At 31.0% G+C, this 142,993-nt stretch overlaps 17 protein-coding genes across 23 annotated transcripts; 9 read left to right on the top strand and 8 right to left on the bottom strand.

The window, feature by feature from the left end:
- Positions 1 to 8,879: 8,879 nt before the first annotated feature.
- On the bottom strand, positions 8,880 to 17,374 carry LOC113851470 (condensin complex subunit 3). Its single transcript, XM_027481965.1, is given in 13 exon segments — positions 8,880 to 9,356; positions 9,881 to 10,142; positions 11,214 to 11,492; positions 11,581 to 11,668; positions 11,762 to 12,279; positions 12,924 to 13,363; positions 13,443 to 13,590; positions 14,389 to 14,486; positions 14,892 to 15,160; positions 15,730 to 15,875; positions 16,374 to 16,634; positions 16,961 to 17,089; positions 17,132 to 17,374. Coding segments are annotated over 13 exon segments (3,204 nt in total). The 3' UTR covers positions 8,880 to 9,033.
- An 8,901-nt stretch (positions 17,375 to 26,275) lies between these two features.
- On the top strand, positions 26,276 to 30,398 carry LOC113849686 (glutamine synthetase nodule isozyme). 2 transcript variants are annotated; one of them, XM_027479764.1, is made up of 12 exons: positions 26,276 to 26,493; positions 27,301 to 27,340; positions 27,432 to 27,535; positions 27,646 to 27,694; positions 27,809 to 27,915; positions 28,012 to 28,099; positions 28,543 to 28,671; positions 28,822 to 28,896; positions 29,021 to 29,074; positions 29,226 to 29,263; positions 29,608 to 29,767; positions 29,884 to 30,398. In XM_027479764.1, the coding sequence occupies exons 1-12, from the start codon at positions 26,420 to 26,422 to the stop codon at positions 30,034 to 30,036; spliced, it is 1,071 nt and encodes a 356-aa protein (XP_027335565.1). In that variant the 5' UTR covers positions 26,276 to 26,419; the 3' UTR covers positions 30,037 to 30,398. The 2 variants fall into 2 exon arrangements, with proteins under 2 accessions (XP_027335565.1, XP_027335563.1); XM_027479762.1 differs by having other exon boundaries at positions 26,313 to 26,493; positions 27,646 to 27,720; positions 27,808 to 27,915; positions 29,884 to 30,392.
- An 886-nt stretch (positions 30,399 to 31,284) lies between these two features.
- Positions 31,285 to 40,318, top strand: LOC113850000 (kinesin light chain 3). Of its 2 annotated transcripts, none has more exons than XM_027480293.1 (18): positions 31,285 to 31,437; positions 31,948 to 32,043; positions 33,153 to 33,340; positions 33,475 to 33,579; positions 34,351 to 34,451; positions 34,548 to 34,626; positions 35,432 to 35,443; positions 35,597 to 35,662; positions 36,630 to 36,698; positions 36,809 to 36,865; positions 37,391 to 37,468; positions 38,258 to 38,355; positions 38,439 to 38,484; positions 38,696 to 38,823; positions 39,221 to 39,320; positions 39,433 to 39,495; positions 39,618 to 39,680; positions 40,034 to 40,318. In XM_027480293.1, the coding sequence occupies exons 1-18, from the start codon at positions 31,335 to 31,337 to the stop codon at positions 40,184 to 40,186; spliced, it is 1,605 nt and encodes a 534-aa protein (XP_027336094.1). In that variant the 5' UTR covers positions 31,285 to 31,334; the 3' UTR covers positions 40,187 to 40,318. The 2 variants fall into 2 exon arrangements, with proteins under 2 accessions (XP_027336094.1, XP_027336095.1); XM_027480294.1 differs by having other exon boundaries at positions 31,355 to 31,437; positions 31,948 to 32,039.
- A 741-nt stretch (positions 40,319 to 41,059) lies between these two features.
- On the top strand, positions 41,060 to 41,670 carry LOC113851505. The gene has a single exon (XM_027482007.1). The coding sequence runs from the start codon at positions 41,078 to 41,080 to the stop codon at positions 41,600 to 41,602; it is 525 nt and encodes a 174-aa protein (XP_027337808.1). The 5' UTR covers positions 41,060 to 41,077; the 3' UTR covers positions 41,603 to 41,670.
- Positions 41,671 to 49,200: 7,530 nt separating this feature from the next.
- LOC113850117 (aspartic proteinase PCS1-like) lies at positions 49,201 to 51,737 on the bottom strand. Its single transcript, XM_027480488.1, has one exon. It carries the CDS (start codon positions 51,725 to 51,727, stop codon positions 50,390 to 50,392), a length of 1,338 nt encoding a protein of 445 aa, XP_027336289.1. The 5' UTR covers positions 51,728 to 51,737; the 3' UTR covers positions 49,201 to 50,389.
- Positions 51,738 to 62,367: 10,630 nt separating this feature from the next.
- On the top strand, positions 62,368 to 63,841 carry LOC113849832 (centromere protein V). The gene is made up of 2 exons (XM_027480028.1): positions 62,368 to 62,437; positions 63,352 to 63,841. Exon 2 carries the CDS (start codon positions 63,361 to 63,363, stop codon positions 63,781 to 63,783), a length of 423 nt encoding a protein of 140 aa, XP_027335829.1. The 5' UTR covers positions 62,368 to 62,437; positions 63,352 to 63,360; the 3' UTR covers positions 63,784 to 63,841.
- On the bottom strand, positions 63,841 to 69,665 carry LOC113849831 (NADH dehydrogenase [ubiquinone] iron-sulfur protein 1, mitochondrial). The gene is made up of 5 exons (XM_027480026.1): positions 69,112 to 69,665; positions 68,142 to 68,388; positions 67,375 to 67,669; positions 66,663 to 67,037; positions 63,841 to 65,578 (listed from the first exon to the last, which is right to left on the bottom strand). The coding sequence occupies exons 1-5, from the start codon at positions 69,539 to 69,541 to the stop codon at positions 64,679 to 64,681; spliced, it is 2,247 nt and encodes a 748-aa protein (XP_027335827.1). The 5' UTR covers positions 69,542 to 69,665; the 3' UTR covers positions 63,841 to 64,678.
- Positions 69,666 to 73,761: 4,096 nt separating this feature from the next.
- Positions 73,762 to 81,084, bottom strand: LOC113851627 (nicastrin). Its single transcript, XM_027482169.1, has 16 exons — positions 80,901 to 81,084; positions 80,696 to 80,809; positions 80,447 to 80,561; positions 79,935 to 80,017; positions 79,759 to 79,835; positions 79,249 to 79,326; positions 78,846 to 78,917; positions 78,687 to 78,760; positions 78,048 to 78,180; positions 77,856 to 77,927; positions 77,213 to 77,332; positions 76,977 to 77,048; positions 76,668 to 76,808; positions 75,833 to 75,917; positions 75,278 to 75,719; positions 73,762 to 74,419 (listed from the first exon to the last, which is right to left on the bottom strand). Exons 1-16 carry the CDS (start codon positions 80,965 to 80,967, stop codon positions 74,155 to 74,157), a joined length of 2,010 nt encoding a protein of 669 aa, XP_027337970.1. The 5' UTR covers positions 80,968 to 81,084; the 3' UTR covers positions 73,762 to 74,154.
- A 2,512-nt stretch (positions 81,085 to 83,596) lies between these two features.
- On the top strand, positions 83,597 to 84,298 carry LOC113851255 (agamous-like MADS-box protein AGL80). The gene has a single exon (XM_027481722.1). The coding sequence runs from the start codon at positions 83,597 to 83,599 to the stop codon at positions 84,296 to 84,298; it is 702 nt and encodes a 233-aa protein (XP_027337523.1).
- Positions 84,299 to 84,710: 412 nt separating this feature from the next.
- Positions 84,711 to 86,277, bottom strand: LOC113851628 (U-box domain-containing protein 21-like). Its single transcript, XM_027482170.1, has one exon. The coding sequence runs from the start codon at positions 86,197 to 86,199 to the stop codon at positions 84,895 to 84,897; it is 1,305 nt and encodes a 434-aa protein (XP_027337971.1). The 5' UTR covers positions 86,200 to 86,277; the 3' UTR covers positions 84,711 to 84,894.
- An 11,698-nt stretch (positions 86,278 to 97,975) lies between these two features.
- LOC113850464 (zinc finger protein 4-like) lies at positions 97,976 to 98,995 on the top strand. The gene has a single exon (XM_027481020.1). It carries the CDS (start codon positions 98,078 to 98,080, stop codon positions 98,852 to 98,854), a length of 777 nt encoding a protein of 258 aa, XP_027336821.1. The 5' UTR covers positions 97,976 to 98,077; the 3' UTR covers positions 98,855 to 98,995.
- Positions 98,996 to 101,045: 2,050 nt separating this feature from the next.
- LOC113850436 (protein GAMETE EXPRESSED 1) lies at positions 101,046 to 104,214 on the top strand. The gene is made up of 7 exons (XM_027480988.1): positions 101,046 to 101,087; positions 101,789 to 102,304; positions 102,404 to 102,991; positions 103,077 to 103,203; positions 103,285 to 103,471; positions 103,548 to 103,695; positions 103,785 to 104,214. Exons 2-7 carry the CDS (start codon positions 101,829 to 101,831, stop codon positions 104,044 to 104,046), a joined length of 1,788 nt encoding a protein of 595 aa, XP_027336789.1. The 5' UTR covers positions 101,046 to 101,087; positions 101,789 to 101,828; the 3' UTR covers positions 104,047 to 104,214.
- Positions 104,215 to 104,319: 105 nt separating this feature from the next.
- On the bottom strand, positions 104,320 to 105,906 carry LOC113850322 (uncharacterized oxidoreductase At4g09670-like). The gene is made up of 2 exons (XM_027480818.1): positions 105,368 to 105,906; positions 104,320 to 105,179 (listed from the first exon to the last, which is right to left on the bottom strand). The coding sequence occupies exons 1-2, from the start codon at positions 105,842 to 105,844 to the stop codon at positions 104,559 to 104,561; spliced, it is 1,098 nt and encodes a 365-aa protein (XP_027336619.1). The 5' UTR covers positions 105,845 to 105,906; the 3' UTR covers positions 104,320 to 104,558.
- Positions 105,907 to 110,034: 4,128 nt separating this feature from the next.
- On the top strand, positions 110,035 to 115,642 carry LOC113849710. Its single transcript, XM_027479804.1, has 10 exons — positions 110,035 to 111,273; positions 111,549 to 111,752; positions 112,756 to 112,866; positions 113,086 to 113,168; positions 113,274 to 113,340; positions 113,422 to 113,488; positions 113,565 to 113,701; positions 114,260 to 114,351; positions 114,456 to 114,522; positions 115,478 to 115,642. The coding sequence occupies exons 1-10, from the start codon at positions 110,035 to 110,037 to the stop codon at positions 115,640 to 115,642; spliced, it is 2,232 nt and encodes a 743-aa protein (XP_027335605.1).
- On the bottom strand, positions 115,237 to 119,697 carry LOC113849711 (60S ribosomal export protein NMD3). 4 transcript variants are annotated; one of them, XM_027479808.1, is made up of 2 exons: positions 119,577 to 119,697; positions 115,237 to 118,742 (listed from the first exon to the last, which is right to left on the bottom strand). In XM_027479808.1, the coding sequence occupies exon 2, from the start codon at positions 118,729 to 118,731 to the stop codon at positions 117,175 to 117,177; it is 1,557 nt and encodes a 518-aa protein (XP_027335609.1). In that variant the 5' UTR covers positions 118,732 to 118,742; positions 119,577 to 119,697; the 3' UTR covers positions 115,237 to 117,174. The 4 variants fall into 4 exon arrangements, with proteins under 4 accessions (XP_027335609.1, XP_027335608.1, XP_027335607.1 ...); XM_027479807.1 differs by having other exon boundaries at positions 115,237 to 118,723; positions 119,577 to 119,643; XM_027479806.1 differs by having other exon boundaries at positions 115,237 to 118,737; positions 119,561 to 119,636.
- A 1,013-nt stretch (positions 119,698 to 120,710) lies between these two features.
- Positions 120,711 to 127,674, top strand: LOC113850093. Of its 2 annotated transcripts, none has more exons than XM_027480458.1 (3): positions 120,711 to 121,081; positions 121,644 to 121,881; positions 125,906 to 126,509. In XM_027480458.1, the coding sequence occupies exons 1-3, from the start codon at positions 120,785 to 120,787 to the stop codon at positions 126,052 to 126,054; spliced, it is 684 nt and encodes a 227-aa protein (XP_027336259.1). In that variant the 5' UTR covers positions 120,711 to 120,784; the 3' UTR covers positions 126,055 to 126,509. The 2 variants fall into 2 exon arrangements, with proteins under 2 accessions (XP_027336259.1, XP_027336260.1); XM_027480459.1 differs by having other exon boundaries at positions 120,717 to 121,081; positions 124,713 to 127,674.
- Positions 127,675 to 128,967: 1,293 nt separating this feature from the next.
- Positions 128,968 to 134,960, bottom strand: LOC113850153 (transcription repressor KAN1-like). The gene is made up of 6 exons (XM_027480547.1): positions 133,527 to 134,960; positions 133,194 to 133,270; positions 132,607 to 132,652; positions 132,087 to 132,240; positions 129,524 to 129,620; positions 128,968 to 129,447 (listed from the first exon to the last, which is right to left on the bottom strand). Exons 1-6 carry the CDS (start codon positions 134,470 to 134,472, stop codon positions 129,331 to 129,333), a joined length of 1,437 nt encoding a protein of 478 aa, XP_027336348.1. The 5' UTR covers positions 134,473 to 134,960; the 3' UTR covers positions 128,968 to 129,330.
- Positions 134,961 to 142,993: the final 8,033 nt, after the last annotated feature.

The raw sequence follows: 142,993 nt of genomic DNA, 5'->3' as shown, positions 1-142,993 counted from the left end.
TTTGGATATTCCTCTTACACGGAACACAATAAAGTTTTGACTAACACGTGTAAATTGAAAATGTTGAGAATTCAAAATTGTAAAAATGTGAGACTAAAAAGTGGATAATAATAATAATAATAATAATAATAATTATTATTATTATTATTATTATTATTATTGGGTTAGATTCAAAATCTCAGTGTAGGTGTATGATCATCTTCAATCAACAAGGGAAACAAAAGATCCGTTTTAAAAAATAGGGTTTTTCTTTTGGGATGATCATAATTATAATATATTTAAAATGTAAGATGTGAAAAATAGAAAAATAAAAGCATGAACAGTGAGGAATTGAAGTCAACGCTTGAGGGATACTCGGTTATGGCGTCGCCGCACAACATATCTTCGAGACTGCGACCCAATGGCTGGTCGGTGAAGCAATTGATTTGCGCCATCCAATAACCAAACGGAATCTTAAGAAAGATAACGAATTGTTTGTTTAAAAGTTTTAAAAATTTCTTTGTAATATTCAAATTATATATATATATATACATTGAATTGAAAAGTCAAGAAAGAAATTGACTCAATCTAACTCATTGCAATAACGCAGCACCGTCATTCAACCAAACAGGAGGAAAACAAAGTTAAAATTTGTCTTCGAGATGGTGTTGTGTTCTCTAGTCAAATTGTGTTCGTGAAATGTTTCTCTATTTATGAAAAATATAAACAAAATAACAAAAATATACTTATATTGCTCAAGTTATTATATATTTCATGTTAATCAAAAAATAGAAATAAAGAATTTGTATTCTATTTTTTAAAAATTTTAAATTCTTAACATTAATGTTTGTAATTGATCTGTCAAAACATTAACACTTAATTAAGATTTTAAATTAAAAATAAAAAGGTTTATCAAGAAAGTACTTTAAATGTTTTTCCTAATAAAAACCTTTTATTTTTAGTTTTTTTCTTAAAGATTGATACTAACAATATATTTATTATTTTAATTTAAAGAGATTATTAAACAACCATTTAATTAAAAATATTTTTTTAAAGTAAAAACTCGCCTCGAACTACCAAATTATGTCATTAATCTCTCAACAAACATATCTTTAATAAACTATGGAAATATTGTCTTAAGTCTTAACACATGCTTTTAATAAATTGTGAAAATGTTATATGCTTTGTCTTCTTCGTAAATAAATGAAACAGTGATGGCATGTATCAATACGATAATCTCTTGAAATGTATTACTACTTAGCATTATCTACATCATCATTTACAAGGGTTAAGTATTCTTATAAAATTTAATATCTAACTAAAGATAGTTTCATTAAAATTAAGATGTTTACTCGCTCATGATATAATGACATAAGTTAAAGTTTGTTTTCGGACTAACATTAGGTTAGCTCATAATAATTTGAGTCAAGTTGTCCTTCAATTTTGAGATTCGATCAAACATTCTCTATAGCAAATAAGTTTGGTCTGAAAAGTAGATTTAAAACATGCGCCGAGTCAATCAAATCCATTATAGAGATAAGTGGAATTTTTTTCACAACTTTTACGTAATTTTGTTTACATTAATCATTTACTTTTTCCTTTTTCTAAACTACTGACTTAATGCAGTTTGAGCAGAGTAAAATTTTTATATAATATATATTACTCCTTTTCTATACATATACATATCAAACGAATACACATACAACTTCATCGTGACACACTTTTGGTCGAAAAAGAAAGGTTTTCAAAGAAAAACGTTTATTCCATAGTCATTTGAAAATACAAACCCCGTCAAAGGAGAAAAGTGTAGAAAAATCAATGATGATAGTTGAACATTTGTGAGTCGTGTGAGGGAGAGCCAAATGTATGTATCACACCATGTTTCTCGAAAGCTAACAGCTTATACAGTACCAAATTTATAAATAGTTATGTGAACGATTAAAATTAATTTCTATCTTTTTCATTCACACATCATATATGTGTGTATGAACGTAAATGATTTTATTATTATTATTATTAAGGACATGCATACTTAAAATTTGTAGGTATTTAAAAGTATTTAATATAATATTAACATCCCTAAACACTCATAAGCAGGAAACATGACGCAATTCTCCTTTCTAATCTTCTGATTATAGTAATATGGTTTTATCCTTTTATATATGTAAGCATTGGAAAAGGTCGGGTTCACGACTCCATCAAATTGAGCAAAAGCAAGCATGCATGCATCTTCATCTACCCATGCGCCCACCTTCCAAGAAAATTATGCAAACCCAAATACAACTCTCTCACCAATAAGATTCCTGTTTACATGCACTACTCTCTTTCAACACCATTATTTTCTTAATTTTTAATACTAGTCATAGCTATTCTCATTTCTCTCACCATTTCCACTTTAAAATGTTTGATAATTTCTCTCTCTGTTACTTTTTTGGTGTCTCGCGTAAGAAGTAATGAATTTTTTTTATATACTAATGATCTGTTTGGAAGAATTAATAAACAGTTTATAAAAAGAATATTGACTCTCATGAATTATTTTAATAATTTTTTATAGTTAACTAAAAATATTAAATAAATACTTGAATCAATTATATATATCCAAATACAAACAAGGGAGCGTCACGTCCGGAATATTTGAAATTTATGTCTTTATTTTAAGTCCTGTTCATATACTTGTTTAATGTTCTCGAAGTGCTTTCACAAATGGGGTCATTGAAGTTCACACAAGATGTTGTTGATCATTGACATTACTTTATATTCCCACCGAAATTAACTACTTCGGCGTTATTTTGGAAAGTTTATGACGACGGTTAACTATTTTAACTTATCTCATAGAGTTGTGTGCTCATTAATTATAATATATTTTAGGGTAGCTGATTATAATATTATACGATCCAATTAGAAACAATATTTCATGTCAAGATGAAGTTAATAACATGAATTATTGCTTTAAGCATTCTATGTCGCAAAGGAATGGTCAATGCGAGAATAGTGGTAGCTCTCATGCGTGAATAATAAGATTCCATGTTGTGTTCAATTGCATACTTACAAATTAAAAAGAAGAATCTTCTGCAAATGTTCATGTTTTGCAACTAATCAGCAATGTTTTGTTTTATTTTCTGTTGTTTCCTCAGGTTCACGAACACACACCACGCAATTAGATGGTGGGTGCGTGGTGGACATGGGCTTTGCCACCTACAACCTAACAAACGATCTTGGATATGATTCATGTTCTCAAATATTTTATATTGGATTAAACTTTATATTATCTAAGTTTTTTTTTTTAATTCTTGTTTTTTTTTAAATTTAGCACACTTAATCTTTAATAACGATTAAATAATGATATGACTAATTAAGAGATTTATGTGTTGATTTTTTGTGACATTATATCAATGAAATATTTCAAATAAGTAGGAAAAACAAATTAGCTTAAAATGCTAGTTATAATTAACTATGTTGAATATGAAATTATGTTAGACACCTCACAAAAACTCAAGATAATTATAGTTATGTTTTATATTTAAAACTTTTCTACCAATTCAAATTCAAAAATTATAATAATTTGATAATCTAAAAATTGTATTGTCCTTCCTTAACATGTAAATCACACTCAACCAAACATTTTTTTTTCGTTTCAGAAGTATTGTTGCTTAGGTTTTAACATGGTTATAAGGCTCAAATTTTTATCTTTTCTGATTATCTTGTTTTTGGACAATATTCCTGCTGAGACAATTGGTGCTTAAATCAACGAGTAAGTAAAATATTAGAGTATATGATGATCCTATCTTAAAGTTGCATCCCTGGTATAGAGGGGAGTCCTTGGATAGTAAGCACTACGCCAAAATGGAGATTTGAGAGCGATTTCATTTTAAATTAGAGAGCATTTAAAACTGTTCTAAAATTTTGCGCTATCTAATGTATTATATTTAAGAGAGCGGTTAACCAAGCGTTATCTGATGTTAAGATTAGAGAGCAGTTTCAAGTATAAGTGTAAGATTAGAGAGCAGTTTTGCGTGAAACTGCTCTCTAAAGTATAAATGTAGACTGCGAATCTAAAATTTAAAATTGATTTCTTTTTGAGTTTTCTATTGCAAAATAAAAATTTATTATTACGTTTAAATCAAAATTTAGAATTGATTTCTTTGTGAGTTTTCTTCATTTTTATCACAAATCAAAATTGAATCTTGAGTTATATATTTGGTTTTAACTAAACAGTCCACATCTGCATGAACCAAACACAAGTAAGCAGAGAAAAAAGAGAGAACAAATTAATAGAATAATTTTTAACATTAATAGAGAGAAAAAGAAAAAGAAAAAAAAATGAATAATTCACCGTTAACAAAGAGAAGAAGAAAGAAGTGCCTACAGATATAAAAAAACTAGCATAAAAATGAAGAGAGCGAACTAACATAAAAAAAAAACTAATTTATTAGCGAGAGAAGACGAAGAGAGCAAAAAAACTTACAGTGAAAAAGACCAGCTTTGTTAACTAAGAAGAAGAAATGCATTAAGCATGTTCATTTATAAATGACTTTAATAACATTAGAGAACGATTCTTTATTAACCGCTCTCTAATGTGTACTTTAGAGTGCGGTTAAGAGAGAACCGCTCTCAGAAGTATATTCTGAGAGTGGTTAACAAAGAATCACTCTCAGAAGTATAGATCTAAGAGCGGTTAATAGAGAACAGCTCTCTAAATATATAATTACAAAGTAATTTTTATTAATTGTTATCTAAGTTAGCGTTCTAAAAGCTCATTTTTAACGTAGTGAAGAGACTTAAAATTTTCCTATAATTATTCTTTTAATTCCATAAATTACAGGTATTTTTTATCATATTACATATTCTATGATTGTTCTTTATGTTATTCCATAAATATGGTGGATATATATATGCGATTAAGGTCTTTAGACATGTTTATGGATTTGGATCCACAATATACTCTTATTTTCTTTGAGATTCAATTGCCAAAACACTTACCTCTCTTTTATTTTAAGACAGATGATTCAAGTTACATAGACTTCCCGTGAAAGGGGAGAGTGTAGCTTTTGAAATCAGAGGGAAACCAAGGGTAATTAAGTTGAACTTCTAGGGAGGTTTGTCTAATGTTTTCTTAGATAAACTATAACATTTATTACTCTCTTAGAGGAAATTTTTATAGAGAGATTCTTGGTCTTGCTGAGTGATACTATATTCATTAGTAATATACAATCTTAATTATTAATTGAAATTTATTAAAAATTACAACAACAAAAAAAATTAGTCTTATTCTTTTTTATTTATATTTTTTATAATTTTTAATAAATTTTAACTAATAATCAAAAGTGTTAAAAAGAATACATTATTTGCATTCATCCTTCACAAAAGCTAACCAGCCATGTTCGCAATGAGGGATCTCTCTATTAAAGTAGAAAGGGTTATTGCAAATTTACTCAAAAACTAGTTGTAAGCGAATTGCTTACTGGCTTCGCTATTTCCTTCTAAATTTCGTGATGAACACATTAAAGTTTGAGTCAGACAAGTCCATTACGAAAGTTCGATGCAATTAATGAGTTCCCTGACAATTTCATAAAATTGGGCAAAATATTAATGCTTTTGGGTTACATATAATAGTCAACAACACGCCATACTCTTACTAATATAACACCCCATGTGTATGCCGAGATTTCTTGCCTTACTCGAAGGTTGCAGCATATGCTCTCATATGCAGATGAGGTTATGTTAAGCTATTAATTGGTAGTATTTCAGAGACAGATAACCAATGAAAATATTATCCTAATGCTTTTTTGAAAACTTAATAATTCTCTCACCTTCTCTACAATAAATGTTTAGGTCTTCGGTGCCCATAATAAGAAAGCAGCAACTGCTAACAAATGTCTAAGGGTTGCTGGTTTTGAAATGAAAAAAAAAAAAAAAAGATCAAAAAATATTATTAATGTTTCTTTTTTTTTAATTTTAATGCATTTTAAAGTATTTTTTAATTTTAAAAAACTTGCTTTCAACTTTTCAACCAATGTTCTTAAAACACTAATTAGTAATACCTTAAGAAAATATATTTCATTTTTGCATAATGGACTACAGTAATATTATATATTAATGATTTTCAATTTAATAAATTTAAAATGCTAAATAATACTCTAAAACCACTTTTAAAAGAATAAAAATAAAACTTTTATTTTAAAAATGAAAAAATATACTTATTTTCATAAATTTAAATATATTTTAATGTAATATTTAGTAAAATTTTAACATTTATCAATCATTTAAACAGTAATTTAGCAATTATTGAACACGTAAATAAACTAATACGAGTCTGCTCTAACTTAATTTAATATTTAAATAAGGAGTCTATTGCAGAATATGATACTGTTTGGTTCTGACAATATTGCTGAGAATTATTGGTGCAATGAAACTAATTGGCAGACACGTACACAATTTTCAAAAGAGAAAATCACTCAGACTGTTATCACAATTAGATACGAAATGAATTTCATTGATGGTAATAAAGAATTCTTACTTGCACGCCAAGGATGCTTCTTTAGATTGTGCAGTGGATAGTGATATTGCATTCTTCCCCAATCCCTGTTTGATTTTATGGTTGGTTTCCTGTTGTAAAGTTTGGAGTTTCCGTTTTTTAGATCATAGCTTATTACTTTATTGAACTCACTTTTGCATCATCTACGTTATTTAAGTAATCCAAAGAGGAAAATGAAAGGACAAACCATGGGGACCACGAATTGTGCAGTGTAGAGGCAAATTGTGCATTTGAAAGACTTAGGTAAAGTGGTCAATGCCCCACCCCAACATTTAATTAATTGCACGATAATGTCCATTTTAAAAGACTAGAGAGAAAGAGAGATGCCACATTTTCCTTCATTTATTTAACAATCTGCCTTTTCTTTTGAACCTTACACTTTTTAGGTGCACAAACTGCATTATGAAAATGGAAATTGCCACTGTAATGTGCATGGTGGTGTCCACAAGGCAATGGTTGAGAGGGCAAAACTTCCCTATTTTTGGGGTTTGGATGTGCTCTCCATGACATCCACCACTATTATGACCCTAGAGACAACGTCCTTTTGAGGATTTTATGGCTTACTTCGACAACCATGTAAAGAAATCTAAAATATTGTGATCATTTTCCCTTTGTTTTTTCAGTGCTTAGGATTTGTTGGAGGTGTGCCCAACTACGACATGATGACATTATTATATGGGACCACAGCAGGAGGCAACATACATCATCCGGCATGGGTGCTTCCATTCGGTCCATTCAACCTTAAGCTTGCATTAAATTAGAATTTGGGTGCTAGAGGAGTATCATAAATTTTCTTATAATCAAATATTATTGTATGGCACCATAGTCAGTAACATGGTCTCTTGTAGTCATGTTTAGCCGAAGCTATAAGTAAATAGCCCAATAATTAGTAACATGGTATATGCTCTAACCTAAACATACAATAAGTAGTACTATAATAAGTAGCTTGACTTCTTAAGCCTGTACCTATGTTATTAAATCCGAGTTAATTATTGACTCAAATAAATTAATTATTATGTTATTAATTCAATCAAAGAGTCGTCAATCAAACCAGTTGAAGTATTACACATTCACGTCTGTAAGTTTGTATATATGTACGTGACAATGAACATTACAACTGATATATAATTGCGCTGTAGTGATTATTGTTAGCTAGATTGGGGACAAAGGCCGGATGTATTGCTTGAGTAGCATTTGGTAAATATAATAGAGCAACCGATACAAAACATACGAGTTATATTCTACATTTATCAATTTAAAAAAATAAAAAATAAGAACTTTTTATAAGATGCAAAATTGACAAATTCAACAATTGAATTATTTTATATTATTTTTATAATCATGTATCATATATTATACAACTTAACTATTTGCAAGTATATTATTCAAAATTTAAAATTTATTTATATTTTAAAAATATATTATATATTAAATAAAGTAATATAATACAATAATTATTAATTTTAGTTTGAAACTCATGGTATGGGTAATTGGTAGTACTACTCTACTCATTCTAATCCCAGTGACAAAAAGACTAAAAAAGGAAAGGAAAGCCAAAGCAAAATTTTAATTCAAGGCTGAGTAATCAGCAAAGCCTGAGCTCTCAACTGCATCACTAACTAGGGATGGGAATGGGATTCGAGGTCGCGGGAACCCTTTGACTGGGTTGAGAGTTTTTTTTTTTTTTTAAACTCAACGGGGATCGAGGCGGGATCGAGTTTGGGGAGTAAAAGTGGAGTTTGGGTACCCACGTCGTTGCCATCACTATCACTAACATGGGGAAGTTGGCGTCAACCCCTAGCAGTAGTGAATAAGAACAGTGAAATTACTCTCCCAAAGGAACCGTCTTCTATATTTGTTCATTATTCATAAACCTATACCTGTTTCTCTATCTTGCTGGTGTTTAACTATGAACATAACCATTTTCATGCTTTAGCTCGCGTTTGGAAGCATATTTTCTTTCCATACGTGAGGCATCATGACAGCACACGGCAAACTATGCTTTCCAGGATCAACGTCTACGATATATCGGACAAACTTAAAAAAATTGGACCACTTTTACATTTCTACCCATTACAAATTTCAAGTTTTTCCATTGAAGTTTTTCCACTCATGAGTTCAATCCACCGTAAGCTTATGTTATAATTTGTTTCTAAGAAATGTCATTAGCGCAGAAATCAAGCATGAATTACGGACACATTATTGCTTAAGCAATCACTTGAGACCAGTGTATTTCTCTACCATCAAACTGCAAGTATTAACATCTAATCAAACAATAATTCACATGAAAGGTGTTCCATTGAGATAAGACAACGGAATCACCAGTAATATCTTAACACAAGAATTTCATTCACTCAAGCTCATCGCAATACTTTTACAGTAAAACCTATGACTTACAAGCAAATGCAAGCTGAACTATTGATGCTCTCTTCTGTACAGAACCTGCAATCTATGTTATCAAACAATACAACATAGGGTTAACAAAGCAATGGCCATTAGATGTATCATTGAGTACATATTTAACTGTACTGATCGGATTCGTCAGAATCTTCAGATGTCACATCAGAGTTTTCTTCCTCTTGGTCTTCAATTTCATCAATTTTGAGCGGTCTACGAGCAGAAGACATCTTGTTCATTGCTGCAGTTTTGCTAGCTCTTTGTGAGCGACTTTTTACAGTATGATGGGTGGAAGGAACCACAGAAGGTGAAGATTCATCAGAACTGCCTTCCTCAATCCTTACCCTTCTCCTAGAACGTGAGGGTCTAGTTGGGTGTACAGCTGGTGTTTGTAGCATTGCAACAGAACCATCCAAATCCACGTTGCAGTCAAGTTCCAATTTCCCTTCAATAAATAAGGTGGGAGAAGGAACATATTAGCGGTAAAAAAGGTTTTCCAGGAGAATCCCCATAAAAAACCAGTAAAACTGCCAAGGTCAATGGCCAAAGCCTTGGTTTGACAAGATATTCTGTTGGTAACTGACGAAAATAAAGAATATCAAAAATTAAGAATGACATTGGCTAGCAAATACTGCATTTGCTTTCAGAGTCAAATCTTTTATCATGGAAGATAAAAAGGGAAAGGTAAAACAGGTAGTCTAAATAAGTGATCCTTCGTATTATTGACTTAAAGTTTGGCTGGTTCATTTTATCATTTGCTTACTTGAACAACCCCTTTGATCAACCCCCACCCCCAACAGTAAAACAAAAAACGCGGGCGCCCAGACACCTGGTAATAATAAAGACGACTAGAGTCATTACAAAGCCTTATCACCATTTGAGGCTTTTGACAGATGACAAGAAGAAAAGAATCAAAGCCTAAGCATTTTAACATGTCAGACATCTTAGAAAAGAAAAATAAAACATTACCCAAAATGAGAATAATTTCATCTTGCAACAATTCCTGATCCGGTTGTCTATCTAGTGTCGTGAGATGTTCAGCCATCCGTTTCAATTCTTTAACAAGATCCTTCTCCGAAGATACACATTCAACCACGCGATATAAAAGCCTCCTCATAAATTTTATTGGTCCTTGTTCAGATAACCGAAATTGAAGCAGAACAAGTATTCTACATAATGCCGATACATATGACTTCTCAGCTGCTGTCTTCTTCGATTGAAAATTTGCCATCTTAACCAAGTACAGGGTAAGAAGCGAAAAAGAAATAGAATAAACAATAGTTAATTAAATTTGAACCATACAATATGAAATTCATGTATGCCATTTCATTAAGTGATACTTATTCTGCACTACATAATTATAAATAACTGAGGCCATTGTCTTGAAGTAACATCCGCCAGATTTAGGCACTTTTGGTGACAATGGGATGTCAAGCATCGATGAGCACACAGTTAAAACCAACGCTAGCTTGGCATTATTTGAATGTATCTCATACAAATGCTAATTTCTTGTAGGTTACACAGTTTCACTTAGAACTTGCTACAGAAATGTGGATGAACTTCTGAGGTTAGAGAAAGAACAAAACTCATTATTATAATATGGGACTCACCTTCAATCAGTATTCACTGACACTCGTCAAATAAATTTTATTCCCCAAACAATAATAAGTCCAAAATCCCAGTTTCTAGATTAAAACAACTGATTATGCAATACCGGGACATAACGACAAACACCAGCAAAATTATACATAAAAGACTAGAAGTTGATCAAGCAGTAGGTTTACAAACATGACTAGCGTTAGTTTTTCCTTTAGTCCACATTCCATGTTTTCGGGCGTCACACACTGTTTCTCAACTTAGTAAGAAAACGAGATTGCAACAGAGAAGCTCAAAAATAAGTTTTTCTCTATAATTAAAAAATCATTCTAAATAAAAGTTCCCAGTCATATGATGCAGATATCCTTTCATAATGCACGTAGCTTTAAGAACATACTCTCTCCGTTTCATATGTTTTGTTGTTTAAGATCTCTACAACATACAAGTTAAGAAAGCATTAATTATGTAGTATATTATCATATTTTTTACTAGAATAAAGGCTAAAACAACAAAACATATAAAATAAAATTAAAAGGTTAAAATAACAAAACAAATAAACTGGAGGAGTAGCAAACAAAGCTGAATTCTAAGGACCACCACTGGCAATTCCTACTAAGGTGCGGCCTTCGTATATTAATAGCGTCCCAGGTGTAAAAAAGAGTAAGGTTTAGCATATCTTTAACTAGCTTTAAATTTGTGAGGTTACCTCTACGGCTATGCGTAGTGCAAGCCCCTCCTCCCCACACTCAAATGGAACTTCTGCGCAACTATCTATGACTTGTGGATGTTCCGTGCTACTATTTTCACTCTCTGGCTGAGTCCCTTTAACGTATAAAGGAATCTGCACCATCTGCAGCATAAAACGGGAAGCTTGAACAGCACGCTTGCGCATCTGAGACACCATAAAAGAAGAACCCGCAGAATTGCCGAAAATTCCTGGCCACATTGAACGCATTACTGGAATGAAAGCCTTTGATATGCAACGCTGTATGTGGAAATAAAACAATGAAGGCGTTTGATTGACATTCAAATGAATCAAGTAAAAACAAAGAATGGTGGGTAATGTAAGTCACAGCAAATATAATATCAGAGATGCTTGCCTTATGATTGGTTGAGAGACATGGGTAAAGCTCAAAGAAAACCGACAAGCATTGCTTTAACCTGGCCGACAAGTGAAAAATTAAATCTCAATCAGCTGCCAGTACAGGGCAAGAATAGTACAAACGTGATGTTAAAATTAAGATGAACAGATACCACCTGTGCAAGTGTTCCGACACGTCACTGAAGTACAAGTAAATGAGCTTTGATAAAAGCACAGGATGCAAAGAAGCTGGTATGCTGGGATATTTGTCACTTAGGAGAAGAATTTTCGCAAACCCCTCTCCAAGCACACCATAAACGCACTCGCCTTCATTGCTGGTTAAAGGACTCGCCCAGTCATCATTTTCAAAGCCACCATACAAGATATCAAGGGTCTCAACATCCGGATCTCCTTCTGAATCAGAGAAGTTCACAGGACAAAAAGTCGTCTTCTCACTGTTTATTTCGCATGGAATATTGTGCTTTGACACCTTATCAACTTCTGGAGGACCATGCCACATCACAAGATCAACTAATGCTTTACAAGCCTCTATACTGATTGAATGTGGCCCCTTAATATATGAAATCCTCAGCTGTTTCAAAAGTTCTGCACTTGGTTTTCTCTCCAAAAGTCCAAATAGGCCAAGGCATCTGACGGCAATCCTTTGCACATCCAAGTGAGATTGTTTCGCCTGTCCATTTCATTTCCCACACCAGTAAACAGTCAGCAACCAATGCCCCCAAACAATATGTAACAGTGTGAGCTGATTTGGTGCCCCCAAACAATATGTAACAGTGTGAGCTGATTTGGCTCTCATTGAGCCATTTTATAAATAGCAAAACATAATTCATTAGAAAGTTAAGACCACCCAATAATACATTCATGAAATGTATGTATTATGGTATTGTATGTATAGCTTATGCAATTTCTAAATTTTCTTAGTAGTTCATTGAACTTATATCAACATTTAGTATTATTATCATAGTTCATCTAGTCATAAGGAACTGAAGTAAAGGAATTGCATCAACAAATGAGGCATACAGTAACTATTCAAAATTAGATAGATTCGTTAATTTATTTTGTATTTATGCATCATATGATTATAAATTTTTGCACCATTTTAAATCTTGCGAAAGATTGGTCAAGTTCCTCAAAAATTTACAATGCAAGAATCAATTCCTGTCGTTATAAATTAGCTCAAACATGCATTAGATATTGTTATCAACTTAAACAATTACGGACTTGGCCGTATCGCAACAAATTCAACAAATTTATTAATATTTTAAAGTTAGCCAAAAGCCTGAAAACAATAGAGAGATGTGCAACAATTTTTACCCCAGGAAGTAGTAAAGACTGGAGTAGCTCATCTGGTTCAATAGCCTTGCCCTGAAGAAAGCACAGTGATTTTGCATTTTTCAGCAAAAGGCCAGTAAGAGAAAGGCTGTGCATCCACTGCACATAATTTGCTGTTCTCTCCCTGCAAGGTTGAGCTAGCTCTTCTATGATTGCGAGAACAACTCCTTCAAATTCACCAGGAGCAGCATGGACCTTCCTAGCCAAACTGGCTACAGCTTCAGCCCAATCACTGTCTCCACCAAAACTTAATCCATCTCCAAGGATAACTATATTACCTTCATTGTCATCCTCATACTCAGGAGGCTTGCACATTAGCTCATGCAGAAATGTACTGGCAACCTTTCTATTTGTAGCATCAGAAAAATCAAACATGGCACCAAGTAAAAGCAGCTGCCGGCATGCAAAGCGATGATTTGATCCTGCAGATATTAGATTAGCCCACGTAAGTATTCAATAGTTAAGTGTGCATCAGCACCACCCACACTAACTCATACTTACCAGCTTTGATATGAGCTCTGACTAACTCTATATATTCATCAACAGTGGCAGGAAGAATTTTTTCTAGAAGGTCATTTTTATCCGATGCTTCTGTTGCATATACTTCTGCTTCGGTGCCCGTTGTTGCTGCAGCATCAGAGCCTTTGGCCTATTGAGGCAGAACTCATAATCCTTAGTGGTTTGAAAACAATGAAAGAAGCCCTAATAATTATAAATTAGATACTGAATAGTATAAGACAACACAAGATGAAACAAGTCAGAATTTTGACTCAAGCATTCTGGTTTTATAATTTCTAAATAGCATACTTTAGCTACAAATAACATATGCATTGATATACTTGCAGAACTATTAAGTATAAACAGCTTTATTTACATTAGTGTTGGCAATTTGATCCTTTCTCTTTGGGAAATGAGAAACACTTACCAGAAATTCATGGAAACCAGACCAGGGTACTGACTGAGATATTTTGGATTTAGAAAATATCAGCATATGAGGGTAAACACATAATCCAGAGAAACTATATTTTGAGAAATCTTTTATGCTAACCTATGTTTATTAATACAAATAATTTAAACAATTTTAAAATACATTACCATATGCATTAAACCAATGAAAATGCAAGTATGCAACCTTGTCACCTTACTGATATCTTTATTATAGGATTTGGAATGGATGAGATCTCAATTAGTCTTTAAGATGATCTCTGTGGAAATACAGCATAAAGAGTTAAAGACTAGGTCTCAGAAGTCAGTATAATCCTCCTATTACTATTTCAGATTATGGTCCCAAGATAACAGTGGTATGTTGACATCTGATGTGAGCTTGCTCAACAAACTATGATAAACAAAGTGAGATAAAACATACCTCTACTCCTATTGTGAGTAGTACTTATACAGATAAATAAATAAATAAATGTGAAAATTGGATATATTCGTTTTAACTCACGTGTGCTTCTGACTGTAAATGTTTGCAAACAGTTCTCCAATAAAGAGCTGCCTCTGCTTCCAGTAGCTGAATACTTGGTGGGCAATGCACTGAGTCCCCTACAATTAGAGTATGAGATACAATTATGCTACAAAACAACCAGTCAGGTTTATTCCTAAGTTCTGTCTAGCATTAAAAAAGAATAGGTTAAATTCAGAAACTAAAGGAGGCAATAAAATAGCTGAAGATGTAAAAGTACAAGATGGTGCAGGGACATAGTCAAGCAGCATCGGCCCCCCGTATATTTGACCCACATAAATATTTCTACAAGTTTATTTGCTTTCTGAACTCATGCTTGTGAAATAGTCAGACGTCAAATATACAGAATTTAGTCATGTATTTAGCATCATAAATGTGATATAACAACCTTTTTTTAATTTTTTTTCGTAAGATTTAATCAAGCAACATGTAACAACACTCAGAGGTGAAACAGAAAAAAAAAAAACTTCAAAAGCTTAGCTAACCTTCTGTCGTGTCACCATTTGATGATATATACTGCTGGATACTTGCATCATTCTGTAGCTTTACCAAATCAGCTTTAAGAAGTGCTTCCATGACAGACTCACTCACTGATTCATATGTTTCAACATCAAGATACTTCAAAAGTTCTAAAGGATCACCATTACAACATTTTATAAGCCATTCATCTTTCAATAGTTTAAAACATTCCTTTGAGACAGCAACAGATCGGTCAGCAAGTCCTCTCCGAAGAATTACTGTTCTAAGTTTAATGCTACAAAAACAAGGAAAATGAGAGAAAAAGGTTAGACAAGGGGTACCTAAGTAAATTAAGAGTGGAAAAAATGTTTGCGGAGATTGCAATCATAATAGTAGGTCATCCACCCTTGGTGACAGTAACTATAGAATTCTATAACACTTCATAATCTACAATTTTTTTTATAAATATTAAATAAAAGGACAAAAACAAAGAAGACAAATTATACGAATTATAACTTATTATTGTAACGACAATAGATAAAAAGGTTTCAGAAGAAGAATGTATACAAGGCATGGAAAGCATTGTTGTTTGTACAACTGAAGAAATGATTGAGATCTTCTAACTTGTAGTGTGCATTTTAGAAAGCAACCATAACAACTAATGATAAAAATCAACGTAGTAATATCACATACTCGTGATTAACTATCCATTATCCATGTGTTTACATTTATAAAAATATAGATCATCGGTTGTAAACCCTTTCCACATTAGAAGATTCAAATCCTTGGGGAGGTGGAACCTAGTGGGTACAATGTGGGAGGATGGGGATAGAATTATTATTGTTTTACCATATGGCACATTACCTTAAGCTTTGAAGAGGAAATTTATTGGCTAGAACACAGTATGCTGCTTTGCGTACAGATTCACTTACATCCAAGGTACAATCAATGATAACTTGAGAGGTTGCACTAGAAGGAGGCAAAGATAACACAATCATCTTACGAACGTCCTGCACACTTATTCAAAATTAATAGCGGAAACAGTAGCCTTCGGCATGTATGTGTATCCCTATGAACTATGAAGTGCGCCAATAATAGTAAAATGTTCTGTGCAGATAGTTTCCATTGAAAGACAATACTAAAGATTCGAGACTCGGTGATTAGATTTTTTAAGAAAATCAGATTAAGCATACCACTATTTGATTCTAGTCAAAATCTGAAGATACATCCTTTTTAGTCAAATCTTTAAATTAACAGGACGACAAAATTTAATGTACTTAAATAACCATAAGATGGAGGGGAAGTCTCTGTAATAATCACATGATCATGGTAATATTAGTATATTACAATGCAAATTGCAAACCCATGTAATATGAGAAGTTAACGGCCTACAGAACACGGTGCTTTCATCTCAAACCCTAAGCAAAACTTGTACCTGATATAATGTTATATATTAAAAACCATAAAGACAAAACAGCACAATTGATACAGGTAATTGAGACACTCACCGCATTCTGTTCCAAGGGAAGCATCTCGAGGAAAAAATAAAGAATGTCACTATTCACAGAGTCATTCACAAAGCGCGAAAGCGCTCTAACTGCAAAAGTACGCACCACAGGAATCTTGTCTCGTACCCTCACCATCATGCACTCTATCACCTCATCCCATAGGTCATTGCTCACTTCTGCATCATCTGGCAGCCGCAATATTATCTACAATTCAACCAATTGTCGAAAACTTTCATTCCAAACAATCACTAGACACCACAACTCGAGAAATTAACTGCAGTTTCAATTGTCGCTGTATACTCTAGTCCTCTGTGTAATCGTAAACTGTGAATAATGAATTTGCATTTTATAACAAAAAAACGTTCAAAAAGTTGAAATCAGCTGCGAAGGATGAATACTGCGCAGTTCTGAATTGGATGGAAAATTTGAGTAAACTTTCATTTCAGTCACTAATTTTGTGAAATTTCATGTAACACTGAAAAATATATATTAAGATGAATGAATTTTTGTAACATTTTTGCAAAATCAAAGACTAAAACTAGTTTCGTAAAGTCAGAAAAAAAGTGAAAAACATGTTACTCAGGGACTTAGGTAGAGATTACTCGGACAATTCGGAGAATTCGTACCTCGGAGACGATCTGGCAAGCTCGGAACCTGGCAGTTTTGTTGGCTGCCGCGGCGGCAACCAGGAGGAACCTAAGGAAGTGCTCAAGGAACTCGTCAGAAGCTGCGGCGTCGGCCGAGTTGCGGGCGGCGGCGAAGGCGGAGACGAAGGAGACGACGCGGTCTGCGGAGGCGAGACGCCTCTGGAAGTCGAAGAGAGGAGTTACGGTTTTGGAGAAGGCGGAGAAGAAGTGCGACGGGGAATCGGATTTGGATCGGAGGAGCGATAGTTCCTTGAGCTTTCGGTTGTGCGTGGCGTAAGAGGTTCGAGCCTCGTCGAGAATTGCAGCGATTTTCTGCATCAATCGCTTCACTTGGTCTGCGCTGTTGTCCTCCATGCCTTTCTTCTCTCAAACGGTGACGATGGTGTGGAGTTCGTGAATTCTGAACTCTGAACTGAACTGAATCTCAATCCTCGCGTCGTAGTTTTGAATTTGAGCGGGAATTAGTGCAGTTCAATCTCTTGGGCCTATCATTATGGGCCGTGACATCTAACAGGCCTTATAATCTACTCGTGTACTGCAATTTTTCAATTCTGTCACAAAACTTAAATGAAGTACTATAAATACTATTAACGTTGACTTTTATTATACTTGTTGTGAAATGAAATTCTAACTCTCATAAAATTCATCACATCAGAATTAAAAGTTATATATTTAGTGAGATAAAACTTTAACTTAAATTGAAGAATAACACTAATAGTATATATGATACTGTATTTAAATTTTATTCATATAGCATAAGTGACTTATTTACAATGACAAACTTAAGCTTTTTCCATTTTTCACATGAAAATGTGATGCAGACTTAGGACAAAGTGTTGCCTGTAAGTGATACCAGGTAACATTTTTACATTTGACTTTTATTTGGCGATAGATACCAGGTAACGTTTTCAGTGGAATATGTTCCATGGAGGATATTATACATTGTAGATAGACATAAAATCCAAAGTCTGGCATTGCCAAATTGGCACCAGATGCCCACATATTTTAGGCCACTGAAAACGATAGGCTGTTTCACAAGGTGAAACCCATGTCATGTTTTGCAACATTGTCTCATAATGTGTTGAGGTGACAAATGTGAATCTGAGCGAAAGAATTTTACATTTGATAAATTCACACTCTAATATCTTCGATTTTTCGGTTGGATGTAGAATATAGTTTACTCGTAGTTTATTAATAGATATACTTTAATATTTTAACTCCCGATATGCCCAACAAGACAAGACTGACAAGAACAAAGCCACTGGGTGCTTTCAACAATTTCAACATGATAAGCACAAACCTTTTGTGCAATTTACACTAGGCTTAGTTTCCAAATGAAAAACCAAACTGGGTTCCTTTTCCTCATAGAAAAAAGCCTAGGCAGTTATTAATTTACTATTTTATATGAATATCATATTTATGTCAGTTGTGACAAAGAAATGAGTAAACAAAGAACAATGAATGGCCCTGCTCTGTTCTGCTGTTATGTTCACAGCGTCATTCTCAATGTTACCTAGCTAATAACAACAAAAGAATTGAGATGCAAACCATTATGGTGGTTGAATTTTCATTTTGTCTAGAACATGGGTAAATTTTAAAAAAGGTGGACCCAAGTGTTAGAAATTAGAAAGGCTTGACCATTTGCCATTCAAGAGTATGTATAAAGGTGCATTTCGTGCTATATAATCGAAGCTATTGGACTGTTAGCCAGCCAATCGCTTTCTCTCATTGTTTTTAATGTTAGTTGAGTGCATTACATTAGATTACTGTGTTTGTCTTTCTCATCCTTTCACCATCACTTTCGTCACCATGCCATGGAAATAACAACTATTTTCCTTCTTTTTATATGGTTACGATGATGTAAAGCTGTCGACAAATCACATAAAATTTTGTTCAACCATAATTTGATATCATTTTTACGCGGCAATAATGTTTGCGGGTTTGATGCGGCAAACTGTTATGTTTTGCAAGTGTGTAAAGCTGAAATTCTCCACAGTATAATTGCATTGTCAACTCTACCAGAGAATGCTCAAGTTTAGCTTGAACTTATAAACAACCCTTTTCCTGATATCATGTTGATGTTGATCAATGTAGATAGATAATGTCTTTAAACGTATTAGATAATAGTTCATTGAAGTTATAATCTGTTAAATGTATATTTCAATGGAAGAAACAATTCAGTGGGAGACATTATTTATGTGGGCGGATGCAAGTTTACTGATTGATATGCCATATATAATTTAGTTGATAATTTAAAATAGTATGTGATGTTAGGACTAGACATTGCAAACATATTAAGTAATTTTCACGTATCATATAGATATTGTTACTGTCAAACAGCAATGTGAGATCATTAGCAATGGAATAATTCACATAAAAAAGGAGCAAACAATGAAAAAAACTGTCCTTTGAAGACAACCAAATAACATTTTCGCAAGAGCCAATGTCAACTTAATTTTAGCACGAATTTTATATATTTGATTTGAAGAATATAAATTATTTACTAGTGTCAAAGAACAATGTTCTAAACAAACGTTTAGAGCATTTTATCATTGATTATTTTTGAGTCAGAGATTCCTTTATTTCATATGATTTAAACTGTACCACGTTAGTTTTTGAATTATAGATTTAGTTTATTGTTATAAAATATTTTTTAAAATAATTCATCCCAGACATGGAAGTTGCAAATGTATTACATAAAAAAATCATTTATGAATAAAACCAGTTTTAAATTACAGTAACTGGTAACTACGATTGGATAGTACAGATTGTAAAATGACCCATGCAAAATTCAAATGGTCAATTTTCATGACGTTTGTATGACAACAAAAATAATTCATAAGCATAAACTTAAAAAGAAAATTAAAAGGTCAAATTCCATGCTAAAATAAAAGAATTAGTCGATTGCTTACATTATCTTCACTGACCCGAATCAATAACAACATCTTCGATGACTTTTCTGTGGATCTGAACCACTAGCTAGTCTAGCCTTTTACAGAGAAAAATAGAAAAATATCTGAATGTCAACCATTACAATATTTTCTGTTAAGGATGTTAAACTCCATTGATTTTATAGTATTTTATTGGTTTATACTATTCATTTAGCACTATATTTTTAACAGAAAAAAAAATAACATTCTTAAGATTAAACGATTTATTTAAACTCAGATAAAAAGTTCGTGGATTAATATAAAATTAAAAATCAAAGTAAAATTACAAGCTTAGACTAAAACGCATTAAAAAAATATATATAACATCTTAAGTAGGGATAGAATCAGGTCAAACGCTTTAATGGTTTTCATCTATATATATATTCGAATTTTACAGGGTATTGTGGCTAATACTCAACCCTATATCTAAAACTAAGTTCACAAAGCGAATAAAAGAAAATTGCTGGCACCTACCTTATGAATTTGACCTTGATAGTTTGCGCCCGCAAAAGTGTTTAGTTAATTAATTAAGATTCACTCCCGTGATAATTTTTTTTAATTTGGTTTTTTTGTAAAATGTAATTTTGAAAATAGATAATTTAAAACAATAATTTTTTAATTTAAAAATAGAGTCATTATGTTGAAAGTATAATATTTTTAAATTTTAAAATCAATCTTAAATATTAAAATTAACAAGACTAATTTACTAAAGTGACCTTACATAAATTTTGAAGATTGAGAAACACTACATGACATACTTTGTCATGCGCGTACATTCGGAGAAAAGCATGTGATGCTTTCGCAACTTGGAAGACGACTGATTAGAAAAACTAATATTAAAGAAAGCGAAAAAAGTTGTCTCTTTATGCAACACCCTTTTTTACCATGAGCTAACCTTTTCTGACTTTGCCATTCTTTTATGTACTAGTTTATTTTTCTTGCTTTTATACTTATAATGTTTTGAATTTAAATATACCCTTTGTTTTATTTATTTTTATGAACTCTTAATATTAATACTTTAATTACTTTTAATTTTAAAAAACCAATGTTGAACTTAATAAACTATAGCTGAAACAATAAAGCTAAAGTAAAATTTTCGGGAAAGTACCAAAATTACACTTAAACATCATCTTAGTTACTAAATAAAAAATATTAAATATTGTTTATACATTTAAAATTAATATATATTATGTTTATTGATAAAAAATATAAATATAAAATAAGTATAAAAAGATATACCCAAAAAATATTGTATTCGTCTTTTTCTCTCTCTCCCTCGCCTTCTCTTTAATTATTTATCCTGGGAATTTCTGTTACTATGTCTAGAGATAGAAATAGTGCTCAGTGGTAGGTGACCTTGACCTTTTAATACTAACCAGCAAAGTAATTGATGTTTTTAAAAAAATAATTGATTACTTAAAATAATACAATAAATTGAATTTATTTAATAAAAATAATTTTTAAATTGAAATATAATTTAAAATTATTGAAGCATTGAAATAAAATATTTTCTTAATTATTGAAAATAATAAAATCTTGAATTCTATTAAACACCTGAAATAATAAATAACACGAGTCAGGGATATAAAATTTTGTCAAATATAATAAAGATTATTGTATATCAAGCATCAAGCATTGCATCTTGCAATCATTCCCCACCTACCTTTAGTTTAGTACGCTACATTTTAATGAAATTTTTAAAACAAAGAGAATATTATTTATACAGTATTTTATAGAAAAGAAAAAGTGGCAAATTAATAATACATGAAATACAAGTTTTCAAAACCTAAAGTTAGTTGAGGTATTTTCTTCAATTCTATACACCAAATAGCGATTAATGCTGATTAACAACTTTACCAAAATATACTTAATTTATACAAGTTTTATTAAATTACGTAAACTTTGTTTATTAGATATAATTTACATGTTTTTAATATTATAATATAACATAAAAATGTTTTATTAGTGTTTATATTTATGATTAATTTGTATACTTTATATTGAAGCATTGTATAACGTCGCAAGACTCGCATATAAAAATCTCATATGACGACAGACAGACAGACAACGACATCACATATATACAAATTATTAATTTACAATAAAATCAATGTCTACAATTTTAAGATTTATTTTTTTCATAATATTATTTTTAAAGCAACAAGTTGTGAAATAGACTAAAACAATATAAACTTGGTCTCCCAAACACTCCAAAACTATTTAAAAGTAATATTTTTAAATTAATATTTCAATAAGATACTCTCAAGTTAAAATTTAGACTTTAATTAAACTATATAAATAAAATAATAATTTTAAAAAATATACTTAGGAAATAATTTAATTAATTACCAGTATAAAACTTTTCATACTCACAATATATCAAACTTAAATTATAAATTGTAACACAACAAAGTACGATAAAAGAATCTATATTTATCTTTTCTAAACACATAATAAAAAAGTGAGTTTTCTTTTTATATAATATATAAGAAGATTCTCTTTGTATAACAATACTAAAGTTCTATCAGTGAACTAATATTAGTAAAAAATTAATAAAGTAGCATATATTGAGAATTATAATACAAATACATTACTGATATTTAAAACATTTATAATTAACACATTTTTTAAAACATAAATATATTATATGAGAGATAAGTTTATTTAAAAAGATAGAATCATGGACAATAAAGCTTAGCAAGTATATTCTGTATTAATATTTAATTAGAAAAACTTTATAGTAAACTTAAAAAATAAATAATAAACGGTCAAAGACAAAAGAAGGGAGTGCTCCAACGCCAGTGGGTATCTTTTAGAGCCAAGGCGAGGATTCCGCGTTTTAAATGGAAAGAGGGTGAGAATCTCGAGAAAGAGTGGGTCCCAGTGCAGACCAAAGGCGCTTTCTGCAATAGACACGTGTCGGTAAAAACCCTCGGGTTAAGTGTGAGAGTATCGTCCTTCACCGTACGCTCACGTGGGCCAGAATCCCTCACCTCAAAATCCTCAACGACTCGTTAAACTACGCGACAGTCTGCGCTGCCACTACTGACCCTATTTATGGGTCTATTTTTACAGTCATAGCTTATATTATCAACTAATCCCACTCACCACTTTACCCTGTCTACTTTATATTTTTATAGCACTTTGTGACTTTAATCCTTGTGATTATGGCGTTGTATCACTTATATCAAATCAAATCTCGTCCAGATAGTTTTTTTTATTATTATTCAAACAAGTTTGTGAATTCTTTTTTAAATTATTAATATTGAATTTTAATAACAAAATATTGTATATAAATTTTTATTTACGTTGTTTTGTTACACAAGTTATTAATATTTATTATAATTTTATTTTGATGTGATAAATAAAATTAATAAAAATAATAATTTATGAATGTTAAACTTAAAAATTAAAATAGATAAAATTTTAACAAATTATATTGTTAATTTATTTATTTTTCAAATATTAATTTTTATTAATATAATAATATATAATTAAATAATAAAATCAAATACTTTTACATTGTCAATGCATTCTAATAATAATAATAAAAACAAATTATTTACTTCAATATTATAAACTTTTTTTCTTGTTTCCCATCAATTTTAATTTAGATTTAACTTAAGTTACGCACTTAAATATGATGAATCAATTAGATCTTTGAAGTTAAAGTGTTTATAAACAAGTACTAACCGGATGAGTTTATTATTAATTTTTTTATATTTATAAAGATTTAAATTTAAGAACCTTATTTAAACAATATGAAGTTATTTATCACTCGAATCAACTTTTTTATTTATTATTATAAATTATTTTAAACATCTGAAGCATATAAAATTAGTAAAGTTAATATTTTAAATTTTTAATAAATATATCAAACATTCTACTAGTTTGTCATTAAGTTGTCTCAATTATTATGCCATATTTTGGATTCTTAAACTCGCAATTTGATACATATAATATAAAGAGACTTCTTGTTGAAAATATAATTTAAAATTTTGAATTAGCTTTAATGAATTAATTGGATTTATAAAATTAATTTTACATTTAGATTTATTTTAAAATCAGACAGTGTATTATCGTACTTTTTAATACAAAACTTTTTATTTAAATTTATTGAAACAGAGCTTTAAAAAGATTAATCAATATTTATTTTTTACTTTTTATTGCAATATATGATATTTCCGATAAGAATCAGAAAGAAACTAATTTAACCTGACTCTTTCATGCTAGCTGGGGATCTAGATCCAATTCTTTATTTTTTCTAGTCCTAACAGTACATATTAAAAATATACTTTGATTTTATTTGTTCAAAACCTATATATTCCATTGCATCAGTCTTATTAAACTAAGTATTTTACAAAACTACTACATTTAATTTTAATATTAATATGTGTATTAACAAATTATAATTTATTTTTTTTGCATTATATGGAATTAATATTAAAATAAAAATTTACCAAATAAATTTTGATAAATTTTTTTAAATAAAAATTTTAATTTTAATTATTAATAGCATATTTTTCAGTGTATTAAATAAGACTAACTTAAAGAGATAAAATATTTTTTTTAAAAATAATTTATAAAGTATTAGAATAAATTTAAATAAACATAAATAATCACTTAAAATAGTGTGATTTAAGAAGACGAAATTAGTAAATGGTATATTAGTAATAAGTATTTGTGTTGGTTTTGATAAAATAAAAAAACTGTTGGAATATGATTGATATATATGCATAAATTAATTTAAATAATATGTTTATACTTTATTTTCAGTATAATATGTATTTTGCATTTAAAAGTTTGAAAATGAATATTTTTTAAATTAAGAAACAAATATTAATAATGTACTATTTTAAACACACTATTTATTGTTTTTTTTTTGTAATTTATTAGTTCTTTTTAAAATCTATAATGCTTTTCTTGATAGGTACTAAAAGATATATAATAAATATTTATGTATAATAAGTTTACTAATAAAAAAAAGATATTATAAACTTGAATGCACTAATAACATTGAATACTATAAATTTCAATAAATTATATTATTAATTTAATTTTATATTAAATATTACTTTGTACATGCATTTTAAGAAAATGATTTTTCTATTAATTACTATGACAAAATAAATAAAATTTATTGAAATACTATAATAGAAATACCAAGGTTATTACTGTAATTATGTGAAAATTAATTTAAAATTTTATTTTAACAATTAACTGATAAAAATTATTCTCAATAAATAAGAATATCGATAAGAAATCATTAATTTTTTATATTTATAAAATAAATAAAAAATATTTAAATAACATTTAGTATGAGATAAAAAATATTTTAAAAAATTTTAATACATATTTTAAGATACACATTAATCAACCGGGAAGATGTTTTAATTTGATTTATGTTTCTAAGTTCAAATTTAATAAATACAACACTCTAAAAAATAACCTATTACTGAAAATAGTTTAATTTGACTTAATTAAGATTTAAAAAAAAAAAGATACACATAATTTTGATAAATAAAATATATATTAAAAAATTAAAAATAATTTATGAAATTTGTTGACTTAAAAAAAATGCACCCATAAATTAGTTATAAGAATATTGATTAAGAAATATTAAAAAAACATAAAAATACATAAGCTCTTATTATTTTTAATACATTCAAATATATATTTGTATTAATATTTTAATTAATACACAAAATAATATATTTTTTAAATTGAATTAATGACATAAAATATATGAAAAAATATGTATAAAAAAAGTTCATTACTAATATTTCGCAAACAAATAAGAAAGTTAAAAAAAATCCAGCACTACGATTAAAATAACAAAAACTATAAAACTGAAACCGGTGCATCAGATGTCCGGTGAACGATTACTCATGGGTCCACTGGTTTAGATTCTTCTTTTCCAAAACAACTCCAAATCCAAATACATTGCTGAAACTGAACTACCAAATGCCCTTTACTAATCATCCCACCTTTTTATTTTATTTTATAATTTATGATAATCATTATTACTCTTTAAGAATTTCACTTAATGTTATTGTTACTCTTATTGAAATAATAATAATAAAAAAAACAAAGCATTGAATACTTCCCAAATTTTATTATACTGTAAAAACAGTGGTTTACTATTGTTTATATAATCTTTCGTTTCCTAATACTTGGATTAACCTTATCAAAATTACAACTTTTTAAATTATTAAGAGAGTCTTTATAGTTTATAATTAGTTTCTGGAAAATGAAGGGTAAAACAAAAAAGCACAATTTTTTTTTATGATATTGAGTAAAAATCGCTTGATTTAAAGTCAAAGGAAGGAGTAGGAGAAGGCACTATAAAACGGCACAGAGGCTTGGTTATGGTTACGTCTCAGTATTGAATCTGTCGATTCAAAGAAGGGAAGAGAGAGGTTATCGTTGTTGTGAAGGGTCTTTCTTGCTTCAAGGTTTCATTTTGGAGATGTCGCTGCTTTCAGATCTCATCAACCTTAACCTCTCCGAAACCACCGAGAAGGTGATCGCAGAGTACATATGGTTAGTACCTCTCTCTCACACACACCCCTTTTTCTTGGTTTGGTTGTTCCGTACGTTTAACTAAACATAGCTCTATTGGTGATTCTCGTGTTTTGGTGTATGCATGATTTTACGTGTGTGGGAACGTTTTTCCGGAATGGAATGGTTCTCATCATGGGTGTGATATTTTTATCCATATCTTATTTGATCCGTTACTTTTGCTTTACACTGAATTCACACTATGTCATTTATTTGGATATCACAAGAATAATTTTTTTTTTCCAGCTCTGATTTCCCCTGTTTTTTTTCCTTTTGTTTATGTGGTGTTGTTTCTGTTCCAAAATTTCACCTCTACTTTTCTCCCTTTTTTTCATAGTTTCAATATTTGTGAGTGTGTAGTTCCACTTTTGGGGGTGAATATTGTTTCCTCTGGTTTGACTCTGTCTTTTGGTGATTTTGCTTGGTTTTAGTATTTGAGCACTCCGAAGATGATTTTGCTTGTTTGTATGGAATTAAATGGGAAAAAGGAAATGCCTTTTCCCTTCCTTGTTTGTTTGTTTCTCCGAAGTTGTTTGCTTTTTATACAATACAACTCAAAATAATCGCTATAGTCTTTCCAAATGACAACAAATTCATTTCTTGTACCTATTTTTTTTTTAGAATTTAATTGTAATATTTTTTACATCATTTCCTAATCCTGAAGTGTCATAGTATTAATTTAATGGTTGATAATATGAAAATTTTTACACTTACATTGTATTAATTTTTTTAAAATTATAATTTTCTCTTTTGGTAACTCTTAACATGATTTTATTTTAAATATTGTAGGATCGGTGGATCAGGTATGGACATGAGGAGCAAAGCAAGGGTAATTCACTTCTTATATCAAACTAAAAGTACAGTGCATGGTTTTTTTTCCCCATTTAACTAATACTAAAGTAAAATGGTTTGGGATATAGACTCTCCCAGGACCAGTCAGTGACCCTTCAAAGCTGCCCAAGTGGAATTATGATGGATCTAGCACAGGTCAAGCTCCAGGAGAAGATAGTGAAGTGATTTTATAGTATGGTTTTAATTTTCAATCCCATTTAATCAATTTTTTTCTTAACTAAAATTTGTTTTCCATCTTATTGGACATTCCATTCTTTACTTATTTTTGTTCACTCAATACAGTCCACAAGCCATTTTCAGGGATCCATTCAGAAGGGGTAACAATATCTTGGTGAGTTTTTTTTTTTTTTTTTTGTCTTTACAACTTGGTTTTCCCAAATGTATGTAGTTGACCTTGTATCCGTGGTGTAATCTTCTTTTGTTTTTCAACTTGAATTAACTCTAGGTTATGTGTGATGCTTACACTCCTGCTGGAGAACCAATTCCCACTAACAAGAGACATGCTGCTGCCAAAGTATTCAGCCATCCTGATGTTGTTGCTGAAGAGCCTTGGTATCTATTGTTGCTTCATTGCTCATTGAAATAAACAACCTTTTGCCATTAGTTTCTTTTTCCCTGACTAACTCTTGTTGCATGATTTTTTGTTAGGTATGGTATTGAGCAGGAATACACCTTGTTGCAGAAAGATGTCCAGTGGCCTCTTGGGTGGCCTGTCGGTGGTTTTCCTGGACCTCAGGTAAACGGTTTTTCTAATGTGTGTCCAAGGATACACAGTTAACATTTATGTGTAGTAAATTTTATTGAAAATCAAATGATGTCACATAAATTAATCCATTAATAATATTAAATACTACAATTGTCAACAAAACATTTATTAATTTCTTGTTTAAAAAAATCAGTAAAAACTCACTTTCATTATAGTTTATTTTTTATATTTTTGGGCTCCTTACTTTACATATATAAATTCAAATTGTCCAACCATTATAAAAGCATTGTTTTGGCCTCCTCATGCAACGATGAGGTGTGTTTTTCCCATATGGGGTCCCGAATTGTCAATTCATGCAAGATGAATAACCCAATTAAACTTGTCTTTTCTTGGGAGTTACATTGTTTTCTTTTGTTATAGCCTATTATTACATGTGTTCTAATGGGAACATCGTTGTTTTATTTGTTCAACAGGGCCCATACTACTGTGGTGTTGGTGCTGATAAGGCTTTTGGCCGTGATATTGTTGACGCACATTACAAGGCTTGCCTGTATTCTGGCATCAATATCAGTGGAATTAATGGAGAAGTGATGCCCGGTCAGGTAAATAGGAACAATTTATGCACTTATTTTTGTACCATCATTTGTTTACCTTAATATTCAATTTTTTAATACAAACTAGTTTTTGATTAAGTCTAACACCTCATTTTAATTATATCTAATTTTATTACTTTTGATGGAATTCAAATGTAGTGGGAATTCCAAGTTGGTCCTGCTGTTGGTATCTCAGCTGGTGATGAGGTGTGGGTTGCTCGTTACATCTTGGAGGTAGGTAGCACATGACTATTGTTTGTGTCACCATCATGTCGTCAATTTTTCATCTTTTTGATTGAAACACCAACCATCCTACTCTTTCTGCACCTAACCAAACCTTTGTTTTCTATGTTGACAGAGGATCACTGAAATTGCTGGTGCGGTGCTTTCCTTTGACCCCAAGCCAATTAAGGTTAAAATTTTCTCTTTTGGGATCAAGTTATTTTCCCTTCACATTTGATCAATTGATCCAACCCCATGAAAAAAAATTAGGACTTTTATTTATTCATTTATTTTTGTTGAAATGGTTTTGACTATTCTCATTTGGGTTATTCCAAAACCAGGGTGATTGGAATGGTGCTGGTGCTCACACAAACTACAGGTAATCTTTGTTACTTAAATGAAAGAACTGAGGGCGTATCTGGCTAAACAATTTAATTAAACACTCATTTAGAGGATTTATAATATAAATTTGATCATAAAATTTATTAGAATAAAAAAAAAAACTTATTTTGATGAATTTTGCTTATTTAATCAGCTTATTTTGATAGGGTATTGGAATAAAGTTTACTCATCATTCAACAATTTTTTTAACTAAACAAAATTATAAAAAGTATAAATTATTTTCATAAGTTCTTGTAAACGTGTCCTGAATTAAAATAAAATTTCCTTGCTTTCATTAGTGTGCTAAACAAGTGCATAATAATGCTAATAATAATGTTGCAGCACCAAGAGCATGAGAAATGATGGTGGCTATGAAGTGATAAAGAAAGCTATTGAGAAGTTGGGGAAGAGGCACAAGGAGCACATTTCTGCTTATGGAGAGGGCAACGAGCGTCGTTTGACAGGACGACACGAAACAGCTGACATCAACACCTTCTTATGGGTAAGCAACAAAAACAAATGAAAATACAATGTTCTATGTGGGCACCATACAAAACATTTTCGATATCATTGTATAGACCAAGTTTTATTTGATGTTTGTGTTTTTTGACTATGCAGGGAGTTGCAAACCGTGGTGCTTCTATTAGAGTTGGAAGGGACACAGAGAAAGCAGGGAAGGGATATTTTGAGGACAGAAGGCCTGCTTCTAACATGGACCCATATGTGGTTACTTCCATGATTGCAGAAACAACCATTCTCTGGAAGCCTTGAACAACCACCATATGGATCATCATTGTTGTTTCCCTTTTCCCTTAGGATGTGTTTTTCTTAGTAGGATTTGGTCTTTTTTGTTTCTAGGATTTGGCTGTGTTATTTTTATTGCTGGCACTATGCTTGAAGCCTTGTTTGTTGGTGCCAATTACCAAGGCTTTGTTCATTGCTTCCATTTCTTTTCCTCGTTTTCTGATTCCGTGATACAATAATAATGTAATGCTTATCAGTTAAAATAACATGCCGATTGTCATGTTTATTTTAATAATATCATTTATGGAATTGCCATGTAAATGAATTATGGAAATGTTTCTGTTGGTGTACTTGTGGTATAAATAATAACTTCAGTAGATTCGTGAACCGAAATTGGCAGACTAGTGTATAAAATTTCCTTTACTATATTCGTTATAACCTAAATTTGATTGGTTTAGATTAAGTTGAGTATACGTTTTAATTCTATTTAATAATTTAAAATACTTTTATTAAATTTTAAAATAAATGCGTTTGCAATTTATTTTTAATACTTTTTTTACACTCTAAATACTTTTATTATTTCTTATGAAAAATATATTTTTAATTCTTTGATCAATATTAAAAGCTAACTTTCTATCTAAATCCCCTTATCGTTTCTGAAAGTGCCGACCATGACACAAAGCAAAGTAACAGCTAGGCCTTTAGGGATGGGCTTTGCATATAATAATTAATGAAAATTTAACGAATAATTATAATATTTTGAAATTTACAAGTTTGTTTCAGTCCAATAATTTTATTTTATTTTATAAAAATGTTAAAGGACAAGCTTTCGTATTTTAATTTATTAAATAATTCAAAAAGTAAATCTCTATTACTTTAAAATGAAAGACTAGTAAAACCAAATTACATTTGTACTTATATTAAATTAAATCATTTCACAAATTTAATTTACTTTAAATTAATACAAATATAATTTATTTTAAATCATTTTTTAATTTAAAGTAATTAAATATAAGTTAATAACTTAAAGTTAAGGTTATTTTAGTAACACTCACTCCCTTTGAATTTAGGTTTCAAACAATGAAAGAGTTTTGTCACAAAATCATAATTTCATTAAAATAATTCAAAGGGTTTTGTTAAATTATAGAATAGCAAAAAGCGCTACAAAATTTATATTAACTTATAATTTTATAAAAATAACATATATTATTAATTTTATTTAGTCACACCAACACAAAAATATTTCACCCCAAAATAAGAAGACGGCGAAGCATAAACATTCTGAACTCTGCAGCAGCTACCCTTCTCGATCATCGCCGGAAGAGATGCTTCTGCGTGTGGCAGCATCAAATTTGCTCAAAAAACTTCGTTTTTCTGCTTCGTATGCCTTCCCTGCCACCACAAATGCATTGCCCATCTCATTTTCCGGTAAGCAAAACCATCCCAATATCACTCTTTTTGCAATTTTGATGACACCCCTTACATTTTCATCTTACTAGTGTCTTGTGTATTCAACGTTTGTGATAATTGAGGTCTGCATAACTTTTGTATCTTAATTTAAATGATGGGTTGTGTATACATGAGTGGTATATTTCTTTCAAGAAAATGGTAGTGAAGGTTGCACTCTTATAGTGCTAACTGTAGTTTGAGGTACTGCTAATTGAGTAAATTTGTAGCAAATAAAATCAGGAACTTTGGTGTGTTGCATCTCTGATAGTTTATACATTCTAACTTTATACCCATTTTCTAATTTTAAGGAAATGAAGTTTCCTTTTGACGTTGTAGTTTTACATAATTGAAGGTTCTGTACCTTCATTAGTGACTTTTCTGCTTGGATAGATTCATTTGTTTATTATTTGCGCAAAAACATTTTTTTTTTGTTTTATTGTCCTGTAATGAAGATGATGTTCATATATTCTTGTATTTATGTTGTTTCAGGTAAACTTTCTCATTGGTATCAAACTGGTGAATATGGTTGGAGGATAAATTTTAAGGATCCTTCTTGTCTATGGATTGTTATATCCGGACATGTAGGTATGCTTTAGTAACTAACAGATTGAACTGTTGCATTGTCATTTTCAAATTTTAATGATGCTATCTCTGTGATTCTGTGTTAACTATTCTGCATCGTGTTCCTATTTTTTGCTGCAATAAAAAGTCAAATTTATAATTTTTTATGGAGAGAGCTCTTTCAATTGATAGGTGGATAGTGAAGTTAAATCTTTTTGTTTTTAAATGAAGATCAAGGGGAAAGCTTCTTAGCTTTTTAAATGTTAATTTTGGCTCTCGTTTTTCTTTGTCTGTCAAATTTCATGCTCTGTAAGCTTATAGAAGTAGAACAATGCTCCAGGAGTCTGAATCCCTTTCTTTCCTATATTGTCAAGAAAACTGGTTCACCCAATAGCTTGGGTTTCTAGATGCAGGTCCAAAGATAGGTTTCATTTCTAAGATGCTTTTCATGTGAAAGACTTCTAGCTTGAAACTTGGATGAAGTAGCTGTCCTTCCATATATTTAAATTTAATTTAATTAAGATCGTGAGGACTGCAAGTATTGAAAAATCCTGACAATTTAGCAAAAGAGGGTTTGGTACTCTGTAAAGGAAACAGTCAATCCAAAAAAAATTGAACATGTTAATGTATGGAAATTGGTTTTTGAGTGCGTTTAGTGTTTGGGTAAATAACTTGATGAAGCACTTATTTAAAAAGAGTTTATCATACAAACTTATTTTGATTATTTGATAAGCTTCACCATGAGGCTTATTGAAAAGCTAAAAGTAGTTTATATGAGATCACAAGTTCAACTTTTAAAACTCCTGCTTAAGTGTTTCTGATGAGATAAGATGAGATAAAAAATGTTCAGTAAAAGCTCTTCCAAATGCCCCCTTTATCTATTATATTTTATCATTATCTATTGTGTCATGAAAGATAGCTGTTGTAGTTGGAGAGCCTAAGGCCTTATTAATTCCATTGTTGAATTTCATACTCCTAATGTGGGCTCTAGTCTCATACTTTACAATAGTATCCTAACAAAAACTTCATTCCATGAAAAACTAATTAATAGTGTACTACTCATTATCAATATTGACAGTTGATTAAACAATTTTCTCATATAGTTTAAATTGACTACTATTATTTTTGTGCAGCAATTACTTTGGGAATTGGTGCCAGCACTGTGTTTGCAGAAGATGCAACACCAAGAGCATCTTCTGACGATGGCCTGGGGGATGACTCAATTGGATTAAGAAAAATTGAAGATGGTTCTGTAGTGTCAAACATACATACAGCAAAATGGAGAGTTTTTACAGATAAAGCAAGAGATCTTTTCCTACAGGTATGCTGTTTCTTCCTGTTGCTTTGTTAAGTTCTACTCAATTTTATTGTATACCTTACCTAGTGGTAGAAAGCTGTTGTTGCTGCTACTTGCTATTGTTGTTGACTACTTATTATTTGTCCATTTTTTGCCAGGGAAAACTAGATGAAGCTGAAAAACTCTTCCTCTCTGCTGTACAAGAAGCTAAAGAAGGTTTTGGCCAGCAAGATCCGCATGTTGCTTCTGCGTGCAACAATCTGGTCATTTTACCTGCACTTGATAATTGTTTCTTTCTTGTGAACCATGAAGTTTTTTTTTCCTCTGGAGACTATTATTTTTCTATTTTATTTTTGATAAAGAAGGTTTGTAGGAGAGAAAAAGGGAAAAATACATCCAGGGGAGGACAAGGGTTCCTCCTACATAAAAAAACTAAGAACAGAGATCGAGAGATTATTTATGAATGCAGAAAAGCTTTTAAAGTTCTGTGAGTATCAGACAGGATATTCTCCATCAAAGCAATGATCAGTTCACCTCATAAAGGCTGTAAACACAATCTTCTGATTCTTGGAAAAAATTGTTGAGTTGGTGCCTTTGGTTGCTTGTTAAAAATGCATTTTTAATCTTATAGTTCTTTGATGCCTACTCAGAATTTCTTATCCTCTATAGGTTAGGAAATTTGATAATGTATTTTCATATATCTTTTCCCTGAGATATGTTGAATTTTTTCTAAATTATTTGGATTTCTGGTAAGAAATATTGGTACACTCATCATAATTGTGAAGTACTTGGCAAGATAGCATATGATATTGACATTTGGTGCACAACATACGATGGTCAAATCTTACAGAATTTGGTGATATTGATGGTAGAAATGTAATGAACACTTTCAGCTTGCAATTGTAGCTGTCATGTTTTTTTCTTTAGTTTCCAATTGTTTGATTATTCATGAGCATGATTCTTTGTTGTTTATGCTAGTTAATTAAGTACAAACTGTTAATACACAATTCAGATTTTGAGTATTGCCATTGCAGGCTGAGCTGTACAGGGTCAAAAAGGCATTTGACAAAGCAGAACCATTGTATTTGGAAGCTATCAACATATTAGAGGAATCTTTTGGTCCTGATGATATTCGGTAGGGTGTAATTTCTGTGCAACCATCATATATATATATATAACACAATGAATTCCATAGGGATTGCTGATTTCCATTTGATCTATGATCATGCAGGGTTGGCGTTGCTGCTCACAACCTTGGCCAGTTCTACCTTGGACAGCGGAAGTTGGAAGAAGCTCGTGTTAGCTATGAGGTAATTTGTGGAATTCAACCGTCCTGGTCTTGGTGACATGTGCTAATTTCTTTTTCCCATCTATTGCACAGAGGATAACTTTATTCAACAATTCTAATTAATCCCGATCAACCTTACCTGATTCTCATGTAACACTCTATTTCAGTTATATCAATTAAATCCTGAAAATTACCCCATTTTCAGGGACACTTTATATGGTGCCACAGGGCATTACTTTCTTGAGGAAAACACCATTGCTATTACCAACCCAACAAGACCCAATTGAAAGATCTAAGCTTCTCTGTTTCTTAGTTCTAGAACAAACTGCACAAGTGAACATGTGGTCTTTTCTCTCATCTCCTACTTGTGGCTAACGAAAAATCTCTTAATGAAGACAAAAGTTAGACAAAACCCTTAATAAGTTCTATAAGAAAATCCCCTGAATAATAAGGGTTAAATAACCACTTAAAGAAATGAAAGTACTCTTCCAATTATCTAGACATTTGGAAATCTTAGCCACAAGAATCCAATGCTACCTAGTCTACAGACAGTGATTGTTATTTATATGCGCATTACCAAAAATTTTCAAATTTTCCTTGCAGATACCTTATGATCATTAACTTATGTTTTGCATTATTATGTTAATGGATCCAAATTTCATCATTTTGGGATATTGCAAGTTGGTATTTATGTGTTGCATATTTTTGGTTATTCCCCCTTGCCTTTCTTTATTTTTGTGATTGACATGGTTTTATATTGTTGTAAATCCTGATCCTTTGTGTTCTTTCACTACTACTTAACCACCTTTTATTTATTTTTTTAACAGCGCGCTTTGAAGGTATGGACCTTTTATGCTCCAGGAGAGACTTATTTTCCTCTGTATATTCTTGTCAATTTGTATTTCATTCTTATTTCTTAACATATTTCTATGTTTGATGATTGAGGCTGTATGTTGTCTCAATTTTAGTATGTGATGTGACTCTTTATTCAGATAAAAAGGCGTGTTCTGGGATATGGCCACTCAGAATGTTCAGATACAATGTATCATCTAGGAGTGGTAATTATTTGTGCTTTTACTCTACTATTCTTCATTCTTGTTTGTTAAAAGTAGTCTAATACTGTGTTTGGAGACAAGAAATCTAAATTTTGGGAAGGTGATCTTGGGGTTGAAAACAAAGGTAGTATTTGATTTATTTTCTCTTTTATTTTCAGTTGATTTCCTTCTTTTTAATAATTTTCAAAGGAAATAGGGAGCACAAAATCTTGTTTTCACCATTTCCTTGGTGATGTCTTGGAAATAGGAAACAACATGAAAACATGGTGGCATTTAAATATTCCCCATCTGATTGAAAAATCAAATGAGTTGAAAATAGAAACAGTTTTTGATAGATGGAGTATGATGCATGAGAGTCACTCACCACTGTTTTAGGCAAGCTACTGCAACATTTCCTAAAAAATGAGTGAAAACGTGGATTGTAGACAAAGTTTATTTATTTTAGAATGCAGGGTAGAGGTGAAATACAGGTTTGTCATAGATATTCGTAGTTCCTCCTCTTTCATATAGCTATAGGGGAAAACTTTTGCATTAAGCTTGATATACATATAATTTATCACTTCTTCATATGTTAATATCTACATGAATATGTTAACAGTATTTCTATCATCTGATTTCTACTTTGTGTTCTTTAAATAAACTTTAACAAAAACAAAAAAAATTGTGAATTAAGGTAATGCCTGAAGAAACACTGAAATAACTAAGTTTCCTTTACATAATATTTGTTCAGCTTGTGTCATGAAGCTATGCTCCATAATAACTTGATAGTGATTAGAAAACGTTCAAGATTTAAGAGGATTACCAATTCTTTGAGATAGAACATTTTTTTGCTTCCTTTAGGCCTTGTGTTCATGGCTTTTCCTATGGGATTTGGTCAGAATGTAAATGCTTCGTGAGTGACTTATTTCTCTTTGGTGCTTCCTGGAATTTCAGCTCAACTGGGATCTTAATTTGAAATATTTGTGTTCAGGTGCTGTACCTTCAAGGAAAAGAAAGGGATGCTGAAGCCCTTATTAAGGACTCCATAAGGATGCTAGAGGTCTGTGAGACATCTTTTTTCTAACTCAAATTCCCTCATCAGTGGGAATTAGTAATTTTGAATTTTTTTTTTGTGCGTGATTATTTAAGCTAATTTGTTTACCTATGTAGGAAGGTGGTGAAGGAGAGTCATTTGCATGCATTAGAAGACTACGATACCTTTCACAGGTTGTCTTTTTGGCCTTTCTTCCTCTTGAAACTTCTTTGATAAATAGTTTGTGCTAGAAAAAGGGATATATATTTATATTAAATTGGTGGCTAGGATGAAATTACTTTAATACTTATCTTGAGTCTCTATTAACTGCCAAGGAAGCAGAACCACATAGTGCACATGATGTGAACAGAAACTTAGGTCATATAGACGGAAAAGGGCACCCAAAACCTAAGTTACGTCATACCATCCAAGTAGATTTGAGAGGTAAAATAGTTGTACATTTGATTGTTCAGACACAAAACTAGACATAATGTAAATAAATACCATTCTTGGTTCTCCACCTAACTACTGAAACATTATGAATAGTTGTTCTTGGCATTGTATTGGAGGATTCTTCATAATTTAATTAAATTCCAGCATGAGCTAAAATGAATTAGTGCGTTGTCCACCGCTCAATGTGGGTCTGTTCCAACTTTTCTGTTTATTAATTTTTCATCCTAACTTTCGTAATGATATCAAGTCATTGCTATATTCTTTAGATATATATGAATTCACATCGACTTGCTGAAGCTGAGATGGTCCAGAGAAAGATCCTGCATATTATGGAATTGTCAAAGGTTCTTTTTGTGAACTTTTTCCTTTTCTTTTTAATTGACTTTCTTTGTTAATGATGATTCATGCATATTTTATAAATCTTTATAAATACTAGGTAAGTGGATTTTATTATTTTTAAAAAAACTGGTGAAGTGAAAGAAACTTCTGCTTAATGTATCCTCACTTGTCAAATAAATTTTCTCTTAGTGATGATTGTGTCTAATTTTCGACTTTTTCTGTCACTGTTAGTGAGGTGCCATTGTTTTCCCTTTGGGATATAGGGATGGCAGTTGATTCTTTTTCCTGTTCCTTATTGTAGCTGCATTTTGCAGGACAACAGATAGGGTGGTTGAGCACTGTTTTTTCTGTTCTTAAGTTTAACCGTGATAGCATGCTGTTTCTATTCTTGCCAAATAACTATTAAAATTTTAAGTTATTCTTACATATTTTTCCATTGTTTTTACTATTAGCATTTTTAATTTGTTTGATCAAATAAGGTATAGTGATAATAGAAAAATGGTCTAATTTAAATAATTTAGGAGTTGGGTTTCTTACGAAACAATCATGATTTCATTGAACTATTAAAATTACCTGCCTACCATGCAAAGTACTATGACTGATACTATTGACATATGAGTACTTTTTGATATCCCTTGGCAGGCAATTTGTAATCTTCTTTTTCCATTTGCAACTTTCTGTTTTCATTTAGTTGTGTTTATCTTACACAATGGAATTAGAAAATGTTGCAAGAACAATTATGTAATAAATTCTGTTGTCACCATCTAAAACATAATGTGTTTTGTGTTATACAGGGATGGAATTCCTTGGACACAGTTATTGCAGCGGAATCTTTGGCTCTGACCCTGCAAGCATCTTTCAATACAAAAGATTCAAAAGAGCTTCTTGAAAGGTTATTAAAATACTTCAATATATTAAAACCTAGGACATAATTTTGATTTTATGCAAATGCAATCCTCATTTTTTTACTTGCAGATGCCTTAATGCCCGGAAAACCATACTTCCTGGTGACCATATTCAGGTTTGCTGACTTCTTCTTCTTTGATGGAATTTCAGTAGTTCCCTTTGTATTTTGATTTCGAACCCCATTAAAATTGATTGCCAAACTGATTTTTTCTTACACAAAGATGCCGTTCTTATTGCATCTATGCATGCGATGAATATGCTGCAATGCTTGATTTATCCGAAGTAAAAATAAAATCACGAGCTCTTCTTTCTTTATCTATGGTCAGATTGGTGCAAACCTACTTCATCTAGCAAGAGTGCTGATGCTTGATTGCAGTCAACATAAAAAGTGGGATGTTTCTAGAGCTAAAGCTGAGCTTGATATGGCAAAGGATCACTTGCATAATTCCACAAGGTTCCTATTAGTTTGACCTGCCTATCTCTTTCTCAACTGCTTTTGAATATCAAAACTCAAATCAAATCATCATATGTTTGTTTCTTTTCCCAATGGCAATCCTCATTTTACAAAGCAATTTTTTTCAGTTTTTGTGTCCATGCCTAGTGGACAGGTGGAATTTGATGTCATACCTGCAAATTAAGTTGTAACACATGGAAAGAGAATAACTTTTTTGTGCCCATTTTTTCTTGAACATGCTCTTCTAGCATGTCAAAATTCCTTTGATTCCTCCCTCCTCCAGGCTCAAATCCCACAACTTTGTTGTCATTTTAAAAAATGGAAATGGGGTATAAGTTGCCCTTCTTTTGTGTGCATTCTTGCATATTTGTGATAGGATTTTCTTGTTCTATCTCAGGATTGCACGTCAATGTTTAGAGAAGGTATTGAAACAAAAGGACAAGTCAAAAAAATACAGAGATTCTAGAAAGGAAGTTCAAGCAGCATTGACCATATTGGTTGGCTTTTTCCCCCTCAATTATTAATCTCCTATAAAAAATGGGATTGTGATTGTACTTTTCTATGAATAAAAATTATTTATTAATTAAAATAGAAATGTAAATCTTGTAGTTGCAATCACTCAATACTTTGTCATCAGTGGAGCAAGCAAAGCAAGAATTGCAGGAAACTCAGGTTAGACTTAGATTATAAACCTTGATGGTAGTGCAAATAGGTTCAAGGTCCAATGGAATGAGAAAAATTGCAAAATTCATATTTCTACTTGGTGTAAGTATTGGTATTCTTTTGCAAAGCAGGAACAGAATATTAACCTTGAGGCTCAGAAGGCACTTCTTCAATGCATTTCTGCTTACAAGGAGGTAAACATTATCTATTTACATGCTAATTTTTCTTGGGAGCTTTGCATGCTCTTACTACTGAATTTTTCTAACATTATTTCAAATCGAGTTTAATTTATTTACCCTTTGGAGGAAAGCATTCATATGTGCTTCATCAAGATTTATTTATTTATTTAAGCCTGAACAGAAGTTATAGTGAGTACCATAATTTGAGACCATTGAAGTCATCATCGAAATGTATAGAAAATTTGTTGCTTTATATGGATTACATGTAGCATGTCAACATCATCTCCAGTAAGAGCGTGAACATCTTCCATGCATGTCTTTGACATGGGATTTAAAAACTTTATAACATCTTTACTCTTCCTTTGCAGTTTGTAAATGAGAGGTCAATTGTTGATGCACCTGAAATAAAGAACGAGTATCGTTCATGTTTAAAGCGTGCACAAAATTTTCTTGGTAATAAAGTTGATGAAGAGTCAAGCAATCAAAAGGATTTCCGAAAGCTGAATCAAACAAAAGCATGATGAGATTTTCTTTTTCTTTTTAATTTTCTGGGGAGAAGTGTTTCTCATCTTATTCAAGAAATAATGTTTTTCCATGCTTGGAAAAATTGTAATGTCAAAATTTTTCGTGATTGAGCCATCATAATTTTTTACTGTAAACCATTTTCTCTTGTTCATTTGTTTCCTTACGAAAGGTGGAAGGAAGAACGGGTTTACTAAAATGTGAAAGATGCAGTTATAGCGTTGATTAGAAAATGAACCGTAAAGATTTTAATGTCATTATTTATCATCCATTGTGTATGTAATTTATCATAGTATGAACTGTGAAATGTTTAGTTAATGATCATAACTACTTTTTCAGACAAAATATATTCCTCACTTTAGAGAAATTAAATCCAAATATAAATATGCTTTTGTTGTCACCAATGTTGCGTGTATGATTAATACAGTGCGAAGGATGCAATTTAAGAGCGCTCTACAATTGCCAAAAGAAAGATTATGATATTGTGAACTTCTAATAAACCACTATACTGATGTGGGGCATTTGAAAACAACACAGCTAAAGTGGTTCATGACCCAAAAGCCTTTTAGTAGTGTCGGCAATTGCAAATAATCCTCTCTTGGTATAGACAAATCAGAAAATTACATTGCTTAGAACAAACCTGATCTCACAAGAGCCAAACTACCACAAGGCTTCCAGCTTTGTGGGTCCCACTACCCATTCTTTTCACTAAATGATGTTGTTACATTCTGACATCATGGTGAGTGCTACAAAAAAGTTGCACACTTGCCATGCTTGGCACGTGAAGTTCTCAACCATAACATAGCAAAGAAACCCACTTTAATATTGCATTGCATGGTCGAACATAAATTTTCCCCCACATTCAAAGTTATCAAAAAAGAAGTGATCTCATGTCCCTCAAACTCTTCTCTTTGAAATCTCTTGTTGAGAGAGGAAAGACTCAAGAAAGCACAGATGAATTAGCTATTGTGAAAGCAGCTGCATGGGCATGGTACCAACATGGTTCAGGCTATGAAGGAAAGGGTAAGAGTGAGGTTGACGTTACAAGAACTCAACGTGTATCTAGGCCTTCTCGTTACAAGTTAGAAGCTATGAGAATGGCTAAGGAAGGACCCTCAATTCAATCCAATAAATCTCTTCTTGACACCTATGAAGTTCAAAGCATTTCAAGGCAAATGGATAGGCTTATAGAGTCTGGCCACAACATTTCAACCAACAAGAATGCTGGTGTGGATAATGGTAATAGAAGAATGAAGAATAAGAAGAGGATAAGTAAAGGGTTTTGGTCAACACATGCTTTTGTATGTGGCAGAGGGAATGATGAGGTGGATGGCACTGCTTTGTTAGCCAAACGTGTACCTGTAGTTAATCTGGTAAAGTGTTTGCCAAGGAATAATAGAGCTTTGTGTTCATGATCATTATCTGTTTTGTTTTCCAACACTTGGTTCTAGTTTGGTGATCGGCATGTATCTCAATTGCATGTATGTACTCAATGTCCTCATAGGATAATTTTGTTAATAAAAACATAAGAAATTTGAGCTAAGCATATCTATCATCATAGGAGTATGCTTGAAATTGTATGAACTGGGCATTTCAGTCCCTATAATTTTAAAAATCATTTCATTAGTCACTAACTTTGCAAAACGATATTCACTTTAGTCTTTTGCAGTACAAATGATGGGAAAAAATTAGGTAAAACAGATCTAAAATTAATGATTTTTTTAATAAAGTTGTTTCATACAATCTTAAACAGTGTTTTTGTGTAACATCTGGGAAATGAAAACGTTCCTGCAAGAAAAGAAAAAGCTTTAATTTCCAGGACAAAGGAGAAGGGGTTATTAAATGAGTTTTGTTGAGTGTTAGCTTGTCAAAGGGCCTTTTTGGACCCAGTCATGTGATATCGGAGACTGCTAACCTAACATCCCATGTAGATGTAGGGCACATAAATGTAAGATATTTGCTAGTCTTTACTTCACTGAGCTGAAAGTATATAGATTCAACGCGAATTAGATGTTTCCTTCTCTCAGAGTAAAAGAGTTGTACCATAACAATTGTTCTGAAATAAATCGACCTCTATAAAATTTGTGAAAAATGCTTTGAAGTTCACAACTGTGAGGGTACTCATTTCAAGTTTGGACTTTATCCACTCATTGATAATTTTATCCTGGTTAAATTATGGTGCGTTTGAATTACTGCTTATATAAGTATTTATTTATTTATTTATTTTTAAATGATGGCTTAGGTTACAAATTTAATAATTAAATTTATTAGATTAAATTGAAAATAACTTATTTTAATAAGTTATATCAAGGAGTTGATTAAAATAAGTTAAAAATAATTTGTGAGAGTATAAGTTGTTCCAAACAGGTCCTTTATCAAATTTAATTTTATGCTAACTATGTAATAGAATATCACTTAAGTCAATTTCATATCAATAAAATTAACTTATCGTTTTAATTTTTTATTTTTTTGGTCAAATTAACTTATCATTTAAAAGTATGAAACAACTAATATTAGTGACAAACATTCACATATTGAGCTTAATTACAAAAGAAAAAAGTTAGAAGTTGTATTCACATCACCGTTGGTCCTTATTTGGCATGTTTTTCTACCCAAAAAAAGAGAGAAATTTCCATGTTTGAGTCTGACAGTTGTGCAAAAACCAAAACACTTACAATGACAAAGATATTAAATTTTAACCTTATTTTTATGGTCAGTTGTAAGTATGTGACATATTGGTACCACATGAGAGCAGGGAAATGGAAAGAGATTCGATTTCGATAACATAGACAAAGTAGATATGTGGGGAAAAATCATTTTGTTCTTCATTTGTGGAAATCTGATGTGATAGAAAGTGTGATCATTAGCTTTTATTTTATTTTTGTTGCATTTCTTGCTATGTGGTTAGCTCATTAGATACATATTCAATTTGGGTTAGCTCGCATTGAACATGTTTCTTTAACCAATATATCTTGGAACTAGATTTTTCTTCATATTTCTCTCCTGATTTTTTTTATAAATGTTTTTTAAAAAGTATCTGTGAGTAGAATTATCCTTTAATACTGCCACAGCATTATAAATGGAGTACTTCCTCACTCTCTTCTCTTCTTTACATTCTATTTTTCTTCAAAATCATATTTTTAATTGTTCAATTAGTGGGTTCATATTAGAAGAGTCTAGGAATTTTTCGCATTAGTAAATTTATTCATGTGATAAATTAATCTTTAAAACTAGTGTCATTTGACACGTCTTAACCGATAGAACTATTAATTTTTACCTTTTTTCTAATATTTTTTCCAATATTTCTCTGGGAGTGAAAAAAGTAACAAGTGCTTATAATTCTTCTAGATTAATTAGTACATAAGACTGCAACCAAGTCAATATGAACTTGAATTAGCTTTTTAAAATTTAGTTTTTATTGGTGAACACAAATTTGCTCCAACATGGCTTTTTGCTATTTAAAAAAATATGACAAAAAACTTGAGAAAAGTGTGAACTATTATTTGAGCCCAAGATCAAACTGGTTATTCCCCAATTTGGAGCCTAGTGTGTTTGGGCTCATACCAGATTATGTCGTTCTCATTTTTGAAGCCCATGAACTGAGGTTCTTTTTTACCCAAAAAAAAGGGTTTTTTTTACCCAAAAAAAAAAAAGGCATCCAATGGACGAAATGTTACCAGCGTTGAGTGGTGTTATTGTTATTATTACAAGTTAGGATGTGCCCACAGTAAGATAATATTATATTAAAAACACTGAAATTTTTAATGTTTAATTTTTAAATAATTTAAAATATTTAATAAAATATATTAATGTTTTTACATCATGATACATGCAATAAAAAATTTCTTCAATTAATTTATCATACAATTTAGTCAACCTTAAGTGATTTACAAAAATACTCCTCTTCTATCGGCCAAGAATAAATATGTGATGCATAGTACTTTAATTTTATATAGAAATATTATTAATATTTTTTTAAAATGTATTAATTGTTAATTTTTTATATATTTTTATGTATTGTAAAATATATATTATTAAAGTACTCCCTTTTTAGTCATATAAATAGATATATTTATTCATTTAACATATAAGATATTAATTAATACTGTAATATTTAACAATAAATAAATTTATGATATATAATTATTTTATTTAATTTTAATAAAATAAATATTTTTTATAAATTGTACCATATGACCAGAGGTATTATATAATCCTCATCCAACTTTTAAATCATGCCCTCGAGATTTGATCAAAATCACTTTTACGTGACTCGTAGTTGGTATACATTATGACATAATCATATTCTATTTTTTTAATATCAATTTTGATATGTTTTTATTGAAAATTAATTATTACATAAATAAAAAAGTTCTATTTTAATTATCCATATTCACAAAACTGTTTTTGAGTCCATTTAATTTCAAATTTAAATAAAATGAATTTTAAATTATTAAATATAATCTTTTTACAGAATTTTAAGAAAAAAAATTCATTTAAAGACATAAAAAAGCTATTAAATTCAAATAGAACTTGTAAAAAAAATTATATTTATCTCACCAAAGTTATAAATGTGAATATAAAAAATATCTTAGGAGGTAATGTATGAAAGTTTTTGCTTATATCTTTTGGTTGTCTGGGTCTGGACCAACCAAGTACCAACTAAAGGGAAAAGCAAAGAAGCAACACATAATACAAAAACCAAAGGTATGATGAAAAGCTCAGAAAAATCAGAAAGAAAAGCTGTCTTGCAGTAATGCATAAGCACCACAAAGTTTTCAAAAGCAGTAGTTGTAGTAATGAATTACACACCCAAGGCCAAGGGTTGGGACCATTCCCATGTATGTGTAATCCAAAATTCACACCTACTCTCACCCCTCATTCTATTCCCCTATGTATAATATCTTTATTTTGACTTTACAAAATTATTATTAAAAATATTTTTCATTTAAATAAATATTTTATTTTAGATCTCAAAATCACATTTGGTTGACCTCAAAGAGTTAATTGAATAAAGTAAGAAAAAGAGTCTTATATTGAAGTAAATTTAACAAGAATAGAAACACAGATAGGTAGAACTCAACCTTGGAAATACAAATTTAGGTGGATGACTCGTTCATTCTTTTTCAAGGAAGACGGCAGCGTGAAATATTATATGCTTACTTTGATGATCTTTTTATCTTTCCCTGTTTGTTTCTTTTAAGCTGAAAATGAGATTCAAAGGGCATTGCCATTGCTCCCAATTCCAACTTAGCCATAGCTGTAAATTATTTGTCTCATATTACTTCGATTTTGGGTCAGATAGCAACGTTCGATTCACTTTCTCGAGACTGAGGTTAGGTTTATGCCCTGCCAGCTGCCTCCTCTGCTATTCTGATTGTGACGCAACTTCTTTTCCTATTCTTCTATTGTTCCATGTCCACACGTGCTTCCATATTTTTATATTCTTCACCAAAATTATACTTCACTTTCAATATTTTGTTCTCTGTTTTAAAAATATTTGTCAAAAATTTATCTTTTTATGTTGGTATTCTATTATTGTACTTAATATAAATATCAAGTTTTTTTCTTAATTTAGAAAATTATTTAAGACTACTATAATTTTAATACTATGGACTAAAACTGGGCAATTGCATTTGTACTCTAACTCATTTATGGCAATGGGCCATTCAGTGTTTTTTCCCTTTTGACCCACTGTTTGATGACATTTCCTTTAATTATAACTCCTTGACTACGCTCAAGTGGCTTCCTTCTGGCATCTCTTCACAAATATGTCTCTTAGTGTTAATTTTCAATTCCATGAAAAGAATTATCAATGTTGGTATAAAGATTGAAAAAAAAAATACTGCTGTTAAATATATGACGTGTTTAAATTTTTTATAAAACTAAAAGTATATTTAATTTGATTAATGGTGTGTATGTTTATATGTTAAAAGTATGTTTGATAATGTAAACATATGGTTTATTTAAAAGTTATAACTTTTTTTTTTTTATTAATAAATTGGTAAAGATGGTTTGTGAACAAAAAATAAATAAAGCTTGAAACTTCAAAAAGTTGGTAAATAAGAAACTATCTTTAAAAAATATTTAGTTTGATAAAAAATATGGCTATTAATGTTATTTTAAAAAATTTACATTCATATAAATACTTTTAACTCATTCAGTCTTTTGTATAGACTTGTCATTCTCATTTGCTCTTCATTCATTTCTTATTTGACATTTAAATAATAAACTGACATTGAATAAAATATTGATATTAATATCACATATCTTTTAACTATTTAATATACTTTTTAATATATCAAATAACTTTAATAAATTATAATTTTTTTTAAATCACGCGTATTTTTTTTTATGGTTGACAATATCATTCAAACTGAATAGGATTGTTATGTACCTCTTAATATTTAATACAAGCATTTATTAAAATTAAAATTCAAAACCACAAAATAAACTTCAAATTACCTTACTAATTATAAATTACAACTGTTAAAACTAATTTTACTCATTTCAAATCACATAAGATTAGTAATATCTCTTAAATTATAAATACTACATCACGTGTAAATGCAATAACTTGAACAACCATGCTTATCAACACATCAACATATTTTCCATCAAGCCATATTTAAACTACTCTTTCAATTTTTTTAACAAAGAATAAAATGATTTTTTTCTTAATTATAAAAATATAGGATAAAGTAATTTTTTATTATTAAATATATATTTACAAGATGGACTATTTTTCATAAAATTTATTAATTATACTATTTAATATTATAAATATTTGTAAAAAATATAAATAATTTAGTTATTTTTTTATTTTAAAAATTTAATCTTTTATTTCTTTTAAAAAAATTATCTCTTAATAAACGCAATAACTATTTTGGGCGATCCATGGATGATTTATTTATTTTCTGAAAAACATTATAGATTTCAATCAAAGCATTAAATACTTGGGACAGGAGGCAGTTGAAAAGTTGAACTCTTTCTTATAGAGTGTGCAAAGTCTAACATATATATGCTGCAAAATAGGGGAAAATTATGAATCTCAAATAACTAATTAGGTTACTAGTTTGGAAATATTAAATATTATATCTACAAATATATAATAAATACGCTTTTAATAGTTTAAAATTTTTCATAAAAATAATGGCAAATGTACTTTGCCGACAATTAATTAGTGACACATGATGCACCAGGAAGAAGAAAACTGCAGAAGTTCACGAGATGTGGTGTGGCACCATTCTAATGGCTAACATTAATTGTCAATTAATATTCAATTATTCATTACCTTCGTTCTACTAGGCCTCCTCATTTCTTCTACTTTTGCTACAATTATATGTAGGTTAAAAATGAGAAGAGTAGTAACAAGTATTCTTAATATTAAAAAGAAGGGTCTTGTTAATCACTAGATACTAATTGAAAAAATTAAATTGAATTTTCATTAAAATTATGAGAATAAGTATATTAACAATATTTTTGATATTTTTTTAACCAATGTTAATTAGTATTAATAATTAGGATTTTTTAAAGAAATTGGTGTTTTATGGGTACGGTGAATTAAAAAAAATCATGATATATTAACATAATAGTAATAAGATTTGTATTAAAGTTTGTGTTACATTGTTTTAATATTATCTTAAATTTTTCATTAGTTGAGTTTATAACTACTGTTTGTAAATGAGGATTTGTTCTTTAAATATAGTAATGAGAAAAATACAAAATGACACAATAGAAAATGGATTGATTCCACCCAATTGATTCGAAAGATAGAAGTATTGTTGGTTGATCGAACTAATGAAGAGTTTAAGCATTTTGCTTAGAGGATTAATTTCTGCCGAGCCAATATCCACATGGAACTTACATAAATGTAAACGAGTTAATGGCAAAAAAATGGTTAGGTGTGTTTATGGTAGTAAATGGCAAAAAAATTCAACCACCCATTTTATTTTTGTGGGACACTAAGGAGATATTTTTCGTGTGTACAAGTATTGTGTTTTAGTTCTCTCGAAATTCAAAATTAATTTTGATTTATGCAATCAATAATTACTTTTAAGAAAATGTTAATTAACTCTCTTAGGATATTAGTTAAAAAGTTTAAAAATATTGTCAATACATACTTTTTATAATTTTTAACATACTTTTAATGTAGTTTTATATACGATTTTTAAATTTATAACCAATGCTATGCTTAAAGTATTGATTACCAAAATTAATAAGCATGCTTTAAATATTCATTATGAATTATATTTTAGATTACTTTTGCGATTTTGTTACAATACATTTTTTTTCTTTATTTTTTTAGTGCATATCATGATTACATCGTAAAAAGTCTTAAATAAAATGTAAATATTAAGTGAGAATATTATATTTAACTTATAGTAGTATTTTATATCAATTTAAAACTTTTAAATTTATGCATATTACCTTAACTTTCTGTTTATTTTAAACAAAAGAAAACGAGGAAATAAAATATTTAAATTTAAATTTAGAAAATACTTAAAATTTAAAGAAATGTCATTATTTATACTCTCCTCTTTATTCTAAGCAGACCGTAAATATTAATAATTTTAGAATTGATAGAGTAATGATGCTCACTTATTCCTATAACACTATTTCCTTCGTTCCTTTTACATTATTTGTTACCTTATAATTTTGACATAAAACTTAAAGAATAACTTAATTATTTTCCTTTTTGTTAAAATTATTATTAATATTTTGTTATATATTATTCCTTATTAATTAATTATTTTGAATTTAAAAATATAATTAGAAACATTAATAATGTTTTTGTAAAAGAAAAGGAGAGAGCATTTTTGCTAATGACTTCAATCACAAGATATTGTCGGGAATTATCAATTATGAAGAAACAGTTTGTGTCTTGGGCGGCGAACGAGTCCAAAGCAGCTGTTTCCGTCTCTTTCCTTTGCTGTAACACTTTAAATTTTTTGTTAAAATTTATTAAAAGTTATAAAAATTATGTGAGTATTTTTTTTATTTTTACAAATTTTAATTAACAATAAAAATATATTAAAAAGAGTGCGTTAAAGTATTATTCTTCTTAATAATTATAAAATCTCTTTTGCTTTTCCCTTCTACTTCTAACGCTTTTGTCCTTTTTCTTATCAAAGACATAACCTTTTCCTTTTCTCGATAAACCTTATTTTATTGTATCCTAATGTCAAAATTTCTTTTTGGCATTAGTGCATCATCAATTGGTTTAAACTTATAAGCGTCTTCCGTGAAGAGTTAAGAAAGGACTTAACAGCCGTCATTACTAACCAAATACACGAGTCATTTTCAATCCACCTATAGAACTTGTCAATGGCAAAATTCCAATTAGGATGCATTATTTTTTGCTCTGATAAAAATGTGCATATCTGCAGCTTAGCTATAACCTAAAAGTTACAAATTACATCCATTTACACGGTTCCCAATACCATCAATAAAAACATTAAATTGGTTTTATATTCATTTATATACGAGCTTTTGAACTTAATGCAGAACACGCATTTGAGGGTTGTTAAAAGGGGGTTCATTATTAGCACGACAATGACATATTAAGATGCAATCATGGGGGTTTAGGTCTTCAACCCACCACATATGTAAATGATAGATAGTGATTTTGTAAATGCATGCAAGCAGCAATGAGCATCAGATTTAGTTAACCCTTGAAAGAACTGGGCTATATCATTTGAAACTGGTCGTTAAATGCAAAAGTAAATAACACAATTAAATAGAAGGTTCAAGTAGGACATTCATATTAACATATACAATATATTATATATCTTTTAAAAGAAACCCATGGTTCATTTGTATTTATATTAATATTAATAATATTATAATATCTCCTCTAATCCTCATATATACATCGATCAATCTCGTTCATACGATAGTGTAACTAATGTGCCTTGACGCATCGTACAAAAAAGCCCCACATCTTTGCGTCGTTTCGAAACGAACGACATTTTCGTGGCATCATGGTACCAGATGTGGAAGATTGCTTTTTCTTCTTCTTTCTTGGACCGTGTGATTTCAATTTCACAATCATCGCTCTGATGATCAGAGATCACGCACGTGATACGTTGATATTTCCTTCGCGCAAAAACTTGTTTTAAACCCTAGCTAGTAGTTAGCTACAGCGGAAACACGTAAGTAACATGCACCAACACGTATCGAACCGTTCCCCCTCCCTCTCGCTACTTAGCCAATCTGCTACAATCAGCGCCACCGAATCCCACTCTACGATTGGCCAGATCAAACTCCACCCACAGGTTTTGCTGGTGAAAATTTCCAATAATGTTACTGGCCGCACCCAATTTATCTGAGCTTGCAATCCCCACGCAATGGACCCCACTTCCAACGTCAGCGAGAACCCTCTCCTTGGGAATCACAATTTCCACGCCCTTCTCAAATTCAAACACCATGTCCCCTATCAACCGTCCGATCTCAACCGCGTTCCCATCAAAGCACATGTCAGCAACTCCACCGTACACGTAACCCTTCTTCATCCTTGGCCCTACAACCCTCACTACTTCCGCCCGCACCTTATCATAAGCCTCATTAACCAGATACGTAAACTCGGACCCGGAGTCAACCATGGTTTGACCAGACCCGCCAGCATCCGCACGGAAAACCGCCGGCGAAATATTCAACCTCTTCCCGCCGATCCTTATTCCCTGCATGGGGACGGTGTATGCCAACGGGTCAAGGTTCGGCATGCGTTGACTCTGAGCAAAAGTGCACATTTCAACATACTTAAACCCGGATGAATTCGGGTTGTCACCGAGGTAAAACGACCCGGTCGGGATGGATCCGGGTCGGGTTTGACGAATGGGTACGCAGTAAGAGAATTTAGTTATTTTTGACTGAGAACCGAAGGACAAGCGTCCCCGATTCATTCCCAAAATGCCCCTGGGGTCGGTAGATTCCGTGGCGCAACCGAGTATCAAGGGAGGGGTAGAAAGGGAACGAGAAAAGGTAAATTTTTCTCTGACGAGATTTCCCTCGGCGTATGTCCCGTCGGCGTAGAAGTAAGAGTAATGGCAGAGGCGGTTCTGGTCACACGAAGTGGGAAGGGTAAAATCGGGAATTCGGGGTTTACAAACAGGGTGAGTGCAAGGAAGGATAGAGAAAGTGGAAGAGAGAGAAGGGTCAAACGACGCCGTTGGGGGAGGTTTGGGTGCTTTTTTGTGACACTGAATCCAAGAGAGTTGGCTTCCGGTGTCCAACACCATTGGCTGAACCTGCGGTGGCGTTCCGATGGGAAGGTTCACGATGAGAGCCATCGAATACTTGAACGATAACTTGTAGTTGTAGGAAGAAGAAGGTGTTTTGAGTCGTGGGTTTGAAACCATAGAGGTATATAGCATCTTTGAGGTTGTGTTGGTGGAGAGAGAAAGTGGGGTTAGAGGGAAAGAGAGTGAGAATGAGGTTGCGGTGGTGTTGTGTTGTGAAGAGAGGTTAACGGAGAAGAAAAGGTAGAAGAAGAGGAGAAAGAGATGCATGTTGTTGTCGCAGAGCGGTGATGAAGACATTGTGAATTATGTGCGCGAGGATCGCAGGTTGAGTTGTGTGTATATATAGCAAAAAGGTAACGAAGGAAGGTGAGAGGGGGAAAAGAAGACGCGTTTTCTTCGGTTGAGTGTGTGGGGTGAATCTTATAATTGTTGGGGCAACGACAGGGTTAGATCTATCTCCATATCTTGCGATCCTACCCATTTCAATTTTGCTTCAAGATTTTTAAATTTGGAAGGTTAGATGGTTTTATTATTTCATTTATGTGAATGGGCGTTTGTCCTATGATCTCTGTCTCTTTGTCTATACCTCTGCTTTATTACGCCCCATACTTGTCAATCACTCCTAGATATTTGTGTACACATAAAGCATTTTTTCTTTTGAAATATTTTTAAAAACAAATTTCTAGTATATATTATATTTTATTAATTATAACTCAATTTTTATTTTCATAAAATGCTATATTTTATATTATTGTAAATTATTTAAGTAAAAATATAATCTTGATTAAACAATAATACTTAAACTACTTGTATTATTACACTTGTATATGTTTTATAGTGAGTAGAAAGATTTTGTTCTAAGCTCAGTAGCATTTGATATGGGGACGTTGATGTTAGTCAACCACAGCTGTGAGCTGGGAAGAAGAGAAGAACTCGCCTCTGACCACCCACCATTACATCCGTAGGACAGTAGCTGACGTATATAGATGCTAAACACGAAACCAAAAACAAACCCCTTTCAAGTGCTAACCCCACTCTTAGAAATCCATTCAAAACTGTTTATTTAATTACTCATATAATCATTTTTATGTTATAAAGTTAATCACTCTTTATGAATTATATTAAAAAATGTATTTAAATAACTTCTAAAGCTTTATTTCTAATCACTCAAATTTTATGATCTTATATCATATTTACATATTTAATATATTCTTTTGATATTAATATATATTTAAATATAATGATATAATATATAAATAAATTTTAATTAATATTATATTATTTTATAAAATTATTCTCAATTTTTATAAATTTAAATTTTATTTTGAATATTTTTATTCTTGAGATATGACATTAATAATTATATACAACTTTTAAAAAATTACACAACGAATTTCTATAACTTAGGTTTCTTGTAAAATATTAATTTTCACCTTGACATTGACATTTAATATAAAACTTAAACCATTAACTAATATTATTTAATGTTAATAAAAATTAAATTATCTTTATTTTTTAACTATAAATATTATAAAAGATATGATAAAAATATCATTAATTTTTAGACAAAATTAAAATATTAATTAAAAGTATATATTTTTAATAAATAGAATTATTTTTTATTTATATTTGAGATCAAAAGAAGAAGTAACTTTATCGATAATTTTAATTATTTAAAAGAATGAGTATTGTTAAACGGCTTTAATATTTTTAGTATTTTTTTATTTTATACTCTTAATCAATATTTTTGGAACAAATATTACTTTTAAGTTCATCGTGTTATTAAGAACTGTATTCAATGGCTATATCCTCTGCAATTTTTAATTGTACTATTTATAACTTGTTCCTAATATGATGTCGAAAAAAAACTTTGATTATGTATTGACAGGATTAGGTGTATAGCTTAGATTGGTTGAGAAAAAAAAATTTAATTATATCTTTTATAATTATAATTAACTATAAATATAATTTTATGCTAAAAAATGTTAAGTAAAAGGTGATTTTAAGGTAATATATTTTGTTTGAATCATTTAAAAGTAATTTTTCGTAAAATTTAAAATATAAATATAAAGACCAGAGAAAAAATTGTATCAGAATCCATAATAATCAATTTTATTTATTTTCTAAATCTTTACACTTGTTTTTATTTTTTAATTATATATAATTAACATGTAAGAATATATATATTCAACGGGCACTTTAGAACTTTATATTTGTTAACGAGGAATAATGACTCTTATATTTTTTATCTATCTATCTATCGTGAAAATGATTTCTTTTACAGTAACTATATATTAAAATTTATAGTAAATGAGAAGTTATAATTATTTATAAAATTATCCTTATGAATTAATTTAATGAATATTATGATGATACATTTTTCTTTTGTAAGTAAGATGAGAATTTTGCAGTGTCTTCTAACTTTAAACCAAGCAATTGTGTATTTATGTTGTCTGAAATTAATGAGCTACAAATCTTTGTTCCAATTTACAATCCCATAACTTTTGTATAAAATGTTTAGATTTTCTTTTTCAGTACATTATAAAATTTGTTTACTTGCATTTTATACTAACAGCTCACGCACTATGTCTCCTAACTTGAATGCATACATTTGAAAATTTGTCCGACAAGCTTGCATATTTAGATTGCTTTTTTATGCCACATTAAGGGAATCTAGTTAGGTAACTATCTTGTATTTTTTTCTGTTCTTTTTATATATTAAAAAAAATAATTAAAATTACATTAAATTTTTAAAAACTAATTATAATATTTTGAATTTATTTTTATTTTAAGTCAAATTTTAATGTTATATTAATTATTAAAATTTTAAAAATTTAAGTTAAAGTACACATTTTTAACACTTATTTATAAAATAATTTTTTCATATAAACAATTTACACGAGTGCTTAGTGACATCTTAATCTTTATCGATATAATATTGTTAGAAAAGAAAAGTGCGATCCACTGAATATTAACATTTATTAATGATGTTTTAATGGCAAAAAATATTAAAATATAATAAAATACTCTACTAGAGATTAAAATGTATTATTTTAATATGAAAATTAATTAGTAAATATCTGTCAAAGTGATTAAATATGTACTTTAATAAAAGAAATTAATATTTATAAAATTTAATAAATATGTATTATATTAACAACCACACAATATATCTTTAAAAGAGTTTTATAAAATAGATAAAAGAGAATATAATACTTCTACCGAGGCTTCATAGATTTTCTTTGGGAGCTGGTAACTAGTTAACATTCATGAATGAGTGTCATGCTTTTATAACATAAGATCAACATAGGGAATTAACATCAGATACCTCATTGACAACGAGAAAATTAACACTAGAAATTTTATGCGTATATAATATTCCACACTTGCCCTTGCTTTAACAAAACTCACAAATTAAATAGAATTATACTTTTCTAGGTTATATCAAAACATTAAATTTTAGAAAAGGCTGAGAAAAAAATAGAAAAAAGATAAAAAAAGTAAAAAAGGAATATTAACGATACACACACACTAAGACGCTATTCCTAATATACTCTATTGATTGAAATTTATTAAGAATTACAACATTATGTAACTTTTATTCCAATAAATTTTAGATGTTAAAAAAAGTATTATAAAATGTACTATTAAAGTAAAATGACTTAAACTTGTCACTGATAAGAGTCATGAACTAATACGTAAAATAATAGACTTTTGTTAGCCTATGAACATATAGAAACATATTTCAAATGCTGTCTAGGATTTTGGTTGAGAAGCTCTGAGAAAGGTTTTCCATTATTTTGCTTTTACACGCTTTGTAGAATATGCATTGATGCTCAAGACAAGCTAGCTAGATATCGATCAGTGGTTTGGGAAACACAACGCTGATATATAATCATTGGAAACCTTAAATATTAGACCACTGAAAAGGAGAGTTTAAAGCTGTATTTCGGAATCTTAAAAATTTACACAGCTGATCATTAATACTCGTCTAAACCTTTCTTTAACGAGATAGTTATCAACAAAGTTAAACCAACAGCACGAGGTTGAACTTTTGGGCTAAAATTCATATCTTCATCTGTAAAGAGATTGATCAAAGGGGCCAAAATGAAAGAATCATATATATACACAAGATGATTTTACGGAATTAAAATATAATAAACAACTTTATTTAATTATATGAGATGCACTGAATATGGTTGGTCGTAATTATAGGGGGGGAATATTTGTCATCGCCGACTATTGTTTTAGATTTTATAGGATTATATAATCATTATTATTAATGTTAATGTAATTTTGTGTCGAGTTCTCATGTCACTCATAACTGTTTCTTCCATTAATCCTTGTCTTTTTTCTCAGTTCTGTAGTGTTGAGATTTTTCGTTTTAAAATATTGGCTGATGGAATCTATCAAATTCTAAATATATGTATACAGAGATAATTCACGGGTTGCACAAAACATTTAGACTAAGAATCACAAATTAGAGCAGACAGATTATGGTGTCGGTAATCTTACTAACATTTCATTATGGAGATGGATAAACAAAAAGAACAAGAAGTTAAATGACGCTGCTTCAGCACTTGGAGAGCAAATAAAAAAGTGTGTTAGTAATTAATCAAGAAAGGTAGCGGGATTGAGTCTGCCCTAATTATGATTCTTAATTAATTAAGAGCCTATTTGTAAAATTAATTTTTTCAACGTCACAAATTAAATTAAAATAATTTTATTATTGAACACGTAGATCAAATTATAAAAATTATTTTAATTTAATCTGTGTTAAAAAGTTAGAATAGTTTATTTACATGTTCGGTCGTAAAAAAAAATAATTTTTTTAAAAATATACTATATATATATATTGTTTTATAATTTTTAATTGAACTTAATTTTTTAAAAATTACTTCTAATTTTTTAACCAGGATCTTTAAGGCATTAATTACGTACCAAGATCCTGTAATATATTCTTATAATAATTTTTGTTTTTTATTATATTATTATTTATCTTTATCTCATATATTTTTTTTCATATTTATGAATAAATTGTTGAACAAATAACGTTTATTTGTTTTTATTATTAACCCACTCTCTTTTCAAAAGTAGATCGGAGTTGTAGAGAGCAGATTAAAAATAAGAGAAATGTAAATTTTTACTTAAAAAGTGCCATGATTAAATTTATTGATTAATATGAAAATATAACAAATTAATTAAAATGAAAGAAAAGCCAACCAAATTAGATAAGTCCTATTTATCATCATTAGAACCTCCTAAAAAGATGTACTTGTAGAAGCCTAGCTAGAGAATAGACAAATGGGGTTCCAAGGTTAAGGGTGGGGATTTAGGGTTTGGAAGGGTTACAAATAACTTTATCAATTTAATGATTCCTTTTCTTTTTCGTAAATTTTAAAAACCGTATATTATTATAAAATATTATAATTTTAATGTTTGATTTTTTTTAATATTTATTTCATGAACTACAAAGAATTTAAACCCACATGAAGTTTGGTTAATTTTGATTGGATTGTCCCTCCAATCACTCAAAGGGTTCGATGAATGAAATAAGGATGGGATAATCATTTTAACAAAATTACTTCTATATATTAGGTATAGAAAATTAATATTATAAAATAACCATACTTTATTTTTTTCTTTCTAGGTTTGATGGCACAGGAATCAAATTCCTTTTACGTTTTTAATAATTTGTGTAATGAAAATTAAAATTATAATTGTTAACTCTGCTAAATACATGTGATGAAAAATTAATATGTTAAAATGCATATATTTCATCTAATAAATCTTTTTAAGGACCGTATCTACACACATTAATAGGAAGATTTTATTTTTACGTGTGTATATCACTCTTTTTATTAATATTAAATTAACTGGACTTGTTAAAAAAAAATTGAGCATTCATAAGGAAATAATAATAAAAAATTCACATAAAAAATTACATAAATAGCATAATATAGTTTACTTTCAATATATATATATATATATATATATATATATATATATATATATAAATTCGATTCTTCACCCAGTTAAAATTGTAAATAACTTATTTTAGATATCTGTCCCATCATTAGGAGTTTTATATGAGATAAAATTTATATACTAATGTTTATGAATTGTAAGTGTTGTTTATTAATTATAATTAATTTTTTATGTTAATAAAATATTTTATATTTAATATCATCATAAATTATTAAGATAAATATTTAATTTTAATTGATGAAAAATTCTAACAACATTTAAGAAAGTAGACTTATTTCCTTTCATGCAACAGAGTTCCTATTCCTACTGATAAAAATAAAAATAAAAAAAGAGTTCCAATTCGCGGGTCCAAATAATTTTCGTACTGAAGTTTAATATTCCCTAACAAACATGGCAAATATTTATGTACCCTTTAGATTTCATCTATGTCATTTCTTGTTCAGTCCTCATCCTATTTAGAAATAGTGGAATTAGGTATAGCATATGAAAAGAAAAAAAAAGTTGTCCCACACGATAATTGATGGAGAAACAGCTATTTGATCTTGTGTTTTAAAATATCTTAAAAATATTAAGCATTATCTTACTTGTTTTTAAAATATTTTAGATTATTTTTTAGAATTAGCTTTTCTAACTTTTTTTTTCTTTTTTCATATATTACCTTTGCTGATCAATCAATAATTAATATAAGATTCTATATTTTCAATCTTTTATATCATTTTCTTTCTTATATCTTCAACATTGTGCATGTCAGCCATAAACTAGCACGTAGCAGAAGCAAGCTTACTGGCCATATAGATGAAAACTAGACCCCTCTCTCTTCTTACCCTAATAACGGGTAGGGAAAAGGAGAGCAAGAGCATATATAGCTCCATGAAAGTCATCAAGTCAATTTGGATTTTATGCTTAAAGTATTCCACAAGTCAATGAAGGGTAGTTATATGTCTTTGGATCACTTTGAAGAGACATCCACTTAGAGATATATATCCATATATATAAAAAATCCTTGCTCTGAAAATACTTAGACCCTGAAATTTATATTACGTGGGTCATCATATGGGAACAATATAATGTATTATATGTATAACACACTCATTACCCTTCAGCAGTTGCTAGTGATGATCCTTATCCAATAGCAGTTTAAACGTGTAATATAAGTTGAAGCTTAGGTAAGTGGGACTAAGTACTCGATTACTTAGAAAGAGAAACATGTAAAGGAAGAAAAGAAGCTTAATTGATCAATGTATCGTCACTACCGTGGACCAGGGTCAACCGAGATTCCAGCACAGTATTTTTTGTTGTCCTTATCTTTTTAATGATATTTTTGACTAGTTCTTAAAGATCTTTTAAACTGCTTAGTACAACAACATATGATTTGATCTAACCCCCTTTTTTATAGTGTTTGATTCATTCACGTTAAGAGTCGTAGTTGCAAAGAAGGAAAGGGGGGCAAGAATGTAGAAATGGCACTTGATGCAAACTACATGTGGCATGTGAATCCAACTCAAACTTAAACAGTTGTGACAAAGTTTGTCTTTCACGTGAGATGCTTTAGTTGAACAAGATTACTATGACGTTAAAACTTTCCTTATTACTTAACACAAACACAGGTGTGTTTTAAAAATTTGAAATTGTAATTATTAATTAAATTAAATTAATCCTACAAAAATTAATCTACAAGTTTGAGATATATAGAATCTATATTTGTGCAACATTGCATAATATATAAAAATTATAACATTTAATAGTATCAATACATTTAATTACAATAAATTTTATTATTATATATAACTTATGTCAAAAGATCTGAATTACTTAGAAGCTAGAAATAGCACAGGGCCCTAAGTCATCACTCTGTGGCCCAGAGGTGCATCAGCAGGCACAAGGTGCTTTTAGGGTTGCCATGTGCTTTGCTCCATGACCTTCTCAAAGCACAGTATGTAGCACACGACCAAACGGGTATGGAATTGTTGCCCCCACCTCCTCCTTTCATTTTCTTGTAATCTTAAAACAAAAGAAAAAGAAGAGAAGAAGTGTTGGCACCTAAAGGAATCTAAATAGAAAGTTGCATCCATTGAAATCTAAATAAGAAGAAAAAAAAAGTTGGTTAAACTCGTGTTTATCTAGAAAAGCTGTTGTTGTAATTGAACTATCTTATGTTTGGGCCCTAAATTATTGTCAGTAATAAGTGCAAGTAGTTGGAATTTAAACTTGAGAGAGGGAGGAAACAAGTTCACAAATTAATTAACTAATGATTTTCAAATTTTAAATTATTAAATAAAGGCGTATAGATAATTTTATTTTAGCTACTTAACCTTCTTCCATTATTGTGAGAATTCGTTAGATACCACATACTAATTAAATACTATTTACAAATAAGTAAATAAAAATGAGTGATGCAATTATTAAATTAAATATGAATATTTTTCTATACTTTATAAATTAAAAAACATGTATAAATTACTAATTTTCCACTAAAAAATTCAACAAAAAATCTAACTAATTCTTTTGATTATAAAATCTTTTAAAATAAAGTAACTTAAACATTATTGAAAATTTAATTATTAAATTAACAGGTATATTTATAGATATAAAATTCATAATAGTATGTATCCCGCGGGTAAAATGAGATCGGTTTTTATAAATTAATGGAATATAAAAAAATTTAAATTTATTGTCTAACTTAATAGTCGGTGTTTTTGAATAATAATAATCATTATCATCATATTATTAAGGCTATCTTTCTCTTTCTTGAAAAAAAAAAGTGTTAGTTCTTAGATAAACTTAAAATGAAGAGTGAGTTATGATTTACATGAAATGAGTTGAGATCTTCCAATCTTTATGCTTAACATAGGTTTAAACTGCCCAACATAAAATTTCACACAAAAAATAATTCTTTATCAATGCACGTATAGCATCTTGTTGATACATGCATTACAGACATAAACTTTTAAAAAAAAATAATTGAGGAAAGATTTACAATTTTTAAAAATAAAAAACACATTGTTGTTTCGTTTTGACCTCACCGAAAAAGGCAACGTGTCCCTAATTAATATCGTCTTTAATTTGGACCCCTTCTCTTTCATTTAAAACATTGATAATTTTCTTCTTGGGGTGGGGGTGGGGGGACCCTAAGTTCATTGAATGGTGCCTGGAAATCTTAGCATTTTATATTAACATCCAGATATGGACAAAACCATTGTGAGTATCAAGATGATTTTAATGTCATAGCATTTGGTGTTGAGCAATAAATCACATTAAACAACAATGATGTCATTGGCAAAGAAAATGAAACAATTAAGGAAGCCAAAAAATAAACTTGAGAGTGTAGCATTTTGTGAGGAAATTGCTTGGTCATATGAGGTTAACAAGCCTTAAATCTTATACTATTTACATATTTAAACGCAGAGAGAAGAAAATATTATTTGGTGCAAAATAGGATTGCTATGACTGAAGCTTTATCGTATGCATTGCACAAATTAGACATTGGTTCGTTACAATCAGAGTTATCTTACTCGTACTGTGTTGATTAAATTTCAGGTGATCAATAACTATGAGTTTTTAATTTAATAAAATAAATTTATAGCACATGTTTGAATTAACTTAGTTTACTTCTTTCAGGCAAACTTCTATCAAATTTTAAAAGTAAAATCTATATTAACTAAAGTGATCTTAAAGGCACATCCCCCTCAGTGAAATTATTTGAAGAATTAACTAAATCAATTAACACCTTTGAACTTTTTTCGCTTTGTTTTTCTCTCTCCTCCAAATGTTTATAATCCACATATTTCAAATAGAACTTTGACTTTAACATTTCTAAATTATAGTTCAAACCTGCTTTTACGTACCTTTATAAACAAATTGCATGTATTGTTTCAATTAGATTCTTGTATAAGCTAATTATTTACTTATTTTTATGTTTTTGACATTAAAAATCATGAATATATATTTATTTATTTATGTATGTATGATTTCATATAGGTAAAAATCAAGTTATTTAATAAGTAATTTTGAGAAGAGCTCCTATAATTAATAATTCTTTATAAATATTATTAAATTAAACGTTTTTTAAATAGACAGAATTTAAAAAATTCATACAAATAAAAATTAATAATTTATTATAATCTTTATTTCAACGTTTAATATACATTTTAAAATACAAATAAAGTTACTCATAAAATAACTTTTTTATATATATAAAAGCAGGCAAAAGCAGCAAAAAAGAATAAAGCGGCCCAAACGGAGCCCATAAAACACTACTGCAATGTAGATCGATAGGTTTTATTTTAGGTCCATGATGGCGAGATAGGCACAGGTAGGAAATAACTACGTCCTGAAGGAGACATTGACCAATATTAGTGGCCCAATCACAGCCCAAAACATAAGTCTTTCTCTTGCACCGAAAAAAGCAAACGGCCTCTTGGCCCAATCATTTTCTCCTACATATAAATAGTTTATTCACGGAAGCTCAACCCACAGGGATAATATTATTCCCTTTGACGAGGTGAAAAGTGATTAATCATTTATAAAAATTGATCATATATATATATATATATATATATATATATATAAATTCGTAATTCATTCAAAAATTAAAAAGAAAGCCTCAAAACACAATATTTAGAGTAACTTTACATTAGAAAATTATGAAAAAGTATGGTAAACAGATATATATATATATACGAATTTTTCTTCTATATGTGTTTGCATGTTCAAAATTATCCCTCACTAAAGCCCCTTATAGTTTTCATTAAATATAATGAATAATTTATCAACAAAAAATACATCTTGTAGTGTAAATTTTCTGTTATAATTAGGTGTTTCATGCTGTAATTTAATTTTACATTGAAAAAATTAAATTAAAATGTTAATAGATATACAGGTCTGACAATAAACAGTTCCTCAACGTTGTATATATATTGGTGGTAGTGTGTGTGTGTTGTTGGTATGCAAATGAAAAAGCAAAGTGGAGGCAGTTCTTCTCATCTAATCTAAAGTCAAGCTTACCATCCTGCAAATAAGGTGAGCATATCTAGCTGCCCATCTGATCCTATCAGCTGAAAGGTGAAAAACGTTTGATTATTGTTAAGAATCTTTGATTTGATTATGATTCTTGCATAGGTTTTCTGCTATACTTGTTAATAATTCTCTCTTTCATTGAGCAATGACTTTTCAAACATTTATCAATATTTTCATTTTTGTTTGAAGTTTAAAGTTTAAACCTACAATTGAGAATTTGGTAAAATTCCTGTAAATTTGGTAGAGGTGATATCATGGGAGAGCTAGCTGGTAATGGGTTAAACAATTTCATTTATGAGAACTTTTTGCATTAATTAAAGGGGTATCGGTATATGGTGCAATGACCATGGCATTTTGATTAATTTGTGATAATCTACATGCTTATAAATAGATAGATGGTGTTGATGTGTATGTGGTGTAATTTTTGGAAGGGCGCGTGCCTGCCACCGATGATTATGTCTTTTAATTGTGTCTTGAAGTTGTTGACTATATTTACTCCAAACTGTTCTGTCATGTAAGGATGATTATTTGATAAGTTACACATTTATCTGACTGTAAGTTGAATTCTTCTGTGCATACTTTGTACCTTTGTTGTGATTTTGAAATCTGATTGAGGTCCAATTTAGATAAACTTTAGCAGAAGAAAATAAGAAGATAAAATAAATAAAATTCATTTCATAAGTTAAAATCAACTTATGCTCTTCAATTTTAAATTTTTTTTCTCAATTAACATATGCAAAACATGAGGTTGATATTTAATTTTGACGTATGAGAAGTATTTTATTTATTTTATCTCCTTACTTTTTTACTTCTACAAGTATATCTGTAGAAGCTTACCCATACTAAGCCTAAGTCACACAAGTATACTTCAAAATCTTATTCCTTTATAGTTATATTAATGATCATTGGTTGTTTAGAACCCTGAAATGGAGGCTGAAAAAGTGGTGCATAGTGGAGGTTGCCATTGTAAGAGTGTCAGGTGGAAAGTGGTTGCTCCTTCCAGTGTAGTGGCATGGGAATGCAACTGCTCAAACTGCTACATGAGGGGCAATACTCACTTTATCGTACCCGCTGACAATTTTGAGCTTTTGGGAGATTCTGGGAACTTTCTTACAACTTACACTTTTGGCACTAAGACTGCAAAGCACACATTTTGTAAAATCTGTGGCATAACCTCATTCTATTATCCACGCTCAAACCCAGATGGGGTTTCTGTTTCATTCAAGTGTGTTGACTCTGGAACGTTGACCCACGTTGAAATCAAGCATTTTGATGGGAAGAATTGGGACAGCGCATATAATCAGGCAGGTATTTCTTCATGTTCAAAGGTTCAGAGTGCAGACCCATAACGTCAAGAACTAAGAGAAGAGTTGATGAGATCATTGGCTGTCTTGGATTAAGTTTATATTCCCTCAACACATCTATGTTGTTGCTGTATGTACTTTCTAAAAAGATCTTAAATCTGACGCAATAAGACCAGTGCTCACTGATAAAGTGTCGGTTTGTTTGGTGTTTTAGAATGTTTATGCTTCCAGTTCTAAGGTTTGTACTTGTAAGTCGAAGGTGTTGTCTCCAATAAATGTAAAGTAAGAGAGAGAAGCTTCTCAGGTTGATATTTGATGAGTGATGACCGCTAGTTTTGCTAAATCATCTTTTGGGCTTTCCAAATGAAAACAAGCCAATTAGGAACAAAACAAACAGAGAACTTCTTCGAATAAAATATTGCAATCCAGAACAAGAGCGCATGAACTAAACGGGTTTTACCCCACAGAAATAAAAGAAGAAACCATAAATCAAGCATAAATGACATCGTTTTTATCAGAATTCTCTCCCCACAATATTGTTGCAGCCTTTTTAACTTTGGAGTTGTTTGAACTCTATGAATACTCCAATCTAAATTCCCAAAATTTCAAATGCAATCTTGGACTTAACCCATATTTAGCAGTAAAAGCCACAAGTTAGAAGTAAGATTTAGAGACTGCAGTTTTCTCGCTTTGGAAAATTGACGAGCAATAAGTAAATTTTCACAATCAGTCGGATAACCCAAATTGTACATGGCAACAGTTCTAAATAGTGGTTCTTTTACACCGCATATTACAAATGGAACAGAAAAGGCCTAATTTCAAATTATTGGGTACTTCCAACATCCGAGAAGCTCTCGGCGAGCAATGTCTTGCATGCCAAGAAAAGAAAATCGTGAATCTGCATTTTTATTTAAACCAAAAAATAAAAAAAATCCACGCTTCACTTCTTCAACAGCATGGCACTGCATTGTGCCATTATCTTTGATGCCCTGGTAATTGAGTCAGTCATATAGAAATTCTCAACTGCAGTCCCGAATGGAGTTGTGTCTACCTTCTCAGTGAATGTTGGTCTCAGTGAAGATGGCAATGTGGCTGGCTCTCTCTCATCCATCTGCACAAGGTTTGGGGCTACAGTCCTGATTCGGGATCGAACAGCCCCAACTGTATCGTAGGGCAAACGCACTTCTGCCACCTCAGACAGAGCTCGAATTATCTTCCAATCATCTCTGGAGTCACCAACTGTTGGAACTGCAGGCAATGTTTGTTGCGTGCATCCTTCAGTATTTTCGTAGGTTCCTTCCTTCTCACTGAATGCTGCCGCTGGCAAAATGACATTTGCACGATAAACACTTTTGTCACCATGGTGACCTTGATAAACAACAAAAGCATCACCCGGGATCTTTTCCAAGTCTATATCATCGGCACCCATCAAATATACAAACTTTGCAGACTCAAGGCTTTTCTCAGATTGGGGAACAAGTCCAAGGTCCAGTGCAGCAGCCTGGGCAGCATGGAGAAGCAATACATTAAGGCCATTCCAGTCGGGTCTGACAACATTAGCTTTTTTTGCAATGGTTTCAACAGCTGCAAAAATAGTATCCTGGTCCTTCCTCTCAAAAATCCCAGCACCAACAATGATAACAGGGTTTTTAGCATTTGAGAGTGTCTTGAAAAATGGGTGGCGACCATCAGCAATTTCAAGAAGTGTTTGAGGGCCAGTACCAAGATGTTTGTGATCATAGTTGAGATCAGTAGCAGGCCCAACATACCCAACCTTGGCTTGGTTTGATCTGACAGTCTTGTGTATTCTAGCATTAACCATTGCAGCTTCCACCCGGGGCTGCAAATTTCAGAATGAACACATAAGATAATCTAAGACAGCAGAAGCAGCAAAAATTATCCATGCATAGAATAGAAAATGCTAGCCCTATATGTAAATAGTAGATGAGCACAAAAGACTTCAAAAAAATGTTTTATTGTTGAATAGTCTTAATTTCTCTTCTATATTACCTCCTCCACACCCTAAAAGCCCCAAGACTATTAGTTATACAGATCAAATCCAGTGAAAATAAAAAGGTATTGCTAAAAAACCTAGTGATAGGAAAATCCCATTTTCTGCACCGGTATGTTGTCAGTGTCAGACTTCAGAGGAACCTCTAGTATAGAACAATGAGACACTACATATAACGAGATCTAAAATGATAATAAAATCAGTTTGTCACTTTTTTTATGATAATGGGTATCATAAAAACATATTGAAAGACATTAAGAGCTTGTTTGGTGAACAGGATAAAAGAACTTTTCTTATGTAATTATACTCTAATTTTTTTTAATTAATAGAATATGATAAATCTAACCTGTGAACTTATCCTATCTATTTCTTTAGTATAATTTTTATTATGGGAAGGGCCTGAGTTAGAGAAATAGACAAGATAGGGTAACACAATGCTATCTAGTATGCTATCCTACTACAATCTAGTTCTTGTCAAATTCTTGTATCCTATCCTAGTTTTTAACAGTTTAATTTACGTTGTTTTTTAAAAAGTCAAGGGGTTTTCAGTATTAGAAATATGTCTTGCACTCCAACGCCTCAAGTAAGAGGAGTGTTCATGCTTCATACAGTACAAAGAGAATGGAAAGTATCCAAGGGTAGTGACAACAAAATAGAACAATCGATTCTAGCAAAACCAAAAAGCAGGATCTATAATCTGGAGACGAGCCAAAAAAGAAAAAACAATAAAAAAAAAAAATTAAAATATCAATGAGAACTCGTAGAATACTTAAATTTACATATGTGGATTGTTAAAAACATTACAGGATGTAAATAAAAGTGCTTAAAAAAGTTCTACACACAGGAATCATTTGATCATATGTACATTAAAATATAGAGATGTAACTCACTAAAATAAGCTAAAGAGATATACCTGGGTACCAACCAACAGGAATGCATCTGCTTGCTCAAGGCCAGCAATGCTAGTATTCATTATATATCCTGATCTGAAATCAGCATTAGTATTTACGCCAATGCCTTCACACCACACATTATTTGAACCCATCTTATTTACGAAATCTTTTAGTGCAATCATGGACTCAGCATCAGAAAGTTTGCCAGCCAGTCCAACAATCTTCTCTGGTTTAACTTGGTGGCCAATTTCGGCAACCACAGCAAGGGCATCACGCCAGCTCACAGCCTTAAAGCGTCCATCAGGACCACGAATCATAGGGTCATTTAACCTCTGCCTTTTCAAACCATCATAGCAAAAGCGGGTCTTGTCTGAAATCCATTCTTCATTTATGTCCTGCAATAGGCAAGCAGAACAAGCTTTAAAAATAGCAAACTATGAACAAAAACCAACCTCTTCTCTTCCTAAGAAGCAAAGCTCCCAAAAAAAAAAACGCCTATTAGTAATAGCCTAAATTTCCCAGAAGCATAAAATATTAGATCAACTTAATGAACAATAATTCTTCTTCCAACTTAACTCGCACCATGAAAACATGGGACAAGTGCTTCTTAAGCACCAGCAAACATGGAACAATGGTTTTCCTTGCAGAAATTAAATAATTATACAAACCATAGAAAATTGAAGACTCAGCAACCACATACAGTTCAACAAAACATTTCCATCAGAATCTAACCTCATTTAGACGAGGAACAATGCGCATGACTTCCGGTCCTCTGCTATCAATTCGAATATTGGATCCAACTGCATCAGTAACATCAATGCTCTCGGTTCCCTTCAACTCCCAATTTCGGGCTTTAAATGCAAAAGGTTTTGAGGTGAGAGCTCCCACAGGACAGATATCTATGACATTTCCAGAAAGCTCACTTGTCATAAGTTTTTCAACATATGTTCCAATCTCCTCTCCACTGCCACGGCCTAACATGCCAAGATCCTGAACCCCAGCAACCTCTGTTGCAAATCTAACACACCTGTTGGAAGAAAGAGATATTCCACCAAAGCACTTTCAGGCACTCAGATAACAAATTTTACAAGCCATAGCATTTAAGTGACAACAGAGAGAGAATATTTCTAAAATGTCAGAAGCAGAAATAAAAGAACCCATAGCTGGTCATTAGCCAATGTAGCAAACAAGTAACAAAAGAATCAGACTAAATTATCACACAGGACAGGAGCATTGCTTTCATCATATGCAAGTTAAATTGACCAATTTCGTCAGAGTGACTTCTTCAATTTCAAGTGAAATTGCGCAACTCATGGGGTCCTTAATATTTACAAGAATATCTGTCATACATAAACATAATATAAATCATCAAAGTATATGATATTCTTTTTGAGAAGCAACAAGTCATAATACAACTTCCAATGTGTAGCATGTTTATTTAAATCTGCATTTCACCATAATCAAATTTGGGTGGAAAAAAGGATTTGTCCAATAATGACCTTGTACATTGAATGCACCGAGTCATCACAGTCTTCACCAAAGGTCCAAGGTTTTTATCCACCACGGATCTCTTCATTTCAGTGAACCGACCACGATCAGAGCCAAATGCCATTGACTGATCCTGAAGATCACATTCCCCACCCTGATCACAAATTGGGCAATCTAATGGATGATTCATCAATAAAAATTCCATCACCCCTTCTCGAGCCTTCTTTGCCACAGGTGTGTCAGTCTTAATTTTCATCCCTAAAGATGAACATCTTATCAGATTATACATCTTTAACAAGAATCTCAGAAGCGACTGGTTAAAAAACAAAAAAATAAAGGATGTTTATCTGTTTTTACATGCGGTAGTGTAAGTAATTTCTAAATGAGTATAAAAGTAAGAGCTTATAGAAAAAAAAAAATATGCCATCAGCAAAACAAACTGACAAATATAATTTTATCTCAAAATTTCTTATAATTAAAAATATAATAAATTTAAAAAGAAAATTATGTGCAAATAAAGAAATAAAGAGAAAACCTGGAAATAATGAGAATATGCAGAAAGTATTTTACATTTTAAAAAATGAAAAAACTTAACAATAAACTAAACATAGATCATTACTAAACACAACCATTATCCACAAACTACAATGTGCAAATCACGTGAACCGATCAAAGTTTGTAACACATCCAATTAACTAGAAATCGGAGCATAAGTGCATAACAGGGAAAAACTAGACAATCATCAACTAAGTTTGATAATGTGTCTCTAAAATTCTATGCTCGTAGAAACAAGACAGCAAAATTAATCAAATTTAAAAAAATAATTTGGAGTCACTCTAATCACGAACAAGATCAAACACTAACGAACTACGTCGACTTATCAACTAATCACAAAGCAGACACAAAAGTCACCACTAAAATGAAAACCGGTAACAGAATCAACAGAAAACTAATCATAAGAAGGAAATGGAAGAACCTAACCAGGAAGAGCAGGCATAGCGCAAGAAGCAACAGGTTTAGGGGATTTCTCAACCTCGACGAGGCACATACGGCAGTTGCCGGCGATGGAGAGCCTGCTGTGGTAGCAGAAGCGAGGGATGTCGACGCCAGCGACCTCACAGGCCTGAAGAACGGTCATTCCCTTGGGAATTTTCACGGGATAACCGTCCACGAACACCTCGATGGCATCGTCCGGGTTCGTGAAGTGAACACGTGCGCCGGCGAGTGGAGTACGGGGCGGGAGATCGGCCGGCGGAGGCTGCTCGGCCTGAGCGGTGGAAGCTTCTGGATTTCGAAGCTGAGGTTTGGAAACGATGGTTCGGACACGGAGGAGGAAGTTGTTAGGGTTTGGGGAAGTGAGGAGCCTTGAGGTGGGTCTCATGGCCTTGGAAGCTAACAAACCCAACCCCATTTCTTTTGATTCTCTCTATGTATATCTCTGTCTAGATTTTGTGACTTTCTTTCTGATTTGGTGCTGCCACAGAGAAGGGTCTCAGATCGTTGAAGGAATCTTTGATTTTTGAAGTTGCGATGTGAGTGTGTGTGTGTGGGGGTTGGAGAAGAAAATGGATTTTCAGTTGTGGGTCGGCTGATCCGACAAACGATCTGGGTTTGACCCGACTCGATACTATAATTCATGGTCGAAAATGAATGCAAATTGTTTTTAGGCCTTTTCTTTTTATTGGTCAAATATGCTTTTTAGGCCTTTCAATGTCAACGTTGAAATATGAAGTTACGAGATTTCTTTGGAAGGCCCATTAACCGACTCAAGACAAAATAACAAGTTAGACCTTGGCATTTTAATATGTTGACCAAAAAAAAAAACTAGGCATTTATATACCGTGTCTCCCCTGCTGCTAAGAATGGAAACAGGCTTGGCCACCAGATAGGGCCTATAGCCTGGTCTGATTTAGGTCTAATTATTTTAATAAATAAATTAAACTTAAATTTTTTTTAAAGTTTGTTAAGCTTGATAGGACAGCATGTATAAAAATATAAATAAATACATAAATATATATATATATATAATAATTTAAAAGTATAATTATTAAAATAATTAAGTTATTTAATAATATATTTTTTATATTCTTAATTTTGTTATTATTAAATTAATATATTATGTTATAATTTTATTTATTTATAATTATAATAAACATAAATTATATTCTATAAAAAATTAAAAATATTTATACATGATTACACTTTTTAAATAATAAATTTATTTAATAATAAATTATTATATTTATTATATTTAAATAATTTAAAAAATAGTTAAGTCTTTAAACAGGAATAAGACATAATCAAAACTAAACGAAATAAAATAATAAAATGATATTAACATATTTTTTATATTCTTAATTTTATTATTATTAAATTAATTATTTATTTTTATATTAATATATTATGTTATAATTCTTTTTATTTATAATAAATAGAAATTGCTTAAATTTAAATTATATTTTATTTAAAAGTAAAAATTTATTAAAAAATGATAACAAAATAAAATAAAAAATTATTATAATAATAAATAGTATAATCAGATCATGTAATAAATAATATAATTATAAATAAATTATATAATAATATATATTTTTGTGACTTGTATGTGTTTTAATTAAATTATTAGTTAATTTATCAATTTATATGTAATATATAAGTATTTGTTTTAATTTATTGTATTAATAATAAACTAATAATTTCTATATTACATTAATGTTATAGTGTAATTAATTTTACGTTTATTTGTTAATTTAAAATAAAAAATTAATGAAACAAACAAATTAAATATTTTATAATTATTTTTTTAATTTAATAATTATTACTGTTATCATTATATATATAGAGTACATTAAGTTTAAATTTTTATATTAAGTTTTATTACATATTTTTTAATTAAAATAAAAATTTAGAAATATAAGTTATTTTAATTTAAATATAAATTTTAATAATTTTTCTTATGCTCATATGTTATTTTTCTACATCTATGAATTTTATAATATAAATATTTTTTATTTACAATTTTTATAATGACGATATTTATTTACTTTTTAAAATATAATATTTTTTAGCTGATTCAATAAATTTTGTAAATGTTATTTTTTGTTATTAATTTTATGTAGTTACTGTGATTTTATTTATTGAATATAAAATGTCTTTATACAAACAAAATATAATTATCATAAAAAATAACTAAAATATTTAATAATTTTATAAAATTAAATTGAGAAAATAAAAATATAAAAATTTTATAATATGAAAATATTTATAATTAATGCTCAAATAATATTTTAAAAATTATTTATAAATTTGTTTAAAAATTATTACAATTATTTAATAATTATCAATAACACAAATAAAAATTTGAATATATAAAAATTAATTTGATAATAAAATAATTATATTTTTATTAATATTATTCAATAACAACAATCATTATAAATTTTTAATATTATACAAATTTTATTTTATTTTTTATCTTTTCTTAAGTAATTTTATTGGTATAAAATTTATAATAAAAAATTTTATTGATTATATTCACTACATCACAACAAATCACAAATATAGCACAACTACATGCCTCTAAGCCAAAGTTGATATCACACTTACTTTTTATTATTGTTTTATTATTATTTATAGTTACTTTGAATCTAAATATAAGGTAAATTATTATATTTGTTTGAACAAATTGAAAAGTAGCAAAGTTTTCAAATAAGATTAGAATGCAGTTAAAATTAAAAAAAATAATATTGAAAAATAAAATAATAATATTATATTAATTTATTTTTTATATTGTTAATTTTATTATTATTAACATTTAATTATTATATTATTTATTATGTTACAATTTTTTATTTATAATAAATAAAAATTATATTATATTCAAAACTAAAAATATTTATACATGATTACAAGTGTTTAAAAAATAAATTTATTTAATTATAAATTATTATATTTGTTATATTTAAACAAGCTGAAGAAGAATAAGACACAATCAAAACTAAACGAATTAAAATTTAAAATTAAAATATTAATATTCTTTTAATAAATTTTTTATATTTTTAATTTTATTATTATTAATATTTAATTATTATATTAATATATTATGTTATAATTTTTTATATTTATAATAAATAAAATTGTTTAAATATAAATTATATTTTATTTGAAAAGAAAAATTTATAAAAAATGGTAAGAAAATAAAATAAAAAATTATATATATATATATATATATATATATATGTAATCAGACCATGTAACAAATAATATAAATAATATAATTATAAATAAATTATATAATAATATATATTTTTGTAACTTGTACGTGTATTAATTAAATTATTAGTTAATTTATCAATTTATATGTAATATATAAGTATATGTTTTAATTTATTGTATGAGTAATATTTTCTATATTACATTAATGTTATAATGTAGTTAATTTTATGTTTATTTGTTAATTTAAAATAAAAAATTAATGAAACAAATAAAATTAAATATTTTGTAATTATTTTTTTAATTTAATAGTTATTATTATTGTCATTATATATATATATATATTGCATTAAGTTTAAATTTATTTATTTTTTAAAACAGTAATTTTCTTTTAATTGATTCAAGAAATTGTGTGAATGTTATTTTTTTTTATCAATTTTATACGTTTACTGTAACTTTATTTGTTGAATATAAGATGTCTTTAAACAAATAAAATATGTTTCTAAAATAAAACTAAAATATTTACTATTTATATAATTTTTAAAAAATAAATCAAGAAAAATATAAATAAATATTTTATTAATATAAAATATTTATAATTAATACTTAAATAATATTTTAAAAATTATTTATAAAATTATATTAATATTATTATAATTATTAATAACAGAGATAGAAATTAAAAAAATATATAAACTAATTTAATAATAAAATATTTATATTATTATTATTATTTTTTTTGTAACAGGCTTTGTTAACAGGCTTCAGGATAGGTCAAGTCACTTAAACAGGCCAGGCCAGACCTAAAATAAAGTCTTTAACAGGTAACATGCTAGACTCAGGCCTAATAATTATGTAACAAGCCAAATTTGTTTAAAGTAAAACCTAACTTGACCGCTACAGCATAACTTTGTAATCAGGTTGTATAAATTAAAATGAATATAGTGCTATTAAGAATCAATGGTTTAATTAGCCCAATCAATTAATTAAAAGTTAAACAAGAATTGACAGGTTTGACAGTCTCATTTGGTTAAAAACATTGGTATTTATTAAAAATAATAATAATAATTTTATTCAATTTCATTTTATTTACTAGTGTCAAATGTGCAATAATATGAAACAATTTTCAGTTATCAGACGAACAATCATTTTTAAAACACATTAGCAAAATGATAATTTTAGGAGAGAATAATTATTAGTTCATTTTGTAGTGTTTTAAAAATTATCATCAATCCCAAAACTTAATTGGATGATGGGAATAAATGAAGTGTGGACGCTAGCATTAAGTCAATCTTATCCAATACGTTAAGAAATATTAATTTGTAAAATTGAATCTCATTCAATTAAATACAAAAGACAAACAAATCCCCACCATGCTAGTCAACGAGAGGTACAATCAATACGATGGTAAAAGTAGGAGCAACAAGTTTCTCTATCCGTCCATTAAACAGTTAAACCCTACATTATAATTCTCAACGCCGAGCAACAAATTAAAACTCAGTCACGATAATAGTGAAAATAATTTAACCAAATATAGTTACTGACTAGACATTTACAGCACTACATTGGCAAAGGAAAAAACAAATACACGAAAGCTAATTTTGACTATTTTCATTACATTTCCTTACCTACAAGTGAAAAAAATGATCGTGTTATAGAGAAATTTCGAAATAGAATTCACGAGCACAAGAATGTGGCCAAAATAATGCACATCCTTGGAAATTCAGAAACTGGTAATTTGCCCATCAAATGACCCTAAATAATTTTACCCTAGTTTTCAAAATTTAGTTGTCAGTTTCTGGAAATAAAAAGTCAATCCCTCTTCATGGCTTTGGTAACAAAAGCTCTTGTCATTGCTATTGCAAGGTATGCCAAGATTGTCAGAGTGATACCCCCTAATAGAACAAGACGATCGTAAGCAGCAATTTGGACTGTGTAGACCCGCATACCTATTGAATTCCAGTTGCTTTCTGTCCAGACAGGGTCCACAATCCCCATTTTGTCAGAGGAATTAGGGGGCAAAACATTCCACACTCCTGATTCAAATTTTAGCCGTGTTGAATATGCTGGAACATACCTGTAGAGGATTAAACATTAATGTGGACAGTGGAACCCGGCATATAAATACATAAATGATTTATCAGGTAAATCTACCCAATTACGTACATCACATGAGCATACTCAACAAGTAGCCAATTGTACTGTAAAGTTTAAATGTGGTATAGATTCTAGAACAAAGCCCATTTAATGAGACAGAATGAAACAACTCTTTTGAGTGTGCAAAACGAGTTTAATATTGAAGTGTGGTAAATAATGTGTCTGCGTGTGTGAACCTGTGTGCAATCTCTGACGTGGGTGTTTTCTTTGTGTTGGAGGGAAGCGGGTTAGGATCATTTTCCAACATAAAAACAAACACCTATAGTACACTGTCATATGAAATTCACAAACATATTTAATGCATACATTGCCAATTTCAATTTGATTCATAAAATCATACATTCAATTTAAATTAACAAAAAAGGTCAAACATCATTTCAATCTGACAGTAACCATGGGATGGGATAGTTAACCCATAATTACTGGTAATCATGGTTAAACAGAAAAGGTGAAAAACAACATTAAATAAGTCACAGTTTCATTTTAACCTAAGGAGTCACATGCAGGAATTTTATGTTCCATCATGGTATTGTTCAGCTTCCTGTGTTCGGATCATAAGATGAAAGATATATCACTTTTACAATTCCATGGGCAGTAAAGCTCAACCAATTATAGAGGCAGAACATTTAATGATAGCAAGTACGCCTAATGCTGGAAAAAGAACAACCAACAAGAAACTCTAAATACCAGTAACGAATAGGTTCAACACCACAACAATAGTATTCAGGATCAAATCGGTCTACTAAATCAAATAACTATCTCTAGACAAGGAAAATACCTTGTTGTAGAGAGAACACAAATTCCCTTCTCATCAGTCTCCGCTTTAATGCAAACTTCATCTTTGCCATGGCAACCTTGATGACAATCTGAGTTATTATTCTCCCCTGGGATAGAAGTTCTATCAGCTAGAAAATTCCAGATGAACCTGGGAACATCATTAATGTATCCTGTATTAGGGGTCGATGAAGGTTCATCTAAGATAACACCAACATAATGGCTCGGACAGGTTGACGTGGGTGAAATATATTTCTTCACCAATTCGCAAGAAAGACCAGGATCACAGTCCAACAAGCAACCCATAAGTTGTTCAACAAGTGAGGCATTTACATTTATGGCAGCCAAAGTAGAATCTTGTACATCTTTAATTTCACTTGCAAGCAGGTAAATGGTTCGGGCAATAAGAGAAGCAGCAGCAACTATTGCTGATGAATTTACATTTGCTGCATTAATCATACAAAAGAAGAATGCATGTGACATAAGAGACAGCCATAAAAATTTAGGACAAGTTGAGTAGAGTAAAAGAAAATGATGTCAAGAGCATCAATTAGCTCACATATATCATCAAGGTGACTATGGTAGAATTTGTTGACAAAGACAGAGTCAAAATCTTCTAAGACAATACCAGAGATTGCAGGATTCTGATAAAAACAAGAAAAAGAACAAAAGATGAATGAACAGTGGAAAACTTTGGAATGATATGCCAATACCAATGAAGTTATTCAGCATAGCATATTAATACAAGCAATCAATTTACGCCAATACGAATTATGTGATGCAACATGGCAGATTAATAATTGGGTCCACTGCATCTTCTCCTTAACTCATTGATATAGTTGCATAGTTAGCAAGCATAACCTTTTGATTTGAACATGTTCTTGCAATCTGTTCCTGGCGGCAGCCCACCATTTAAATATGGGGTTCACTCTTAGTGATTCCATTCAAAATGTGATGTTCACAAGTCTAATATCATTTTCATGATTGTATTGAGTGTCTATCCAAATAAGGAAAATCTGTGTGTTTTATATCAAATTATATGCATTGTGAGAAAGCATAAATTGGAACAATCAGATCAAGAATGCTCCTTAGAACTTTTGAAGCACCATATTCACAGACTTAATTCACCAAGTCCTCATTGAGAAGAATTTCACCAATGAACTTTACCAGTCAGAACATTAAAGTGTTCACTTTTAACAAACCACTGATTAGTAGTCATACATGATTTTGAGTATACTGCCATTTTAGTCCCTACGATTAAAAGCATCAGTCATTTTAGCGTCTACCCCCATTTTACTCGTGATTTATATTCTAGTAAGCATTGGTGTGCTTCCTAGCCAAGCTCTTTTCACAGTATCATTATAGGAGGGAAAATAAAACATCTCATCCAGAACCTTTTCCAAAAAGGTCATTAAAGAGGATGGAGGTATCCCAGGATTTGAGGCACTTGCAGAAGCTATCTTTATGTTTTCAGATAGAAGTGACTCTTGTGCACGTTTCAAGGCAGTCATTGTCAGATTTGTGGCAGAGGAATCCTGCATTAATGAAATGTCTGTCATAAATAGATTTGGTAAGATTCTCTAATTCTGGTAAGGCACACACAGAAATTAAGTAATATGATGTACAAAATCCAATTAAAATTGCAAAATTTTCTCTAAGAGGCATGAGTATGCACATAGTTGACAGATCAATCAAGATCTCACCCCTTCTGTATGAGCAAAAAAGTTTTTAACACCTTGATTGAGACCCTTTCCAACAGAACCAATTTCAATGACCTGTGCAACACCCAATGAGAAAGCATAAGTTAGGTTATTAGTAGGAAAAAAATGAACATAGAGAAGTGGCATTTATAAACAGAGCTTATAAATTTAAATGCAGCGCATTAGATCACCCTCCAATACTATCCAGTAATCATATTTACTAGGAAGATAAGGAATACCGTTTCAATTAATGTATGATTAAGGCCATTAACAGCATCTGAGTGCATGTCAAGTTCTACCAAAAATCTCCTACTTCCAAGGTAACCCCATGCCTCTCCAGTGAAAACAGCAAAAACAAACTGCAATGAGTTTAAGAAACCATCAGCAATGAGTTTAGACAAGTAGTGAAAATGTAAGTCAAGTACATAAATGATTCTTGATTATTAAAAGGTTCTAAAAAGCAACCCTGACAGTTTGAAAACATAAAGCACCAGACAAATGGAGCTGTAATGTGCGTATATATGATAGACCCCAATACAGTTATTCTTCTACCACCCTCCCTGGGATGGTAGGAAGAACACCAAAACTTTCCTGCCATTGGAACAATTACTGAAGTCCCAATAACAAAATTTAGCCACAATCTTATCAGCTGAGAAGGATGGTAGATAATTATCTCAAATTCCTCAAAAAGATCACCAATAATTAAGATATGTCTCAGGATAACTTTTCCCCACGCAAAGATCTTCAGGGTAAGGAAAAACCAAACTTACTGCAAAAGTTCGATAAAGTCACAGCTCCAGGACAATGAACAAAATTAAGTTACAGTTACACAAGGTCCAAAAACTGAAAGAAAAAAAGATCCTTAAATCATCTTATATGCACCTGTTTACTAAGGACATCAAGACCATCCAAATGGGAAAGTGCATCAACAACTGCCAGTAATGCAATTAAACCCTGTAAAGTAGTAAACACATTAGGCTATAATGTGATTTAGGAACAAGCAAATATCATAAAGAAAAATCATATGTGACCAGAGATAATAAATAAAACTTCAGTAGATGCACTTGCACATACAGAAATAGGGGAGTCTGCACCAAGGCTTTTATCTCGAAAAAACGAAGCAGAATCCATAGATGCCACAGTCAATATAATGGGCTTAGACTGTTTTAAGGATGTGATGTTGATTGGAGGAAGAGATGACCAGACACTGCCTTCCATATGAAACATACACAAAGTTAATATCATCAAACATAACAATGCTAAGATTTTTTTTTGTCCACAAAATGAGAAGGGGAGAATATTAAGATATTATCCATGTAGATCCACTATGGAAGAGCTTAATCTTTTGCATTTTCAAGATAATATCATTCCATCTTTTGGAATTCACTCCATGTTTTCTCCAGTACATAAGCACACATTCCTAATGGCAATATACACTCACCGCTGATCATATTTTATATATGACAATCTAAAAAATCTGTCTTCACTGTGTTGTATGATTGACCTTGTATCTAGTTTAGGCTTCTTAGCAGCAAAATGTTATCTAACATAAAGTTCTGAACGTTGTTCATAAAATCATATGGACTTGTGGCATAATCTTGCATAACTACAAAATGGGATAGCTACCCTTGACCCCATTTTTTTTTCCCTAAAAAAAAAAATCACAAATTTTATACAGACAGAATTTATAGAGTAGAATCCAAGAAACTTCACCTGTATCCACCTAAAGGGAGGCAAGTTGCTTCTTTTAAACAAGATTCTGAATCATGTGTTCCAGATTTTACTGTCTAATCCAAGATAATAAAACAATAATTAAACATTTTTCTTCATAAGCCAGAAAATAACAATTCTTTACAAGAATCTGGATCTTACCTGCATCACCAGATCAAACTCAGCCACATTGTAAGTATAAGCTTTCTTTTTGTCCTCATTCTTTGTTACAAACTGTGCATACAGGAAAGAGAATTAACATACTTTGCTTTTACATACAGAATAATAATATTTATATCAAATCAGGGCACTATTAATTTAATGCCAACTGAATAAACAATATCACAAAAAATAAATGTAGATTTGAATAGGTTAGCCAAAAAATGAAAGAAAAAACATCTGACCTAATATAAAAATAAAACAATAACCAAGCATTTCCTTACTAGGTGCGGCTGGCTACACAGATCAATTAATTGTCTAACCAACTACAATCTCAAAGTGCAACAAATCATCACTAGTGACTAGTATCATGCAAGTGTAAGATCATGAAACTGTTAAGCAACACCTCTTGAAGAGTCTTTGTGCCACTTTCTGCAAGTAAGAACACAGGAAAGCCATAGGATTGCCACATAATACCAGAACCCTGCACACGTAAAGCCAAAAAATTAAAACACCAATAAATTAATCATTTTAAAAATTATTTGTGTTGTCTCAAGATTGAAATAACATTAGCAAAATCAAATATCCAGCAAATAATTTGTTATATTCCCTCCATAGAATTTTCAAATTCATCTAATATCACTATATGCTTATGATCATAATCCAAGACATGCTTGATTGATAATTTGTCTTTTTAATGATAGCTCCATGTCACTTAATTTTAACAATGTCAATCCATCAAAATTAAGAACTTTATGAAAACCAGAACGTAATCTAACTTTCATACTGTGAAAAATGATCAAATTAAAGTTAGAAAATGTGTGTGAAAACAAGCAAAAAAAGGGCCAATAATCAACGTAGTCATGAGCTATAATTATGCTAAGAAACTTGATGAAAGAGAAAGTTCATATCACACAATTGGATTCCATTCGTAGCTGATATTATGATAAGGAGCAAATTGAGCTTGTGGGAACTTCAGATCAGGAGATAATCCTACAAGTGACAAAAAAACATTATCACAAGCAACTTTACAAGTAAGAATTACTCTAACTTCGTTTGAAAACAGACAATTACCAAACCAATGCTATTTACCCTGTAACTTATTCTGCAAAACAGTTTTCGGTTCAACTAGTACACCACCAACTTTACTTGCAAAGCTTAAGTCATCCGATATTCTGAAAAGGAAATATCATGTTTAGAAATCAAACACAACTTCACGAATCACAAATAAATATACACTATTACCAACCAACATCACTTAAAAGCAACTAATGCTCAGTTCGGATCAGTTTCTGGCTTATGAGACCTTTTCAATTGTAAAACCCTATAGTTAAGACTTTCTTAAGACAAAAGTGCCTATCTCTGTTAAATATGTAGGTGCTTATGGAGAAGTTAGATAAGCGAGCTTCTGAAAAATTTGAGATGCATAAGGTAATTTTAATTTATTCAAGAAGTTAGATTCATTTTACTCACCTCCGTGATTCATTTTATTTTCTTCTCCCATAGATGTTTGTTAGCTCTAAGCAAAATTACAAAATCCACAACATGTGGCTAAGATGCAATGAAGTTAGCACCACTTAAACAGAAACAATGAAATACGATACCTGGTAAAGAGAGTCGGAAAATCATCCAATGACACCAATATAGCAGATGGCTGCGATAGCTCAACAACATTTTCAAACCTTACTATTGGAGCCACAACCTTATCTCGCCCAGGATCTAATAATTCAAAAACGATAAAAGGAAAGAACAATTTCACCAGCTTAGCAATTATCATAATTTAAATCACAATTAATCCCTAAAATCGCAATTAATGATACAAATACAAAAGAGAGAGTGATACTAAGGCTCACTTGAACAACCAACAGGTCCAGAAAGATTTAGCAGACGCACACAAGGATATCCATCGATGACCGCGTACATGGTGTTCTGAAGGTCAGGAACTGATTCCATGGAGCTGGATTGACCTGTGAAAAGGAAACGCGATCAGTGAGAAATGAGAGTTGAAACAAGGTTTTGTGAAAAAATCGTGATCGGAGATTGAAGTCAACGAAGTACCAGAGAAGCAGGAGGGAAGGTGAAAGAGGGAGAAGAGGAAGAACAGCGAGAATAACGTTTGCGCCATGGATGAATAAACCCTAGTGAGAATGGTGCAGTGTGTTTGTTCCCTTCTACTCCGGCTTCTTAGCTTACTTCCTCTGATTATGAATGTGCACTTGGCAGGGCTTCAGATTTCATAAAGATCACAACAATCGTACGGTTTTTATTCTGTTTCCAAACAAGGACTGGTTTAAATTCAGTCAATATTTTATTTATTTTTTATTTTAATAAATCAAAGTTTGTTCATTTATTTTAATTTTTTTATTCTCCACCGTGGTTATTTTTGTCCCAAAGAAGTATTATTGTTTATAATTTATTTATAATTTTATCCTTCCACTCAAGGTTATTAATAAACAGTGAATAATTTGTTATAACAAGTTATATATGTGTATCGTTAAATATCATGTAATTAGATAATTTAATTTTTAAAAGTGATCATTAAAAGTGTTGATATATAAAACCGAAATCACTGACGAGACTTGTTACAGCTTTCTAAACAAATAAAAAATTTACACAGAATGAACTTATGCAGAAATTACATTAGCTTGATATGTCTTTGTATTTATTATTAGACACTCTACATATGAGTCGTGGTGGTTATCTCATCTAAAATTTATTTAATACATCATCGTTCTTGCAGAATATTCAAGCTTTATTCTTCCTTATGCAAAACAAAATATGCAAAACTATTTCATAAGATCAACAACGTTATTTCATATAAAAAGGGCCATTATAATTCTTGACATAAACACATCTGAGATATAAGGACCTCAAATTCACAAACAAACGCAATATACCCGAAATCTTCCAACTCAAGATTTGAGAGCAAATCTCATGATTCATAACTCATCAAAGAAGAACCTTGGGGTAAATCAATTGTATCTCGTATAACAAAGTAAGAGTTTTGGTATATATAAACCGCAGCCCACTGCTAATCAAAGCATAAAAACGCAAGGAAACCTTTGAATGCCACCCAACTCAATAATGTCTTGGAACCACAAACATTAATATAATATCCAAAATTAAGGAAGAAAATTTTAGACGGACCAAGATTCTATATGCATATATAAACCTATGATATAAAAGGATTAAACGGTATGAAATTGAATAATCTTGATAAGTCTACAGTTCTTAAAAATTCAAAGAGAATTTAACTCTCATATAAGCTTTTCTCTTTAAAATACTACTTATTTCAATATCTCTTTGGATTTTATTTATACATGTTTTATAATACTTAAGTAATAAGAAAACAATAAAATTTGAATAAAATCATTATGAAAGAATAAGAATACTATACTATTTTTTATCTTCTCTTATTTTTTGTGTTTATTTAAAAGTTTATCCTAATCTTTCTTGCATAAATTTTGTCCTATAAAAAAATTGAATTATAAATAGATAAGATAAAAATGATACAATGCTACATAATTTGTTATCTTGATATGCATAAGGGTAAGATAGGATATGGGTTTATTATGCTCTTATGTTATTGAATTTTTATCAGACTCTTTTTTTGTGTGTGTTATTTTCACCAAATGAAGTAGCGTTAAAATTGAAAACTTAATTCCTTATTAATGTCGTCTAACACCTTTGTAATTGTGTCATAGGGCTCATTTGTTATTCAGTATAAAAGAAATAAAGAATCAGTCTATTATTCTTATACATCTCATAATTTGAAAAGATCTGCCACCACTGTCCATGACATAACGATACTACTGATTTATGACATTTAATTAGTTAAAGGCCTTTTTTGCTATTGAAATATCAAAGGGATATCGTGGCTTAATGATTTCATAATTGTGATTCTATATATTAGAACTGTGATATCTAAATTATATTTCCATATTAAGAATATTGCAATAAAGACTATTTTAGGATTTTTTTGAATTACTAATTACAGTGTTATACTACTACATTAAGATCTCTTATGAAGTCAGGAAAATCAATCAACCACACACAGCTGTCACACACACCATTTCCTTATTCTTATTCCGCTGATATTTATAGCATTTTTGTTTTCTTTAGATTTTCAAATGATAATTCTTCATTCTCTTTAAAGTAGGATTAACATGACTTTCATGGAATTGTTTTCCTTACCAATTAATTTCATAAGTTGGAGGATTATTATTTGATAACATGCAACCAATACATGATATTGAGAATCTTGTGTGTTTATATATGAATATATTATCATAAAAGGAAATGAGGCAATTATATTTCAAGACTGAAGCATGTGTCATAGATAGGTTTATCAGAATACAGTAGAAATCTTGCATATATAACACTAATTGTAACAATACAATTACAATCTACAAATTCTATGCATCTAATGATAATAAATTTTCTCAATGCACTTCGATTTCACCATTGAATTTCACACTTATATTACTAATTACACCACTGAAACATCTTAGTAACAAATACATCTGTATCCTCCATAGATAGAAGAACACTTGAACTCAACATCTCCTAGTCATAACACATATCTTTGGTATTGAATGGCTCATGTTAATGCTGTCAATAAGGACATAATGTGAAATAAATTTGGTTATCTGGAAATGATCTATATAAAGAAGAGAATGCTTGAATAAGAAAACCACAAGAAACAACGTTTCCAATTTACATATTGTTCTTTCTGTTTTTGTTTTATCAGCATCATGACTAGAAAGAAGGTGAAACTTGCATTCATAGCCAATGACTCTGCAAGGAAGGCAACATTCAAGAAAAGGAAGAAGGGTCTAATGAAGAAGGTTAGTGAGCTTAGCACCCTTTGTGGGATTGATGCTTGTGCTATAGTTTATAGTCCTTATGATCCTCAACCAGAGGTTTGGCCATCTCCAATGGGCGTTCAAAGGGTGCTTGCCAAGTTCAGGAGAATGCCTGAATTGGAACAGAGCAAGAAGATGGTGAACCAAGAGAGTTTTCTGAGGCAAAGGATCCTAAAGGCCAAAGAGCAATTGAAGAAACAAAGGAAGGATAATAGGGAAAAGGAGATGACTCAACTCATGTTTCAGTACCTTAGTGCAGGTAAAATTATGCACAATATAAGCATGGTTGATTTGAATGATTTGGCATGGTTGATTGATCAGAACTTGAAGGACATCAACAGAAGAATTGAAGTGTTGACTAAGAATGCTCAAAGTCAAGTCCAAATGCCCCCACCAATGGTGACTGATGGAGTAGCCAAGATTGAAGATAAGGCACAAGGGAGTCATGGCCAGGGGTTTGATATGAACATGGATCTCATGCAGAAGCAGAACTGGTTTATCAATTTGATGAATAGTGGTGGTGGGAATGATGCAGTATCTTTTGGAGATGTTAATCATCAAGGCTTTTGGACTAACCCATTTTTCCATTGAAAAGTGCCACGTGCTTGTTATCATTGTTTGATATTTGGTTATCATTGCCAATTTGCTTTTCGCTTTTAATATGCTTCTGGACACGAAAATAAGTCACCATATCGACACATGGTCTAGAATTCGCATGTTTCTTTGTTTACAACTTTGTATTATATCTTAAGAACATTTACTTTCAAAAAGTACAGTTGAGTTGAATAAACTCTTCATTCTTCAAGTTTAAATTGGCTTTAGCAAAATATTGTTGAACGGTGTGATCTTTCTCTTCACTATGTCTTTGATTTTTGTACATTCGATTTGTATTTGAAGTTCTTATTGGTTTATTCATCTTGCTTCAAAATCAATCTGAAAACAATATTGTAAACTATATGGAAGACAAAATGACAGACGGATGCTTCTCTGTTTTTGCAAATCCAACTACTATGTTCTAATTAATTCGAATCAATTTTCCAAAGAATGAATTCCAAGAATCAATTGAATGTTTGAGCATACAATTTCCATGCTGTGTTTATGAGTATATCTTTTTACAGGAAAGAATTGCTTTTCAACAAGACCTATACAAAAATAAATAAATAAATCTCATTTTCATTTATCGCTAATCAGAAGGGCTTCTTTAGATGCTTGAACTCCAATGATGAGTCAAAGCACTCTACTTTGTTCCTGTAACCATTCAACAGTTTCAACAACTCGGTAGCATTCTCCTTTGTTCTCTCATCGCAACCAACCTGCAGCATAACCAAGAGTTTCTGAAAAGCCCCAACTTGAAGTGCCTCAATCAGAACCCCTTCCTCCCTCTTCTCACAAATCTTCCTAAGAATGGAGACAGCAAAACTTGAAGCCAACTGTGACACCCTCAAAATCTTCTTAATAACAAGAGGCAAAGTTAAAGCATTACTTTGCACAACCTCCTTCCCTTTTTGGCAATCACAAATGCAATCCAATACCCCTAGTGCCTTCTCACATACCCCTTTCTCTCCTTCAACAATTGCCTCTAGAAGCAGTGAAACCAAACCCAATTGCACAAACCTTTGTGCAATTACCTCCTTATTCTCCGCTGAGGAAACCAAGTTAAAAATGGTTACCAAACAAGCCTTCGTAGCAATAGTCCCAATAGGCTCCCTAACCATCTTAACCAAAGCTTCAACAACTCCTCCAGCTTTGGCCAAATCATGAACAGACACTTCCTTAAGCAACAAAGCAGCATTTTGTCTTGCTGCAAGATCTTTACCCTCTAGAAACCAAACCATGGAATTCAAAGAAGCTAATGATCCCAATTTACGTCGACCCTCTTCACCAAATGGGATCATCCACGTCAGCACCTCCAAAATCTCCTCCAAAACAACCACGTGCTTATCAATAGAAGCACTTGAAAATGAATCAAAAGCATGAGCAAGAACAGCACCAACCCCATTTCCCACTATGCACTTTTTGTTCCTCTCACTCTCTCTCCCCCAAACCTTAATCTTCCCAACCAGTTCCTGACACTTGTTGTCATCACCACGCTGAGAAGCAGACAAGATCCTCGTAAATGTCTCAGAAACCTCGTAACTTGACACAGGTATCCTAGGTGTTGGGATCCTTTCAATCCCATAAGAACTGTTTTCCACACACCAATCTTGAATCATTCTCCGAATAGCATGGTTGGGGATGATGTCAAAACTTGTGAGAACCAGATTGGTAACAGGACATGTTGTGTTCCCTGCTTCAATCCACTTCTCAATGCTGACCCTGTCGTAGGTTATGCCAGTTGATAAAGTCACGGGATCTTTCATCAAGTCCAAACTCACAGGGCACTTGAAATGGGTAGGGATCACAATCTCCACCTCCAATTCACCGCCTTTAACGTGATCTTTCCCCTTATGGGCACGGCGGAAAACGTTTCTTCTGCTCCAAGACAAAACCATCTTTTATTTTGCTTCAAAGCACACAACTTTGTTGTTGTTGCAGTGTTTATGTTAATGGGTTGATGAATGTGAAGGGAATTATATGAAGAAAAGAAAGTGTCGTGGTTGGTTTATATATATCGGAAGGAGGGATACATAAGGATGGGTCATAGCAATGAGAGGGTGTGGTACGCGGGTCAAAGCTAGGTAAGATGAGTGGTGGAAGAAGGAATGTTTCAACTTTCAAACCAAACTATAGAATAGTGATTTTATATTTTTTGTGAATATAGGAGTATTTGAACGTTGACCGTTGAAAGTTTGAAGATTTTGTAAATAAAGAAGAATAAATGATTTAAGAAAGGTAATTACACGGTGGTATTTATTAGACGGCCTCAAGTTTGAACGACTTGCATGGGGTTTGTCGTTTATCGCAAAAGGTTCTCTGCTGCGCGTGCCAGCATCGTGTCCGTGTTGCCGCAGTGTTTTTGCAACAAGTAAACGAGTAAGAGAATTAGCGAGTCTCTGCAACAAATATATAATACCAGTGCATACACTCGTTGGAAAATAATAATAAATGTGATGAGTAATGAGATAGAACGAAAACAAAGAATAATAAAGACATATAAATTCAAATTGGAGAAATTCATGGCTAAGATAGTTCAAAATTGAATGAAATTAACGTAAAAAAAGTTTTGTTTTGTTTTTTAAAATCTTCTGGTTTATAATTCAAGGTATTGTGCTCTTACATTATGATTTTTTTTTCTAAGTTTATAGCACAAAAAGTGTTTAAAATTAACTTTTGTGATCATGATTGTTCATTAGTTCAAAAGAATTTATATAAAATAAAATTTAAATATATGACTTTCTACTAAATATATGGATCTCACGTATGAATGCAATAAATTATTTATAGATTTAAAATTGTTATAAATGTTTAATTATTATTCTTTCTCTGTATTCACTGCATGGATTGACTTAAAAATGTGTTTGAATGTAGGCATTTTTACTGTAAATGTTTGCTTAGTTTGCAGCTGCCCCTCACAGGCACCTATGTTGAATTTTGACTTCTCTCATGGGCTTGTTATGCGAGAGCATTAGGTGAGTAAAATATGAACAGCTTCGACCATCTAACACTTCCATTTCTTAACTCTTCTTTGTGGACCCAATTACTTATACAGGAGTCAATAAAAGCTTGTTTTAAGAATTAATAACACAAATATTCGTCAAACTTCAACCTTGGTATGTACATTATACACATTCGGCCATATAAAATCTTCTCAGTATGTTTAAGATTAAACATTACCCACTCCTAAATTAATTAAGTTCATTATTCAATCCTATATTCCTAATAATATAATCACAAACTTCTTTATTTGATTACACTCCACTAACCAAACAAAATTAGGGCAGTTATATGGGTGAGTTTTTTTAACCTATATAAATGACTTTGAATGTGAACGCATGTGCAACATTAATTTTAGACTTGAGATAGAAATGGATGGGCATATAAAATTGTATACGGTTATTTATTTATTTATTTATATATATATATATATATATATATATATATGTATATATATATTTGAATATGATTTGATTAAGATCTATTAACATTCAGATAGAACAGTTTCACTTGCAAATATTAATCGTAATATTATATATAGCTAAATCACAGAATTAGGGAAGTATAAAAAAATTTAAAATATATTTTATAATATATTTTTAAAAATGAATAGTTTAAATATAAATATGATATTATGATATAAAAAATATTATTTATTAGGTTTCGAAGAGTTATTACTAATATATAATTACTTAAAAATGTAAATTTAAAAAACATTGAAATTGAGTTATTGAATTATTGTAGATTTTCATAAAATTTAAATAATTTTTTAAACAAATATTTATAATTTTAGTATATAACCACTTTCAAAACTTTTAAAAAACCCTATTTATTAATAATCGTTAACTTTACTAAACTACAGGAACAGATTTGGAAACTCAGATCAAATATAGAAATATATTTTGTTGCGGTATCTATTAAGTAAATATTATAATTTATATCATTTTAAAATAAATTTTATATTTTAATAAAGTTTTAAAGGTAATTTAAGAGTGAGAACTTATTTATTTATTTATTTTAAGTACGAAGACCCCATTAAAAAATTTAAAAGCATTATTGAAATTACAGGAACTCTCGAAGTCTTTTAATCTAAATTAATTTTTTTAAAAATTTCACACATTCATTCACTGCTTAGTCTTAAGAAATTTTTAAAAATGCTTTTATTATATTAAAATTTAAATTAAGAGTTTTGTTAACCTAAACTCTTAGAACTGAATTTAAGTATTTAAAAAAGAAATTTTTTGTAAAAAAAAATATAATTATTGTATTAAAATTATAAAAATACAGTAAATACTTCTATTTCTAATAAAATTTTACTATTATTAACTGTTTATCTTCAGTTTTTTTAACAAAATCTTTAAATTAAATAGTCATATTATTGGCAAAATAACCTTGTTAAATATTTTAAAATTTTATACTAATTATATTGTACATATATTTATAAACCTACACGGGAAACAAACGTCAACACACTACTATTAGCATCTTTGGATGAACTTAGAGAAGGTTGCGACATGCATACAAGAGTTCAGTTTTGGTGTCATGATTGGGCCAATAAAAATCAATTGGGCTCGGGCCCAAGTATAGTCTCACAGAAGTGAGCCACTAATGGTATTTTTGTTTCCAAATAAAATATTTAGTCGACCAAAAATAAATTAAGGCATTTAGAAATAGGAAAAACGTTGTTGAAAAAAAAAAAAACAAAGAGAAATAGGAAAAGATTTTGCCCCCGGAAAAAAAAAAGGAGAACAACTAGCCACAGTAATATTCTTCCACAATAGTTTAAAATAGGGTTTTGTTAGCCTCTAATAATCGAATTTATGTATTTATAAATAAAAAATTTTAATAAAAAAATGCATGTTTATTGTAATAAAATTATAATAAAATAATAAATGCTTCTTTTTTAATAAAATTTTACTATTATTAATTGCTTATATTTGATCCTAATATTTTTTATTTTTATATATAAAGGTAACTATTTTCTTTAACATAAGTTCGTCCAAAAATGCTTTTAGTTTAGCCATCTAGCGTGCATGTCTCCTACAGTTCCTCCCAAGTTCTACTCAGCAGAGTATTTGTGTTGCTTGTAGCATTAGATATCTTTTGAGTCATTTTCTAGAATGTATGCATCTTCCCAAGCCAATTCTAGCCCTCCATAAAATTGCCCAAAACTAAGTCCATTTAAGCCTTTATAGTTTATCCACTTCACATTTTAGAATTGTATTGGTATAATAATCAATGAATGGTACACATATGACTGCATGAGAACCAATAAAAAATGATTTTTATTGTATCTTATTACTTATTTTTTAATAGTTATAAAATAAATATGAAATAAAAACATGTATTTCTTATTTAAAAATATGAAAATATATTTAATATTATCTTTATTTAATAATTAAAAAAATTATACGAATAAAAACAAGAAATTTTAAAATTATATTTGTTAGTTAAAAAAGCAAATTACATCGTATAAAGGGAAGAAGGACAAACCTGAGATAAGATATCATGCATTCTTGTGATTGGACTAAAGATAAAGGAAAAACAATGAAGGGAAAAAAAAGATGCCCCATGAAATAGCATCAATTTTTAGATGTCAACAAGGAATGAATGTGACGTATAGACACAATTTGACATTAGATTGTGAGAATGCTCCCAATATAATTTTTCATAACAAAAATTCATGAACACGCATGGCATCTTATGATGCCGTGATCCAAAATAATGAGAATTAAACAATTGGTTTGATTCGAGATTCATTAATACACATTATTTATATAGTATTCTTAGATTAATTTGCCATCCAACTAAGGTATATAGAATCTTCAAGGTATAATACTTCCACCATATTTTTGTGATGGTTTTTGGCCATATGTCATCAGCAGTCAATCACCTAGTGATTTTTTCATAAATGCTCTTAGCACCAATCAATAGAGTTTGTTGGTCTATAAACGCCCATTAGTTTTTCTTTGATGTCTAAAATACAAATTAGTTAGGCAAGCTTTCCAATAGTTTGGAATCATGAACATGTAGTTGATAGTAGATTAAATATAGGAAAAGGCATAGCTATGAATGACTAAGCCTAGTCTTTAGTGGGCTCTTGCTAATTAGCACTAACTTAATGTTTGTATTAAACAATTTTAAAGTAAGAAAGCATGAGTATATATTAATAGTCACCAAACAAGTGGAAGAAATTGCCTTAAAATACATCAATTGAGACTGTAATTATCAAAAGAGGGAGTTAACATATCTATATACTTAGCACTAACATATCAATGCTTATGTTGATTATGCTATGCATCTAGGCATTGTAATGACAAATGTTAATTGGGGTGTGTGGTGGGGACCAATTTGCCAGTCACAAAGGTTAAGGTAGTGAGAATGGTGTCATGGGAACTGCACTAGGCGGCGGAAACATGGACATGTCTCTAACTATTGTGACCAAAAGGTGAAGTGTCACTTGGTCACGTGCCATTTATGTGATTGAATAAATTAAAAGAAAAACATGAAACATGTAACAATGTTATTGGCTTTAGCATTGTCTTGTAATTCTGTTAGTTTCTTGAGAAAAAAAAAGGGTACTGTTTTGATTGTCTTGTTTAATATATTTTTTCTTGGGAACATATTTCGATTGGACTAAGATCAGACACACGTGGACACGATTATATGTCAAGGTTGCATTTGTCGAGTTTCTGTTTTTTTTTAAATCTTGATCACTCTATGATATGGTTAAGAAAATCACTAATCACCTTTGAACATGTGCTTAGGCCTTAATGGGCTAATTAGTAGGTATGTCCCCGGCCTAGGAGTCCTTTTTAAGTGCAAAATCTATAGAAAATATGCTTTGATTTGAGGAGCCTGTGTATTATTTCAACACTCTCTTCTACTTTATCTGTATATAAAAAACTAATCCCCTTTTGAACACGCGTTTAAGTTTCTAATGCCCCATTAAAATATTGTTTAACTTTGGCTGTTTCAACCCTAATGCATGATGCTGGATCCAATTGTGCATATATAAGTATTCTTCATAAAGTACTTTTTGTATAATAGATCTAACTCTTTATACACCTGCCTTGTCAGCCCATTTGACAAGTGCTTCTTTTCATATTCCTTTTATTTTTATAATCTTGCTAATCTTATGTTTTTAGAATCAATTTTAAATATAAAATAATACAGGTTATTGATAAAAACAAAATAATAAAAAATTCTTATTTTTAATTACTTAATTTGGATCTTTTAATATTTTCTTCTTTTTATATTTATGGTATTGATTGGTGTTTTGAATATTACAAGAAGCATAATCGTGACACTAAATACAGTTAAAGTAACCCCCTCCCCTAAAACACACTCGCAAAAGAATCTTACGAAGTGACAACATTAAAGTAGTTGATTACTTGTCAGTTAAAGAAAAACATATATTAACAAGATTTATTGAATCTGATCCATCTATTGATCGGAACATAAATATTAAAATATCACTTGTTTTAGTTGTTTGCTTGGAATATTTGTCTATGTTTATAATATCATGTCTGAACGGTTCTTTAACATGACACAAGGAATTAAGAGTTTCATAGAATCTTAAATGAAAATGATCGTATCATACTTCCAAAAAAATTGTATACATCCTTGATAAGAAGAGAGAAAAATAAAATGTAATATATATATATATATATATATATATATATATATATATATATATATATATGTGTGTGTGTGTGTGTGTGTGTGTGTGTAAAAATTGAAAGGTAAAAAGTTAATTAAGGTTGAATTTTAGAACCTGTTTGTGCGGGTGTGTTAGCTCTGCTGTCAAATAATTGATAAATTTGCACCTCTTACAAAATTTGTTTAGTAAATTAGAATTGAATTCATTCTCTTGGTAAACCGTTGTGAAGGGAATTTTCATATAAAAGATGTTGTTTGTATCACTGAAAGGAAATATATTTTGTATTTGTAGTATATTTTTTAGATGTGTATAGAAAATATGAAAAATAAGATAATAATAATAATTATATATAATATTACATAAAGAGTAAAATTTGTACATTTATTTTACATTAAAAGAATTAAAATATTACAATTGAATACCCATTGATCAAATTCAAACCTTGTTTTATTTCTTAGGTACACTCCACTGTTACTAGGGAATTTTTTTTGTCTAGAATGAAAAGATTAAACTTTCACGTGGGACAATTGGCTATGACCTACCTATTGCCATCACTTGATCTGAAAAATGATACTTAGATTTTATGCGTTATATAGTATTACTTTATCTAATTTATTCTTAAAAGTTATAGTTTATGGTATAAAAATTATTTTAACATTTATAAATCCTACTTTAACTATATATATACCTCACGTTCAAAAATAGACAAACATGACTTGTCTTAGAAAATCAATCAATAGGACCATGTTAATTGCACTTAAAATTTTCTAAGGTAAGTTTTTGTTTTTTTAATTAAATACAGTCTAATATCAAAATAGTTTTGATATCATTTTAAATTTAAGCTTAAGTACTTAACTTAAAAAAACTAACTCTTTGGTGTGTGACTTTAGGCAAATCTTATAAGAAATATATTTTAGCTTATCAAAGTGAACAAAGTTAATTGTAATAAAAATATATATATGTAGAGCCAATTTTTTTAAGTAAAAAATGGTTTGATATTGGTTTAATGATATATTTTGATACTATATTAAAAAAATTGGCTTAACTCACTTCTAAAAGATACATATAAGAATTGTTTTAACATTTACAAAATTTACTTTAGTAATATTTATTGTGAATGTGAATTTTCAAAACTTAATTATAACTCTCGCTTAATAGCTAACAATAAATGCTTAAATATGTTGCAACTGTGTAAGTGTTACATTAAGACGCTATTGGCACCACTTCTCTTGTTTCATAATTAAAGAGTTTAAAATAAAATTATTAGAAGTTTTACACATATTTACTTAAAACTTATTGATAAGATATTTACATTTGTTAAAAATGTGACTATAGTATTTTTTTTTATAAAATTTATGCAACCAATTTTTCATAAACTGCAATTTTTAAAAATAATTTTAATACAATATCAGATCTCATTCAGTCTTAATATTATGTAAAGAAAAAAGTGAAGTTATGAATGTTGGCATATTGTTGGATAACATGGCATGATGGATTTTGTGAGACCCATATGTTTGAAAACTAGGTCACAAGTTGTAGGATGACAACTCGCGTGGCTAAAATGAAAGATGAAGAGAAGAAAAAGGGACAGTCCCAAGTGGAAAAGAGCAAATAATGGACCTATGGTCATCATCATTCTATAATTTCGTGCGTGGAATAATGGACCATCCCATTATCATCTTCTTCAAAAATGTCAGTTTAATGAAGGAGATTGAGGGCCATGACATCCCTTCAGTCTTTTTCCATGATGGGTTAGTTCTACTCAAACTTAGCTTCCCAATCCTATGTAATGGCTTAGGTGGTTGTCCCTTTCCACCAAAGAATCCCACAACTTCAATTTTTTGGTTTTAATGGAATTTTGATGTGTAAAATTGTTCCAAGGAGAGAGGCCAAAATGTTTTCACAATTTAACAACTCAATGCTTTACTTGAATCAATTAATAGTGGAGCAAGCTCAAAGTTTAGAATACATTTAAATTTTAAATGCCCTCAAATTATCTCATCAAAGTAATACAATATTCGTTTTCATTCATCAAATAACAAATTATATAAATTTAAAATTTGAAATATTTTATTATAATTATCTGATAATTTTTTTAATATACTCTTTACTAGTATGTTTCTTTTTTTTTTGTTATTCAATTAATATAAATATTTTTTATTATTTAAAATCTCTATACAACCAAAAAGATATTAATAAAAAATAATTAATATTATTTTTAATTTTTACATGAATAAAAAAAATTCTAATAGTAAAAAATAAAATTTGTTTGCTACACATGTTTAGAATTATAATTCTAATAGTCGGAACTAAAATTGAATAATATAATTTCTATATTTGAGTAATGCAAATAAATAGATATAAAATTATAATAAGAAGTGAAGGATTGATAGATAAAAATTACCAGTCTAAGTTATAGAATTTTATTAGAATATAACGAGAGTATTAATGTTTTTTTACAATATTATATATCTAATTATGGGTTGTTAAATGTACATTAACGATTTACAAGTTTACAAAATATATAATTTTTTTTATATTATCAATCAATTCAAATATATTAATAATTTTAATTTAAATTACACTATACTTTAATATTTTTTAAAAAAGATGCTAAAGTATCATTTACCACTTAAATATTTATTTAATATCAATTTAAATATAAAATAGCCCAAAACTAAACAAGTCTTAAAAACAACATCAAAATAATTATTTTATTAAGTTATAAATAAAAATACGAAATACTTTTTAGTGAAAGAACTTCATGATTTCATGTTAATACCCAATTTTCCAAATTCCTTCGTTTTTAAATTTATCATTTCATTGTATTATGTAGTCAATGGTGCCATTCCTGCGAGATGACAAGTGATCACATTGTTGACCAGACTGCGACACTTACGAGGTCACGTGACATTCTGCTCGATCGTATCTTTTATTTGTTCTGTTGAATTTAGTATTCGTACTTATACATATACAGTACGTAGATTAAATGAGAGGACTAGTTTTATTAAAGAGTCTAAAGGATAAATATTAATTATTAATTTTATAATGAATGTTAAATTAAATTGTAGCACTTTCTTAAAAGTTATAGATTATATTTAACTAAAAACCTGATATTTTTATTTTTAGATAAAATCAATTTTTTTACTAAATACATCACAATATGTGTATCTATATTAATGCATGTAAGATTTAGAGGTTTAAGTATTAATTCATGAAGAGGGAAAATGGTTTTGTAAATTTTATAATTTTTATAAAACTTGTAAAACACGTGTATTTTTTTTATTGGACCCTCGAATGACTAGAGAGAATTTAAGTCCTATGAATGAGACAGGATAAAATGCATGTTTGAAAACTAAATAAAACTATAGTATATAATAAAAGTTATATTATATTGTATTAAAATGAATGTACATTTAGATAAATTTAAGGTTGATTTAAACACGTTAAAAGAAAAATTACACGGACCAAACATGGTTGTTTTAAGGGCGAATAGGAGAATGGAAACAAATGATGGTACAGCACTGTATAAGCTGGACGTGATAGATGGAACCAAATATGAGCTATGAAAGGTGACCCCATGCATTATGGAGTTATCTGAAGCACTTTTGAAGTGGGGAAGAGAGAGAAAGAAAAGAGAGACAAGAGAATCTTTGGTGGGAATAATGACTACACTGTTAGCTTGTTCTTGCTTCTTTCCCATACTATGTTCAATCAACTTAGTTCATAGTTTCAACTTTTTACATATGTGATGGAAGCAAATGTTTGTTTTCTTTAAAAAGCTTAAAATTCTCCCAAAAAAATTCAAAGGGGGGTTATACAATGCTTCAACATTCATAAGAATATATAACACATTTGATCATATCCTATCTAATAAGTTTTTATTTATTTATTTATTTTAATTTTGTTTTTCCCAACACCTTCTTTTTCTCTGACTTCTCTGTCCCCTAACTCTTTACTCCCATCTTACCTTTGCTTTCCCATAATTAAACACCAATACCCACCATCTCACTGTCTGCTTCTCTCTTTCTCTCCCCATTCACTATTCCTTTATTTTTATTCCTTTTCAGTTAAATTGGTTTTTAATATTAGGAAAAAGGGACCCTCTTAGCTATCACTTTACCCTCTATTAGTGTTTAAGGAACATAAAAAACACACTAGCTTGTTTTGTCTTCTCATAATCAACCACACCAAGAGAAGCAACACTGGAAATACATGTCTCCAATTCCAAAGCAGTTTATAGGTGATCTCAGAAGCAAGCCACTTTCACTTGATCTTGAAACTTGAGAGAGGTTATGTAACACTCTTTTACTGTCATCCATGTACTGAACTGCTTCTTGTCTTCTTGTTTTGGTTTTCTCCTTGTCTTTACTCTCTTTCTTGGTTTCTGTACAAGTTTGAATCACTGGATACACTAAAATGTTTTCTGGATTTTTACCTTCTAACATTCCATCAACCCTTCTGTGCTTTAGTTTTGCCTACCCCTCCACCTATTACTCCATCTCCCTCCGCAAGGGTTCTAAAGTGACTTTCCTCACTTAACTATCACAAGTAATTCTTCTTTTCTTCCTTTATTTATCCTGCAGAAAAAGGAACAAGTATCTGCATGCAATTATCTAACTTGGGCTTTACAGAACTTGTTATTCCTCTATATTTATATTTTGGTTTTTCTTTGTCTTGTGTGCTGACAATAACATGGTAGTTAGTTACTCACTTTATCTTTTACTGTCTCTCAATGTTGCCTTGCACTCACAAACTGATAGTGTGCAAGTTTAAACTTGGATTTGGGTTCTCTCTTTGTCTCTGTCTCTTTCTCTTTTTCCCATTTAGTTTCAATATTTAAGGATTGATTGAGGTACGCTCTATTGCAGTGTTCAATCTCATCAGTCATTTGGTTCTTGGAAATCTATAGTTGAAAAGTCTACATATAGATTCCAGATTGATTTCAGATATTAAGTTTGTAGGTTGTTACAAATTAAGGTAGTAGGGACTAGGGAAGGATTTGATATCATGGATCCTTGAGAGTACTCAAACCAAGGTGAGTATGTAAATTCACTTTTTATTGGTGAACTTATAATTCATGGCATGTGAGTCTCTCTTCGCTACCTTACTCCTCAGTTTCACATAATTACACAAGAGTGGGCCAGATAAAAAGCACATATAGGTCAAGATTCAGGACCAGTTCCTTCCATGAAGAGTTCGGTGGGATTTTCTAATCTGAATTGGCCATTAGATATCCAGTTCTACGTTATATTTCAATCATACATTTAGGATTCTTGTTTTATTACATTTTGTTATCTTAGAAAAGTCTAAAGCAGCAGAATAGGTTAGGGATGGTGGTATCCCAGCAACATAAGATAAGATCTGCAAACCTTGCTTAGGAAGAGAGTAATTATTTAGTATTGCACTAGCCAATATTTGGATTATCTATGGTGGATTTTCGTTTAAAAAATGATAAAATAAAATATTGGAAAATTGTATTTGATTTCAGATCTACCATAGGTCAAACCATGAATTCAATAGATGTAGTTCTACTCAGCAATGTTGGGGTAAAAACTGAGAGAGGCTACAAAATAGATTTTAGTGCCTGCTTCTTTTACCATTTGGGTAGGCCAACTTATTGCAAAACAAGAAAAGCAAGTGCCTAGTACAACATGCTTTTTTAGCAGAAAGTCTACTCATCAAGGTACTTGAATCACATCACATGCCATCATTGCCATGTCAATGAAAGTGTGTATCTGCTGTGCCAGGCTGCCAGCACTAATTGTCTTCCTCCACAAAGGAAGAGATAAGGCATAGGATGTTTGTTTTTGGCCCATGCTGGATAACTAACAATCTTTCACAGGGTCAAATATCAACAGAAATCACTGAAGGCAAGAGAACGTTGCAAGGAGCTTGATTGCTTGTATCAGTTGTATGCGTTTAAAATCATGACTGTGGTCAAAGTGATTCAAGAATTTCTTGTTTTGATTCTTCTTAAACGTGAACTGATGGTTTTTCATTGCAGGACAAAACACTTCTTTCACTGCAAGCTCTTAAACGAATTCTTATTCTGATGGTGGATTGCTGCACTTATTTGGTTAATTAGCTTGAAAAATCGGGACACCTGAATCATGAAACAGGACATTGATCTTGAAGTGGAAGCCTCAGCAGAATATGAATCTGAAGCTAGCAGCCAGGTTGCTTCCAATATATTTATTCAAGAAACCTCTGCAGGTCCTTGTAGCGACAGCCTCACTAACTCTTCCACTGTCACAAATCCAACAGACCTTCATCCTCATTCAGATGCTATCTCACTTGACTTAACTCTTAACTTCAACAACAAAGACTTAGTGGTTAGAGATTCCACAGGACTCTCATTCTCAAGCACTAGTGAGAGCAGCAATGAGCCTCCCTCTCAAACTACTTCAGCAACCAACCCAAGAGTTTTCTCTTGCAATTACTGTAAGCGAAAATTTTTTAGCTCACAGGCACTTGGTGGCCACCAAAATGCACACAAAAGAGAAAGAACATTAGCAAAGCGCGCAATGAGGATGGGATTTTTCTCTGAGAGGTATGCAAGTCTTGCATCTCTCCCTCTTCATGGTTCTTTCAGGTCTTTAGGGATAAAGGCACACTCTTCACTGCACCACGGTTTTTCATCACCAATGAGGTCTCCTGAAGTGAAAAGTAATGCAAGATTTGAGCAAGGATATATCGGTCTTCCGATATTCTTGGAGGATGATGAGCCAGAACTGTTGTGGCAAGGTAGTTTCCGCCAGGTTACTACTGAGGGAACTCATAGTCATCAGAATTTCATACTGAGTGGAAGTTCAAATATGAGTTTTACTGGGGTGAATCCACCACTTGACGCAGAGAATTCAACACCTGAGTTAACGTTGAAACTTTGAAGCTTCTACTTGTCTGGTTTATTGTTATATTTTTGTACAGCAAGACATGCATTTAAGGGCTATGATGCCAGATTGATCATCATTATATGATACTTGCTGGCTCTCCTGTAACTTTCTTCTTCAGTTTTCTCTTACAAATATTTGCTTTGGTGTTTTTCTCTGTATGTTTCTTATTGTATAAGACCCTTGGAAGACAAGTTTGGAGGTTCTCTATGCTTGTCATATAAATCATGTTTTTTGTTTACTGTAATTACTGAGCTTCCACTATGTTTTCTGTATCTTATGTATCATACCTAGCAGCTAGCAATAGCAACTTGGTTGTGCAGGTGGTAATGGCTACTGATGTTGACAAATGAAATTCCATTCTTTTGACATGGTATTTGACATAGGATGCATTTGAGAACATAACTTTTTCTATATTAGGGTTTATTTATAAATTTGACCATAAAATTTCTTAGAATAAGTCTAAAACAACTTATTCTAATAAGTTATGCTGAGAAATTTATTAAAATAAGTTTAAAAAAAACTTATGAAAATATAAACGCTAACAAGAAAAAACATGGTGTATCACAATTTATTACCAAACCAAGAAAGATAAACACAACATATGAGATTAGGGGTTGCAACAGAGAGTGCACAATTACCAGATCAAAGAATCAAAGATGGTTCAGCATAGACTTTCAGTCTCATTTGGATAATAATAAAGTTGGATCTTAATCCTAGACTTAATGTCTCATTCATCACAACTCCATGCATTCATTATTTGAACAAAAATTGGATTTTCTGTCCCATTTTCTTGCTTCCCATGCATGAATCATGTCAAATATATCCATTTTCTTAATCCATTAGCAAAGTTCCACTACTTCATAGAACTGCGCAAAAATCTAATTGATCTCTAGGGATGGAAAAATAACATGACATAATAAAAATAGGAAATTATGACAAAATAATAAAATTAGAATAAAAGAAAGAAATAAGAAACCAGGACAAAGAAATATAATATATAATAGAATTTTTACATTTGCATATCATTTCTCTCTCTCTCTATTCTTATAATATTTAACATTTAAAATAGTGTAAAAAATGATGAGTAATTATTATAATTGAATATGATAGTGGTCCTACCATAAGTGTTTCTTCAGCTTCATTAACAAGCATGAAACGGATTGTAACGGTTACGCGCCCTTTCGGATAAAACGCACCGTTTTTTAGGTTTTTCTACTTCCAAAAGGCAACACTATTTGTATTCGTGCATCATGGTTTCATCTTCCTATGTAAGGTTCACTACAATTTCTTTCAAACGTGAAAACATTGAAACGCACCGTTTCCACTGCACACAAGTTTATTTCCCCTCTCTATTATAGTGAGTAGCGTTTTCATTTTTCATATTTTATTTTTTGTTGCTTGCAAGTTGTAACATAGTTTTACGAAGCACTTTGTGATTGTTACGTACATTCATATAGAGAAAGTTACAAATAAATAAATCATATGAGTTTATTTGAATCATTTTGCGTAGTACTGGCTGATTTGATTCACTTGGAATTTTTGCTATTTGACTTCAAATTTCATTCTTTTGCGTTTCATCTCAAATTTTAATTACAACCCTTTTATTCTTCTTGATTTCATATTGAAAGTTTCTCCTTGTTGTTTCTGGGTATTGCAGCGGCCAAACGTTTCAACAGATAGTTAAGTAACATTAAGTAATATACTTGTTATATAGCCATCGAAATCCAGATTCTAACATTAATGTTAATTAATGTTAATGATAGGACAAAAGGATACCGAAGATTATTTATTTATTTATATGTTTTCTTGTTTTAGTTGATTATTTTATATAATTAATCGGTTGCGCGATTTAACAGTCACTTTATTTTCATTAAAAGATTTATGTAACGTGTCCGAGTCTGAGTTTGGTTGTATTCACATTATTTTAATTTTTTTCTATTTTATTGTCGTTTTAAAATACTAAATATATCATGACGTGAAGTTGTAAATTATCTTTATGGATTATCTGAAGTCCAAAATTATGAAATTTTCTTACTTTATGTTATTTACGATTTATGACGTTAAGGAAACAAAGTTTAAGTTTCCACGTAATAACTTTAGTTTGCTTTTTGCCGACTTTACATTTCTTGGATCCCAAGTTTCTCTTTATATATATCCCTTTCAAGCATATCTCAAACCTTAAATTATTGTCACACTAGCAATTGTGGGAAATAGAGGATATGCCGAGGTAGACTTTCCTTAAAAAAAATTATTTTCTCACTCTATTTAATTGTGAAGTGCATGTACTGTATATTTGTGGTTTTGTTTTTTGCATTAGAAAGAAGGAAAGAGTACAAGGGATGAAAGTTAACATTTAATAGTTTTGCTTTTGCTTCAATTAGAGAAGGCCATTATGAGATTCAATTTAGCCATCTTCATCACTCCCTGAAGTTATCCCTTTGAAGATTCAAAAGGCACATTGGAACACGGTTGATTGGTTAAAGCTATAACCAAATCAAATCACTTCTTTTCACTAGATATCTGTTCATGTAAAGAACATGTCCTTTGATCAACTTATTTACATAGATGTCTTTAACCTTTATATTGAAATAAGACAACTCTTTAAAATCGAACGAAACAACACAAATTTTCATTGAAATAAATCATTACAACTTTTCATTTTAAACAAAGAAATACAACTCTTCACATTTTAAAAATTTCTCACAATTTATTGCTTAATTTGGACACACAAGTTAATATATGTGCCAGTTTCTCATTTTATTTCATATGTCGAATCTGAAAAGTATTTGATATTTCATTGAATTTTATAAAAGAATGGTGATTGTGTGGATGTTCCCCCCTAACTGTCCAAGTCATTAGCGTGCTTGCAACATGAGGTAATAGTTTTTGGTAGCCAAAGGTGATCAATTTATGGTGTGTTTGATACAGGATTAAGGAACTTCAACGTGAATTCTGATCAAATTCTCAAATGGGTCATGGAATTCATCTTCTTGTTTTCGTTTTGCTCTGTTTCTCATTAAGATGTGAGTCATGGGGTTGGTTTTCGTCATCTAAAGGGACTCCCTCTTGTGACAGGTCTTATGCCAAAGAAGGCAATTTTAGAGGCTCTAGTGCTGAGTTCTCTATTGAGGCCTTCAATGACCAAAAGGGTATTAAGTTAATAGATAATGCTAAAAATAAAATGATTGGCTCAAACACGTGTTGGCAAAATGCTTATCAACATCTTTTTGCTGGGTGTTCTGATATTTTGTCTATTGATGAGAAGAGGTCTAGATTTGCTTGGCACCTAAGTGATTGCTTTCAGAGGGATTCTGGCAGGCCTGCATTTCCTCATTGTGATCCAAAATCTTCCATTGCTTCATGCTTAAGAACCTTAGATGATCTTGCCCATAAGGTTTACCTTGAATTCTACCTTGAAACCAACACTATTTGTTATCAGTTACAGTTAAGTGCCATATATTTTTTTTCCAAATCATATTTTATTTCTTTATATTTTGATGTGTTTGTCTCAAATTAACTAAAGTTTTGCATACTTTTATGTAGGGCACATGCATTCAAACATGAAACGGAGAGACTTGTGACTGAATTAAAAAGTACATCCCAATATGTAGAGTACAAGTTAGATAGCATTGAAGAGAAATCAGAGCATCTATTACAAGGCTCAAAACAAATTCTTGATTCTCTTGATTCAATTGATAGTTATACACAAAAAGTAGCCCAAACTGCTAAAAATGTGGAAGGTCACATAGACACTGTATTAAGTCATTCAAAGAGTGTTTATGAGCAAACTACACAAATTGCATTATCACAATCACAGATAAAAGAAGGACAAGAGGATATAAAGAGAAACTTGGAGGATGGGGTAGCAATGCTCAAAGACTCATACAATTATTTGGGTAAAGAAATTGAAAAGTTAAGAGACGAAGCAATTGAGATTGAGAATGAGGTTATTAAAGTTGGAGATGCTATGTCATCCAAGATGAGCATCCTGCAAAGCAAAGCTGAAGATATTGGGAATATGGCTGGAATTTCCTTGGATAAGCAACAGCAACTTTTAGATGGACAATCCACAGCACTAAAGAGCCTAAATTCATTGACTGAGTTTCAGTCCAAAGCACTAGATGAAAGCAGGTAGATAAGTTAGCTACTTAACTTTTATAAATTTGAATTCACTAATTATTTTTGGAATGATGTTGATCTCATTGGTGTGATGCAGGAAAACTCTACAATATTTTGCTGAATATGGGCACACACAACATGAAGAGCTTCTTCGACGTCAGGAAGAGATTCAAGGACTTCATGATCATTTAATGGAAAATTCAAAATCAATTTTGTCTGCTCAGGTTTGCAACTATTGGTTTTATATATGTGTATATGTATTCTTAATGATTTTTTAATCTGGAATTTCTATTTCTACTCTACAGGAATCTTTTGAATCAAAGCAGGCTACCATGTTTGTTGCTTTAGACAAGCTTTTTGCTTTGCAAAATGCCATGCTGCTTGAATCAAGAATAATCAAAGCTTTCTTCATTTATTCCATATCAATCTTTGTCATCTTCATGTTGACTAGTACAAAGCAAACCTACAATATCAGGCCATATCTATATCTTGGTATGTAAACCAACTAATGCTTTTAGTTTATAAACCTCTATTTAATTATTGGCTAATTATCATTGACTTTTTACAGAGCTTTGTGCTACTTTCTTCATGGAGGTATTCATTATTCGTTTGACTAATGATAACATTGAGCATCAAACCTGGATAATAAACATGGTTCGATTATTTGTCTTGGTAGCTGCTTCAGTTCAACTTCTATATGCCATTTGCACATACAGGTAAATTGGCTATTTATATGTAGATTTTATATGTTAAGTTGGCTATTTATATTTAGATTTTATATTTCAGTTTGTTGTTAATCATGCAGGAACTACGAAATGTTGAACCATCAAATGCTGCTAACTCTAATCAACAAGGTTAACAGCATGCAAAAACAAAAGGAGTTGTCGTGGGACTTGGAGGATACTGATGATGATATGGATTGGTCTCAGTGGGTAGATGCTGATTTATCTGATGATGTGAATTGCATTGGTGATCCTGACTATATACTTCCTGAAGAAGTTGCAGAGAATTCAATCACGGTTTCTACAACTACAAAAAATTATAATCTACGCTCGCGCAATCGTTGATTGTCACCACCTGACTCTAGTTTTGTAATTAGACCATTGAGATCATCTGTTCACATCACCGTATTCTGTTAATTTGTTTCATAATTCTGGATTATGTAATAGTGTATTGTATACACGCAAATATACATTTTTTTTAAAGTTGTGTAATTAAAGTTGGCTACTTACAATGACTTAAATCCATGCACCAGAAACTAGTTGTGGTTATAAGTAGTTGAATTCTGATGGAATTTTTGCTAAAATTATACAACAAATCACGAAGACATGTCTTTCTGACATCGTTAATTTCCATTGCCTTTATATTGATGAAGTTCAAGTAAAAAGAAGCAAACGGGCCATCATATTCAATCATCAAATTTGTGAAATTTAAATCAAAAACTAACACCAACATCAAATTTGTAAATTTATGTTTTTCCAATAGTGTCCAGCTACATCCAGAAGTTATTATAGAGTGCATCTGATTGCATCGCATTGGATTAAGGAGACATTTAATGAATGTCATTATTTGCAACTATTTACAAGCAAACAGGTTTGAAGCCAAGCTCGAGGGACTTCTTCACAGCATCAACAACCAATTGAGTCTTTCTACTAATTTCAGGCCATTTGGTAGAGGGGCGAGATCCGCAATCTCTAACAGTCTCAACAAGCTTAGCAAACTCTTGAACCATCAAAGCCTCTTGAGGGAGCTTTGTAGCCACATGAACTTCCTCTGGTCTCACATTCCACCCAATGTGAAGATCAACAAACTTTGCACCAAAAGTGAAGTCAAAAGAAGCACTAGTCTCCTTGTATGGGATTGTGATGTCCTTGACATGAAGAGTTCCATTGGAACCACATATGGTCAAGTCCATGGAAGTGTGAGAAAGAAATGAACAATGAATGGTTGCAACTGTTTGGTTTGGTTGGTCCCATTGCAAAGAAGCAGTGATGGACAATATGACTCCAACATTGTTTCTTATGACATTAGGAAGAGCAGTGACAGTTGTTGGCAGTTGGTAACCCTTTGCCCACAAGGAAGCACTGATACAGTACCACCCCAAGTCACCAAGTGCACCAAGACCATCCAACTCTGCCTTTACTCTAACGTCACTCTCTAGGAATTCAGGTGTTACTCCCATTGTTGATGTACTATGAATCTTCAAAACATAGTAAATTCAAATTATGCACCCAGTAAATGTGTCAGAATATTAATTATTAATATGATCATCAAATATATTAATTCTTTGACCAGTAAAAATATTTTAAAATTTTTTAAAGTATTGCACAAAAATGAATATAAATTATAAATCACTTATTAAATAATAAATGAATTTGGTGTACTTACAAAATCAATAGGCCCAATATTCTTAGTAGAATGAGAAAGAGAGAGCAACTCTTGGATGTGGGCAGTTCTAGGGTGATGCAACCACATAGTACCATCCATGAACTGGACACCGTTGGATTCGCACGCTTCAAGGATTAGATCGAGTTCCGCCACGTCAAGAGCCACTGGCTTCTCCACCAGCACGTGCTTCTTTTTAGTGGCAGCCATAACCACCCACCGCACGTGCAGACTAGTGGGGAGTGGAATGTACACCGCATCCACAGATGGGTCCTCCAACACCTGATCGTAGCTCCCGTAAACCTTTACGCTTTCAGGAATTCCGTTTTCGGCGGCGAATTTATCGGCCTTCTCTTTGGAACGGCTCGAGATGGCGCAGAGAGTGGCGTTCGGCGCGAGCCCTATGGCTCGAGCCACTTTCCTAGCGATGTTGGCGCAGCCTAAGATGCCGAAACCCACCGTTTTGCTGTCCTCGCTCATGTTTGTGTGTTTCAGGTGAGTTAGCTATCAGTGGTGGCTATTTACTTCTTTGTGGGTTGGATAGTATTAACTCCTCGCAACTGCCACTTCATTTTATATAAACAAAACGTTTAATTATAATTTTATTTTATTTTTAATTATTTATATTTACTTTTTATAAATTTTCAATCATTTACATTAAGTTTTCATTAAAATTTTATTCAATAAATAATAAAAATATAACAAAGATATAATATATTAGTTCAAATTCACCAAAAAAATATAAATAATTAAATAAAAATTATATGTTTTATTTATTAATATTATTTAAATATTATATATATTATTAATTTATACAAATCAATAATATATCATATTTTTTATTTTATTTTATTTTATTATTTATTCGATATAATATGATGGTATGATCTTTTCAATAATTTAAAAGTTTTTAACAATATATGTGCATAATTAAAATTATAAAATAAATTAAAATATGAAGACTAAAAATATAACTAGATCTTATTAATTTATGATTTTAATTTTTAAACAAGGATCAATTTGTAACTTTAAAATGTTTTTTAAAGACAATTTTAAAATGTATCAAAATGCTTAGATGAAAATGATTAAAACAAATTAAAAAAACTTGATATAACGGGCCAATTTTAAAAAATTCATCTGTAATAACAATCGTATATAAAAATACAACACTTTTTTTTAAAAAAAATAATTTCATTTTTTTAATTCTCTTTCTACAAGAAAGAGAAATACTTTGATTCTATGGGGTTCTTTTTATTTGACGTCCCATGTTTTTGTTGGGCCTCGGCCCTGAACCATAAATAAAATAGCATCGTCCTTAAAATTCTAGGAGTTGTTTTTAACTTTTCATTTCACACACCCGCTAACAATTTCCTGAAGCTAAACTTTTCTATTTTTAAAATTTCTTATAACGTGTGATAAGTCCTATTTTTTTAGAGAATTCCGTCATTATAGTAATAATGGAAGAAAAGAAAACAATGAAGTGGATGCAGCAACAAAAAACCAATTTATAAAGAGATAATGAGTTCTTTTTGCTATATAATTACACTAAACCATGTGATTATAGATAGACTAAATGAGAAACTTTAAAATATACTATAATGATTTATTGATTACTAAAGAGATAATTAAAGGACTATTATTATCGTCTAAGTATCAATGTGTTAACTTGTATATCTTATAATATTTTAATTTTTACATTTTTTTGGTCTTGAGATCATTTATTGAATTAGGCTTGAAGAGTTAGGGAAGTGTTTGTGTTTGGGGTAAGGAAAATTTTTTAAGTTAAAAATCATGTTAAAAGAAGCTATATTTCGACAAAATGTTGAGAATTAGGAAGGAGCCTAAAAATAGGTCTAAACCTGAGAAGTATTAGAAAGTTATCCTTTTTGTTTCATATCAAAAAGGACATATTTTGAGATATTTTAGATGTTTTTGTCACCTCGTTAATTTTTCATTAAAACTGCTCAAAAAATAGGACTGACAAGAAAATATTATAAGTCCACAAAACTAAAGGCTTTTTTTGAGGAGTTTTGAAGAGTTTCCAAGTCACTGACATCCAAAACTGCTTGAAAAACATGACTGACAAGAAAATATTCTAAGTTTACAAAACTAATGGCCTTTTCGAGGAGTTTTCAAGTCTTTGAAATCCAAAACTGCCCGAAAAACAAGAAGTGATCATAAAATATTCAAAGTCTGTCAGCCTAGTTGAGCTCCAGAATCCCTCCAGAATTGCTCGAAAAACAGAAATAAACAAAGAAAATATTCTAAGTCTACCAGCTTAGTTGAGCTCCAGAGTCCCTCAAGAATTGCTCGAAAAACAGAAATGAACAAAGAAAATATTCTAAGTCCACAAAACTAAGACAAGCTCGCAAAACTTCAGAATTGCTCCAAAATTAATCTAAAAGAGAAGTCAAGGAGAAATTATTCTAAGGCCATAATACTAAATGAGCCTCTTAGATTTTTCCCAGAAACACTCGAAAGATAGAAAAACAAAAGTCTTGAAAAGTCATCGCAAAATCCAAAAGCGGTTACCAGTAGTCATCAATATTCACCACTACGCAAAGGAGATCGTGGGCGATAGGGGTTATGAAAGAAGTTCCAACCAACAGCACGATCACAAGCAATCGTGGATAATGGGTATCAACAGTTGAAGGTAGTTACTAAGAAGTGGCCGCAAAAGGAAGAGAACGGTGGTGGTTCTCCTGCCTATAAATACTCCAAAGCATCATTTTACAAAGGACGACTTTTTACACCCTAACACCGCACCTAAAATCTCTAAAATGCTGAAACCTTGCACCGACACCAGCTACTAGGAGACTCACGGTGACCACTGTTCATTGTTGTGAGGAGTCGTACATTTACAGTCCCGCATATTTACATTCCTGCACATTTACCCTTTCTTATTTTAATTTATGTTCCTTTTGCTTATTTCCTTGTCTGCAATTTAGTTTCTGTTTCTGCAATTTGTTTCCTATTTAGCTCTTTTCTGTAAAGAACTTATACGTTGTGATTTAGTTTTATGTGTTTCATATTCACTATTCTTGTTAAATTATTTATTCTGAAACGTCTATTTTACTGTTACGTTAATAACACACTTAAAAAAACTCAAAGAGGATCTAATTCAGTCCCCAGATTGCTCTTGGATTATTTGTTTACAGAACTGTCATTTTTCACTATAAATAGTTTGTAATTCATCGTATGAGGTCTTAGAAGAAAATTAATGTTAGCATTGAATTGTGAAAGGAGAAAAAATATATAAACATTAATGTAATTCATCGTATGAGGTCTTAAAAGTGTATAATCTTAATTTTAGAAATATTTTTTTTAGGAATAGTTAATAATTCTAAAAATTATTTTTGAAATGTGTAAAATCCAAATTTCATAAAATTATTTTTAAAAGAGTGACGATGTTGAAATGTTGATAGAGATAGATAAAGCTTCCATTTTTTTAAGATAAAATTAAACTTTTTATAATATATCAAGATTACTAATTTAGATTATTGTCAAGAATATTTTATAAAAAAAAATCACAAGAATTAATTAATAAGACATGAATAAAAGTTGTTGATAAAAAATAAAAAATAAGCTAGTTGAACTAAAGTTAAGTTAAGATAATTTATATAAAGGAAGTGAAAAATATAATTAAGACATTGGGATACTTAAAGATAAGTGTTACTGAGAAAACAAAAGAAAACACAAGTAAAACATACAGTTAATATCTAGAGGTCGCAATGTGAAGACCATGTTTGAATAATTATGTGAAATAATTAACTTAGCAAAATTATCTCATAATTGAAAACAAAATAATGATTAATGGGCCCACGCTACCAACATAAATTAAAGAAAAGATTTCATCAATAAAACGTTGAATGAGAATTTTAAGTTGCCAAAATATAAGGAAAGTTCAACAAGAGAAGACAACTAACAACTAACAAGCCTCTTTGAATAAGATGATTTGATATGTTCCACTCGTAACTCAAGTTTATGCTGGGAAAAAGGATCAGAAGGAAACATAAGGAGGATCGTTGATTTTTATTTTTTTCTCAATAGAGTTTCTCCATTAAATGATTTAATATTTTAATTTCTAATTTTATAACATTCTCGAATTATTTTTATTTTTTTTACTAAAAACATTATATTTTGTTTTTATAAAATATTACTTAGTTTAATTTTTATTATACTTTTGAATGTAAAATTATGATTAAAAATATTTTTTATTCATAAATGAAATATTTATTACTTAATACTTATAATTAAAACTAACCTTGAGAATTGACATTAATAAAATTATTGAAAAATCAAATTTAAGTATATATAAGTAAACTCATTAAAATTAACATATAAAGAACGCATTTACAAGAATAACAAAAATAAACATATAAATCCGTTCACCAAAAGAAATATATTAAATCCTAAAATGGAACACGTTGATATCCTTCTTTCCATGCACATTTCACATTCGTGATTATCGATAGTAATTTCTCATAATTAAATTAATCACTTGATTATCAACCAATTACGCTTCAAGAAAGAAAACTCACCGTCGAAACAACGCGCAGTTTAATCGCTTCACTTCAGTTCCAATGAGCATTTGTTTCTCTCTTTCACGTAGGTCGCAACAAGAAGCACCGTCGCAACGCATCGAATGTTAACGTACGTAAACCTTTGCAATGGAGTCAGAATTCCCAAAGGAATTGCAATCCAAAGCGTTCGAAGTTCTAAGCTCAAATGACAACAGCGCAATGGAAACTCTCTTCACACACATTTACTCTCAGCAACACCAACATCAATCCCAAGCACTCACATTCCTTCAATGCTGCAAACGCCACCACCCTGATCTTCTTTTTATCAAGCTCTTCTTCCTTCTACGTTGCAGCCCCCACGTCGAAACACGAGCCAACGCTGCACGCGCCCTGCTATTCCTCAAACCCGCTGAACTCTGGCCCAAACTGAGGCCTATCGCCCAGGCCCGTCTCAAAGCCCACTTCATCACTTACCTCACGGAAGAATCTTCAGTCCACGTCCTCAGACTCGCGTCACTCCTACTCGCTGAAACCGTTTCCGTTATACACAAAACCCACCAAAATTGGCCTGAGATTCTCGACTTTTTGTTGTCGTCTACCGCTTCAAACGCCGACAACTCCCGCGAGCTCGCGCTTTTAGTGTTCGCTAAGTTACCAAACGACTGCCGTTTTCTCGTTTCCAACGCGTTCCGCGAAAAATCCGGCGCCGTACGCGCGCTTCATTCGTCGTTTTTGACTTCCCTTGCGTCGTCGAACCCCGACGTTCAGGTCGCGTCGTTTGGCGCCGTGGTGAGTCTCGTGCGCTTGTTCTCTGAACCTTCGCTGTTCCACGAGCTCTTGCGCGCGATTATGGTTGCCGTTTTCGCGCTATTGCATGGCTTCGAAGGTACCTATTTCCGAAGCGCGTTTGCGGAGTTGATAAATTTGGTTTCTCAAGAGCCTCTGCTTTTGAAACCGTACATGAGCGACATGGTTCTTGACGTGCTTCAGATCGCGGAGAGCAATAGTTTGAATAAGGAATCGCATTGTTTGGCGTTTGAGTTGGTTATGGCAATGACGGAGGTGAAGGAGTGCGAGCACGTGTTTCTCAACGTTCCTCAAAAGACCGTGCGTAGGTTGATCTCTGTTCCGATGAAGATGCTGCAGTGCGTTGCGGAGGATGATGGCCGCGGTGGCGGTGACCGTGATTTGGAGGGTACGAAGGTTGATGTGTACGAATTTGGGATGAAATGCTTGAAGAAGCTTTGTGTCGCACTCGGAGGGAGTAAAGTTGTGCCTATAATCCATGAAGTGTTGCGCCTTCACTTCGATGATGCGCAATGGAAGGTTCGCCATGCAGGAATTACGATGCTAAGTTTGATCGCAAAAGAGTTCTCCGATGAAATGGTGACGTCATCATTTTGTGCATTTTATTAATTTTTTTTAAAATGCATGTATAAAAAAATAATAATTATACACAATATCGTATGTAAAATTAATTTTTAAATATTTAAATAACAGCAATTGTTTTAAAATTTTACAGTTTCATATTTTAATGTAAAAAAAAATTATTATTAGATTCATGTAACCGAAGTACCTCACTGAACTGCTACAGTGTTCACTATTCATTTTCTTATATTTTGTGATGATTGGGTTTGACAGCCAACGGTGATTTGTTGCAGGTATTGATGGAGAATTTTCTAGGTGAAGCGGTGACCAAAGTTTTGAAGTTATTCCAAGATTCCAATGTTCAAGTTCGGTTGGCAGCTTTTAATTTTATGGAGACGCCAACGAACTTTGTTCAGGTGGTGCAAATCTTTTACCATCACAGGCTTGTTCAAGCTTTTTCCATTGCACTCGACAGTGATCAGGACCATAAAGTGAAGGTATGGTACACATGCTAAAGCTATTTACCAAGTTCTACTACTTTCATATTCCATTAATATCTGCTTCATCTACTGAAATATAATTACGGGGTAAACAGCTTAGAAGTACTTCTACTCCTTATTTGACTGAATTAGTTCAGTTTTAGATTCATTTCACTCGTATGTTCACATATGAATGAAAATCTTAATGATTCTTCTAGTAATTTTTTGGCATGCCAATCATAACATAAATAAAAATATGTAGACTAGAAGTGAAAAGGTACCTGCTCTCATTATGATCAAAAGACTTACCCTTCTACTTTTACGTATGTTATTATTTGAAACCCAACGATGCTTTTAATTTTGAAAACAAATGTGTTTTTCCTCCTACAGATGTGTTCTATTTACTTTGTATTGAGTTTCACAAGCCTTAGGACACTGTTGAATTTATTCCCTTTTGATTTTTAAATTTCTATTGTATCACTGTTAATACGTTTCTTATACTGTTAAAGGAGATACCTTTAGATTATATATATATATATATATATATATATATATATATATATATATATTGCATTTAAAAATATTCTAAATGTTCCCTGGTCACGTTGAAATTTTAACAATTTATCCTCAAAACTCTTTGTTTCACATCACTTCTCTTTATACCTTCCTTTAAAGTTTTTAAAAAAGTGTTTCATTACTCTCTTTTTATCTCTCCATTAGGTGATTTGACATTTCATAAGAAACATAAGTGAGATTAATTGTATTAAAAAAGTGATGTGAAAACTTTATCTTTTAATTGTTTTCTTTCAAATGAATATTTAGGCTTTAGGGTGTGAACATCGGCAATGCTTGGAACTGGAAGCATGGGCAATGTCGAGATATTTTACTCATTTTATCTCCTACGCTTCTATTCTTCATATTTCCACTCTCATCAAAACCATTATTAAAGTTCTAACTTGTATCTTCTTTAACTGATTTTCAAACACGTATTTTAAGTTAATAACCCATGTTGCTTTTTTAGGAACAAGCTGCCTCAGCAATGCTATTCTTTCTAAAGAACACCCTGCCAGAAAGCTTGACATTGAACAAGAATGTGGATACTGTAATGGGCAACTTGTTGTCATTGCTTCTAGTAAGAATTATTATCTTACAATATGCTGGATTTCAGTGTCTGTGGAAAAGTTATTGCATAATTTTTCGTTACTAATTTAGTAGGAATCCTATCATACCTACATTATCCATGTAAAATTTTCTTCCTGAATTTTCCATCAAGGTTCATAATATTTTAATCCCCACGACCCAATCATTATTATGATCCTCTTATTTGATGTTTTCAGCCTTCTGCTTACAGGATAAAGAAAGTGCTAAACAAAGACGTATTGCTTTGTCAACTTTTAACGTAGTTGCACAACGGTGTCATGAAGTGGCTCAGAAGTAGTATTTTTTTGTATTCCTTTTTATCCTTCTTTTTTGTTGATACTTCTATAGATGTCATAACGATGATACATTATAAAAATGACTATTTGTTTCACTTGGTAGGTACTGTGCAAATTATCTTCCGTTCTTGTTGGAAGCATGCAATGACAAGGATTCTGAAATCAAAGAGGTTTCCCGCCTTGTGCCTGCTTGGTTTAATTCTTCATGGAGTTGTTTTTTTATCCAATTATTTATTTTGCTCCCTTTTCAGGAAGCAGCTAGGGGAATTCGAATTTGCGCAGAGTTTGGAACACCGCAGTTGAAGCCTTTTGTCAATAGTATCTTGTTTGTTCCATAATTTTCCCAATGTATTATTAATAGTTTCCCAACTAAGATTTATTTTGTCCTTTATAGGGATATTGGCAGAACTCAGTATTTTAATGAAAGATCCAAATCGATCACTTTCAGAGAATGCAAAAGCGCATGATATTGCAGTTTCCGCTCTAGGAAGAATTTGTGAATTCCATCGTGAATGCATTGATGGCTCTAAGGTATTTTTTTTCTTCTTTCTATTGTCATCTTTAGAGGTTATTCGAATCTTGTTATGTCAAATGTATAAAAAGTTCGGTATAGTCTCTAAATAAACTTGTTCGAACCTAATTTTATTTACTTATTTATCTGCAATTCAAAATTAAGATTTCATGATTCCGAACTAATTTTTATTTTGATAATAGAATAAGAATTGACATTAAAATACTAAAACCTAAACTCCCAATCTAATTTTATTCATTGTCAACATAGATCTTAATTTTTTCCACGAAGTACGAGACTGCATTCACCTGTAAGAAGTTGCATGTAAAATATAGGCTGCTTTATAATTTCTACACGGTTCTGACTCTGGGCATTACGAAATGAAGGAGAGAAAGAGAGAGCAAATAGCCAACTGATTCACAACTGGTCTACTACTGTGCTTTGTTTAGGCAGAAATAAGTTTACTGATTTCAAGATGATATATCTGAATCTGACCAGTTATGTGTTTGTTCAATTGGGGGAGATTTACAAAATAATGAAAAAGAAAGTACAATATTTTACCCCTTTTATATTTGCAGATTGTTCCTGCTTGGTTAAGTTTCTTGCCACTTAAAAATGACTTGATCGAAGCCAAAGTTATGCATGAACAGCTTTGTTTAATGGTTGCAAGGTGAGGAAATTTAAAAGAATCTTCTGAATTATTAGCTTTTCAACTTTCAGTACAACACGTAGCCATGTCGGTTTGCTTTAACGGCTTGCTTTAATATTTTTCAGATTAGACAAGGATCTCTTAGGAGCTGGTAATCAAAACCTAGTTAAGATTATTACAGTGTTTCTTGAGGTGAGTTATCCACATGTATATGCCTATGCACGTCTGATTTCATTTTTCTCCTGTTTCTGCAAATTTAGGGATATTTACACACTTGAAAATTGTCAATTTTGCTACGCATTATTGTTTAAAAATTATCTAGGAATTGGAAATAGTTAGATTAGCACACTCATGACTCATTCAAGCAATAGATTAGTTCAACCTCAAGTTTTTTTATGACTACAATTACATACATGAATCAAGGAAGTTTACAAAGATTGAAGTTATGTTCTCATGTAGACGAATTTTGTGTAAATTCACAATTCCATCTATTACCTGGATATGATTTGACTTCCATAATCAATATGGATTGCAAGGGGGAGCCTTGACATGGTAGTGAGGTTGCTGCTTGTGATATGATGGTCACAAATTCTAATAGAGAAAACAGCTTCTCCCTCAAGGGCAGTAACTTTAAGAACATTTGACTCTCCCGAAATCCCACAATGGTAGGAGTCTCGTGTACTGGAATGTTCTTTCTTTTTAAACCATGGATTGAACGACTTTACCATTTGAGCATGGACATTTTGTTGCTCCGCAAAGAGTTGTTACATCTTTTGAATTGTTTATTCCATACACCAGAAATGAAAACAGCTAATCACAAGAAGAGGGAAGTAGTTGCAGGAAGAGTTGGAAAATGACTATTGTGCTCTTTTTTCTCTTTTTTTTTTTTTAATTATTATAATGGAGGTGGCTAGATATGCTCTGATGCGATGAACACTATCTTTTGACTACCAGCTTGTTGATCATGTCACAAAATGTAAGCTGAACTTCATTGAGATTTTTCATCAATTTTGAATTTATTTTGTTGGGTTTATCTCACGAAACAATTTTGCTGATTTCTTACACTATATAAACATTCATTCAAAATTTAGTGAGTATTGATTACCTTATTTTCTCTTATATCTGGCTGAAATTATTTTTCTTGTAGGTTATTGATCAGGGAGACAAATTAGCTACAGCACAAACAATCAAGCAGATGAATAGTTTGCTGAGGCAGCTTGGGCGGCAAATACCACGTAGTGCGTTTGATACAATTTTATTGTCTTTGAATGCCCAGCAACGGGAATTACTGTTGCCTTTGGTAACTTCCTAGTCTTTTTTTAAAAGAACAAAAAATGTATATTCTCACGTTAAAAGAACCAAAATTGTATATTCTCACGGAAAAGCACGTATAGTTTACTTCACTGTGAATACAATAAGATCGATCATTGGTCATTGAATTAAGAGGGTCCAATTTCGATGATCGTTACATAGCATCCTTACAAATTTTTTCGAATAAAATTTGAGCTTTTACTATGAACAAGGACTGAACCAAGCTTTGGGTGGAGAAGCTTGTTGAGAGCTCGAGATCGAAATTATTTTATAACCAAAGGATCAAGGTGGAGAATCGGTCATAGGAACTGCTTGCCAACCTGGCTTTAGAGTTTGGAGTTCTTGTCTTCCGGGGAATGAGAATTTGAATGAGTTTTCTTTTTCATCAAGATCTTTGAAAGTGGAGGCTAGATACTATTGTTCCCTCTTTCTACCCTTCGAAGATGATCAAATTATGTGCGTCCCCATTGGCTCTCGGTGACGTCTTGACACTCAGTTGTTGCATTGGGATAGGCATGATAAGTATACGATTAAGTCAGCATATCATATGCTATCATAGGGTGTTACAGTAGATGGCATTTGGAGAAAGCTTCGGAACTTAAGGTGCCAGAAAGGGGTGAATGTGTACTGAATGTCCATGTCATGATGTCAATATGAAGTTAAAACAATAGCCCAAGTTTTCATAAGGGATCTTGCTAGATAAAATCCAATTTGGAAAAGTAACTAGCATAGGAGGTACTTATTGGTCGAGTTAAGTTGAACTTAAACCCTATTTGATTTGCCACCTAATATATATTCTAGTTGGATTAGATATTTTAAAATTTGTTTCGTTCGTTCATGTCTTTGGCCCAATTAATTTTATTAAGCTCAGGTTAACACGAAGAACTTGGTTAATGAAGGTCACACACTATATTGGAACAAAATCAACCCGTAAACCTCAAGTTTTGAAAACTATTTTTCTTTTCATTGAAGAGTTCTATTTGATTACTAATCTTTCCCTATAGTCGATAGCAAATAGCAAATACTACATGCAGGAAAAGAAACAAAAAAATCCTCATCCCTTGGCTGGGATGCAGAAACACATGACAGTACCGCCATACCCTTTATAAATGCATTCATCTAGCACATAAGAGAAAATCTTTTTTATTTCCTTAAAAATTCTGAAAATTTTAAATAGAAAAGGGAGCAAGACAGTTCACGCAAAACATGATGAGTAAGATCTTTGCTCTTGTCCTCGTCTGAGACGACAATTATACTGTCTCTTGCCATGGCATGGCAACCCAAGCGCCATGGTTGAAGAACAGTGTAATAGACTCAACTACCAATAATAATAAAAGAACGCTAACACAATAGCCATTTATATGTATTGTTACTACTGCCTGCAAAATTACCATCTTTTCATTCTTTCAATAAACAAACCATCAATAGAGATAATTAACACAACAAAATGGGAAATCAAAAATAAAATAACCTTTGACATTAACAAAACCAAGATTCCATAAAGTACTATATAAGGATAGAAGAAGCTTTTGTTCATTCCGTCATGTTATCCTCCTCATCTTCTTCCTCACTCAGATCAAGATCAGCCAACAACTCCTCCAATGGAACAGAAGGTAGCTCATCACCATCCGTCACTGATGCCATCTCTGATGGGTGGTACTCTCTATTTCGGTACAATGATATGTTGAACCTCAGATCAGGGTTTTCTTCCAGATCTTTTAAGAATTGTTCATATTCTGAGTGCATTTTGTCTTGATCAACTCTACCCTTATCATCAACCTCCATGTCAAGTGATTTGAGCTTCCATGAACGAGGTTTCCCACGTTTCTTCTGGCGCTTCTCTTCATAACTCTTCTTTATTAGAATTGCTTCAGGAAGGACAAGTCCTCTGTACTTCTCCAATTCCATGTCATTACTGTTAGCCCCATACAGGTCATAACCAAGAGCATAATCACCAGGACTTAAAAGATGGCCCAGATGAGTCTTGACGTTAAATATTGTGTCGTTCTTTCCAAAATCTGACACACGAGCCACTTGAGCATCTGCCAAAACATATTTTGTGCCACCAATGGTAACCTCGGATGAAACAACCTCGACATCCAGCACTATATATTCCACCAATTGTCTGCTAGTAAGTAAAGACTTGAAGGATGTCCTCCAGTACTGATCAGCATCTAAAAAGCAGTGCCTCAAGGTAAATGGATCGAGCAAAGCAATACTGTTGGTAACCTTAGTACAAATCACAATAGGACCAATATTTCCCAAACTAACAGCAACTTTAGGAGGCAGACAGATTAAATCCTCACGACAAATGGGGCTGATTTCAACAGAAAATGTATATTTGTAGTTGTAGTTGTTACTCTTTGGATCATGAGAAACAAGCTGCTTATCGTGACGGCTCCTCACAGGGGCAACCTTCCCTACAAACTCCACAAATTTGACTCCATGACTTCTGTTGGAGAAAAAGAAGTCAATACCTTGATCCATCTGCTTGATTCTTATAGCACTGGCAGCAGCACCATGCTTCAGAATAAGCTGCTCCAAATAAAAGAATGTACGCCGGTGAGAAACATGTTGCCTGAGTTGCACAGCAGCAACCCACTGGTCAGGGTTAGCCTGCACCCTAGAACAAGATTCACACATATGTTCCTGTTGAACATACTCTACTGGATAAGACTGTTCGAGAATTGCTCCATTCAGAACCTCCTTCTGAACTTTGACCTTGACTTTTATCCTCTTGGAGTGGGGCTCAGTCCAAATAAATTCAGCATGTACCAGCCTTACTTTATTCGAATTTAAATTCTTCTGCAATTTTTTCAAGCAAAATGTCAGCAGCTCCTTTGATTCAAGCTGTAGTTTGACCCAACTCCTTGGTGGCTGCAAGTAACTTTCACACTCAGGGCAATGCACAAGCACTAGACGCTTCAATAGTCCTTCTGTAATATCAACTTCTGAGCGCAAACACTTCACACACATATTAGCAGCATTTGGTTGCATTGGAATTCCACATTTGCAACACAAAACACTGCCAATTGTTTGATGAACCATGAACATACCAGCATCTTCTGCCATGCCTGATGAACCTAACATAATGATGTTCCCTGTTTCATTTTAAACAAATAATAATAATAAAAAAGAGCATGAGTATGCAGCAAAACATTTTGATAGGAAAATTAAGAACAAAGAAAAGAAAAGGAGCTCTGCAAAGAGGAAGGAGAGTGAAACAGGAAATAGCTTAAGGAGTTTGTTTAGAGAGAAGGGCAGGAGAAGGCAAATTTTCAATTTTAAATAAATATATTTTAATTTGATAATTTTTCAGAATAACAGATATAAAAGGATAGCTTAACATGAATTTAATATATTAATAATTTATTTATGATCATAAATGTTGTCCAATTCTCTTAATTTAAAAATAAAAAATTTATCCTCCCTTCCCTTACCCACCAAAACTCCTCTCCCAAATAACCCCTACAACATTATGCTACGTACACTGTTCTTGTAAAAATCCAAACTTCATGTTCAAAACTTAGGCTATACAACTAGTAATCGCACTTCATACGTTGAAATAGTCTAAATATAGGTGAAATCAAATGCAATTGCACAAATATCATCCTAAAAGACCTTTACCACCGATGCTATGGATGTCCAAATAATAATAATGATAAAACAATCAAAATAAGGAATGAAACAATAAACGAAACAAGTACCAAACTGTCGAGTAAAAACTTCGGTAGCTTGAAAAAAATACAATACACCCACAACATAAACCATTGAAAATTTTATTTTTGAAATCTGGGAAGAAATTATGATGGAAAAAATAAGAACAGGGAGCTCAAAAAGAGCAGAGAAGGGTTTCAAACAAGGCATTCACTCACAAAAATATGAACAAGAAAAAATAAAAGGCTCAGTGAAAAGCAATGAATCGAAAAACTTACTGTGTAACAAAGGGTTATAGAGGAATAGATCACTTCTTTCTGATGAGACCGAAGATTAAGGTGAAGGTGAAAGGTGAGGCCGTGAAGGTGAAGGCGGTGGCGTAGGCACATTTATGACACTGAAACACGATCAACAAAACCAAGTTGGTAACAAAACCTCGTTTTTTGGGTCAACTCGTTTGTGTTTTTTGTCTGTTATTATTTTGCTCTCATGAAAAATGGAGGCCCGAAAGGCCCATATCTAAACAGTAGCCCAGACAAATCAGCAGTGTCCAAAATAAGCAATACGCCACGACCCAAAAAGAGAAAAACAATACGCATATCAGAAAGCAAAATGTTAACTAATGTTTCAAGAGTATTAATTAATTCTCTAACTCTTATTTTTAAGTTATCTTTATTTAAATGTTTTAATTTTAATTATTTTACCTATATTTTAAAGCACTCGTGTGACATAGGATGTTCATTAGTTTATAATTAAGATTCAATTAAAACTCTGTACAGACATCATTGTAAATTTGGCATATTTTCTGGACTAAATAGAAATAGAACTACTTAACTCTTCAACGTAAAACGACAAGAAAGAATAATTAAGATTTTAGCTAAAGAAAAAGCAATTTCACATCAAACAGTGAATATCAACTAATTTCATGTATATTTTTAATAAGCCAATTTCAACTTAACCTGATGTTATGTTCAAATGTCGGTTCAAGTTTCAATAAATATAATTATATTAAATGAAAAAGACTTTCATGCCCATAATAATTTTATTTAGATTGAATATAATTATCTTAGATTAAAATTTTTATGGTCTTTCATAAAATAATTATGCTTAAATTTGAAAGTAAGACAGCTTTCTCCCTTTTTATGACCTCTGAAATTTGTGCACAAAATAGAAAAATTTCTTTTTTAAAAAATAATATATATTTCTCCATCACACAAAAAAGAACACCGAAACTGACTTCAAACTATGACTTGTTTTTTACACTTGTACTGTAGAGAACGAATCACACCGTCCACGTGGATGATAAAGCTGAAAATGATTTGCCGACGTGCTTCTCAGTCTCTGACGTGTCGAAGTTTCAAATTAACGCTAATTTATTAAACCCGTTTCGCAATAAATCCAAACGCGGGACCCTCTTAGATGCAATCTACTCGTTATTGATTCGCACTGTTTCTCCGCTCTCTCTTCATTCTTCACTGTAACTCAAATGGCAGCAGAGAAATCCAACGCTAACGGCGTCTACGTAGAAGAAGAAGAAGAAGAAGAAGAGAAATTGAAGCAGAATAAGGGAACGGTGAAGGAGACGTTACCGGAAGTTCTTAACCGCATCGCTTCCTCAATTCTGTTCCCGGAACCCGCCGATGCTGGATCCCTACTTCGCCGGATCAAAGTCTCCGTCGCCGACAATGCTCCTCTTATTCCAGAAGCTTCTAGAAACTCCGCCAGCAATGTTCTCCTCTGGACTCGCCGCGGTTCCCCCTTCCGTGCTCTCCTCGTCATCTCAGTAAGAAAATTTCAATCTCATCTTTCTTCGATTTATGAACTCACTCGATTTTTTCATTCTTCAAATATTCATGATTGTTAATCAAAATTATATTAAATATGATGAAATTAGGAAACCATTAAAGATCGTGCATGCTTGTCACTTGTCAGTTGGATCATATAAATTAGGTTAAACTACATGTTTTCTCACTGTAATTCACACTCATTTACAGGTATTTGAAAAATTTACAATTTAACTTTTATATAAGTATTTTGTTAAGTTTTAATTTTTTTTAAAAATACTAATAATAAACAGTTATTTTTGTTAACAAGGTTATAATGTCGGAACAAAATGTATTAAAACAGTTGTGTTAGACTAAATTTTAAATTTTTTTTTGTTATAAAAACTAATTGATAAATTAGAGTCAAGAAATTAAATGTATATTTTAATCAATAAAGTAATATCAAGTAAAAAAAACTGTACGATATTCATATCAAGGAAAGATTTAATCTGATGAGATAGTTTTGTCTTTTGATTTCAATGTTTATGATTTGATTTGTTTTATTTGTCTTTGTTGGTGCAGGTTGGGACAGTTACTTTTGTTGCTTTGACAGGATTGCTTGTGTTCTTGCTTTTCTTCGTGGCTGCGACCATAAATGCCATTCTCATATCGTTGTTGATGTCTTTGGCAGCAGCAGGAGGTTTCTTGGCTCTGTTCTTTGCTTTTGTTACAGCTATATACATTGGAGCATTATCAGTAGCCATATTTGCTATTTCCGTTGCAACATTTTGGACAATTGTGGCTGTTCTGATAATCACAGGTAAACAAGTTTTTGCTATTACATGTGTCTGTGAAAACTTTTATTAGTTGGGTTGTGTGAAATTTAGTAGTTTTGAGTTCAGTTACAGACTCATCTTTTCAACAACATGTGTGGCTCTGGATAAGATTTGAAATGATATAAACTGGGCCATTTTGTTGCAATTAGACAGATTTTAAGTTAGATTAATGAATTTACAAGCAAGGTAGTCAAAATCGAGATCCTACTTAGGATCGGAAGGAAAAGAAAAACACGTAACTTGTAGGATCGTAGAGTGGATCGTAAGATCCTACCTAATGTAGAAAACTATATTTAAACATATAAATGTACACAAAAGAAGAAGATAAATAAGGAACAAATAGTCTTAAATTCATAAAAGACAATCACAACTCAAACATTAATGACAATAAATATATTCTCAAGTCAATTACGCATAAAACTCAAAATAGTACTAAAGTAAAAGCAAACTAGTCAAAGTGCCAAAGATTGGTATTCTTTATTCTAACAAATTATTCAAGTTTTGATCATAATAATCATCTTTTATTTGGTCTTCATTTTCTACATCTCCAACTCTATCAAGGTCATGGATAGAAGAAAAATTGATTTTACTTGCCCTTCACTCTCACTCTCTTGATAGGTGAAAGCCACCTTAGCATCATTGGAATCATTTCCAACTTGACCCAAGTATTCATTTGGATTCAAATCCAAGTCCAATAAGTCATCAACTTCTAAATCATCACCATTAGATGAACTTTCATTGGCCATAATCCATTCATCATTAGATGAAAGATCACCAAGATTAAACTCCATAGCTTTTCTGGATGTCTTTTTTTTTGCCAATTTTGAGTTAGCCATCATATAAACAATATCATCTATAGTTTGTTGTTTCAAACAATTTCATCTCTTTGTGTGGACTTAAAAAATATATAAATACAATTGATTATTTGCTAGTTCTTAATAGGTAAAGAAAAAGAATGCAAATACTCATAGTTTTAAAATTTTACCATCTCAAAAGCACTCTAATTACGCTCACATCCATAGGAGCTACATGTCAAGCACAATATACGAATAACAAATCTTTGAAGCTTTGGATGTCCATCTCTATAAGATTCCCACCATTGTGCTGGAGTTTTGATATTAGTTTTAAGTGCATTTAGGGCTCCCTTGCCACAAAAAAAATTCTTTTTTGCCTTGAAATCTTCAAATTGAGCATCAATTTTAGTCATTTCTTCATCATTTTCTACTATACTTTTTATACAATCATATAATTCACGTTTAACTTCAAAATCTGCTTTAAAACCAGTATTGTAGTGTAAAAAAAGGTTGAGGTAATAGGCTGCAGCATGCAATGGCCTATGGAGTTGATTGTCTCATCTTTCATCAATGACATTCTATAGAGAGAGATAACTAATATATGAAAAAATTAAATTAATTTTCAAACAAAAATAACTAAAATTTTTAATTAAAAATTTAATAATTTATTTACCTTCTTTGACTCTCATTGAAGGTCTTTGCTATCTTCTCTTTAGCTCGGTCCATTTCCTCGTAAAGGAATTCCATAGCTGGAATCTCATCTGAATCAACCAAACGAAGAACTTTGATTATAGGATATGCACCTCTTAAGCAAACAACAACGCCTTTCCAAAAAGTTTTATCCATAATAACATCTTCAACAAACTTTTCGTCTGTTGATTTAGCAAATCGACTAGTCTTTCATTGATCAGATGTGAATATTCTAACTAATGTTCCCTTATGTTCTTAAAGTCATCTCAAAGTAAGATAAGACGTAGCAAAGTGAGTCATGGCTGGTCTCACCAAATCCTTTTTCTTTGTGAAGAATTGCAATAAAGAAATTACGGAAGTCTTTGAATAAATATAAGTAGTAATTTTTTTTCTCTTTGAGATTGTCTCTTGATGAATGGGTAACTTCTTCTCCAAATCTTCCAATATCAAATCTATGCAGTGAGCAGCATATGGTGTCCAATACAGTTTCTTCCTTTTTTCCATCAACAATTCACTCGCAGCCTTATAATTTATTGCATTGTCAATTATAATTTGAACCACGTTTTTTTCACCAACCTCCTCTACAATGTCATCCATCATTTTAAACAATTTGTCAGCTGTTTTAGATATATGAGATGCATCAATATAAGTCAAAGAAACTGTACCCATAGGGCTGTTAACTAAAAAATTCAATATAGTTCTCCTTTTTGTTGTCGGTCCTGCCATCCGTCATTATTATGCATCCTGTTTTTCTCCATCTTTTCTATGTGCTTCAATAGCTTGCTTGATAACATGATGTTTTAAATACTTAACTCTGATTTTATGATAGGAAGGTAGCTAGAATCCAAGCCCATATTTTGTCATCAATTCTAATATCTTATAAAATTCTTCACTCCTTGTCACATTGAATGGTATGACATTGTTGTAAAAAAAAGAAGCAATATCTTGATACACTTCTCTTAAATTCTTTTTGAATATGTTATTGAGAGTGACTTGATTACCTATTCCTCTCTTCTTAAAAATGTTCCCACTACCTTCAACTTCACCCCCTTTTCTTTTTTCACTAAAATCACCACCACCACCATTCTACAAGAAGTTCGTTGAATTTGCTATTTGATTTCTTCATTAATTTTTAACTTGTCACATTTCTTTCCTCACTTCATCACTAACCAAAGAGTAATCACTCACATCTTTCTATGTTTCGGCAAGATGATGTTTTAATCAGTAAACTCCACCAGTTATTATTTTTCGACAATAGTTGCATTGTATTTTTCGCGCATTTCCATCCACAAATAATCCATGCTGTTATGCTACATCACTCCTCTTTCCAGGAGCATTTTTTCGCAAAGAACCAACCACGACTGCACCAATAGAGCAGCTCACTGAGCCAGTAGAAGTGTGACCAATGGTAGGACTTGCAACCACTCTCCTACTTTCTGGTTGCCCTCTCTAGATTGCAAGTGTACTTTTCCCACGTGCAGACATCTTCAAACAGGGCAGAGAATGGGAAAAACAGATTCGTAGTGTTGGAGAAGAAGAGAAATGCGCATCGCGAGTCTGAGGAAGAAGGGAAGTGTGGATCGCAGTGCTGAGGAAGAAGAGAGTGTGGGTCAGGTGCTGAGGAAGAAGAGAACTCTGCGTCGGCAGTGTTGAGGAAGAGAACTCTGCGTCGGCAGCGTTGAGGAAGAGAACTCTGCGTCGCAGTCGGCGGTGCTAAGGAAGAAAACTCTGCGTCGTGGATAAAAGGGCAAGCGAGAAGGGAAGAATGAAAGGAAAAAAAAAAAAAAAAACCTAACATCTAAGATTACATAAGTCGGGTAAAAAAAATAGGCCGGGTCAAATCGGGTAATCGGGTTTTTTCAGAAAATGGGGCTCCATCAAACTTGTCCAGGATCGCATGCTTCCACAATTTCATAAGGAAGATCGTGCCATCCCAGCAATCTCGAAAAATTGTGTCACAGGAACGTGATCGGAGGCGCCGCAAAAGACCGTAGAATTGTCCGATCTTACGATTTGGATCATGATTTTGACTACAGCGTCTACAAGTGTTTGTTGTCCTTCCAATTGTGGAAAAGTACTTGGGTATACCAGCAGTATGGTTTTTGTTTCTGTCCTGGTTGCTGCAAGTGGATGTATATGCATTGATCAAATGGGTGTTTACATTTTGCATATAATTGAACTTGTATGCATTGGCCTTATCTTTTGATAAAACCACCGACTGAACTACTAATGAGCATGGGTGATGTGATGGGTTATATGTTCACTATCATCTGAATTTTGCTTCACTCAGCAGCTTACCAGTCAAATAGTTGCCATAGACTAACGTTGCCTGGTGTGGTGGATTTCTTAGAATTTCAGCAAATCATTTCGTATTTATTCTCTTCATTCTATTATGTTGATGTTTCCTTGATGGATTTTTATAATGTATCTTTTTATTTATTTTTATTTTATTATTATTATTATCATTTGTTTCACTGTGGATTAATACTAATGTTGCCTGGACATGGAAATCAATATTTGCTAGGTTGGATTGGATTCATTTATACGGTATGGCTGGTAACTAGAAAGAGCTTTGGAATTGCTAAACACTCCTTGGGCGTGACTGGCTCTGCAATTTCATCTTACACTACTGTTTTGCATGCCCGCCACCTAAGACACAAAGATTCAAATTAGGGGATGATCACAAATTTATGTACAAATCTTAAACTATGTATCCGTGTGTTTTGGAATGACTCAAGCTTCTCTTGGCCGGTATAAAGCCTTGTTCTTAGACTTTCAGAGTTTGGTTTCAATCCCTATCTTTTATTTTGTACTTATGAGCTGAGAGATGTTTTGATAAATAAGCCGGGTTATTGTGTGTTGTGTTTGAAGTTTGATGTTTACAGTGTTTGAAGTTTGATGTTAGCATAAAACAGTAGCTTTTCTTCTGTAGCCTACCTCGTTACCTAGCATAGTAGTACAAGCAGATATTAAATTACATTTATGTGTAAATGATGAAATCTTGAAACGAGGTATAATGCTGCATTTGTGGGAACAACTATGTACACTTGCTACTTGTACAGCCACACATCACACAATATCACATCATATTAGTGTATTTATGTTTTGTTATAAAGCTTGACTGCAGAATTCCGATTTGGTTTTCTTTTCTTTTTTTTTCTTTTAATTATTTCACCTAAGATAGGGATTTTTCCCCATCGCTAAGACACAACCAAAGCAGGCAAAATTTTTTTTGGTCAACACTAAAACAAGCTTTAGACTAGCACAAAACTTGGAATAAAGGGAAACACAAAAGTTAGATCCAGACGGCAAAGCGATTCAGTCAAATTAGTAGTTTATGCCTTATATTTAAGTCATAAACTGCTAATTAAATGTCTAGCCTGAATAATGTTTAGCCATGGAAATTAGTAGTTTATGTCTCATATTTAGACATATCTAATGTGAACTACATCTAGAAAGGAAGCCGGTAGGCATGGTTAATTTTACGGGATTAACTTCATGTTGATAGTAGGAGAAGGGAACTGTTATCATTTCCGTTGTTAAATGCATTAACTGTTAATTGTTTGTGGGAAACCTTGATTTCATGCAATACATATAACCATGAATTCTTGGGGATCGAGGAAGGACGAATAGATGACACTTGAAAGATGACTTATTTTCAAGCCCTGGTTGTATGAAACTATTGACCAAAAAGAGAGAGGGTCGAGGTTGGTCAATGAATACGGCTACTATATATGACATGCACGTTGCGTTTTATGAGTGCCACGGGGATACGCAAATTAGAAATAAGGTGTTATTTTTTTTTTTTATCTTGTAAGAATGAGAATAAGGGTAGAAATCCAAATAAAGCCCCATAAAAGCAAGGCCTTTATGCCTATTAATTTGGCAACGTCATTTGGTCGAAAGGACTATCTTTTTGTCAAAGGTTTAAACATAATAATATTAAGAAAAGCAGCAAAGCCTGAAGGCACACAAACAATGGGCTACAAAAAGCTAAGCTCAAGACCAAACAAATTAGTAGTACACATGGATACTCCCGACTAAAGCCTAGTACGGATATGGTTATCTTAGAAGTTCTATACAACCGGTTTTTAGGTCCACGAGAAACATTTTTCAATTAATTACAAATGTGGAATAAAAATTACCCAAAACAAAATGCAAATAAGAGTATATCAAGTGGCCGGAAGTTACCTTGAGTTACTGGTGGATGCCACGGTAGGGTCGGAAGTTAGTAATGCAGTGAAGCACAATGCAAGGATAAAATATATGGAAATTGAAATTTTCACTGACAGAGTAAAGCCAAAAAAAAAAAAAAATCCAAATTCATCACTACTGAGAACTCATTATTGTTAAGTTTTTCACTTATCCTTAATTGTGAGAACATTGTTGTGAGAACTCGATGATGTTATTGGAATTTGGGATCATTTACAAATTATAAAGTTAATAGAAAGCATAAAAAAGAAATCGGAGTTTACCATTCAAAAATTTCAGTGTTAGAAAACATTATATTAATTAAGATTAATAATATTAAAAGTCAATAATATATATATATATATATATATATATATATATATATGTGTGTGTGTGTGTGTGTATAAATTACTAATTTATTAGTAAGTAATATTTGGAGTGAAGTTTTTTTTTCTTCTTAAAAATAGGTCTCGTTTTATCATCTTTCTACTTAATTAGCAACAATTCTCTCTATAGCATAAGTCATTGTTTAAAGAAAATATTGAATAAGTGCTTTAATAAACAATGCAAACACACGTTAAATACATTTTGTCATATCAACTATTTGTATAATGTGATGAATCTAGTAAGATTTTGAATCTTATGATACACGAATGAATTAGTATGATATTATTTTCCTATATGAACCATAAAAAAACAATATTTTGTTATTTTTTTTAATTTTTACTCTTTTATATTAAAAATTTAAAATAAAAATAAACCTTGAATACTCTATTTGAAGGAACATCACTAATCTTCTATTGTCACTTATTCAAATACTCTATTTTCGTTAATTTGAAATACTGTCACTAATTTTATGTGCTTTAATTGATAGTATTGCCGTGTTTCTAATCTTCTAAAATAAAGGATTCATGTGTTTAATTATGACTTATGATTCCGTAAGACTTATGATCATTTTCTAACGTAAAGTTATTATAGTAAATACTATATATCTTTTATATAATGCATCTAAATCAATTTTTTTATACGTTTTTATTTTATTTTATAATTTAATATAATTTGATTCATAATTCAAAATTAAGTTAATGATTTACCATTTTGAATCGTGATTCCATAATTACTATAGTAAAAACCTAAACAGGCTGGCGTAATTCTTTTACACCTGGTTCAATGGTCTGTTTGACTTGTACATAATGCTAAAAGCTTGAGGAATGTGTCTTGTGATTTAGTTAGATTATTGGACTTAATAATCAAGGGAATTAGATTGTGGTCCTGATTTTCATTATTCCCAAGTAAAAAGTCATAACTTGACCTCTTTTGACCAGTTTATTAGTTTTATTGACTTTACCGAGAAACTTTAGTTGGATGTGATTATATACTGGTTGAAGTACTTCACGTACAATCCACACACACACATATAGAAAAGATGAAGAACAAGAGAAGAAAAGGAAAACTGGCCGATTAACCAAAATAAAGTTTTCTATTTCTTCCCTCTCCTCTCTATCTCTCTTCATTGTTCTTCTACATTTGCAGCTACATCAGCTTCTTCCTATACCTCCTCCTCACCAATAAATAAAAAATAAATACAAGGCTACACAAAATTGTTCATGATCTCAGAAAACTTCCGAAATGAACATAGTAGAACTATGTAGGGGCCTTTTAATTTTCTTCAGGTTGACAGAATTTATATATATATATATATATATATAGCAATACCGCCTCAATTTAATGCAAACTAGCCAGAGATAATAATGAAAGTTAGGCTTGTCCTTTGCCATTCCAATCCGGTCTGCCTAATGTGAATTCCAAGCTTGGGTTCTTGCACTCTAAACTTGATCCTGACAAACTTTTCTTGAGTTGAGTTGAATCACACTCCTGATGTAAGGGAAACCATCATTCATAAATGATATATATAATACTAACAACAAACAGGTGTAGGCCATGTTAGTACCTGAATTTGATGCCCTCCTGATATTGGTTGTGACTGGAAGACAGGTGGTCTGAAACCATCTATGTCATTAGAACTAGCTTGTGGCCATGGTTCTCTACTGCTGATCATTGTCATCAAAATCAGAAGGACACAAGCAAGTAAAAAAATTGCATCAATTAGTTCCATTGCTCCCTATATGATATTTGTTGAATTGCAATGCCTTGCAAAACTCCACTATGTGTATGCTTTGCGACAAACTAGACTAATTTTTATTACAAATTCACAATGGAAAGAACTATGGTAAATACTTATGATCAGTGAGAGTGGAAATAAGAGCATAGCATTCAAATCATGCTCGTGCAATAAATTAAAGAAGAATGCAAACAGTTGGATTTAAATGGCTTAAAGTTTTTTGGTCAAATCCATTCTTCATTGTTTTGGGCAAACATAGGATCCTTTCTACACATTTCAATCTTAAAAAGCACACCTAAAACCATAACATGAAATTAAATCTTATATTTGTAAAAATATCAAAACCATAATTGTTTTTTTGAAGCAACAGTTCAAGATAACTGCAACACAACAAGATATTAAAAAAGATACCCGCTGTCTAATCACTGTTACAAAAATCTTCTATATCAAAATTAGTTTATCTCAGTGGTATTAATTAGGTATATCAAGCCCTGGACAAGCAAGCTAATTTCGCTTCTACTAAATTTGAGTTCAGGACATACATTTGCATCACACATATAAGTCATTTGCGAGATGTGAATCACACTACATTCAGAAATTCGAAAATTGTCTTATATTTGAGATCTACGAAAGAGAAATAGATTTCATGGCTATAAATAGGTGAGATTTTTATTCCCCCCCCCCCCCCCCCCCATGAAATTGGTTTTGATCTATTATGCATAGTCTTCTATTTTTATTAAAACCATCGATTTAGTAAGAAATGTATATGTAGTTATATGATATATCGTATATAAATATTTAGATTTTGGAAAAATAAATAGAAAATTTTTTTTGAACCGATTTATTAATTTTAGATGTTAAATTATTTTTCTTTGCATGAAATTTTTATTATCTTAAAAGGGCATCGGTTAAACCATGCCTAAGCCAATATATATTACAGTTATGATAAGCATCGAGAAAATTAAATTTATATTTATGTTTTTCTTTTTAATAAGCACCATCAATGTTCACAAACACACTACAACAAAATAAAAATAAAAAACAAAGGACTCATGTACGATATATTTATATGGTTAGGCAAGGCACATGCTAACTGCCAGTAACAATACGTACAATATAACTCCATTATAACTTACGATTACGGGCCATGCTCGTTTACTTCCAACAAACCTGATGTTTATTTAATGAAATTTTTAGACCATTAGTTTATGTGTACTAATTCAACCGTGACAAACAAAAGTGGTGTTGGACTAAAAGTCTAATATAATATACTGAATGAGAGAAAAAGAGGCCTCTTATTTATCAAAAGATTATGGTGGCTGTACAGATTATGAAAAGAATGTCTAGTGTCAACGTCAGAAATAGTTAAAAATTAGGAACATTTTTAGATAAACTTGCTGGAAGACAGAAAAAAAAAAGGGTTACATGCTAAATCTTTACCTGTAAGAGAGAAAATTCACCCCCTTGGAATGTTAATCTATCTTTTGCTTTGTATAAACCTATGTATGTATCTGTATGTTTTCCGTTGTCATGCTAATCAATTAGTTATTCTAATATAATTCGTACAGTGAGTACAAGAGAAACTATCCAGCGTTACAAGTAGTAACACACTGTATAATATGTTTCGAAGGAAAATATAATTGACTCCCATTTAAGATAGAAATATGAAGTGAAGAGAGAGAGAACTAAAAGAAGTGTATTAAAGCGATAGAAGAATAATGAATGTAAAAAGGGGTACAGGAATATTAAATTAAGTTGTATTTCAAAATATATTGTTAAGTAGTATTAACCTTGAAGGACAGACACACTCAACTTCATGAAGGATTTAACCATTTGAGTTTTATTCAATTGCTGAGAATAACAATACTTTTTACACTATTCAAAAGTTAAGACCAAATACGCATTGAGAGTAGTTAGTATGTAGTAATAGAACACACGGACACACAATTCCAAAGGGAAAAAAGAGAGGGGGCAAAAGAAAAGCAAATTAGAAGCTGTGTGTTGCTTTCCTTTTATCCTAATTAACGTTGGATTATGTCTTGTAGCTTTCTTTTGACAAACCTACCAAAGGATACAATATCTAAGGAGGAAAAAATTAACCGAGGTACAAAAGATCTATAAAGGAAACAAAAGAAAGAAGAAAATCAAACACAAGTAAAGCAAAAGCTGCCACAAGAACCCTTTTTATTCTTCATAAAAAAGAGTGTGGTGGACGTGGGTTTGCATTGATTTCTAAGAGATACCATGCAAAAGCAAAAGCAAATCAAGCAACGCAGTATCCCAAAATAAACAGTAAACATGTACCTCTATATAAGAACATAAAACATATGAACAATTTATGGACTCTAAAAAGAGAAATAGGAATTGATAATGATAATGGTTAATTAATTACCTTGAAGAATTACTCCATAGCGTGGTGGTCGAAGAGTAGTCCATATCTTGTTGCATTGGTCGATCCGAAAGGCCTCTTTGATCTGAAAATTGACGCATTCCACCACTGCTTCCCATTGGAGACATGTCATCTTCTCCGGATCCATCTGAAAGGCCTGCACCAAAAATAATGCCTCAAATTGAAATTCCAAGATGTTTGTATATATTAATATTAATATATGTGCATGCATGCACGCATCTTCATGATAATTATATAATTTGTTTGGAGTAATGTGGAGTCTTATTGGACATTGATATACCTCGAAGAAAAACCTTGAAAGGTTTGGAGACAATGTCATTAAAAGGTAAGAGAAAATAGAATGAGAAGAAAGTAGTAGTTAAAAAAATATGAAAAGAACAAGTGACATTTTCATTTATTTAGTTTTACATAAAACCGAAATAAATATTTTTTGTGTAAGAAAAAAATAAAGCTGCCCAAAAAAGAAAGAAAAAATGAATGAAGGTTAAGCAATACGAATTACCTGAAGAAGCAGCAGGCTTGTCAGTGGTCTTAACAGTTCGATACATCTGGGAAGAAATCACAAAAACATGGCATTTTAATATTTACAAAGACATTTCCATTTCCACACTTAAAAGCAAACTAAAATAATAAGTACACATAAAAAAAAAATCCTATAATTAAACCTATTCTTTTTCAAGAAATAAACTAAAAAAAAAACTGGTGATTCCCATTTAGATGCCTTTCCAATCACACACACACTCACACACTCTCTCTCCCTCTTCTATGTTATAGCCTCTGGATTGTCTGGGTTTCCTCATTAATCACGAGGTTGATGTTTGATAAGGTGGTAATGAGAAGTGTATTATTGGAAAATGATGACTTTTGTCTGTTCTCTCTCTCTCTCTCTCTCTCTCTCTCTCAAAGCAGAAGCTGTGTGTGTCTGGTCGTTTCAGACGATAAAGGCTCTTACTTAGCTCACTACAGTCTTTAAATTCATCCACTCCCACATTCACTGCTTTCTTCATCGGCTACCGTGCCGTTTGGACACACCAAAACAAACCGCCCCACAAGAGAGAGAGAGAGAGAGAGAGAGGCCAATTATCATACCTGCAAATGGCTTTTGACATGAGCTAATGTGAGATCCTTCACATCCATGAGCTCAAGAACTGACTTTGGCGTAGCTCCTAAAATTCACCATCAAAATACATTAGCCAAAAGCCTAAAAGAGGAAAAGAAGAACACAAGAACAAAAAAATAAAATAAAACCCACCTAATAGTCTAACACACATTCTTTCAATAAAAGAAAAGAAGATACAAAAACAAGTGAAACTAAAGTCACGTTTAGAAAATATATTAAAAAAAGGCATTGAAATTCGAAAGAAGAAACAGTGGGAAAAAGTTGGGGAAAAAAAAAAGATAAATAATTTATTATCTCTTTACTTTCATGGCCACCCAGAAGCTCAACAGCATGAACAAATCGAGCATGGAGTGTACTTGTCCACCGCATTCTTGGTGCTCTCATGCTCCTTTTGGTTGGCAACTTTGGCAAAAACCTTGATCTCATCAACCCTGAAGAGGCCTCATGAGAGGGTCCAAGTCCAACCCCATAGTGTGATTGTGATGAATGATGATGGTGCAATGGATGATGAGATTTGAAAACCTCCCCCGGAATTCCATTAAACCTTGCTGCCGTCGCCGCCCTATAACCTGCCGCCGCCGCGGCAGATCCGCCCGTGTTCAAAAAGGACATGGGATCCAAGCCTCCTACCGCGGCGGCAGCGAAGTAGGGTGCAGGAGAAGAAGAAGGAGAAGAAGAACAAAGGGAAGAGGAAAAAGAGGGATATGATGGCATGTGATGATATAAACACATCTTGGCATGATGATCCTTGTCTCTTGAATGTTCCATCGGCAAGAAAGGGAATGAACGGTTGTGATACACTGGAATCCCCTTGATTGGCCTCAATCCTTCTGATGACACATCAAGCAAAGAAACCCCATAATTTATGTGATTCATGTGAGTGGAGGAATTACTGGTAGTGCTAGCTGTTGACGTTGAAGCATTACTAGTGCTAGAATGGTGGTGAAGATTATGGAAATGGGCCTGTTGGGCTTGATAATAAGGGTTATTGTATGGTGGTGGTTCCTCATTAGGCGCTCCTCTTCCACCTCCACCACTGAAATTCCTCCCCAAAGAGAGCTCAGTATGAGCTTGAGAAGCAAAATTTGTACTTGTAGAATTGTGTGCTTCATAATTGGTGCCACCAGATGTGTTGTTATTGTTGCAAATCAAAGAAGAGGAAGTGCTTGGTGGGCTTATGTGAAGAGAGAGATCAGGAGTAGTAGAAGTTGAGGTGGGTGGTTCAATGAAAATCCCTTCCAAGGGCATCTTCTTTAGAAGGGGTATTTAGCTTGATGGTTACAGAATATATATATGAGAGATAGAGCTTCTTTTCCTTTATTCAGATCAGATTTTGAGACAAAGCAATTAAAGTGCAATATTCACAAGCAAGGGACTGTGTAATCCTTTTGTTTTGTTCAGTGTCTTCAACATATGCAATGAAATCAATTCCTTTTTTTTTCACTTCCTTCTCTCTATCTTCCTTTGCTCTTTTTAGGCTTTCCCCCGGGAAAGAATCTGGAAAGCTAACTCTAGCTATGTGCGAAGAAAACTTTGTGCTTTTAAAATTATATAAAAAAATAAATAAAAGAAAGAGAGAGAGAAGAAGATTGGAGAGAGAGAAAGAGAAAGCTAAGAAGAAAAGGAAGAATGAGTGATAGCAATCTTTAGTAAACAAAAACAGACATAGTGAAGAGAAAGCGGAAGAGAGTGTGAAAGTGTGACGAGAGGACGGTAGAGAGAGACAGATAGATAGGAAGAGATAGGAGGCAGTGATGTTCAGCTAACAGTGGAGAGATGGCAAAGGAATTTAATTTCTATTTTTCTGAAAAAATGGAAATAAAATGGAAAAGAACTTCGGAAAGGTATGGAAAAGAAAAACAGGTGGATTTGCGTTTTGTTTTCCTCGAGAGTATATCTTGGAAAATGACACTAGTGAGACGTATGATACACAAACATTTTTTTAAGTGTCGACGGATTTAAAATATTTACAAATGGGACATTAGAGGATAAGAAGACTACATATGCGGAATTTCTTAAATTTAATACATATATTATAGGCTCAAGCATCTATGTTATAAAACAGATAGACGTGATCAAGATGTGTTTGGTTTCGATGGATGGAATAGAAGGAACCCCAAGTTTTATAAACACGTGGTTTTGGGTTTAATTTGTCATTTAACTATGTATGAGAAAATCAATAAAGGTTAATTATTATTAATGTTCTTATAATTTTAAAGAATTTTTTTTTATAAAGTCTCAATAGTTAGCTCAGAAGGATGAATGACTATATTTGAAAATAAAACATAAAAATCAAAATTAAAAATTTTATACAAATTTTATCAACTCAAGTCAATAAAAATGTAAGTTTTAAAGAGCATTATCACAAAATGAAAATCTCAGCACCTATACAAGTGTGTAATAACATAGAAAATAAAAATGGAATAGTAAAAATTAGATATTTTTTATGTAGAGTAATGCAATTTATATTTTGAAGAAATAAATGTTTTTTATGTATAATTTTATTAATAAAAAAATTAGTATTACATTATATTTTAAAAAATGACATTCTTTGACTAGATATATATTAATTAATATGTATGGGTGAAACTAAACAAAATTATTATTTATTGCTTTATAAAATAAATAAAATATAATACAATTAAAAAAGTGTATAAAAACAAAAGGAAGGAGTAATTCAAATATAAGACTTAAGTGTTTCGATAGAGAATTATTATTGATGAATATAAAAACTAGTAAAAAAATCAAAATGTACTATTTTTTTTTCTTTTATCAAACTTGCATGTAAAGATTATATTATGTATATAAACTCGAATAATAATTTCATCCGATATTATCCAAAATGAAAAAGAATTTGAAACAGACAATTGTTATATTTTGAATTGAGCCTTAATTATATTTTATATAAAATATCATAAATGTTAATTAGTGTATTTAGGATATTAGTTAATAATTTAACAAAGAAAAAATTATTAATGCACACCTATTATAATTTTTATTGCATTCTAAAAATTTTCAACTAATTTTCTTAGGACACTAGTTGATAAGTAAGATATTAAAAATATAGTTACTTTTTATTATCTTTTTACATTTTGAAATTTTCTACTGAAAGCCTTCTTTACATTGTAGAAAGTATATATAAAAGAAAGTTATATTGTAAACTTCTGCTAGGTACCTACACACTATACATGCAACTGGTTGAAAGGATAACTTATTAAGTAGTAAAATCTAGTGAAAATATCTACAGTGATCACAATTGCATATTAAATATGACGGTGTAATAAAATTTTAAACTATTTTAACTAGATCTAATCTCTCTTTTCTGCTCGAAATGTTTTAAAATGTTACATTCTTTTGCTTTTTAATTTTTAAAGTATTGATTATTGAAGTTAAATGCACATTAACTAAACACATCTAGTAACAGAGAAGGGTGATATGGCCATAGTTCTTTCTCACTGTTTATATTTAACCAAAAATCATATGGTAACTTTAAATTAGATTAAACATATTAAAAACATAAAGACAGCATCATGTGTGATACCTTCCTCAACTCTTCTCACTGTTTAAATATATAAATATCTCTATATTTGCACAGTATTTAAATATAGAAAATATATTCTGTTTATTAAATTAATCAAATGGAATCTTATTTTCTTGCTTAAATCGGAAAGGTCAGTTATAGGACAAAGCTTTTATGTTGTTGCGATGTTCAAAATGTCATTGGATTTTTATAATGGTCAGTGTACTAACTACTATTTAAGAATTATAACAGAAAACAGAAGAGAAAAAAACATTGACCCAAGTGAGAGTGAGAAAAAGCTACACAAAGGGGATTTTGTTTGCTTCTCCGTTTGTAATACATCTGAAAAAGTAAAGCTAGTTTAATTAGTATCCCTCAAATGGTAAATTATATTCCTCTAATTTTTTTATCTGTTATTTTATGTTTTTGTACAAAAAAAACAAAGAATATATTTAATGTTCTGATTTTTATTAATTAAATTATCATATAATTTTAACTAAATCTATTTATCTCCAATATTTTTATTTTGTTTTTAACTACGTAAGAAAGTGCTGAGTAGACGCATTGAGGTCTCTAAACTAAAAGGGATAAAAAAGAAAATAATTATAATAATAGATATGATGAATAATATAATATAAAAAATGGAATGAATATAATAATATTGCTAACATGTTTATAAATAAAAGTTACAACTATAAATAAGTTCTAAAAAAATAAAAACAAGCACTCCAACATAATGCACTCTCCATTTTTCCTCTTGAAATGATTGAAAAAACCTCTCGCATTAATGACCAAGTTGAGGGAGTGTTAGGGTTTCCAAAACCCTAGGCTAAATCAAAGAGAATCATAATTTATTATACACGATACGGGATCCTTAACTCTTGCTATCGGGAACTAACCCCTAAATTTAATGGATGATACCGTAGAGAAAATTATAGAAAATATTAATAAATATTTTTAAAGCATCAGTTAAAAAATTTAAAATATATTTTATTAAAAATATAAAAATATTTAATTTTATGATTTTAAATATATTTTAATAAAAACTATTATTTATTAATTTTTATTTAATATTCTTAAAATATTAAATAATAAAATTTTGAAAAGATTCAACATAAAAATACTTGTATTTTAGAAAATTTTTATCTTTTGCTCTAGTTCTTTTTTACAATTTTTTTTTAGTCTTTATTATTAATTTAGTTTTCTAATATGTTATTAGATATCAATTTTTAATTAAATTATTTTAATCACACAAATTTAAAATAATTTATTAAAATATAGAAAATAAAAATATATTTAACCTATTTTAAAATTATTAGCTTTGACTAGTTTGGGATGAGGTGTCAACCTTTTAATGGAACACTTAATTATGAAGGGTTTTTATTGAGTTTGGCACAGTGCCACCATGGGCAAGGAATCGATTGAAGGAAACACTAATTCGAATACACTGTTTGGAAATTGGAAGGCTCATTAAATACAAAATAAGGGTACAGAGAATGGCATTTTGGGTCTTAAACTCTTTTTCCTTCTAAACCTTCTCTTTCTTTTCTCTGCGTTGTGGCAAGAATGGTCTTTAACCGACATGTACAGTGAAGTTGTTAAATATTTCATTCAAATTTGTTCGTCGTATAATGGCAAATATTGAATGAAAACCAGTTTTTCAGATAGCCATCTTCCAATTTCATAATTCCCTTAATCAGACTTTTGTCTCATCACACGTGGGAGCTTTCATATATATATATATATATATATATATATATATACATTATTATTTATATCTTTAAATATATATTACAATCTATCTAGATAAACACACACTTGCAGGAATATAGAAAGTGGGCTACTCCTGCTTGATCAAGAGCTAGCATAAAAAACATCATAATCATTAAGATATAATATAACATCAGTTCTAATAAGAAATTTCTAAGTTAGCTAACTGGGAGTTATAAAGAATATATTGAATTCTAATCATTTTGTCATCAACAAGTATAATGTCATAATCATGATTCGTAATTTGATATGTTATCTCCAACAGGTAAATCTCCCAATCTGTAAGGTTTTGTTGAAGTTTCATTAGGAACTAAATGAGGGATGAAATTTATTAGACGAGAATATATATAAATATATATCTTTTAATTTCCTTTTGTACTTTGTGTGATTAATTGAATTTCTATATAATTTTGTTTTGACTGAGCTTTGACAATATGTAGCTGAGAAGAAAAAAAATTCTGGGTTTGAGTCAAATAGCTATATACCTCCCTTAACATGGATGAATATTCTGGACATGTTTACACAGTCAAAATAGAGTATGACTCTGAACTGCTATAATAATTGTATGTAAATAATGGTCTGAAATTCACACACACACATATACAAGTCGGCGACTTGGTCCTTCGACTCAGCCGAGGGAGCCGACACATTGGATGTAAAATTCAACTGCAAAATCCTATTAATTATTATTATATTATTAAATACATTTCTCTCTCCAAAAACAAAAAGGCTTTTCTTTCCGAATATTAATTTAAGGATAAGATATATCAAACATGTGTATATATTATTCAAATTTTTATTAAAAGGGATCTAACATGTTTTAATAAAGTTATATATATATATATATAAAGAGAGAGAAATGATTATGAATAATGTGAAAAATATTTGTTTACATAGTTTTAAAATAAAATAAAAAAAAATAGTTATAATTTGAATGAGTAAAGCATAGCATATAAAAAGCAGAATGGTTAGGAAAGGTGGGAATAAGATTTGGTTGACAACATAATAATACTAGCTTTTGGAAATTGGGCATTCATCATATTTTGATGATTGTCTGAGAACAGGTTTTTGCCCACAATCCACATGCATCGCATTTATTGGCTGTCAGGTTGACAAGAATGTATGGCGGAGAATGTGGAATAGCCTGTACCATCACACCTAGTTTATTCGGTGCACACCCTACACCATTCTAATCATGCTGCTTCATCTATCATCCACCATTTGATTATAAATATATAATTTTAATTATTAAGTGCTGTACATGAATTCATCTAGCTTTGTAAATTTCATATACAGTTTCTCTAAATTTTCACCCTACACCATTCTTTTACCTATTATTTTTATCCTTTTATCTACCAATTTCAAGTGTAATTTCAATTTTATTTATTCATCTTTACCTATTATGTTTTATATAAATATTAAAGGGTGTAAAAGAATAATTTTTTTAGTATAATATATTCTTAAAAAAAACTCATAAATAATGGAAGGACTGATTTAAAAATCGTTTGCATGAATCTATTTCATTTTTTCAAATGATTATAAGATTAGTTCAATTTTAATTGTCTGTCACAGTTAAATTTTTTTATGAAAATGAATAGTTAAAATTGGACTAATCATAAAATCATTTAAAAAATGTAAACTCAGCTATTACCTATTAGTGCAAACATTTTATTGATAAGTTTCTAAGATGCATTTTGCCTCCATCGCCCTCGATTTTCAATTTATCTGTGAAAGATTTGGATTAAATTGATGGAAATATCTATTAGTAAAGTGGATTTAATAATTTTCATAGAGGGTTATAACTTATAATAGAGATTAATTAAGGTCCATGTCAAATGGTGCAACCAAGTTTTGTCATGGCAGTTATGGTATGTATCTCTACTATATCGTCAGCTAGGTTTTATCTTAATTTAGAATTGTAAGTGTTGTCTTTTTCCAACCTACAAATTATGATGTTTTCAACCTACAATAATAATTCAAAAATCTCATAACAAAACAATTCCAATCACATTTTATCCTTAATTCAGGACGACAGGATCCCACAAATTTTCCATGTGTGTGTCACAAGAAAAAAAAAATCAAATTAATAGTATAATAAATTTTTTTAATCTGTGCAACTTTATATAAGATAAATCCCAATAAATATATCACTTAACTAATCTGTATTAATTGTTTTATCATAGTTTTATCATAGTTTTTTTAAAAGAACATATTTTTTACTCTCTTCTCATTGATTAAGTAGTGTATTTATTGAGTTTTATATTGGACAAGGTTGCACAGGTTAAAAAAATCGATAGTATAATTTAAAATTGTTAAAATTATTCAAATTATATCACATAAGTCTTCTTTTTTAAAAAAAAAAAATCAATTCCTAAATAAAATATAAAGTGTGCATGTCTAATTTAATTTGCTTTTTACGGTGAGTTAAGAAATATTAGTCTGAGTTGACTAACTTGATGAATTAACTCATGAATTAATTTTTTAAAAATAAAAATAACCAGAAAAAATCCAAAATATTTAGCTTAAATCTCTTTTCTTTTCAATTTTTAATATTATTTTATAATGAATTTTGTAAATAAACATATCTGTCACAAGTTGGTCCAATTTAAATTGTGGGTTAGGTGAGCGATTTAAAAAAATAAAATAAAATAGATGTCAAATAATCAATTTTATTTTTATTTGGATTGGCCTCTAATTAATCTGCAGTGAGTTGGGTTAAGGAATTTCTGGAAGAATTAAGAATGTAAATGTTGAAAAGATGTAGATTTCAAAGCACATAAATGTGACATTGCAGTTGTCAGCGAAAGTTATTTATGTGAGTGTTTTCTTTCTCTCCCACAATTCTTGTGTGGTTGACAACTAAAACGAATTGAAAAGGGAAAAGGGTGCGATTTCCAAGTAACACATACAACATAAAATTGAATAATATAGAAATTGTACATGGAATCATAGTATGGTCATCTGACCCCTATGCTTTCCCATAAATGTGATTATTTGTACAAATTCAAATCAAACCCAACTAAAAAAAACAGAGAAAGAATGAGAGAAAAAGATGTCTATGCCTTTTTGAAGTTGAATATGAGCAACCAAACCACATGACACAAAAATTCATCCTTCACTCTTTAATTGGTAAAAATTCACAATGAAACGTCTCTTCTCACCAAGTAAATGCTCTTTTCATACTTTGATAGTGTTTTTGGTGATCACCCATTTGCCTTTTCTCACATCCTTAGAATGGCATTACCTTTTGCAAGTGATGGTCATCGCGTTCTCTTGAAAGTTGATCGTAGCAAGTACTTCTTCAAAAGGGTCTTAAGAGCTTCTTTGGATTCATTATTCTTGTGAGTTTTTGCCTTTTCCTTTGCTATCATGTATACACACGTCACTGGTTTCGTACCACTATAACGCTCCTTCAATTTCAAATGCTTACAACCACCGTCACTATGTTCTGTTCAATCACCTATTCGTAATCTCATTCTGACCATATATTTTACTATCAATGCATTCTTTCTTACTAGGTACATTAGATTAAGGTCTTATTAAACACATCTTCAACTCAACTTATTTAAGTGCGGGATCAAATTTAAATACTATATCTTAAGTACTTTCAATGTTGTTATTTAATTAAAATTATTTTTTATTTCATTAATTAATACCAGCTTTTAATACCGTGTTCTTATTTTACAACTTACTAAAGTGAAAAATTAAAATTACTAATATGTAAAATTTTTATTTACCTTTCTTCATCCTTTTCTCTCCCTATGAATCAAGGAAGCTATCTCTCTGTGCCATTAAATTCTTTTCCTTTCCTTCTCTTGTCTTTCTTTCATTAAAATCATCCCTTCTTTTATTTAAACCAAATAGTATTAAATAACAAAACTACGCGAAAAAGGTATTATTACAAAGCAATCATATATTAATAAAATAAATCATCATGTTGGTTAAAATATCATTATTTAATTTTATAAAATATATACAACCATGTAGTTAACCATAACTAACCTTTAACTTTAATAAAATTATTTCCTTTATTTTTTTTTCCACCATACTGTTTAATCAATTTTTTGAAGTGTGATTGAACTGACACAGCGAAAAAGCATACTTTCAAAAATCTTAAACATTCCCCTTGAATTATATATAAGTGGGTCCATTTTTTTTATTAACTTTTGTATATTCAAAGAATAATTAAACAAAATAAGATTCGGAGGCGTGGCCACTCTCAATGAGAGGCAACATTAGTTGGCGAAGAACAAAGCCAAACTAGAATTAGTTTAGAGCAGGAAAAAACATTCTTGTCATACAGTACTGTGTTTTTTTAATGATATACATAGTCTTTATATTGGTTGTATCTTAGAGAATGTTTAATTATGTCCAAATTAAAATGTCTAACAGGATTTAATTCAAGGGATGTAAAGGTCAATTAGTATATATATGCATATAAGGTTTGTTATGAAGTCAATTTTGAGCCCACATCATATA

Source organism: Abrus precatorius, unplaced genomic scaffold (genome assembly GCF_003935025.1).
Source record: "Abrus precatorius isolate BTA unplaced genomic scaffold, Abrus_2018 Scaffold9, whole genome shotgun sequence".
NCBI classification, from domain to species: Eukaryota; Viridiplantae; Streptophyta; class Magnoliopsida; order Fabales; family Fabaceae; genus Abrus; species Abrus precatorius.
This window is presented reverse-complemented; position numbering and strand designations above follow the sequence as displayed.

What these genes read in the sequence shown, in the direction of transcription:
- LOC113849686 (XM_027479762.1), top strand. Translation starts at nt 26,420, where the DNA reads ATGTCGCTGCTTTCAGATCTCATCAACCTTAACCTCTCCGAAACCACC. An exon ending in GTTGTTGCTGAAGAGCCTTG is followed by an intron (nt 27,916 to 28,011) that starts GTATCTATTGTT and finishes ATTTTTTGTTAG; the next exon opens with GTATGGTATTGAGCAGGAAT. An exon ending in TTGACCCCAAGCCAATTAAG is followed by an intron (nt 29,075 to 29,225) that starts GTTAAAATTTTC and finishes TTCCAAAACCAG; the next exon opens with GGTGATTGGAATGGTGCTGG.
- LOC113850000 (XM_027480293.1), top strand. Translation starts at nt 31,335, where the DNA reads ATGCTTCTGCGTGTGGCAGCATCAAATTTGCTCAAAAAACTTCGTTTT. An exon ending in TCAAAAGAGCTTCTTGAAAG is followed by an intron (nt 38,356 to 38,438) that starts GTTATTAAAATA and finishes TTTTACTTGCAG; the next exon opens with ATGCCTTAATGCCCGGAAAA. An exon ending in AAGCAGCATTGACCATATTG is followed by an intron (nt 39,321 to 39,432) that starts GTTGGCTTTTTC and finishes TAAATCTTGTAG; the next exon opens with TTGCAATCACTCAATACTTT.
- LOC113851505 (XM_027482007.1), top strand. Translation starts at nt 41,078, where the DNA reads ATGTCCCTCAAACTCTTCTCTTTGAAATCTCTTGTTGAGAGAGGAAAG.
- LOC113850117 (XM_027480488.1), bottom strand. Translation starts at nt 51,727, where the DNA reads ATGTCTTCATCACCGCTCTGCGACAACAACATGCATCTCTTTCTCCTC.
- LOC113849832 (XM_027480028.1), top strand. Translation starts at nt 63,361, where the DNA reads ATGGAGGCTGAAAAAGTGGTGCATAGTGGAGGTTGCCATTGTAAGAGT.
- LOC113849831 (XM_027480026.1), bottom strand. Translation starts at nt 69,541, where the DNA reads ATGGGGTTGGGTTTGTTAGCTTCCAAGGCCATGAGACCCACCTCAAGG. An exon ending in TTGTTCCTCGTCTAAATGAG is followed by an intron (nt 67,038 to 67,374) that starts GTTAGATTCTGA and finishes TGCCTATTGCAG; the next exon opens with GACATAAATGAAGAATGGAT. An exon ending in TCCTGTTGGTTGGTACCCAG is followed by an intron (nt 65,579 to 66,662) that starts GTATATCTCTTT and finishes TGAAATTTGCAG; the next exon opens with CCCCGGGTGGAAGCTGCAAT.
- LOC113851627 (XM_027482169.1), bottom strand. Translation starts at nt 80,967, where the DNA reads ATGGCGCAAACGTTATTCTCGCTGTTCTTCCTCTTCTCCCTCTTTCAC. An exon ending in GCACAAAGACTCTTCAAGAG is followed by an intron (nt 78,918 to 79,248) that starts GTGTTGCTTAAC and finishes CTGTATGCACAG; the next exon opens with TTTGTAACAAAGAATGAGGA. An exon ending in TAGTCACCTTGATGATATAT is followed by an intron (nt 75,720 to 75,832) that starts GTGAGCTAATTG and finishes TGATTAATGCAG; the next exon opens with CAAATGTAAATTCATCAGCA.
- LOC113851255 (XM_027481722.1), top strand. Translation starts at nt 83,597, where the DNA reads ATGACTAGAAAGAAGGTGAAACTTGCATTCATAGCCAATGACTCTGCA.
- LOC113851628 (XM_027482170.1), bottom strand. Translation starts at nt 86,199, where the DNA reads ATGGTTTTGTCTTGGAGCAGAAGAAACGTTTTCCGCCGTGCCCATAAG.
- LOC113850464 (XM_027481020.1), top strand. Translation starts at nt 98,078, where the DNA reads ATGAAACAGGACATTGATCTTGAAGTGGAAGCCTCAGCAGAATATGAA.
- LOC113850436 (XM_027480988.1), top strand. Translation starts at nt 101,829, where the DNA reads ATGGGTCATGGAATTCATCTTCTTGTTTTCGTTTTGCTCTGTTTCTCA. An exon ending in CAGGCCATATCTATATCTTG is followed by an intron (nt 103,472 to 103,547) that starts GTATGTAAACCA and finishes GACTTTTTACAG; the next exon opens with AGCTTTGTGCTACTTTCTTC. An exon ending in TATGCCATTTGCACATACAG is followed by an intron (nt 103,696 to 103,784) that starts GTAAATTGGCTA and finishes TTAATCATGCAG; the next exon opens with GAACTACGAAATGTTGAACC.
- LOC113850322 (XM_027480818.1), bottom strand. Translation starts at nt 105,844, where the DNA reads ATGAGCGAGGACAGCAAAACGGTGGGTTTCGGCATCTTAGGCTGCGCC. An exon ending in ATATTGGGCCTATTGATTTT is followed by an intron (nt 105,180 to 105,367) that starts GTAAGTACACCA and finishes TATGTTTTGAAG; the next exon opens with ATTCATAGTACATCAACAAT.
- LOC113849710 (XM_027479804.1), top strand. Translation starts at nt 110,035, where the DNA reads ATGGAGTCAGAATTCCCAAAGGAATTGCAATCCAAAGCGTTCGAAGTT. An exon ending in TGTCATGAAGTGGCTCAGAA is followed by an intron (nt 113,169 to 113,273) that starts GTAGTATTTTTT and finishes TTCACTTGGTAG; the next exon opens with GTACTGTGCAAATTATCTTC. An exon ending in AATGCATTGATGGCTCTAAG is followed by an intron (nt 113,702 to 114,259) that starts GTATTTTTTTTC and finishes TTATATTTGCAG; the next exon opens with ATTGTTCCTGCTTGGTTAAG.
- LOC113849711 (XM_027479808.1), bottom strand. Translation starts at nt 118,731, where the DNA reads ATGTTAGGTTCATCAGGCATGGCAGAAGATGCTGGTATGTTCATGGTT.
- LOC113850093 (XM_027480458.1), top strand. Translation starts at nt 120,785, where the DNA reads ATGGCAGCAGAGAAATCCAACGCTAACGGCGTCTACGTAGAAGAAGAA. An exon ending in GTGCTCTCCTCGTCATCTCA is followed by an intron (nt 121,082 to 121,643) that starts GTAAGAAAATTT and finishes TTGTTGGTGCAG; the next exon opens with GTTGGGACAGTTACTTTTGT. An exon ending in GGCTGTTCTGATAATCACAG is followed by an intron (nt 121,882 to 125,905) that starts GTAAACAAGTTT and finishes AATATTTGCTAG; the next exon opens with GTTGGATTGGATTCATTTAT.
- LOC113850153 (XM_027480547.1), bottom strand. Translation starts at nt 134,472, where the DNA reads ATGCCCTTGGAAGGGATTTTCATTGAACCACCCACCTCAACTTCTACT. An exon ending in CTATGGAGTAATTCTTCAAG is followed by an intron (nt 129,621 to 132,086) that starts GTAATTAATTAA and finishes AATGATCAGCAG; the next exon opens with TAGAGAACCATGGCCACAAG. An exon ending in CAGGAGGGCATCAAATTCAG is followed by an intron (nt 129,448 to 129,523) that starts GTACTAACATGG and finishes CCCTTACATCAG; the next exon opens with GAGTGTGATTCAACTCAACT.